Here is a 144,179-nt window from a genome sequence, read left to right as displayed (position 1 = left end):
GAAGGGGGTGTACTCACAAGCGCCACCTGTGGCCAGGTACTACAGTACTTGTTGTTGACGCCACCTCACTTTTTCCTCTGTCGTGCTTCCGGCAAGACGTTCTTGGATACGCTTATGATTTTGGAGTATTGTTCACGGTTTGGTGAAGTATTTCTCTAAAATTTGCAGCTATTCGCTATACTAGAAACTTCTATATTAGCTTAGTTAGCTTTTGGAATTAATTTAATTATGGTGACGAAGAGAGTATGAACTCTCTTTCACCTTTAAATGGCCGACCCTTCCCTTAGACGGAAGTGTTGGTGTCTAAGAGAGTATAGACTCTCTTTCTTAATTTTGCTTAACAAAAGTTATAGATTTATTTTTTATCTCTCCGCCTTTTATAGGCCTCTTCGATTAACTTCCTTTTATTATAAAATTATTAAAATTAATTTTTATATATTCGACCTTTCCTAATGGTAGGCGGTCTTTTCTTGTACCGAAGTTAATTAACATTGAGCCCGTCATTTCGGTTTTACCTGTTAACATATTATGCTATTTTAATGTTTTTGAAAGAATTTCTTTGATAGTCTCGTACTGTTTTCTAAGTTGAACTAACGTTTTGTTTTGTCTCTGCAGTTGTTGACGTTTCAGAACGTTCAACTTGCGCTCTATCGTTACGATAGAGAGAGAATTTTCACGGTGTCACGTTGCAGTAAGAGTAACCGTGTCTAGCGTTTTGTTCATTCTTTCTTAACTTAATGGTTTTAATTCTACAAAGGAACTTTTCATTTTGGGAAATATTTTCCTTTAACAATAATATGTTTTAACGATATATATGATTGGGCTCTTCTCTCAGGTTCTAAGTCAAGAGAGAGAGAGAGAGAGAGAGAGAGATAGAGACGGAGGGAGAAAGAGGAGGATAAACGTTTTGTTCAAGCGAGTAACGTTGTTATCGTTTTTGCTCTTCTCCCTAGTCTCTTTAGGGGAAGAAGGTAAACGTTTCTAGAGTTTTTCTTGTTCTCAAGCTTTATGCGGTGAGAGATTTTAAACGTAGTTTATTTGATCTAGTGTTTAGTCTCTTTCCAGCCACTGAATTATTTATCTTTCATTAGATTTTTCTGTTACATTGTAATTCTGTTTTCGCAATTACTAACTTTTGAGAAAGGATAGAATTGCGTGTTTCAGGTACAAACCACTTAAAGTTTCGAGTTCAGTGAAATAAGTGCAAACAGAAAATCAAAAGTGATAAGTGATTAGCGCAAAGTGTGTCAGTGTTGTGCGTGAGGGTACTTCTGTGCGTGCCAGTCGTCCTCCCAGTCCGGGACCTCTTGCAAGCTCCCAAGCCCAGGGGAGAAGCAATGTCGAAGGGCAAAAGGGTTCGGCAGGCCTTGATCGGCGCACAGAAGTATCCTCGGTGGTTGCGGGCGTGTCTTAAGAGACCGTCACTCCCACCCGCAGACGATTGAGCCCTTATTTTGCTCGTCTGCAGAAGAAATTTCGGGGAGAAAACGCTGGTCTCAGGTCTCAAGACCTCTTAAACGTAAAGTCCAGACCTATGCCAGACGTACGAAGTTAGAGTTCAACAACCCGGATGCAGTCATTGGGTTAGCTCTGACTCTCCTCAGTCTCAGGTGACTGCACACCTCCTAAGAGAGGTAAGGCGATGCCACAACAGACCTTATCGTCTGTTGATCCCAAGACGACTTTGCTGCAGTCCATGCAGTCGCAGCTTGGGGTCTTAATGCGTGAGTTTCAGGCTGAGAAGGTTACACCTCCTCCTGCGAACGCTCCGCCTCTCCGCAGTCCAGTCTGCCAGGCGTACGAAGTTGAGGTTCCACAGGCTACCTTACCGCGTTCTGAGTTGCCAGTTACCAGCGTTGTGCAGCAACCTTAACCTTCCTTAAGGCAACCTCAGCAATGGGAGCAGGAGTCTTATGCCTTACTTCCTCCGCTTCCGCTTGCGGTTCCACCAGCGAGGCAACAATCTCTTGAGGTACGACAACCTCTTCCATCAATGAGGCAGCCACCTCAGCACTGGCTGCAGCTTAGGCTAGCTCCTCAGGAACCTCAACTCGCGAGACAAGAACTGCGTTCTGCGCAGCCGCTATCTCAACTCTCGCAGCTCACACCTCAGGAACCTTAACTCGTTCCTCAGGAACCTGCTACTGCGCATCCGCAACCCTTACAGCAAGCGCAACTCTTGAGGCAGCAACCTCATGCTATGAGTCAGCCACCTCAACGCATGCATCTGCCACTTTCTCCTCAACTTGAGAAATAACAAATGACAATAATAACACCTCATTACTTTCATAACTTGCATTTGTAATCATATACATGTATGCCTACACAAACATTATGATAATGGAGGTTATTTGTCTTACTTATATAAAAATATATATGTATTCCTTGCAATATATTTTTAACAATATCGCAAAATATGGCAAAAATATCTTCAAAACAAAAATGAATCATGAGTTATGAATGTAAGGTAAATATTATGTTGATATTAAAACCCCATGCAAGCATGCATGAAGCACTCTAGCACTGGTCATGGAATTTCTGAGAAATGTTAAACGCCATGCAACACGCTCTGCTTACCTTACAGCATGCTCTACATACAGCATGCTCTGCATACAGCATGCTCTGCATACAGCATGCTCTGCATACAGCATGCTCTGCATACAACATGCTCTGCATACAGCATGCTCTGCATTCAGCATGCTCTGCATACAACATGCTCTACATACAGCATGCTCTGCATACAACATGCTCTGCATACAGCATGCTCTGCATTCAGCATGCTCTGCATACAACATGCTCTGCATACAGCATGCTCTGCATACAACATGCTCTACATACAGCATGCTCTGCATACAGCATGCTCTGCATACAACATGCTCTGCATACCTTACCGCATGCTTCTCAGTCATACATCTTTGGTTGTTGCCAACTCACTAGACTGTCAAGCAGTTTCATAATGTTGCCTTCTAGTCTGCTGCTTTTGCACCATTGAAACCCTCACTGAGAGAACTTAACTTTTCTCGGATATGGTCCCTGTAGATGAGAAAGTGCTTTTCTCCCTCCTTCTGATATTCCCTTGAGGACTCTGTCATTTGGAGAGGAGCCTTTAGCTGCGTAGCCTCCTATGGACTTTTATTTAAGCATAACATGCTTCCAGGGAAGGTAATGGTTCCACTTCAGTCACTAACCCCGTCTGTTACCACACCTGCTCCCATAGACCTTGAGCTGTGTTGCAAGACATACAGTCCAAGCTTAGTCCTTGTTAAAGGATTTTTTTGTTTACGGAGTCAGTGTGTCACTGGGAAGACGTTCAACAACCAGCAGAAGTGACTTGTTGTGACGCAGTGCGGCAACCTCAGCAACCCGATAAGGAGTTGTCTGTACGACCCAGACAGTCTAGACAGCTTCGGGTTGTCACTGTACTTCCTCGCTTCCCCATGGTTGACAGTTCACAGACTGTGCAGCAGTACCATGATCTTGTGTCCGGCTCCGTCAGACGACTGGCTTTTAAGAGCTCCCACAAGTCGTCGCTGTCTGGAGATTCTCAGATGGACTATGGATCTGACCAAGGAACTGGGCCTCCTGGTCAATTTTGAAGAGTCTCAGCTCATCCCATCCCAGACCATTGTCTCCCTGGGTATGGATCTTCAGAGTCGAGCTTTTCGGGCTTTTCCGTCGGCCCCAAGGATCTTCCAAGCCCTAGAATGCATCCAGAGCATGCTGAGAAGGAACCGATGCTCAGTCAGGTAGTGGATGAGTCTAACAGGGACACTTTCATCGCTGGCCCTGTTCATCGTGTTAGGGAGAATCCACCTCCCCCCCTTCAGTATCATCTAGCTGCTCACTGGATAAAGGACATGACGCTAGAGACGGTCTCAGTTCCTGTTTCCGAAGAGAGGAGGTCTTCTCTCGCGTGGTGTAAGAACAGCTTTCTTCTCAAGGAAGTCTACCTTTGGCTGTTCAGAAACCCGACCGCCGTCTCCTCTCGGACACATCAGACACGGGCTGGGGTGCGACTTTGGACGGACAGGAATGATCGAGAACATGGAATCAGGAGCAAAGGACACTTCACATCAATTGCAGGAGTTGTTGGCGGTTCTTCTGGCCTTGATAAACTTCAAGTCCCTCCAGCTTAACAAAGTGGTGGAGGTGGACTCTGACAACACCACAGCCCTGGCTTACACCTTCAAGCAGGGAGGGACTCTTTCGTGAAGTTGTTCTAGATCGCAAGGGACCTCCTCATCTGGTCTAAAGATCGAAAGCTCACGCTGGTAACGAGGTTCATTCAGGGCGGTATGAATGTCATGGCAGATCACCTCAGCCGGAAGGGTCAGGTCATCCCCACAGAGTGGACCCTTCACAAGAATGTTTGCAGCAGACTTTGGGCCCTGTGGGGTCAGCCAACCATAGATCTGTTCGCTACCTCGATAACCTAGAGACTCCTATTGTATTGTTCTCCGATTCCAGACCCAGCAGCAGTTCACGTGGATGCTTTTCTGCTGGATTGGTTCCATCTCGACCTGTATGCATTCCCGCCGTTCAAGATTGTCAACAGGGTACTTCAGAAGTTCTCCTCTCGCAAAGGGACACGGCTGACGTTGGTTGGCTCCGCTCTGGCCCGCGAGAGAATGGTTCTTAGAGGTACTGCAATGGCTGGTCGACATTCCCAGGACTCTTCCTCTAGGAGTGAACCTTCTACGTCTACCTCACGTAAAGAAGGTACACCCGAACCTCCACGCTCTTCGTCTGACTGCCTTCAGACTTTCGAAAGACTCTCAAGAGCTAGGGGCTTTTCGAAGGAGGCAGCCAGAGCGATTGCCAAAGCAAGGAGAACATCCACTCTCAGAATCTATCAGTCTCAAGGGGAAGTCTTCCGTAGCTGGTACAAGACCAATGCAGTTTCCTCAACCAGTACCACTGTAACCCAGATTGCTGACTTCCTGTTATATCTAAGGAAAGTAAGATCCCTTTCAGCTCCTACGATCAAGGGTTACAGAAGTATGTTGGCAGCAGTTTTCCGCCACAGAGGCTTGGATCTTTCCACCAACAAAGATCTACAGGACCTCCCTAGGTCTTTTGAGACCTCAAAGGAACGTCGGTTGTCCACTCCAGGCTGGAATCTAGACGTGGTCCTAAGGTTCCTTATGTCATCAAGATTTGAACCTCTCCAATCAGCCTCTTTTTAGGACCTCACATTAAAAACTCTTTTCCTCGTGTGCTTGACAACAGCTAAAAGAGTAAGTGAGATCCACGCCTTCAGCAGGATCATTGTTTTCACATCTGAAACGGCTACATGTTCCTTGCAGCTCGGTTTTTGCTAAACGAGCTTCCTTCACGTCCTTGGCCTAAGTCGTTCGAGATCCCAAGCCTGTCCAACTTGGTGGGGAATGAACTGGAGAGAGTACTTTGCCCAGTTAGAGCTCTTAGGTACTATCTAAAAAGGTCTTTACCTTTACAAGGACAATCAGAAGCCTTATAGTGTGCTATCAAGAAACCTTCTTTTCCAAGTTCTAAGAACTCAGTTTCTTACTATTCAGGCTTCTGATTAGAGAAACACATTCTCATCTGAAGGAAGAAGACCTTGCTTTGCTGAAGGTAAGGACACATGAAGTGGGAGCTGTGGCTACTTCAGTGGCCTTCAAACAGAGCCATTCTCTGCAGAGTGTTATGGATGCAACCTATTGGAGAAGCAAGTCAGTGTTCGCATCATTCTATCTCAAAGATGTCCAGTCTCTTTACGAGTACTGCTACACCCTGGGACCATTCGTAGCAACGAATGCAGTAGTAGGCGAGGGCTCAGCCACTACATTCCCATAATCCCATAACCTTTTAACCTTTCTCTTGAATACTTTTTATGGGTTGTACGGTCGGCTAAGAAGCCTTCCACATCCTTGTTGATTTGGCGGGTGGTCAATTCTTTCTTGAGAAGCGCCGAGGTTAAAGGTTGTGATGAGGTCCTTTAGTATGGGTTGCAGCCCTGTATACTTTAGCACCTTTGAGTTGATTCAGCCTTCCAAGAGGAACGCTGCGCTCAGTAAGGAAGACGATCTTATTAAAGGCAGAGTAACGGTTCAAGTCGACTTCCTTACCAGGTACTTATTATTTCATTGTTATTGTGGATAACTGATTATATGAAATACGGGATACTTAGCTATCCTTTAGTCTTGTACACTGGTTTTTCACCCACCCCCCTGGGTGTGAATCAGCTACATGATTATCGGGTAAGTTTAATATTGAAAAATGTTATTTTCATTAGTAAAATAAATTTTTGAATATACTTACCCGATAATCATGATTTAATTGACCCACCCTTCCTCCCCATAGAGAACCAGTGGACCGAGGAAAAAGTGAGGTGGCGTCAACAACAAGTACTGTAGTACCTGGCCACAGGTGGCGCTTGTGAGTACACCCCTTTCTAGTACAGTATAGTGATAGCTGGCGTATCCCTCCCGTAGAATTCTGTCGGGCAACGGAGTTGACAGCTACATGATTATCGGGTAAGTATATTCAAAAATTTATTTTACTAATGAAAATAACATTTTTCGCTCTTCAATTGCATAGAATCTATGAAAACCAACTAGCAGCGTCAGCTGGAATTTTAAAGGTAAGGTTGATTTAGAGCAATGGTTGTTAGATTTGAATAGTAGTATAAAAGAAATGTATGCTTGTTTGTAGATGGAGGTCAAATTGACTTTTAAGTGAATTAAAACTGGATTAGCCCTTGTATGGATTGATGATGATTATAGATTGCATGAGGACAAGTAAGTTTATTGATTAGGCTAAGATTTAATTGATATAATTTGATTCATAATTAGTTATTCAAGGCAGAATTTTCTGGGTAGCAGATTACTGTAGGATTATTTTTGTTCTGTACTGCATTGGCAATTGTTAGTTGGACTATTTTTAAATTTTACCCAATGAAGAGAGTTGAACGTTAAGTGTTATTGTTGGATTACTAATGAATAAGGATATTTCATTGCCAATATATTATGATAGTGTTTGATTTCCAATATATGTTCCTACACAAATGTAAAATCATTCTCCCTTAATAGGAATATTATTTCAGCTTGGCTAGAACAACGCTGTTAAGATTTATAATCCCCGTAATTATTGGTGTGTCCGGGATGCCCTCCCCTCCCTTCCAGCACATCAAGAAGCCACTTTGATGACTAAAGCTGCCGGGCCATACACAAGTAAGTCCAGTGTCTCCATGTCTTGACTATTTAACTTTTTTTTTCTCTCCATAGTGAAAGATGTATGTGTGTGTGATGGAGGACATGCAATCCTTCCCTGGATTTGCTGGACATAATTGCAGAACCTTTATGAGCAGGAGCTATGTAGATCCCCATTCTTTTTGCACTTCTGGTATGGGGCATGACAGTTTGCAGTCTTTTCTATGTAATGAGTCTAAGGAATGGCTGTCAGTGCATTAAGTGATGTACAGCAAGGAGAAGAAAAAGCCAAAATAAAACCATTCCCCATCAGGGTCATCTTTTTTTTTTCTTTGGTACCTAAACTTTTGACCCATCTCCGAACCCTCTTTTAGGGCAGTGACAAGGAAAGATGTCCATTTTGATCTCCCTCGTGGGTAAACTACTAGAGAAAGTGGTAGCTGGCTACCCAGAAGAGGCACCTATTCCCTGGTCTTTGCCTGATAGTAAGTCTCAAACCTAATTGGACAACAATGGTAAGGAAACAGCCATAAGTACCCTGACCTTCCGTGGGCTCCCCCTCAACAAACCTGTTGACCACAAGCTCAATATGCTTCTAGTTTACTGTTCACTAATCTTGGACTCTGTAGCAGCTCTAGAAAATACTTTTCAACATTACTGTGACGGACTCCAGGCTTAGATATTTAAGGGACATTCATGAATGGCAGAGGCAAAGAACAGGACAGTACCATAAGGACTGAGTTTGCCATTTAAAGGTAGTAGGTTGGTTAGGGCACCAGCCACTCGTTGACATACTACCACTAGCGAGTTATGGGGTCCATTGACTGGTCAGACAGTACTACATTGGATCATTCTCTCTGGTTACGGTTGATTTTCCCTTTGCCTACACATACACTGAATAGTTTGGCCTTCTCTTTACATATTCTCCTCGGTCCTCATACACCTGACAGCACTGAGATTACCAAACAATTCTTCTTCACTACTGCACTCTTAATTGTTCAGTGGCAACTTTCCTCTTGGTAAGGGTAGAAGAGACTCTTCAGCCATGGTAAGTAGCTCTTCTAGGAGGACGACACTAATCAAACCATTGCTCTTTAGTCTTGCGTAGTGCCATAGCATCTGTACCATGGTCTTCCACTGTCTTGGGTTAGAGTTCTCTTGCTTGAGGGTAGACTCGGGCATGCTAGTCCATCTTGTTTCTCTTCCTCTTTTTTATTTGAAGTTTTTATAATTTATTTAGAAAATATTAGTTTTAATGTTATTGTTCTTAAAATATTTTATTTTTCCTCGTTTCCTCTCCTCACTGGGCTATTTTCCCTATTGGAGCCCCTGGGCTTATAACGTCCTGCTTTTCCAACTAGGGTTGTAAAACTACAACCCTAGGAATAACCAAGGAATAATAATGATAATAACAGATTGTTAGGCAGTGACATTTCCAGTAGACTAGCACAATCCTTTTACTTTCCGGCATTTTTGTCTGATTTAAAGGTTAATCAACTCGGTCGTGATTACCCCAGAAATTTTAGGCTGACTCTGGGGGCTCTCAGATGGCCATAGTCATAATGGTACACAGATCTGCTGATGTTCCTCTATCGAAGTTCCAAGGGGACTTGCTTTGCCAACCGCATCTGCTGATGCTCCACAGCTCACTGACACCCTATCCCTTCATGGATGCAAAAGACTTATATGCAAGGCATTGCAAAGATGTCTGAATACCTCTGGAAGTCTTTTGCAGCAGTACTGTATATCAAGAAAAGTGAGCCATCTTCTGCAATTATTGCCATAATAAGGGTAACTCTATGGGCGGAGCCCCTCTGCGGTTTTCTCTTGCATCTTTGCCGGTAGAAGCTCTTCTGGTGTAAAGCTATCACTCAGCCTCGAGTTATTTCTTTAGACTTTGTCTGGGACCTGTCCTGATTGTGGTAATAGGCTATGCTCATGAAGAGCTTATGAGCAATCTTGCCCATCAAGGGAACTCGAACAATTGACATGGAATGTAACAAGCCCCTACTTCCCTTAAAAGGGCCCGTTACAAACCATTATGACCGGGGTCGGATAAGGCCCTTACTCGGGAAGACAGTTTTTCTCTTGGCAATAGTTTTGGCAAAGAGATTAGGCATACATTATGGTAGTTCCAGAATTGTAAATCCTTCTGATGGGTGAGGTAAGGTCTCGCCTTCATTCCAGATTTCGTAGCGAAAACCAAGAACCCAGCCATTGAAGACGACAAGTTTGAGTTTTTCTCCCTCTTCTCCCTTAGGGATGCAACCAACAGTGCTTTAATGCTACCAGAAGAGAACCCAACCTTCAGGCTACAGAAAAAGATTGTGAAGGAACACTATTCCCTATGATTTTGTGAAGCCATTAAGAGGGCATATCCCCAAGCAACAGATGACCCAGAAGATCGGTTATGGCACAGTTTCATGAAGTTAGAGGAATTAGTTTGATGCTAGCTAGTGGCAAAATGACTCGAGGCTGGAGTCTGGAAGTGCCAGGCAACCTTTACAGCCCACTCTCTATAAGAGTACGATATACCCAAAAGTCTTTGGACATATATTTACTGGGACCTGTGGTGGATGTTCAGCAGGTTGTGTAGTGTACTGAACTCCTAACGGGGTACGAAGCATCTTGTCTAATACAGTATAATGGTTGTTTCGTTAGACAAGGAAAAGATTTAAAGTGCCGGGCCTTTTTCACTTTCCCTTTCACTTTCCGTTTTCCTCTCGAGGTTTCAGTCATGCTTTTTTTTACTGGATTGGATGTTTGATACGGACAAGCTTTCACACACAACTCTGTTCTATATATAATGTTTAAGAAGTATCTCCCCCCATCCTCCTCACGTGGGAGAGGATGGTTTGTGGTCAGAATCCATTACTTAATATAGGCCCTACATCATTACAGCATATTCTTACGAGGATGTAGGTTCTTCTGTGACCATCTGTCCATAGACAGTAATCTAGTTTAACTTTGAAAATCTTTCTCTTAAAAGATTGAAGGTAAAGAGTGGGGTTCCCGTGCTGTATGTGACCGGAAAAGCAGCCATCAAAGTAGGAGTCATAACTTCACACTTCTTATGGTCTGAGTGTATTAACATTTCGAGATTTTGAATAAAAGTGTTTTTTATTTTTCCAACTTGACAAACCTTGGTCCTTTAAGTTTCACTTCAAGCCTCAAACCCCACATGCCTTAAGTGAAGATCAAAGTGGCTTCTGTGTGTGTTGGCAATGGGCCGGGACATCCCCACCACCCGCCAGTAACTACTGACCTCGCTTTATAAATTTTAACAGCTGATTTCCAGCCAATCTGAAATTGTACCTCTATTGAAGAACTCGGGTTTTTATAGTTAAGAAAAATACAAATTATTTTCTAAATATGTGATATTTTCAAAGGATTGGATTACCACTGAAATTAAATATTTCCTGATCAACAGATTAAAGTAGGACTGGTTTGATCCCATATGCATTAGGATTTCTAGTCATTAGAATGAACTCGAACTTCAGATAATGGATCTACTGTAGTTTGGCTTTCATGTAATGAATAAAAATAGAAGTTATATTTTTTCAAATAACAAAAGATTCATGTATGAATAGATATTTACTGCAATAAGGTAGGACTGGTTACTAAGTTATTGGATTGGAACAGGTTAATAATCTAGTTGGAAAAATGTTTGTTAGGGTGTGTCCGCTTGACGACTTGACAAGGTAGTGTACAACGGCCCAAAAGCACGGAAACTAAAACCAAGGGCATTAATCTAGCAACAAAGAAGTGCTACAAGGCCTATCTTAGCCCCATGGTCACCTCACTCATTAACAAGGCAAAGTTGAAAATCAATGTCTACAAGTTAGTACTAACTCATTTGTACTTTGTGCATAGGATGTACAATATTTGAGTTTCCAGCCCAGTAAATTATGGTATCATTGCCAAGGTGAGCATCAGTGCACCTCACATTGGGTGCCTTGGGCATTACTTATGGTCTTTGCTGCGTTCCCCTTCCTCATAGCTGTTCTTGCTTTATTTCTTTTTCTACATTACCTTTGATACCCCCTCCTCTCCTACATCTTTCTGTCTACCCTCTTCTAACCTCTAACAGAGGGTTTTTTCCCGGAGATTCACTTTGGCATTTAATGGCCTCACAGACCCTAGTGCTGGACTATATAGCCCAAATTCACAAATCCAATGCATGGTGGGCAGCAAGATCAAAAGGAAAATATAGAATGGCAATCTCGAGGATGATCCATTGTATTTGCTACACTTTGCCAAAACAAGGAAGTGCCAAAAAAAAAGCTAAGTGCAAGGACAGTTACCTAGAACTAGATGGGAAAGCTATGTAAAGATATTAATGCATACCCAAATTTTATGGTCTTTTAGAATACTGTACTAGCAAGGTTACTAAATTCCAAGAGTTATTTTGTAAACTTGTTAATTTGGAATCTAGTGCTGCTGAACTATGAACACACTACTCTGGCAGTAAGGCTGTTTTCCTGTGATGTTATTCCTTCTGACATCATTGCCACTCCTCTTTCTGTTCTGTTAATGATGGTTACACGTGTGGATGCAGGATTAATGTTTGTTCCTACTAGAATATAAACCCTTATCCTTTAATAGGAGTATGCTTTGAGCTAACCTGGAGATGGTAGTTAAAACTTTTAACGAGGTGGTGGTAATTATTACTGGGACCCCACCTGACAGGCCACTGAGCTCACACATTTTGGTCAGCAGAGAGTATAGATGTACTTCCAGTGCCTCATCTGGTGGTTTTAAATTTTTTATTTTTCTGTTATGTAATGGTATAGTATCTACAGATTGTCGTGTGCAAGGTATTTTACGGAATACAAAGCTTTTAGTTACGAGTGTTGTCATTGACCTGGCGACCATATGAATGCAAACTTCAAGTTCTTCTCTCATCTGCCTCTTTGCTGGAGCCTTCATTGCTACTTCCAGAAGGTGAACAAAGATGTTCAAGAAGTCTAGGAAGTTTGATTGATAGGAGTTACGTTTGAGTGACGCTACTGTTTCTCTCCTGTGAGAGAGAAGTGCAGTACCAACTTCGTTAGTGCCGATAGTCGGCAAGCATGTATATGGGTGGTGCCTTGGTAGCCAAAATATGTGCTCTCGCACCTATTGCTGGTGCTCAGTTTTGTATTGAGAGGAGGTGCTAGGTTCACACGCTCTGGATTTTTACGAGCTAGAGCTCCACTCGTTGGATCCTTAAAAGCTAGATCCCCATTCGCTGAGTCTCCAAGTTGAAAAGGAAATCAGATTTTAAGGAGAAAAAAAACTGTGAAAATTTGCAGACTCTCTGACCTGTTAACAATCATGTACGCTTTTAAATAAGAATAAAAATCTATGGTTTGTTTCATAAGTTTTTTCTAAGGACACATTTTTTATTTGATATTCTGTGTCGCTTCAAAAATTATACAGTAGTTAGTAATGGTATGATAACTAATAGCTGCTTTAGGCATTTCATCATTTTAGTTTAGTTGCATACCCAGGTAACACACTTTATTAAATGATTGTTTAAAAAACTTTACAATCCTCCTAATATTGATAAAGAAATCTATGAAAAATATACTTCTAACTCATTAGAAGTAATGCAGTAAAAGATAGTTATGATCCTATATTATATTTTATTAATTTTTAGGGTTGTAGGATAGATGGATTAACGTAACCTATTGTTTATTTAATTATTAGATACAGCATATAACCTGAAGCTTAACTTCTAAAGTTCAAACTTGCAGCAAATGTTTTTATTGTTGAACAGGCTGACATGTGAAAGATTTGTTTCAATGTTGTTAAGTGTTCTTAAGATATTTTATTTTAATTGTTCATTACTTCTCAAATAGTTTATTTCTTGACTGTACTTCCTTAACTCACTGGGCTATTTTTTCTAGTTGGATCCCTTGAGGTTATATTATCCTGCTTTTCCAACTAGGGTTGTAGCTGAGCCAGTAATAGTAATAAAGTCAAAACAATAATTAGTTTGTTAGTTGATGTAAAATAAGATTAGTAGATTAGTTTGATTGGACAATGCTAGGTCAGTCTAGGGACAAAGGCAAGATAGGGCAGTCAATGGTGGATAAAGGCAGGATTATATAATAACGGAAAGGTTGGATAGAATTTTTGTTGATTTGAGGTAACACTGGTTAACTGGTTAATCATTGTTAAAATATACATATTGTTATCGTTTTTTTATTAATGTTAAAGACGTGCCCCCTGGAAAAGCAGGTTGTCAGTTTGTGTTGGGTAGGTTAGTCCGTTTAAGGAGTATACTAGCAAGTCAAAAAACAATGTTGAATAAGCTCGACAATGAGCTAATCGATACTAGGTTAGTGAGTCAGAGAGTGTGTGGTAAATTTTACTGTAGGTTAAGGCAATATCAGTAAGATGGTGAATATTGGCAGAATAGGCTGGTTCATTGATTGAAGGTTAACCAAATAATCCACTTAGGTAAATTAATTAATATGATTGAATAACGAGTTAGTTTATGGAAGAGCCATACAGTATATGATGAAAATTTATGCCAGTTCAATTATAAGAATGACAGATGTGCTTCATAAATTTACGAAGTTATAGGTTGTTTTTTTTTTCATGTTTTTAGGAGTTAAAACAACAACAATGATTGCTCATTTGCACAGAACTATGCTCTTACATGCTAAGTAATATTCTGCTCCTGAAAATGTTACCGTGTCAGGAAATCTTACTTATACTCAGAATTTATACATAACTTTTTATAATAGATAATTTATTTGAGTATTGAGTGTGTCTGGTCAGGTGAAAGGTAGAATGTTTTATTCAGGTTTATTTAGTGTCTTGAAAATTAAAGATTAGGGGAGCTGCTGTTATTTGGTGAATTACCAGAGGCAAGTCATTAGATTATGATAATGAAGTATTTCTTTGTTAGGATTTAAGAGGTAATACTTTTCCACTTTACAAGATATACTTAGGTTGTAATGTTTGCTATTATAAATGTCATGGCCATGTCTAGTTTGCCATTATTTCCACTTATCATATTTATTGCACTAGAATATCTCGTATGCTTTATAGTTTATCATCCAGAATGACTTGCTATAGAAGTAAAGTCTTGATATTGAAGTACAAAGGAAAGTATTTGAATAAGACTGATATATGTGTATAATTAACATCTTTCATTTATTTTTCAGACTAGAATCATCAAATGAAAAGAAATTCAAGTCATTTAAAGCTTTCTAAAAACTAGAAATCAAGCAGCAAATATGCACTATAATGAAGATCGGCAGCGAGTAATCTGGGACGTACTATGGAAAAATTTTCAGAAAGTTTCCGAGGAAGACAAAATATTTTCAATCGTCTCGACTGAAGCGGCCAATCTATCATCAAACCTTTGAGAAATATCATTACAAAACTGCAAATATTTTGAAACTCTCAATTGAGTAGAGTTATTGAGATTTTAAGGGGTTATGTGTTATAATGGCCACTCCATTTATATTCCATAGGTTCAATAGCAATCACTAACTGAAGATAAAAAAAACTAGTCAAGTTACAGTAAATAAGTACAGTAATATATAGTTTTACAACAAAGATATTACCAGATTATTTCAAGTTTATCAATTGTGTTTACTTCTGGCAGCCATGATTTTAATTATCAAAGCTAAAAATTTTTACTCCGTCTAGTGTTATTTTATTAGCTCTTAATCTTTAGAAAGTCAGTGTATATAAAGTTGATTTTAGCTTTTAATTGTATGCATCTTTGTTAAAAATTACACGATGCTATTTTTCTAGTAAGTTCTAAATACCCCAAATTTAGGTAGAAAATTTTGCCCAGATATACATATGAGCTTCTTATGACTTTGTAATTAAGATTCAGATTGAAATTTCTAATTATTATTAGATATTAAATAAGTACAGTCATTAGGAATATGAATATACCGAATGTTGAAATAATTAGCCAGAATTGTTATAGTTAATGCTAAATGGAGTGGTTTTCTCATTACTGTATGTATTATTGTAAATATTCGTGAAAAAAAGGGGAAGTTTAACATTAACAACTAATTAAGACTTCTTCCTTAGAAAATTGTTGCCCATATTTTCAATTTTCTTTAACTAACTGTTAAATCAAATGTCAATTTCCTCTTGACCACTTATCATAGGTTTGAATCTTAATCACTTTTATAATGATGTAAAGTACTGTAAACAAGTTATCTAGATATGTAACTGAAGGGAAATTTATATTAAACTTTTTAGGTATTGATTCAAATTTAATTTGCAATGTGTATATTAAAGTACATTAACTACTTGTGAGTATAATCTCTGGGCAATTATTTTAATTGAATATTTCATCTTTGCCTATATATACCATTTCATCTCTTTCAAGACTTTCCTCCAATTATTAGCAACTTTCATTGAATTTTGTTCTAAACATCATTAAATCTATGGTATGTCTCTTCTCTTGAAAGTTTAAATAGATATGCTTAAGAGTGTAGGTATTGGACAAAAAAAAGTGTGGCTCTTTAACCCTTTGGCGCCTATGTTCTTACTAAAGTCCGGCCTTTGCTGAAAAATGACATTCGCGAATAACCTTTTTTTTTTCTAATTTCTTTTTTAAATTGTGATTGTCAAACTATAAGATTAAGGCTTCTGGTTTGTTGCATTATATTGGGAAAAGATTGAAATTTATACTAACGTAAAGAAAACATAACTTTAATGCTAAAAAAATGCGTATCGAGAGAAATTTTTTTTAAATCTCTATTTTTTTTAGAAATTCATAAAAAATGCAATAACTTCGGTATGTTGGAGGATTTTTTAGTATACTTGGATGCAACTGTTTTTCCAATAAATATATTAGAGGTCTGAATGCATAAAAAAATAGCTTTTTTTTTTTTTTTTTTTTTTTTTTTTTTTTTTTTTTTTTTTTTTTTTTTTTTTTTTTACGGAGCAAAAATTTCAGATGTTCCGACCTACTTATGTTGACGTTTTTCATTGTTACGACGTAACAAATAAAGATAAGGAAAAGTTATAGGCATCATTATAAAGCTGATTGAATTTCCAAGAAAATGAAAAAATTAAAAATATATATTGGAAAAATATTGAGCAATTTACTGTTAGAAAATGGAGAAAGTTTTGCAAGTTGGTGTTTTTACGATAATTTTTTTTTCTATAGAAGCGTTAATAATTTTATGTATTTTTAATACCATATAAAAAAACAATTATTGTGCTTGCTAATCATGTATGAGATGTATATAGCATTTATTTATATTCGCACAAAGCTGACTATAAAAAATTTTCTGAGTAAATTGAAAAAAAAAAAAAATAGTTCACATTGGAAATCAGTATAGGTCTGTTACACATGCGGTGCTACTATCCATTTTCCTTTAGGCTCCACGTGTACCTCAACCATATGCCCTCGCATGGTATGAGTTTCGTTTTCCTTGAGTGACGCGCTTAATTATGCTGAATTTCCTCCCCAACAAGTTGCATATGATGCGGGAATTCATGTCATCTGATCACTCACGGTAATGAATATTTTCACGGGTCGCTGGATCACCAAAGGGTTAATTAGCCACATCTTGCCATGGGTGTTCAGTCACTTTTTTTCTTTTGGGGGGAAGAATAGCTTATCCTATTTTAGCAATTTATATATATATGTAAGTTTTGGTATTATAAATATACTAGGGAAGTAAAAAAAAATACTGAATAATGATTTTGGTTCATATATTTAAAAATAAAAGTTGAATTTCACATAAAGCCGCAGTACTAGAATTTTTTTTTCAATATTTTTAAGCTAAACAAAGAGAGCCAGGTATGCCCTGTAAAAATTTTGCTTTCTATTTATTAATAGGTTTACATATTGTGTCAGCAACTATTCCATTGATCTTGTGTAATGAGAAGCAAGGAAATTCATGAATAGAACAATCATGATATGTCATGAATAGTATTAAGCGTTGGAAGGCGTAATATTCTCTCTCTCTCTCTCTCTCTCTCTCTCTCTCTCTCTCTCTCTCTCTCTCTCTCTCTCTCTCTCTCTCTCTCTCTCTCTCTCTCTTTTTTTTTTTTGTAAGCCCAATCTCAAAACTTCATATCAGATGTTTTGATAATTTTCATTAGATAAATCAATTCCCCAAAATCAGTATAATATCCAAATGCTTGTTTGCAGTAAATCTTATTTATTTTCCTTGAATCTTGTGAATGAGATTTTGAGTTTTGAAACATTAAAATGACAAAATTGCTAGTAAAAGAATTTAATGTCTACTGGTTTTAAGCTTTGCATATTCTTTATACAAAAGATACAATCAACGGCCTCATACTCTAGTCTAAAATATAGCTAATATAGTTAATAAGTAGAAGTTTGGAGCCTTTATTAAATTGAATTAATATAATTAATAAGTAGAAGTTTGGAGCCTTTATTAAATTGAATTAATATAAAAAAAAATTATGTAACAGTAATTTGAGTTATGACAGTCTCAAGAGTAGTTAACCATTAGTGAAGTAGTTTTAAATCGATTTTCACAGAATATTTCATTCTTAAAGTAGATGTTCTAAGAGTGGTTTAATACAAAACTTAGAGATTATTCCTGAAATCTTAAAGAATAGGTATATATTTTGTAAAGAGAATGCTCGGACAAATCTGGTTCTTGTTGTGTAGGCTAAAGTTAAAAGGGGTTTTAAGAATTACACCTAAGGCACTGCCTCGGAGGGAAGAAAAATAATTAGGTTGTGATCAATTATTTAGGATATGAGGAATCGTTACCTTTAGGAAAGCTCAAAGAAAAAAAAAGTTTCTTGAAACAATTTAGTGAATGATGCCCGATTCTTATCAGTGTATCATTTTTCTTTCAAAATAACATTTAAAAATTTTCTGGGTAACATTGTGGTAGAATAGAAATGTAAATTGAACATTTTAAACCTATCAAAAGTTGTTTTATAGGTAGAAATGCTTTGCAAATCTAAAAAAATTTCACATTTTAAGCATATTAAAAGTGGTTTTATAGGTAGAATTTCTTTGCAAATCCAGAAAATAACTTCATATTAATAGGATGTGAATGGAAAATGGTGAGCAGATGTCAAAAGCTTAAAACCAGTTGCTTATATACAATAAAATATTGTTTTGTCACATATGATTTTATTAGACAAATATTAACTATTAAAACTTAATTGAGATGTGAGATGTTTGTATAATTCATGTCTAAATTGGTTAGAATATCAAATATGTTGGCTGTAAATAATAGGTGCTACTCAATAATGTCAATTGCATAATTATAATTAGTATGGACGAAAATACTTGAAGATGCAAGAGGAAAGGTCCTGAATGATAGTGTATGGCCAAAAGTGGCATACCACTGTGAATAGCATAACTACATATATTCAAAAATTAAAGGTAGATGGTTCAGTATTTTAACATCAGTAATATGGGCATTACTGACTGCTTCAACCATATCCTAAATTCATTATAATTAAAGAGCTAGGAGGGGTTTATTCATGATATTGAGTGCAAGATATCTGAATATCTAACTAGGGTAAACTTCATTTATAACAGACGATTCATCTTAACTTGAGTAATCCTGGTGTCTAGCAAATGTGGGGCTTTGTTAATTCCTAATATCCCCCTAAAGTAATGTTAAAGCCTAAGATTTTGTTCATTTCTCAAAACTGAAATAGAAAGTGAGGACTTCCCTTATATACAAGATATTGAATCGCAACCACCTTTGTTCAGAAAAGATATTGACTGAACTTCCTTTGTTCTTTAAACTATTTCCAAAAAAAGGCTAATATTAATACTAATTGGCAACGACGAACAGACTTTTGAGTGCCTTTATAGGTCAAATAAGGCATTTCTAGAAAAAGTCAAGCTCTATCATTTAAAGACTGGTCCTACCTATCTCTTAAAATTTTGAAAATTACCATTAAATCTTGAGGGTTGCCATCAAGGGGAATATGAAGTTAACCCCGTTGCTGAACACCAGGATTGCAAATCTTATGATGTCTCATTTCTGTTATGAATGAAGACGCTGATTTTAATATCTTCACTCAATATCATAAACAAACCCTTTCCAGCTCTGACTTTAATGAACCTAGAATATGACCATAGTAGCCAGTAATGCCCATTATTACCAAGGTTAAAATGTTGGGCCATCTACCTTTGCTTATTCAATATATGTAGTTATGCTATTTGCAGTGGCATGTCACTTTTTTAACATACATTATCATTCAAGACACTTAGCTCTTGCATCTTTTGAGTATTTTTGTCTAAAGCCTACCAATTATTCTTAGGCAGTAGATCTTATTGAGTAGCACCTATTATATACAACAGCATAACTCTTGAAAATATTGTTTTATTGATGTTGTGCTGTCATTATATAGCCTGTCACTTGATATATATTTTTACCATACTCAAACATTGTAACATCTTGTGGAATTTCAAAATAAAATACGTATAAAGGTATTACTATTTTTAATTTAAGATTCCCTGGTACATTGAAAAAAAAAAAAATGGAAATTTTAAGAAACTTAGATTATTCTCCTTTATTAAACCTCATATGACAGAGTATTCTCCCTAAACGGCCCCCCTGCCTCTTTTAAGACCAGCAAATGCCTTATTCCCCATGAAAAATGGACCAAATGGTTCATGTAGTAGTTCTCGCTCCTAACTAGTCACTTGTCCATTTGGACTGTTATTGATCCCCCACATAGTTTGTTCACTCCCCTACTGAGAAGGTATGAGAGCAGCAGTAACAGTGTTCATGATATACAGTACTCAAAGTCAAGATGGCCGAACAGTCTCGTAATTCATTTTGGACAAGAAGTCCACTTCTTAATGCAGCTGTTTATCAAAGTTGGTTTTTTTCCTGGCTAAAGTCATGATAAACAATGGTCCTGTTATTTCCATTAGTTTAATATATCTCAAAAGCCTCTTATTCAATGTTGAAGCTATTAAATCAAAATCTTAGGTACAAAAGTATACCTGCATATTCTTAAAGCTTCCAATTAACAATACAGTATTGATAAAGAAAAACATAGAAATTCGTTAATAACTTTTATTGTAGAAGATTGAATGCCAAATATGAGACAGGTTTCAGTGTAATCAGTTTACTTATATAATGGTAATACAAACACAGTGATGTCAATGACATATATACATCAGATTCATGAAACCCCATTTTCTGAAAGCTTTAAATACCTTAGAATCAAAGAAAACCTAACATTTGTCATGCATTAAGCTCATGATTAGACAAAGTAAGGCTCTTAGGAGAGTCCCTCTTCATCCAATATGGTGCACAGAATGACAATGTCCAATTTTCTTTGTTTAACTAGACAGTGTCCGTTTTCTTTTTAAGGACAACTGTTAAGTGTTTGAAGCTCAGCATTTGAGGTTACATATTTCATGATTGTGTAAGTAAGCAGTGCTTTCTCTGATAGAAAGATAAAATTATTAATAAAAAAAGGAGGAAAAGGAAAGCCCACCAAGGCCATCCCCTGTCCCACCTAGTAACTGAAAATCTAAAGCAAAGTTTTCTTCTGAGGAAGCAATGTTACTAGGCCCTTGAATGCTTTCCTTTTCCTTCTTTTTATTTTTTTTTTTATTAATAATTTTACAAACAATGTCATCAAGATTGTAATTCAAAGATTTCAGGAATAGTTTGGAGCTCTTTTGAAGTTAAATGGTAAAACATTTATGTCCCTATTTACATTACTATAAGGAAGATTCCAGCGATTATAGTTACAATAATTCTTTAATGAAAAAAGCTAGACAAGAAAAAAACTCGTTAATAATTGCAGAATGGAAAACAAATTAAAAATATAAAATTAAAAAGTCATTTTGAGTCCTTGGTGCAATTTCTGAACGATTCATTACTACAGACACCTGAAGCTCGGTGAAAAGCAGACAAGATTCACAAATGCCAAGGTGCTTCCCTATCTCGTTCCATTTTATACACATGATTGAGTCAGGTAAAAGAGAAGAGACATGCAAGCCTACTGCCCTGACCATCCTTGCTACTTCTCCCAGCAGATAGTCAGATCGGACCGAAGTACGCATTCACCTTACACATGGACACCTAAATCACTTTAGCTGTGTAATAAGTTTTCAAATACAAACCCTTGACAATGCAATGCTGGAAAGCAATTTTTAAACAAACACTTCATAAAGCTAATGCCACTCATTTAATAATAATAATATGAAAATTGATTTATATTTACATGCAAATGTGTTATAAAATTGCATTTTTAACTAGTCTGAGGTAGCTTCAAGTTTTAATTTGAAGTTCATATAACTCCTAATAACAAACTTAGGCTAATAACTAATATCCCTAAATTGTACAATACTGTACTCATAGAAATATGTGTCTCTTATACACCTACAGAATCAAATAAAGTCAACCCACTTTATTCTATTCTCAGCTTGTACTATCTTCAGATTATAATACCTTACAGCAGTATACTATCCTCAGAATATAAGCCCTTAATATACTAACATCATCTTATAATTATTCATAATACACTCCTCTTATAATCTCTTCCTATATTATCGTCACCTCATAATCCCTTACAAAACTATAATGAGCATATATTCCTTGACTAAGATATCATCAGCCAATAATGAAAGGAGATGATTCTTTATCATTTATTAGGTATTTTACGCATGTCCTGTGTAACTTAATACAGTATATCACTGAAAGTTATGTTCAAAATAGTAATGATCAAGTTATTTTAGTAATTAGAATAATTTGATACTTTCTATAGACTTTAGATTGACCCAACCTGAAATGAAGTTTAAAATTCCTTTTTTTAAGTTGCTAGAATGAGCTCAGACACAAGAGAAAGACAGACTAAGTTCATGCGCCTCCAAGTGATTTTAGTTCTTTTTGGAACATGAATGGCTCTGAGGTTCTAAATATCTTTCATGTAATTTAGATGAAAAAAGTACCAATGAAGGAAAATATAGTTTTAAATTATTGAATACTTAATTCTCTATAATACCCAGTGTTCACCTATTTCATGACATTTAATAATGATGAATTCATTGCACACTTTCTGAGAAAAAACTGGAATCGTTTTCATAATAGAATAATACAGGACAGGAATTGAGACTTCTATAAAAGTTAATTATTGTTATGAAAATAAATGCTTATAAAGTGCGAAGCATCAAACTCAAATCTCTCTGAACAAAAAGAAAAATTATCTTCTATTGTTTATTTCTCTGTGACTTTATGAAGACTAAAACCTTCTCCTTACATAGTTCAGCAAATGACATAAATAACTCCAAAACTCTAAAATTGATAAAAGATTTTTTTTTTAAGATTTCTTTTAAAATTAATATAAAAAGCTAAAGTTTTCAGTTAATACAGTTATCTCAGTCTTTAATATTAAGGCATACTAAAACTTCAGTGATTATTTTACTCTAATACATTTTAAGATTATAGGGGCTGTTTCAAACAGATAGCAAATTTTATATGTGCTCTGCTTACTGAAGCTGAGGATTCTACACTTAGAAAATGCTTTTTGAAGAAACTCGAGTTTGAAGCTTGCCAAGGGCTAGCTGACTGGTGTTGTAGCCTACTTGCTAAATGGATAGAGGATATTTTTCCACCTTTTTACATAGTTCAATAAAATTTCTTCATAAGCTACGCTACACAAATTACAATGCGAAACCTACCCTAATTCTAAATAAAAACCTGCAATCCTAATTCTTACTCATTTACATAAAAGACTAACTAAAACCCTTTGTCTAAATTCTTTAAGGAAATACTGACAAAAAACTGACTTCCTTATCCACCTTGGGACATGGACAAACGAACAACGTGAATACTCCATCAGAACTTCACAGCAATAACTCAATACTAGCACAGCAATCCCACATTCCTTGCAATGGCATTCATAACACTTTCATAGCACAGAGTCGCAACATTCAATATTTGCAAATTCTCATCGTAATTATATCAGACATTGATATCAAGGATAATAATTCACTGGGTTCTAATCCTTTACCTATACGGATGTGCGATCATTTTCCTATACGGATGAGCGATCATTTTCCTATAGGGATGTGCGATGCATAACCATCTTAAGAGAGCAAAAGTGGCTTAAAAAACAATTGAGCTTGTTACCAATAAAAAAAAAGAAAAAAAAAAAAGAGGAATCTTGTGATTAGTGTTTTTAGATGGAGATTGGAAATAAAAGGTATAAGAGCTCTGACAGCAAGATGGAAGAATGAAGGCAAGAAGGGAGGAGGTAAAATTGAAGGCTATAAAGCTTGTGTAGCTACAGTAGGGTTTGAAGTAACGCCTACAGAGAATCCTGAGAGTTGCACTGATGGCACCAAGCCCTTCTAGTTTTTGAGGGACAGAGAAGAGAGGATGAGGTGTGAGTTACACTATGTTACTGCGTCGTGGAATAAAAATACAACACTAAGGTAGCTAAGTTATGCAAAATCCAATTTCCCAACAACTAAACCAATAGTATCTTCGAAGGATGTGGGCACAGAAATAATTACTTGCAGGGTCAATAGTGGGTACTTTGTTTTTGGAAAGATTAAAACCATGAGACATCAAAAGACAATCTCTAATATTGTACTGTAACATTTAAAATGTACCCTCTTTTGCTTTCAATATGACAATTTATAAATTTCACATTACAAATAATGAGTAAGGTTTGTTATTACTTTGATAACTATCTATGCCCTGAATGTAGAGTATTTTAATTCATTACGATTCTAATCAACTTCAAGTTGGTTTCAAACTGGATAAATTGATACCAGTTACCTAATCAGTAAAAGAAAACTGGGCCAAAAGGCAAGGCCTAACAAAGATGGAAACTAGGGAATGTTCTTTGAATCTACAAGAAGGGACCAAAAAGAAGTACCTGGAAACTACAGACCTGTGTGTCCAACCTAAGTGCTTTGCAAAATTTTTTAATCAATTATAGTAGATTCAAAAGTAAGACATTTAGAAAAAAAAAACAATCTTCTGATAGACAGTCAACATGGTTTTAGACAAAAGAGATCCTTTGTGACAAATCTGTTAGAATCTTTCCACATGTTTAGTATATTTGATAAAGGCAGGGCAATAGACATAATATACCTATACTTTCAAAAGGCTTTTAACAAAGTCTCTCACAAAAAATTAATGGTTAAAATTACAGCGCTAAGTATCATTGATGAGCCAGGAGAATGGAATGGAAATTGGCCGACAAACAGAAAACAGAGTTGTAATCGATGGCGAAGCCTCAGAGTGGGCACCTGTTACAAGCGGAGTACCTCTAGTATCTGTCCTTGGCCCATTACTATTTTTTATTTGCATCAGCAACAGAGATTTAGGATTAATTGATAGAATAGCAAAATTTGTCGATACTAAACCAAGCATAAATGCTGCAAAGTCAGAAGACTTAAATCCTTAAGAGAAATGGTCCAGAAAATGGCAAATTACTTTCAACTGTGGGAAATGCAAAGTTATGCACATGGTTATAGTAACCCACAAACATACTAGTTGTACTCACTGCTGGGTAATAAAATAGAAAGTGTGGACCAGGAGGAAGATCTTGGCATTATTATTAGCAAAGATTTAAAGTTCACCAAACAGAGCATGAAAGTTGAAAAGAAAACACAGAAACTTATAGATTACAAAAAGAGACAATTCAAATACAGAAACAAAGGCATTGTACTACAGCTGTACACATCACTAGTAAGACCACATCTAGAATACAAGAGTCCAATTCTGGGCTCCAAGTATTCTTAAAATTTAGATAAACTGGAAGCAGTACAAGCTAGGGCCCCCAAACTAGTTCCAACACTGAGAAAATTTAGATATCGACAGAGAATAGAACATTTGAACTTATTTGATCTACAAACTCAATGACTAAGGGGACAGCTTATAAAGACATTCAAAACTCTTGAAGGAATAACAAATGTAGACTACAACCACGTCTTCATACTTGCACAAATCAGTCCAGAAGTATTGGATACAAACTGGAATTGAAAAAATACAAGACCACTCAATGTGGCAATTTCTTTACATACAAAACAGGAAATCCATGGAACAGACTTCCAGCAGAAGGAGTGAATAGTAACACGGTAAATGAATTTAAGAATAAGCTAGACGAGGCCATAAAAACTCTCTATCCAAGACCAAATGAAGCTTCAGCGGATGGACTAAAAAGTCTTTGAAACATCCAAAGTCCTTGTAACAAATGAGAAAAAGCCAAAATGGCTACACAAAAATGTCATGTAAAACCTGTCCATGATCCAGTGTATAATATCATAATCTACGATTTCTGTAAATTGTGAAGATATCTAACCCTAAACATGGTTAAAATGATTTTAAAAAGGAGTAAAGCAGATTATGAATTATACAGCATATCTCTATTTAAGAACTTAACGAACTTTTGAGTACGATACCACAATTATTGTGAATTGCATAGGTGTAAAATACCTAACACATCTCTTACAATGTTATGGATTTTCCTTAAGAAAGGATACTGTTTGAAGACAGGCCTATTTTTGCACATCAATATTACATCAACCATAAAAACTACCTCTTTGATGTCGGCTACCCCCCAAAATTGGGGGAAGTGCCTTGGTATATGTATGTATGTATGTATAAAAACTACCCAGAAATCAATACATTTTTAAAATGCAGCTTATGAAGATACGTTAATAAAGCAATTTTATGGAAATGGAACTTTCGTACCTTGGCCAATGTAAGGAAATAAAAAAATCTTTGCCATAAATCCAGGAAACTTCGCACTTGAAATACATTAACCTGTCGTGATTCTTTAACGATTTATAATCCTATTTTTCATACCAAATCAGTTTTAACACTCTTCAAACAAACACACACACACGGAGACACCCATAGCATCAACAAGATATTTAAAAACTTATTACACAATTCCTCTAAAAATGATTCTAGTGTTATTTATCCCTTCTTTATGTCATGGGCACAAATGACGCAAGACAAGAAACAAAATGGAATTTATGAACCGAGCTGTGCACCTTTTCAAAGAGCCCAGCTATCTCGCCATAACAAAAAGCTCTGAAATGCAAGACTTCAAAATGACTCTTATCAAATTCCTTGAAACACTTATGTTGAGTCCACTTATCATTAATCTTCAACATTTTAATTATACTTGAACTTAAAGTTATGAAAAATTTGGAAATAACAGTTACCATCAATTACACATTAACTTCAAAAAGAGCATAAACATGACTGAATCACATTGAATCATAATCGTTTTACATTAGATATACTTTTCACAACTTACATTACACAGTTCATTACAAATTTGATGCATTAGTCATTGACACAGTGTATACAATATTACTAAAAATAGAAATGACAATACCAAAACCTGTACATTTGACATTATAACCTCCTACAACGTAAGCTTCTTAAAAATTCTGAAATATTTGATTCAAATAAGATCATTTATACCAAATTCTAAAATTTGATAAACCATTACAAACTTCAAGAATGAGGCTTTTGAGCAAGGTAATAATGGCATAACACAGCCATAATTTTTCATGACTTTAGCCGTCAGGATAAAACCTGCACGAACAAGACAGCTGGATCAATAAGCAGACTAAGTCCAACATGTTTACCAGTACAGGCTGTCGGCCTTTTGACAAGTACAATATATTCAAGCTAACACAGTTGAGCTACAGCTCTCAAGACACCAGTAAAAGAATGAACAAATTCTGTACATGGGGAATAAAATAACAGTCTAAAAGAACAAGTGATTACTCTAGTTAAGATCAGGATCTACTCATGGACTCTTTAGCTCTTTTTTGTGGTGAGGAATAAAATGGCAAATGCTGATGCTCAAAGAGGAGGGGGGCACCGGGAGACTCCTCAGCCATATGAGGCGAGTGTCATTTTTTTTTTTTATAACATTTCCAATTTTGGGTTAAGGAAGGATTAAGGATGGGGAGTGGGAGATCTGAAATTGGAGGTGAGCATCGGGTTAAAATAAGAGAATTTCTTCATAATTACACCTTACTGAAAAATGTGTACAAAATCTCCCTTTAATTCTAATAATTAGCATGTTATTCTTCAAGGTATATTATTCATGTATCCCTGAGAGAGAGAGAGAGAGAGAGAGAGAGAGAGAGAGAGAGAGAGAGAGAGAGAGAGAGAGAGAGAGAGAGATTTACCAGTATGTATATAAATTACTGAATTACCTAAAGTACCTGGAGCAGTTTCCATAGATTGGAGTGCCCATTAAAATGCATCTAGTTTATATCCCATCTGCTTTATACATAATAAAAACTCCACTTTTACCTACACAACCATACGATTCCAAACTCTAACCGTTCCCTTTAGCTAAACACACACACTTTACACTTTGGTTTATTGGCCCAAAATATTTAAATTTTCATCTAACTATGCATTTCACAGCTGAAGTTTTTCAGTAATCAGCTGCTTGCTGAAGTCGCCTTCTAAAACTCCTAATAAATGACCGATCCTTTTTAATATCTCAAACGGTCACGCCATTTAGATTCCCTTATTTCATACAATAGGTCTACAGTTAGTAATTCAGCAATAAAGTTTTAGGAGTTGACTTGAATACTTGCCATAGCATATTTTTATCTACCAAGACATTACGAACACTATTAAAAATACTTGTCTCCGTTAAATCCATACCATCAACTTGAACCTATAACCTCTAATATCCTTAATCTTTACAATGAGAATATTTTCATTCACAAATATCTAATTAGCTAGACTCCACTTCATTTCACCAATATCTCATCACATGATCGTCATATCTCTTATAATTACATATATTATATCTAAGAATTTCATTGACTGATATACCGTAGCTTATTCACTCATTTATCAACATTCTTTAACACTACCAATCATCCTTACTCATAATACATTTAGGATTGGATTGGATTTAGAAATTTTGGCTATAAAATTCAGTGTTGAGCCTGTGGGACTATTCTGTGCCCAGCTGCAACTGGAGGATACCCTTACAGTTACACTAAAGTAAGAGATAAGATATTGAACATAAAAATGGAGAAAAGGACGTAGAAAGGAACTTAAAGTAGAGGGACATAAAGCAAGTGCAGGTAGGGTCAGAAGAGTGCAAGTCCAGGTAGGGTATTAAGGGAATGTGCAAGTGCAGGTAAGGTCAGAAGGAACAAATAAGTGTAGGTTGAGTCAGAAGGAACGTGCCAGTGTAAGTAAGATCAGAAGGAACGTGCCAGTGTAAGTAAGATCAGAAGGAACGTGCCAGTGTAAGTAAGATCAGAAGGAACGTGCCAGTGTAAGTAAGATCAGAAGGAACGTGCAATTGCAGCTAGGATCTCAAAGTAACAAGCAAGGGCAAGTAGGATCATAAGGAATGGGCAAAGGTAGGTAGGGTAAGAAGGTAAGTGCAAGTGCAGGTAGGATTAGAAGGAACTTGCAAGTGTAGGTAGGGACAGAAGGAACGGGCAATGCAGGTATGGTCAGGAGGAATGTGCAATCTCAGATAGGGTCAGAATGACCCTGCAATTTCAGGTAAGGTCAGAAGGAAAGTGCAAGTACAGCTAGGGTCAGAAGGAATGTGCAAGTGCAGGTAGGTTCAAAAGGAATATGCTTGTGCAGGTAGGATCAGGTAGAATATGTGAGTGCAAGTAGGGTTAGAAGGAAAGTGCAAATGCAGGTAGGGTTAGAAGAAACAAGCAAATGCAAGTATTGTCAGAATGAACATGTGAATGCAGGTAGGGTCAGAAGGAATATGCAATTGCATATAAAGTCAGAAGGAACATGCAATTGCAGATAAGGTCAGAAGGAACATGCAAGTGCCGATAGGGTAAGAAGCAACGTTAGAAAGACCATTAGACAATGCCTAATAGGAACTGCTGGTGGTACATTGATGGCACCCTGACACTATTGAGAGTTTATTTGATTTCATATCTACCCTTTCAATAACTGAAATTCTATGACCTTTAGACTCCCCAACTGATGTTTCCATTATCTTCTTTTTCAATGGTCCTTCATTGACTTATATTTCATAACCTGTGCTTTATTTGCCATTTAGTCTATTGTGTTTCATTAGCTTGCCCTTCCATTACGTCTCTCACTGTTTAATCTCTTACATTTCTTGCAAAAAAAAAAGAGAGAGAGAGAGAGAGAGAGAGAGAGAGAGAGAGAGAGAGAGAGAGAGAGAGAGAGAGAGAGAGAGAGAGATGAGAGAGAGAGAGAGAGAGAGAGAGAGAGAGAGAGGAGAGAGAGAGAGAGAGAGAGAGAGAGAGAGAGAGAGAGAGAGAGAGAGAGAGAGAGAGAGAGAGAGAGAGAGAGAGAGAGAGAGAGAGAGAGAGAGAGAGAGACCATCTGTTGCAAATCAATAAAAAAAGATCATATGAAGGATGGGTATTGGGACAAAATTTGACTAATAATCAAAAAATTACTGTATTTACACATTGAAGACTAAGATATATTAGCTACCATGCTAGTCTTTACCTTTGTCATATAAATCAAAAGAAGTAACCTAGTTTATTTTCATCCTTAGAAAACAGAGTAGTAAAAGAGGAATACATTATTTTCTATAAAAGTGAAGCAAATAGTTAATTATTATGCATAGTTTTCCTTACCAATCAACCAGAAATTTACAAAATATTATGATTTTAATATTTTCTTATTTAAGAAATAAAAGGGGATGAAGAAAATCTCTCGCTGGTCTTATGATTGTTTGGCAGACAGTGTCGGAAGAAAAGCTCGAGGTGATACATGCGAGTAACATACCTTGAATTTCATTGATACAGAAGTTCTCTTTTATATATCCCCCCAAAAGCAGAATCATTATGTATAAATCTTAAATCCACCAATTACAAAGATTTTTTCAATTGGATCTTAATTCACAGAGGAATGCTACATAAATCTGGAGCCTAAAAAATTGACAAAAAATGGAACTCTTGAAAACAAGTGTGATTGAAAAAAAATAAAGCTAGGAATTACTTGAATAGAAACAAGAAAACAATGAGCGGCAAGAAATAATATCTAAAGAAGTGCACAAAACAGCTCCTTAGACCGAGGTGTGTAGTGGATAACTCCATACACAAAAGATTACTCTAAATAACTGCATAGGCAATATAGTGCTCCAAATAACTTATAGATCACTTCATTATCTTTTTATTGCCCAGGAAAACCCCGTAGAAATGTTCTAAACACTAAAGATTAAAATGTCCAGAATAACATTCAAGACCAAGAAGGGTCATGAATAGCTAAATGGATAAAGAAATGGGGCCCAAATAACTCCATAGACAAAGTAGTGTCCTTAATAAAACCAGTGCGTGCTACAGAAAATTCTGCATACAAGGGAATACTCAAAATTGGCTTATTGAATCAAGACACTCCTCGAATAACTCATAGATTAAAGATTCCAAGATTACTGCATATACTAATGAGCATAAAAAAAAAAAAAAAAAAAAAAAAAAAAAAAACATTTAGAGCCTGAATTTCTCCACAATCGATGATTAAGGAGTTCCTGAGAGAACTCCATAGACCAAGGAGTGCTACGAAAGAAGTGCTTAGCAATCAGAACTAGGGAGTATAATCACGAAAGCTTGGTAAATCAAGGTATTACCCAATCTTTTCCCAGAGAAAATTTATAAAAAAAGAATTCTGCAAGACATTATCAAGTAGAGTAGAATATACCAAAAAACCCAATACTAAAAAAAAGCCTTTCATACCCCCAAAGTCACTAAAAATATATGCTTAAAACAGAACTATCTGAAAAAGTCTGTAAACAGGGATTGCTTGCTAACAACTCTACAGAGCAAGGAATGCCCAAAATAACTCCCCAGACCCAAGAACAAACAAACAAACAAGGCTTTATCATCCCCTCACAAAAACAATTCCAGGAAATATTTTAAAATCTCTTGAAACTGAACTGGCCCTTCCAAAACTGTCAGATAGAGTGGCATATAAATTTCCTTCAGGCAAGCATAACTTTGACTTAGAAAAAGCCTAGTAAAACTTTGCAAACCTAAGTATGAAGGAAAATATTTTGCAATGATATGAAAAGATCATAACCGTTTACATAATGTTCTTAAAAATGTTTACAACTAACAATAGGAGCCACAAAGAAGAAAAACATAGATATACTAGTGTCCTTAAGGTGATTATCTCTGAAACCAACATCAGAAATTATTACTATTATTAAGAACTATTTTTGGTTGCTATTAATTTCATCAAACTATTTAATTCTCCCGATAACTAGAAATATTCTAAATTCAAACTCAATTTCAATAATTTCCTCCAGTAACAATTAGACAAAAAGGATTTTATCTACTCCTTAAAAAGGAGACAAACCAGAAGCCTTCAGAAAACCCGAGATCTAAAGGAACCTAAGCAGTGAAATCATCATTACATCTCTGAATTAGATCCATATTATCCGTATAGAAAAACATAAACTATCATAAAAAGAGAAATAAACTATGTCTAAATTACCATGCTTCAGGACTTAATTGGGAATAAATTAGATAACCTTTGAACTTTGTAGAAAGCTTTAACTCCTTAAAAATGCAGTATTTCCAACTCATCGAACAATCAACATTTAACCAATGATAGAATATCAGCCCTCAAAAAGATTCATGAAAAGACTTTAAAAGACTTTAGGAAAAGCAGGATGCTGTAAGCCCAAAGGCTCCATAAAGGAAAATAGCTTAATGAGGAAAGGGAATAAGGGAACAGAGAGAATGGTGTGCCTGAGTGTACCATCAAGCTACAAAACTATAACCCAAAACAGTGGAAGACCAAGGTACACAGGTTATGACACTACCCAAGACTAGAGAGCAATGGTTTGCTTTTGGAGTGTCCTCCTTTTAGAAGACCTGTTTACCATGGCTAAAGTCTCTCTTTCCATAACCAAGTGGAAAGTAGCCACTGAACAATTACAGTGCAGTAGTTAACCCCTTGAGTGAAGAAATTTTTTTTTTGGTTATCTTAGTCTTGTCAAGTGTATGAGGAAAGAGGAAAAAATGTAAAGAATAGGCCAGACTATTCGGTGTATGAGTAGGCAAAGGAAAAATAAGCCGTAACCAGAGAGGGATCTGACCAGTCAAAGGACCCAATAACTCTCTAGCAGTAGTATCTGAATGGCTGGCTGGTGCCTTGGCTATCCTACTACCTACAGAACTTGCAGTTGTAGCCTCCCAGCTTAAAGAAGCCATTAACAAGAATCCCATCCATCAAGTGGTTCCCTCTAATTCCTGATGTATAGAATAAACTCTTTTCAGATCTACTGATAATCCCAGTACTGGTCAAATTGAAATTGGAAAGGTCTTATTCTGAATTGAGCATGGGGAATAAACTTTTCTAAAGATGCCTTGATTCCTAAGAGACTCATCCACTTATGTCTGAACAGATCTTTTGTTTTCTTGAACTCTTTGACTATAAGGAGAAAATTCTGAATTGTGTTCTCCAACTCAAAAGCTCCCCAAAAAAACAAATAAAAAGGAATCAACTTGACTTGTTGAAATTTACCAAAATTCATAGTCTCAATAGCAAATTTAAGACCTTTCTGATATTGAAGAAGATATTCCAAACTGTTTTTGAGATCCAACCAATAATGATATGATTAATAGCTAAAATACAACCCTAGTTGAAAAAAAAGCATTCTCTACGCCCAAGGGCTCCAACAGGGAATAAAGCCAAGTGAGGAAAGGAAGAGACCTCTAACTCAAGACAGTGCAAGACCATGGTACAGTGGCTATGGCACTACTCAAGGCTCAAGAACAAAGGGTTGGTTTTGAAGTGTCCTCTTAGATGACCTGCTTACCATAGCTAAAGTCTCTCTTCCACCCTTACCAAGTGGAAAGTAGCCACTGAACAAGACAGTTCAGTAGTTAACCTTTTCAGTGAAGAAGAATTTTTATTTTGGTGTTGTCATGTACATGAGGAAAGAGGATACTTTGTAAAGAATAGGCCAGACTATACGGTGTATGTGTAGTCAAATGAACAATGAGCCGGACCAGAGCGGGATCCAACGTAGTACTATCAGGCCAGTCAAAGGACCAAATACCTCTCTAGCGGTAGTATCTCAATGGGTGGCTGGTGCCTTGGCCAACCTACTACCAATAATATGATGTGTTCTTATTAAAGGCAAAGCTTAATGCCCTACAAATATTTATAAAATCAGAAGATCTAATGGAAAATAAGGATAGAAACAAAACCTTACAATATCATAAGGTAAAACACCGGGTGAAAAACCCAGAATGGTGAAGTAGCTTTGTAGTCTATCAGCCTTAGTTTAATATCCACAGGTGCCACCAAGAGAATGGTATCATCATGGGAATACAATGAACAACAGAGATCATTGTATATACAAGATCTTCACCCAGAGGGACATCACCTGATTGAGAAATATCTGTACTTGTGGCAGTATACCGTTTTAAAAACATAAATTATACCATGTAATTAGATTGAAGACTTTCTGTCATTTTCATAAAAAGAAAAAAAATTACCTAAAGATAGCACAATGTTTGTTTAGAAAAAAAAAAACTAACCATTTAATATAAGTACCAAAAGTTTTAGCTAAATATGTTTTCTGATTTAGAATAGTGCTACAATCAAGCGTTTGTATCATTTCAAATGCTACATAGAAATTATAGCTATCAATTATGCAAATTACAAATTTGTGTAACATAAAAATATTATCCTAAATGTGCTTAGAAGAATGACAAACATACAAACATTGTGGTCTAATCTAAGTAGAATTAAGTGGTACACAACTAAAAATCACATAACCTGATAAAACCAGATATTACCAAAATTTTTATACCTCGTATGTATATGAAGAAATTATCAGATTTAAATTAATGACAATACATCAGTGAGAGTGGGATCTAATATTGATGCCTCTAGTAAATTTAGTACGACACAAGACGGCAAAAAATGAGATGGTGATCCAAATTATTGAAGTGGTGATTCAGTGATCAGTGATATTTTAAAGTTGCGAATAAAGTATAACTTAATTTTACACTATGTTCTTTGTTGAAATTTTCAAAATAATGACAGTAAGATTTATAATAACTAGGGCTTAATCTTTATAATGGAAAAAGAAAAGTATATTGCACACACAGCAATAAATTTTAGGATTTTTAGAAAAATATTAGTTTTCCACTAGAATTCTAACAGCTAATTTTAACAAATTAATTACTCAATATCAAGGTACTTATAGCCTTACTGTAACCATCTCTATACAAAAAATTTGAAAATTATAAATTCTCCCCACAAATAAAACTATGGCATGTATTTTTTTTTTATGAAGTCGCAGATCCTCATAGAGTAGAACAGAAGTTTTCTTGTAATTAATGGACATCGCCATTATATCTGTCGTCAGTCATTTGTTAATCTTTAGCACGCAACCACTGTATCCTGGAAAAATATTTTAGGAATTACTCCTCTTACAATTTGGGGCAAATAACTCTTTGATAATCCAACTGAAACATATAATAAAATATCATAAAAAATTCTATTAAACAAGATTATAACCAAAAAAAAATTTTTGCTTTTCATAGCTATTCTTTCATGAAAACCACCTGCATTCAATAGATTTAGTTTATGAAAATAAATTTGAAAATGTGATTTAAATTAATAATTTAGATTTTACATAAACAAAACAGATTTCATTCCAGAATTTGCTAAAAAATAGTGTTCTTAGATGAAAATTAGCTTTATCAAATGAAAAGTATGGCATCAATTGGTATGCACGTAATTGTCTAGAAATTATAAAGAACATTTCAAGCAATTTATGGAGTAACATTTAAAATATTAGAAAACACGACTTCTCAATATGGGAGTAATTGATTTCTTGGTGCCACTATAGCGTGAGGTCTACCACACTATAGCGTGAGATCTACCTCCTGTTAGTACTATAGCGTGAGGTCTACTGCTGAATTATTCGTCCCTCATAGATAAAGCACATTTCATGCCTTTGTTTAAGCAATAAACACTTAATTTAAACATTAGGCCAATAGGGAGTGGAGAATAATTGTGTACTTCCAGAGATCAGATTTTTTTTTTTTCTTTTTCTGAAAGATACGAAATACGATTTAGTCAGATATGTGAAAAATCAAATAATATAGCTACAGACTCAAAGTCAGATAGATTACTTATTATTAACTTTCAAGTTTATTTATTAAATATACTGATAATATGATAGGATTGCCAGAGAACCCTTAGTGCTCACATTTTCTTTGTACTGCAGTTCTCCACATGAGGCATAGATCTCTTCAGGTTTATTTAAGTGTTATTTTCTCTAAAATTCATGCTCTCAATTTTTCTTATTAAATATTGTGAGAATAACTTACATTCATGCTCTTAATTTTTCTTTATTTAAAGGTTATGAGAATATTCAATGTTATTATAATTATAAGGTTGTGAGCGAATGTGTTAGCTTCTTAATGAAATAGAAGTATTAAAGAATTGGTTGACTGTTGTGATATTCAGCATTTCTGAACTGTCATTGAAAGGAACTGTTTATTAATTTAATTGTATTTTAAAGCATTTGACACTAAAAATGTATTTAAAGGCATGTTTCCTCAGCATTACCATTTTAGAATTATAAAGTAGACATGTTAACATCACTGTTCTAACAAATACTGTATAAAACTAATTGAAAATAGGTGAATATAAAATTTTCAGAGTAGCTCTCCCATTGTTGACTACAGTATGTGGTATTTCCGACGGTAGGTAATATCCGATACTATAGCATACAGTCATGAATTATTTTTTATTGAAATGTAAGTACAGTATTTATTGTTAACGTTGCTTTTAATGTGATCATGGAGGTGTAAAGGTATGAAAAAGCAGATGCCATATGTAACACAGGCTTTGGTTTACATTTTATATTGACAACCAGCAGGAGGTGGAGTAATATTGTTTGTTAAAAATGTATTTAGGAGCTCCATTTGCTTCCTTTTATATGGGCAGGTCACGTGGACAGGTCACGTTTTTTATGGATTTGGGCAGTTTACATGTTCGATGGTTAGGTGCGGGGCTCTGGGCAAGGCCGTCTCACGCTGGTCAGGCGGTAGACCTCACTCTCCACCTGGGTAGGCGACATATGGCGGTAGACCTCACACTATAGTAGCACCGATTTCTTTATATAAAATCTTCTTTCAAAATTGATTAACAAGAATTATTAAAATGTTCAATTTACAAAAGATCTAAGTTATAAAAGTATTAAATTTCAAAATTTAACTGATTTGTTTATGTAACTTTTATGTAAATAACTTTAAAAATTCTAAAAGAAACCCATCTACAATCAGTATAGATTTGCCTTATTTTGTATATGCAATTGCTAGCTGAATTACTCAAACCTGAAATATGATACTTGTATCATATAATCTTCATAAGTTACAACAACAAATGCATCCTTTTCAAGTCCACTGCAGGAAAAAGGCATTAGATATGTCAACTTATGTCTGGGATTTGGCCAGTTTTCATCACTAAGCTGGCCAGTACGGATTGGTGATGGTGGGAGATTTTTCTCTAATCGCTCACAACAAACCAACCTTTTATGGGTGGCCCTGACTAGTTAAGCTTTGCTGATCATGGTGATATACAAACCCTTTCACCATGTAAGGTATCGCCAATCAGAAAGAGATATATATACAGTATATATAAACAGAAACATGTTGGTTTTATAGTTTACATACATATAATTTATGTTGGTGTTTTATAGTTTCTCTAAAAATTTCCTCTTTTGATTAATATTGCCAATTTCTAACTATTCCTAAATATACTTTGTCATCCATCCCTCGATGAGATTTTTTTCGTAGATTACCAGGTACAGTGGAACCTCTACATCCGAACGTATCTACATCCGAATTTTCCAACATCCGAAGTAAAATTCGAGCAAATTTTTTACTCTACACCCGAATTTTATTTCGACACACGAAGTAAACATTACGCCATTGAGCGCCGAGTGCTCAGTTCTCTGTTCTTGTGTGTATCATGTGGTTGTCCTCTGTTTGGTCTGTTATTAACAGTGCTTATTTTCTTCCTTTTCTCACATTTCCTTTTTGATTTTACCTATAATCATGGTGCCTAAGAAGCTAAGTTTCAGTACAGGAAGAAGGCAATTCTTTCATTAGAATTGAAGCAAGAAATTATAGAAAAACACGAGAGCAGTGTGCATGCGAGTGATACTGTATGGCTAAACAATATGGCCGGAATAGGCCTATGATCTCGAGGATCATCAAGCTGAAGGCAGCCATTAAAGCAAATAACCATCGAAGTGGATCACCATTATTACAAGACATCGTACCAATACCCTGGAAGAGATAGAACGCCTTTTGTTGATAGTGATAAAGGACAAAGAGATGGTTGGCAACGATCATTTGTGAGAAGGGCCAGCGTGATGAACAGAAAAAAAGAAAAAAGTGAAGCAAAGAAAACCAAGATAGCATTAACAAGCTCTTTTAAATAAGACTTCTCTCTTTTTCTGTTTCTCTCTAAACATAGCATTAACATGTTCTTTACATAAAATCTCTCTCTCTCTCTCTTTCTCTCGTTCTTCTTTGCTGTTATAGTGTTAGATATGTCTACGTCTATTATTCTTTTTCCGAGAGAGAGAGAGAGAGAGAGAGAGAGAGAGAGAGAGATTAAACAAAAATGTGTTTAGAGTACATATGATTTTTAACAGCGTCAACGAATTGAAAAACAATTAAATGAAAATAAGAAAGTAATAACAGCTAATCTGAATTCCTTTATTAACTAAAACAAATATTGATACAAACACACTCGTGTGCGTATGCACAAACACACACACACAGGTGCAAGAATTGCTACGCAATAAGAGAGACAGTCGGGGAGGAGGTAGAGATGGTGACTGCGATAACATACCGTAACTCGTCACTGAAAGTGTTGAAAATAAAAAATCAAAAGAAAAAAAATGTAAAAAATATGAAATATAAAAAAAAAAATAAATAAGCTAAGTTAGATTAAAATTTCCGTAGTGTAAGTTACGGTATGTTATCGCAGTCACCATCTCTACCTCCTCGCCGATCGTGTGTGTTTGCGCATACGCACACGAGTGTGTTTGTATCAATATTTGTTTCAGTTAATGAAGGAATTCAGATTCGCTGATATTGTTTTTTAGTTACATTTAACTGTCTTTCAACTCGTTAACGCTGTTAAAAATCATATGTACACAACACATTTTTGTTTAATCTCTCATTTTTGTTTGATCTCTCTCTCTCTCTCTCTCTCTCTCTCTCTCTCTCTCTCTCTCTCTCTCTCTCTCTCTCTCTCTCTCTCAGAAAAAAAAATAATAGACGTCTCTAACACTAACAGTGAACGTCTCTAACACTAACAGTGAAGAAAAACAAAAGAGAGAGAGAGAGAGAGAGAGAGAGAGAGAGAGAGAGAGAGAGAGAGAGAGAGAGAGAGAGAGAGGGAGAGTATTTATTTAAAGAACATGTTAACACCATGTCTACCTTCACGCTGATCGTCCGTCTCCTCGTGGCGTAGCAAATCCTACACCTGCGTTGGCCTGTCTCTAAGGTAAAGTGGCAATAAAACACATTTTTTATTAATTATTTCTTTATAATTATCTTTTTTACATGCTTCTTTCATATTATGCAGTCATGTTATTGTTATGTGTAATTATGTGTAGCCATTTATTAAGGATTTATTATGGGTCTTTAGGCTGAGGAACGAATTAAATGAATTACCATGTATTCTTAGGGGAAAATTCGTTTCTACATCCGAACATTTTCTACATCCGAAGTAGGTTGTGGAACGAATTAAATTCGTATGTAGAGGTACCACTGTAATTAATATTATAGGTGATATTCTATTCATGTTTATGAACAAATCTTCAAAACATTCAGCAAGGAAACCCTCAAACATACTTATAAAAGACAGATTTAATAAAAATATAGAAACTTTACCATTAGGGATGATTTTATTCTAAGAAACCCCTGAAGTTTAGTCTATTCCTTGAATGTTTTGATTTACTCACCATGGAATTAGAAGCTTAGTACGGTCTTATCAGTAAAATTTAACTAGAACTAATACTTACAAATAAGTACCGTGATTACAGTTTGTAGACGAACCTAGGAAGATAATTTTCTGACCTTTACTTTTTCATATAAAAAAAAAACATCTAATGTCATTAAGTTACTGAACAGTAAGAGCCAATGCAAAATATAATTACTGTGCATTATAACATTTACCTTATACAATTCCCCGTAACATACATGACAACTTCTTACTTAAACCTAATACTAACAAAGCTCTAGTAATTACAGTAACCTTAGTCTAAACATCTTCCCCCTTTATATAAGCTATAGGAGCCAGTCTTATTAGGCACTTTTTTAACCAAGTGCCATTGAGACTATTTTATAAAAATGTCACAACCTAACTAAATTAAAAATATTATTTGATATATCTTTCTTCTATTTTGAAGAAAACACACAAGTATATAAGGATGACTAACTTCAGAATACAATTCTTGCACCTTAATGTATGAAAAAGACTTTGCTAAAAGAAACTTATGTTGATTGAGAATGTTATACCTTCTTATCAGAAAAAAAATTGAAAATTTCTATTAAAAGTTTTCCTACAACCATATTTGTAACACTTTGTACAATACCTCCAATGTCACTCATAATAAGATATCATTTATATGAATACAAGTTGAAGTAGAACTCCATTCTATCATGAATACTTGACTTTTTTTTCTGCAAGAATAAAATCCATGTATGATGGAAGCAGGTAACACGGTAAATTTCCCTTATAATTTATACATTAAAAATTAAACAATTTAAACATTTAAAACCTTAACTATAAACTAAATAATTTCTGTTGAATCCCATTCTATATGAAATAATACAACTTGTTGACCTTCGGTGTTGGATAAAATGATAACGTTTATGTAAGAAGTTGCTTAAAATTATAATTTAATAAGCGGCTAATGTTATTTTCCCTTGAACCCGTAAGTCTAGGTCTATTGGCAGAAATATCTATACATCAGTGCTGGAAAGAAAATTGTAATATTAATCAAATATACCCTGCGATAGTAACCAAGCAGTTGGACTCGCCTCAAACGTCAAATAAAGGGTCTTAGGATAAATCAGTTTATGAATGACCTTTAGGTATATGGGAGGTGAAATACTAGACTTAAAAATAATCAATATTATAATTTTTTGGTTAAAATGTTATGAATTTCAAGGCAATATTACAATTATCAATTATTCAACAAGCATCATTTCAGGTTTAAAAAAATATGGCATTCTTAGGCCTTAAGGAAGTGTGTTCAAAATCTATGACCCATGAAAGCACAGTACAGTATACTACTATATGTAATCTCACATCAGCTACTGCATCAATGATAAGACTTTACCTTTTGAGACATAGTGGTATATCTATACCCAATAGCATACAGACATAAAAATGTTATTTTCATTAGTAAAATAAATTTTTGAATATACTTACCCGATAATCATGTAGCTGTCAACTCCGTTGCCCGACAGAATTCTACGGAAGGGATACGCCAGCGATCGCTATACAAGAGGGGGGTGTACTCACAAGCGCCACCTGTGGCCAGGTACTGCAGTACTTCTTGTTGACACCACTTCAATTTTTCCTCGGTCCACTGGTTCTATGGGGAGGAAGGGTGGGTCAATTAAATCATGATTATCGGGTAAGTATATTCAAAAATTTATTTTACTAATGAAAATAACATTTTTCAATATTAAACTTACCCGATAATCATGTAGCTGATTCACACCCAGGGAGGTGGGTGAAAACCAGTGTACAAGTATATCAAGAAGCTAAGTATCCCGTATTTCATATTATCAGTTATTCAAAATAACAATGAAATTACAAGTACCTGGTAAGGAAGTCGACTTGAGCCATTACTCTGCCTTAAATAAGTTCGTCTTCCTTACTGAGCGCAGCGTTCCTCTTAGGAGGCTGAACAACTCTAAGGTGCTGAAGTATCAAGGGCTGCAACCCATACTAAAGGACCTCATCACAACCTTTAACCTCGGCGCTTCTCAAGAAAGAATTGACCACCCGCCAAATCAACAAGGATGTGGAAGGCTTCTTAGCCGACCGTACAACCCATAAAAAGTATTCAAGAGAAAGGTTAAAAGGTTATGGGATTATGGGAATGTAGTGGCTGAGCCCTCGCCTACTACTGCATTCGTTGCTACGAATGGTCCCAGGGTGTAGCAGTACTCGTAAAGAGACTGGACATCTTTGAGATAGAATGATGCGAACACTGACTTGCTTCTCCAATAGGTTGCATCCATAACACTCTGCAGAGAATGGCTCTGTTTGAAGGCCACTGAAGTAGCCACAGCTCTCACTTCATGTGTCCTTACCTTCAGCAAAGCAAGGTCTTCTTCCTTCAGATGAGAATGTGCTTCTCTAATCAGAAGCCTGAATAGTAAGAAACTGAGTTCTTAGAACTTGGAAAAGAAGGTTTCTTGATAGCACACCATAAGGCTTCTGATTGTCCTCGTAAAGGTTAAGACCTTTTTAGATAGTACCTAAGAGCTCTAACTGGGCAAAGTACTCTCTCCAGTTCATTCCCCACCAAGTTGGACAGGCTTGGGATCTCGAACGACTCAGGCCAAGGACGTGAAGGAAGCTCGTTTAGCAAAAACCGAGCTGCAAGGAACATGTAGCCGTTTCAGATGTGAAAACAATGATCCTGCTGAAGGTGTGGATCTCACTTACTCTTTTAGCTGTTGTCAAGCACACGGGGAAAAGAGTTTTTAATGTGAGGTCCTAAAAAGAGGCTGATTGGAGAGGTTCAAATCTTGATGACATAAGGAACCTTAGGACCACGTCTAGATTCCAGCCTGGAGTGGACAACCGACGTTCCTTTGAGGTCTCAAAAGACCTAGGGAGGTCCTGTAGATCTTTGTTGGTGGAAAGATCCAAGCCTCTGTGGCGGAAAACCGCTGCCAACATACTTCTGTAACCCTTGATCGTAGGAGCTGAAAGGGATCTTACTTTCCTTAGATATAACAGGAAGTCAGCAATCTGGGTTACAGTGGTACTGGTTGAGGAAACTGCATTGGTCTTGTACCAGCTACGGAAGACTTCCCCTTGAGACTGATAGATTCTGAGAGTGGATGTTCTCCTTGCTTTGGCAATCGCTCTGGCTGCCTCCTTCGAAAAGCCCCTAGCTTTTGAGAGTCTTTCGAAAGTCTGAAGGCAGTCAGACGAAGAGCGTGGAGGTTTGGGTGTACCTTCTTTACGTGCGGTAGACGTAGAAGGTTCACTCCTAGAGGAAGAGTCCTGGGAATGTCGACCAGCCATTGCAGTACCTCTAAGAACCATTCTCTCGCGGGCCAGAGCGGAGCCAACCAACGTCAGCCGTGTCCCTTTGCGAGAGGAGAACTTCTGAAGTACCCTGTTGACAATCTTGAACGGCGGGAATGCATACAGGTCGAGATGGAACCAATCCAGCAGAAAAGCATCCACGTGAACTGCTGCTGGGTCTGGAATCGGAGAACAAAACAACAGGAGTCTCTAGGTTATCGAGGTAGCGAACAGATCTATGGTTGGCTGACCCCACAGGGCCCAAAGTCTGCTGCAAACATTCTTGTGAAGGGTCCACTCTGTGGGGATGACCTGACCCTTCCGGCTGAGGTGATCTGCCATGACATTCATACCGCCCTGAATGAACCTCGTTACCAGCGTGAGCTTTCGATCTTAAGACCAGATGAGGAGGTCCCTTGGGATCTAGAACAACTTCACGAAAGAGTCCCTCCCTGCTTGAAGATGTAAGCCAGGGCTGTGGTGTTGTCAGAGTCCACCTCCACCACTTGTTAAGCTGGAGGGACTTGAAGTTTATCAAGGCCAGAAGAACCGCCAACAACTCCTTGCAATTGATGTGAAGTGTCCTTTGTTCCTGATTCCATGTTCCCGAGCATTCCTGTCCGTCCAAAGTCGCACCCCAGACCGTGTCTGATGCGTCCGAGAGGAGAAGGCGGTCGGGTTTCTGAACAGCCAAAGATAGACTTCCTTGAGAAGAAAGCTGTTCTTACACCACGCGAGAGAAGACCTCCTCTCTTCGGAAACAGGAACTGAGACCGTCTCTAGCGTCATGTCCTTTATCCAGTGAGCAGCTAGATGATACTGAAGGGGGGGAGGTGGAGTCTCCCTAACACGATGAACAGGGCCAGCGATGAAAGTGTCCCTGTTAGACTCATCCACTACCTGACTGAGCATCGGTTCCTTCTCAGCATGCTCTGGATGCATTCTAGGGCTTGGAAGATCCTTGGGGCCGACGGAAAAGCCCGAAAAGCTCGACTCTGAAGATCCATACCCAGGGAGACAAAGGTCTGGGATGGGACGAGCTGAGACTCCTCAAAATTGACCAGGAGGCCCAGTTCCTTGGTCAGATCCATAGTCCATCTGAGATTCTCCAGACAGCGACGACTTGTGGGAGCTCTTAAAAGCCAGTCGTCTGACGGAGCCGGACACAAGATCATGGTACTGCTGCACAGTCTGTGAACTGTCAACCATGGGGAAGCGAGGAAGTACAGTGACAACCCGAAGCTGTCTAGACTGTCTGGGTCGTACAGACAACTCCTTATCGGGTTGCTGAGGTTGCCGCACTGCGTCACAACAAGTCACTTCTGCTGGTTGTTGAACGTCTTCCCAGTGACACACTGACTCCGTAAACAAAAAAATCCTCTAACAAGGACTAAGCTTGGACTGCATGTCTTGCAACACAGCTCAAGGTCTATGGGAGCAGGTGTGGTAACAGACGGGGTTAGCGACTGAAGTGGAACCATTACCTTCCCTGGGAGCATGTTATGCTTAAATAAAAGTCCATAGGAGGCTACGCAGCTAAAGGCTCCTCTCCAAATGACAGAGTCCTCAAGGGAATATCAGAAGGAGGGAGAAAAGCACTTTCTCATCTACAGGGACCATATCCGAGAAAAGCTAAGTTCTCTCAGTGAGGGTTTCACTGGTGCAAAAGCAGCAGACTAGAAGGCAACGTTATGAAACTGCTTGACAGTCTAGTGAGTTGGCAACAACCAAAGAAGTGTGACTGAGAAGCATGCGGTAAGGTATGCAGAGCATGTTGTATGCAGAGCATGCTGTATGCAGAGCATGCTGTATGCAGAGCATGCTGTATGTAGAGCATGCTGTAAGGTAAGCAGAGCGTGTTGCATGGCGTGTAACATTTCTCAGAAATTCCATGACCAGTGCTAGAGTGAGTAATATCGCATTACCGTCCATTGAAAGTGCACGTGCCGAGGGAATTGATTTAGACTGTTTTGTTGATGAATTTGATAGCCGGCATGATAATCGTAGAATTAAGCTACACTAAATGTACTATAATCTACTTTACCTCAGGAAAGGGAAACTCGCCCTGTTGGCAACACTGCATTACTTCATGCATGCTTGCATGGGGTTTAATATCAACATAATATTACCTTACATTCATAACTCATGATTCATTTTTGTTTAGAAGATATTTTTGCCATATTTTGCGATTTGTTAAAAATATATTGCAAGGAATACATATATATTTTTATATAAGTAATACAAATAACCTCCATTATCATAATGTTTGTGTAGGCATACATGTATATGATTACAAATGCAAGTTATGAAAGTAATGAGGTGTTATTGTCATTTGTTATTCCCAAGTTGAATGGGAAGAAGCTCAAGTTGAGGAAAAAAATGGCAGATGCATGCGTTGAGGTGGCTGACTCATAGCATGAGATTGCTGCCTCAAGAGTTGCGCTTGCTGTAAGGGTAACGGATGCGCAGTAGCAGGTTCCTGAGGAACGAGTTAAGGTTCCTGAGGTGTGAGCTGCGAGAGTTGAGGTAGCAGCTGCGCAGAACGCAGTTCTTGTCTCGCGAGTAGAGGTTCCTGAGGTGCTAGCCTAAGGAGTTTGCCTCATTGATGGAAGAGGTTGTCGTACCTCAAGAGATTGTTGCCTCGCTGGTGGAACCGCAAGCGGAAGCGGAGGAAGTAAGGCATAAGACTCCTGCTCCCATTGCTGAGGTTGCCTTAAGGAAGGTTAAGGTTGCTGCACAACGCTGGTAACTGGCAACTCAGAACGCGGTAAGGTAGCCTGAGGAACCTCAACTTCGTACGCCTGGCAGACTGGACTGCGGTGAGGCGGAGCTCTCGCAGGAGGAGGCGGAGGTTGCTGCACACCGCTGGTAACTGGCAACTCAGAACGCGGTAAGGTAGCCTGAGGAACCTCAACTTCGTACGCCTGGCAGACTGGACTGCGGAGAGGCGGAGCGTTCGCAGGAGGAGGTGTAACCTTCTCAGCCTGAAACTCACGCATTAAGACCGCAAGCTGCGACTGCATGGACTGCAGCAAAGTCGTCTTGGGATCAACAGACGATAAGGTCTGTTGAGGCAAAGCCTTAATAGAAGATGAGGTCTGTTAAGGCATCGCCTTACCTCTCTTAGGAGGTGTGCAGTCACCTGATGACTGAGGAGAGTCAGAGCTAACCCAATGACTGCATCCGGGTTGATGAACTCTAACTTCGTACGTCTGGCGTAGGTCTGGACTTTACGTTTAAGAGGTCTTGAGACCTGAGACCAGCGTTTTCTCCCCGAAATTTCTTCTGCAGACGAGCAAAATAAGGGCTCAATCGTCTGCGGGTGGGAGTGACGGTCTCTGTAAGACACGCCTGCAACCACCGAGGATACTTCTGTGCGCCGATCAAGGCCTGCCGAACCCTTTTGCCCTTCGACATTGCTTCTCCCCTGGGCTTGGGAGCTTGCAAGAGGTCCCGGACTGGGAGGACGACTGGCACGCACAGAAGTACACTCACGCACAACACTGACACACTTTGCGCTAATCACTTATCACTTTTGATTTTCTGTTTGAACTTATTTCACTGAACTCAAAACTTTAAGTGGTTTGTACCTGAAACACGCAATTCTATCCTTTCTCAAAAGTTAGTAATTGCGAAAACAGAATTACAATGTAACAGAAAAATCTAATGAAAGATAAATAATTCAGTGGCTGGAAAGAGACTAAACACTAGATCAAATAAACTACGTTTAAAATCTCTCACCGCATAAAGCTTGAGAACAAGAAAAAAACTCTAGAAACGTTTACTTTCTTCCCCTAAAGAGACTAGGGAGAAGAGCAAAAACGATAACAACGTTACTCGCTTGAACGAAACGTTTATCCTCCTCTTTCTCCCTCCGTCTCTTATCTCTCTCTCTCTCTCTCTCTCTCTTGACTTAGAACCTGAGAGAAGAGCCCAATCATATATATCGTTAAAACATATTATTGTTAAAGGAAAAAACTGAAATATTTCCCAAAATGAAAAGTTCCTTTATTAGAATTAAAACCATTAAGTTAAGAAAGAATGAACAAAACGCTAGACACGGTTACTCTTACTGCAACGTGACACCGTGAAAATTCTCTCTCTATCGTAACGATAGAGCGCAAGTTGAACGTTCTGAACGTCAACAACTGCAGAGACAAAACAAAACGTTAGTTCAACTTTGAAAACAGTACGAGACTATCAAAGAAATTCTTTCAAAAACATTAAAATAGCATAATATGTTAACAGGTAAAACCGAAATGACGGGCTCAATGTTAATTAACTTCGGTACCAAGAAAAGACCGCCTACTATTAGGAAAGGTCGAATATAAACAAATATAAAAATTAATTTTAATAAGTTTATAATAAAAGGAAGTTAATCGAGGAGGCCTATAACAGGCGGAGAGATATAAAATAAATCTATAACTTTTGTTAAGCAAAAATAAGAAAGAGAGTCTATACTCTCTTAGACACCAACACTTCCGTCTAAGGGAAGGGTCGGCCATTTAAAGGTGAAAGAGAGTTCATACTCTCTTCGTCACCATAATTAATCAAATTAATTCCAAAAGTTAGTTAAGCTAATAATAAAACTTCCTGAATAGCGAAAGCTGAAATCTTAGAGCAATACTTCACCAAAAACCGTGAACAAGACTCCAAAATTATAAGCGTATCCATGAACGTCTTGCCGGAAGCACGACAGAGGAAAAATTGAAGTGGTGTCAACAAGAAGTACTGCAGTACCTGGCCACAGGTGGCGCTTGTGAGTACACCCCCCTCTTGTATAGCGATCGCTGGCGTATCCCTTCCGTAGAATTCTGTCGGGCAACGGAGTTGACAGCTACATGATTATCGGGTAAGTTTAATATTGAAAACTATAATGCATAATGACAAATCTTTAACCATCTCACCATAAAAATAATTTGAGAACAATCTCACTTTCAAGAGAAGTTCTACAATAATGGACTTTTTCAAATAGTATATGCTCAACACTATATTGTATACTGTACATAAGCTACCTTCCATAAATAACTAATGCTCACTCTGTAACCTAAATGAGGCGCAAAATTCTTAAAAACACTTTAATGGAAATTTCAACTTATCTTTAAACTGGTGTCAGTTAAATATTAAAGCCTCGCATTTCCGTTATCGGCTTTAATTCAGATATGAATAATTTGATCTTGTGTCATCAGTGTTCCTTCAGGTTCCATCTCCTCATATTATTAGGCGAATCAGGTTGCCCACTAGAAAGTGTTTTGTTTCCTTGGCTTTTGGATTTCAAAAGCTTCTGAAAGAAAAGTAAAATATCTTCACTTCAAATTTTCTTCAAGTTATAACCTGATTCTTGATAATTAATTTGATACATAAGATTCACTTTTAAGGATTATCTAGTTGAATAACTAGCATATTCAACTTCAACTTTAGACATCAAGATAACAGACACATTTGAACTATAAACTTGACCATGCTGTGATGTTCTTAAATACAGTGAACCCTCGCTACTTCGCGGTTCGACCATCGCGGATTCACCACTTCGCGGGTTTTTTCCATAACCCATATATATATACATATCGCGGATTTTCCGGAAAATTCGAAAATACCGCGAAATCTGAAGACAACCAAATACGATATTTTGTTACCTGTAATTCCATTAATACTGTAATTAGTAATATCTGCTCTTACTGATTGTTCATTGCATTACATATGATATATAATTCAGCACAGAAAGAAATAAAACACGAAAAGAGAATGTGATCATACGATAATACAGTACTGTATACAGTACGTAGTAAAATTAAATCGAACATGAAACGCAAATCAGATGCAGTCATACCATATTAGAATGGTGTAAGGCTGCTGATGGCTACTATACTACAAATGTAATGGATGTGCATCTTTTCCATGATTCTTTTGTATGTACAGTAGGTCCTCGGGTTACGACGGTCCCGACTTACGCGGTTTCGCCGTTACGAACGCGCCCCATAAAAATATAAAAATAATATTAAGCGTCGTTCCGTCTTACACCGTTAGCGTCGTAAGCGAAGGTAAACAATTGCGAACTAGTTTCTAGCGCGCGGTGGATGAATACGCTTTGCGGTGGTTGTGGGCGAGGAAGACGGCGTCGCTCAGTTCCACTCATACGCCATTTTTGGTTGTGATTGCCTGTTCTTTCTCTCACGTGTTTGATCGTTTTTTTGAACTTTTTGCCCTTCATTATGGCTCCAAAGCGCAAGGCAGATTCTTCTGATGGTAGTGCATCGAAGAAAAGGAAGGCCATCACCATGGAAGTGAAATTAGACATTATTAAGCGGTCTAAAAACGGTGAAACGCCAACGAACATTGGCCGATCGCTTGGCCTTAGCCGTTCGACCGTGGCTACTATCCTTAAAGATAAGGAGCGCATTGTTGAACACGTAAAAGGATCTGCTCCAATGAAAGCAACAGTGATAACGAAACAGCGTAGTGGTTTAATTATCGAAATGGAAAGGTTATTAGTGCTTTGGTTGGAAGATCAAAATCAACGGCGTATTCCAGTGAGCTTAATGGTTATTCAAGAGAAGGCTAAAAGGTTGTTTGAAGCGTTGAAAAAAGAAAGGGGGGGAGAAAGTGAAAGTGAAGAGTTTTCGGCTAGTAGGGGTTGGTTTATGCGATTTAAGGCTCGGGCCAATTACCATAATCTTAAAGTGCAAGGTGAAGCTGCTAGTGGGGATGAGAAAGCAGCAAGTGAATTTCCTAAAGCGTTGGCTGAGATAATTAGGGAGGGGGGTTATTCTGCTTATCAGGTGTTCAATGCGGATGAGACAGGTTTATTCTGGAAGCGCATGCCTAACCGCACGTACATAGCAAAGGAGGAGAAGTCAGCACCCGGTCATAAAGCAGGCAAGGAGAGGCTAACTTTGCTTCTTGGGGGAAATGCTTTCACAAGGCAGGGCTTGTCAAAAGGTTTTGCCGAGATACAACAAGCATTGGCAACTTTCGAGGCTCAAGATCCCAACATGGACAGGTTCACCAGGGTTTCCAGAGGTGTCATGGACTTACTGCAGTGTTATAAGGAGATTTTGGATGAGAAGAGGATCCTCTCTGTCCAGTCTAACCTGGAGCGGTATTTTAAGAAAGTAGAGAGAACTGCACCCTCTACATCAGCTGCCTCTACTACTCCAGATTTGCCTGCAACAGAGCCTCTACCATCAACCTCAGCTGCCTCTATTGCTACAGAGCCTCTGCCATCAACCTCAGCTGCCTCTGCTTCTCCAGCTTCTCCACCACCTCTTGTAGGCTCTTCACCTCCAGACTCGCCTGCCCCAGCTTCTCCAGCATCTTCTGTCTCACTTCCAGAGAATCCTGATTCACCTGCCCCAGTTTCTCCAGCATCTTCTGCACCTTCCTCTCCACAATAAACCAGTCTCTCCGTCCCTTGCAACATCCCTTCCAGTGTGCAAGCCAACCATAGGAATAAGGTAAGGAATTGTTCTTTTTTTTTTATTGATATTTACTTTAATTCATGTGGTAAGGAATTGTTTTCTTTTTTTTTATTGATATTTACTTTAATTCATGTGGTAAGGAATTGTTTTCTTTTTTTATTGATATTTACTTTAATTCATGTGGTAAGGAATTGTTTTCTTTTTTTTATTGATATTTACTTTAATTCATGTGGTAAGGAATTGTTTTCTTTTTTTATTGATATTTACTTTAATTCATGTGGTAAGGAATTGTTTTCTTTTTTTTTATTGATATTTACTTTAATTCATGTGGTAAGGAATTGTTTTCTTTTTTTATTGATATTTACTTTAATTCATGTGGTAAGGAATTGTTTTCTTTTTTTATTGATATTTACTTTAATTCATGTGGTAAGGAATTGTTTTCTCTTTTTCTAATATTGTTTTTATGTCATTTGATACATTTTATTATAGTACAGTATACAGTAATACTTTACAGTACAGTACAGTACGTATATTTATGGTGTTCCGACTTACACGGAAATTCGGGTTACACCGCGTCTTAAGAACGGATCAGCGTCGTAACCCGAGGACCCCCTGTACTAAGAAAAAAGCAATCAATTTTATTATTTTTCTTATATTGTGTGATGTTAGTTTTTTATTATGTAACCTTGAGAGCGAGAGCATAGAGTGCTCGTTTCCTGTTCTACAGATATGAGTTATCCCTTCTCTCGTTTTCTTTATTAGCTCGAGTAAGAGAGGTGAATTTCCCGTTTTCCGTTTTGATACGATCACGAGTTATTCAGGCCTCCTCTAATTATCCGAGTTGATGATAGTACGTTTAATGTTATACACGTTTTATTGATGTGGTTACTGTTAATATAGCTAGCACTATTACTAGGTACGTTAGTGTATGAGTCATTAATTGGGGTCGTTTTATGCCGACACCCTTAGCTCCGCCTTGAGTTATACTCCGCTATAATGGATACTCATTGGGTGAGAACTAGTCAGATATTTGGAGTACAACGGTGAAATCCGGCACTCAGACTCCGGCTGAGGCCTTTTGCACACGAACCTTTGTCATGATTGATCACAATTACACTATTACGGCCTCTTTTTTCATCGAATCTCCGGCTTCACTGGAGATAACACATTCAGAATTGAGGGTATTGTTATCGTACCAATGACGGTCACGATATCACAATGACGGGCCTTTGTCACCGGGTCTCCGGTACAGAGATCAAGCAGACGATCAGAACTGGGGTTAACAATGTGATACCGATGAAGGTTATTTTCATGTTACGTGGTTACCGATTATTAATATAATTTCTTATTATATTAAGGTGTTAGCTTTTTGATCAATCAGACGATAAGAAACCAGGGTATGAACCCCTTTTTCATGAATAATCACAATATCGTACAGGTTGTTCACGTTTTCACTGTGACGGACCTTTCTTACCAGATCTCCGGTGGAAACAGAGATCACTCAGACCACGGGTGGCCAATCTTCGGTTTTAGCTGTAAAGGAAAGGATTTAACTTGAATACAAAGTAAACTGTACTTACTTTAATGACACTTTGAATTTGTGTTGGTAATATTCATTAGCTATTCTTGGAAGTCCTAATGAAATTATATGAACATAATTACCAATTTTAAAGAAAAGTCATTCATTTACTATCTTGGGGTATAGTGCGTCACTTGTAATCATGAAATGCGCCACTGTTGGCGCATGGGCCATAGGATGGCCACCCCTGACTCAGACGTTCAGAACCAGAGTTAACTTTATTTTACCGATGAGGTTATAGTTACTTGTTATGTGTTTACTGGATATTAGTAGAAGGGGCAAACGTTCGGTTCCAAGTACTGAGTGGAAATTTATTGCTATTTGAACACGATTTTGTATGGATATTTATCCATATTTATACATACATAGTTAGAATTAAATATATGCATAAATACAGGCATGATTAATTTATTTCTATTTTGAACACGATGTTGTATGGATATTTATCCACATTATGCATAGTTAGAATTAAATATATGCATAAATATAGGCATAATTAATTTGTTTCTATTTTGAACACAAAATACATAGATAGAATTAAATATATGCATAAATATAGGCATTTTATTAGCTATACGGCTGATCCCAGCCTGTGAATAGGATCACTAACCAAGTTTCAAGGAACATCCAGACTTATGTCCCCTTTCTTTTACAGAAGGTCCGCCTACATGGTGTGGTTCCCGGAGTCATGCACGTTCTGCTACGAGCTGTCCTCGCTACTCCGGACCCATGATGTAAGTTGGTTCTAATATGTTTCCTTTTGGTATCCTTTGGCGATGATTTAATTTGATCCGGATTAATGTATGCATTGCTTATTGAGGAGAAGGGGTCTTCTCCTTCATCACTAATCCCCTCACTTCTTTCAGGATGATGGTGATTCTCTCCGGCCTGCAAGAGAGGCTCTCCGCCCTTGGGTATCAAGGTTTGGAAGGAATGCTCCATCTAGAGGTCCCTATCTCCTCGGAGTGTCCTCTCTAAGGTTGGACGTCGACCCCATGGACGGCCAGGTAGGTGGGGATGAGTTTTGAGCCTTCAGCTTTGCAATTACCTGCGACACCGACCTAGGACCCTCAAAGGATCCTGATGTTCATGTTACCTTGCATAAAACCGTGACGGCTAAGAGCAACACATTCTAGGGAAAGCCAAGGGGCTATGACGGAGCTCAAAGATATGGTGGTGAGTCGGATCCGTTCAGGAACTCGGATGACTCCCCCTACAGCCCCAGGCGTATCGGAGTAACCTCCTTCGATAAAAACAACGCATAGAGATTTGCCTTACATGTTCCATATATAGATGGTACCATAACTCTGGATGGCATAGACGTCCTCCCTCTGGGGGACTTAGATTTTACTCTCAGGTACTAGAATTCCCATTCAACGGATCCGTTCGATTGAAAGAGCATGCCTTGGTTAGGTTAGACAAGGTACCGAAGGTAACGGTATTATTTCCTAAAGGGCAGGCCCGATCTGTCTGGACCAGGATGTTGTCAGTCTGGGGGGTACGATAATTCCAAGCTCACCCCACACAATGGGGAATACGCCATATCTACAGCCGCTCTCATCGTTGCCTTGTCTATTATGGATAAATGGACAGGTCTTACTATTCAAACTGACAAAGAAGGTTCGGCCATACTGGCTCTTAAAGAGCCGGACCCCACCTCAGGGAGACCCTAGCCTCGATTTATCCCACTGAGGCTTTGTTTCGGATATTCAGGAAGAACCAATCTCTGCCCTTCCAATTCAACCTACACGTTTGGTGGTCTGATCGGGTTAGTTGTGGGAAATACGTTCTGTCGGAGACCTCTATCAGACAGGAATCGATAGTCGGTTACCCACTCGTCATCACAGTCTTCCTCTGATTCGACGTCTATGCATCCGAATCCCCCTCATCAGGTGGTCTACCTCACTGATTCCCCAGGTACACAGCCCAACCCCGTTGGGATGTCCTCGCCTGCATACAGCCCTAGATCCGAACCCTCAGGCTCCTTTCGTGGACACCAGAGAGGAAGCTACAGGAGTAGAAGACAGTCCCGCCATCGAGGCGGACCTAGAAAAAAGGGGGCTCGGAGAAGGAAAGGACCTAGATTCACTCCCTCACAACGAGGTGGTCCCGGTAGGGGGGGAGACTTTACCATTTTCAAGTCCATTGGACTTTCGGTCTGGTGGCTCATAGCATAATCTCTAAAGGTTTGAGGTGAAAATGGCCACAAGGTCCTCCTCCTCCACCAGTGACCTTCTCCCAGAAATCCACTCCCATCCTGAAAGAGTACACCACAGAGTTACTCAAGAAGAAAGCAATCAAACGGGATCGATCACTGAAGTTCCAAGGCCGCCTGTTCACAATTCCGAAGAAAGGCTTGTCGGCATTGAGAGTGGACCTGGACTTGTCAAGCTAAACTCTTACATTCTCTGCGACAAGTTCCGGATGTTGACTATCTCTCAGGTACGGACCTTACTTCCCCGTGGGGCTGTCACCACCTCTGTCGATCTTACCGACAACTATTAGCTTGCACCTATAGTTCGAAACTTCTCTTCTTATCTGGGTTTCCGTCTAGGCAGGAAAGCCTTTGCGTTCAAGACATGCCCTTCGGCCTCATCATTGATCCCAGGATATTCACGAAACTGGGAGAGACAGTGTTAGGACAACTCAGGAACCAAGAGATACCGATCATTGCTTATCTGGCCGGTTGGCTCATTTGGGCCCAGCCGGTCATAGAAGGCAACAGAGCTACGGCGGAATTACTTCGATTTCTCTACAACCTGTGATTTCGGGTCAATCTCCAAAAGTCTCGCCTGCAACCATCAGGCCACTTAGAATGGTTAGCCATTCAGTGGGACCTTTCGAAGCACACATTGTCTCTCCCTTCCAAAAGGGTAAGAGGAATAGTTTCCAAGATCAAGAATTTTCTCAAACACAAACAGGTGTCCAGGAGAGCCTTAGAAAGTATCCTCGGCCTTCTCCAATTCACTTCAGTAACAGATCTCCTATTAAAAGCCAAACTCAAAGACATCAATCGAGTTGGAGAAAGAGAGCTACAGTACCTATAAGAGACAAGGTCTCAAAGATCCCCTCTGTCTTGAAAATGAGACTACTGTACGCCCATGGTCCGAACCGAAGAACCTCTCCAAATCGGTTCCTCTACAATTCCCAATCCCACAAGTGACATTCCATACAGCCGCGTCTCTAAGTGGATGGGGGGATTACTCCGAACATCAGATGTTTCATGGCTCTTGGTCACCCGCCATGAAACAGTCCCATATCAATGTTCTCGAAGCCATGGCAGTGTTCTTGACCCTGAAGAGAGACTCTCCTCCGAGGTCGACCCACATCAGAGTAGTGTCAGACAGCACAGACGTAGTACACTACGCCAACAGGGGAGGATCCAAGTCACCCAACCTGAATCAGAACCTGGTCACTATCTTCGACTGGGCAACAGAAAAGAACTGGTTCCTGTCAGCAACTCACCTAGCGGGAGGCCAGAATGTGAGAGCGGACTCACTATCCAGGACGAATCCACTGGAGTCAGAATGGTCTCTAGACATAATTTCATTCCGGTGATACTCGGGCTGGTTCCGGGCCTCCAGGTAGATCTATTCGCAACTCAGATGAATCACAAACTTCCCTGTTATGTGACCCCAACCTTGGACCCTCGGGCTTATGCCATGGACGCATTACCCCGGGATTGGAACCATTAGAAGAAGATTTCCCTATTTCCCCTAGTGAATCTTCTAAAGAAACTTTTACACAAACTACGCTCCTTCCGGGGCGCAGTGGTTTTAGTACCACCTCACTGGCTAAGAACAGTTGGTTTCCTCTCCTCCTCGAGTTGAAACTCCGTCCCATCCGGATCCCGTTCCTCAAACTGACCCAAGTAATCCAAACTCACAGTGTCAGATTACTCAAGGATAGCCAAAACTCTAACTTTGTGGACTACAGGAAGTTTGCAGCTCGTAGAGACGCGAACATTGAACCGGAAAACGATCTCTTCATCGAATCGGACAAAAGGGACTCGACAATTCGTCAATATTATTCGGCCGTTAACAACTAGCAGATTCCCTAAGAGTTCAGACCATACTCGTATGTCCCCGAATTTAGCCATCTCTTTCTTGAGGTTCCTATTTGACAAAGGCCTAACAGTTAGCACTTTAACCACCATCAAGTCAGTTTTGAAGAAGCTCTTCCTTGTTGGGTTCAACATTAACCTAGCTGATTCCTATTTCTCATCAATTCCAAAAACATGTGCTAGGCTTCGACCTTCGGTTCGGCCACAAAAGGACTCTTGATCTCTGAACGGTGTTCTCAAACTTGCGACGGACACGGACAATGAATCCTGCTCTTATATCACTCTTCTTAGGAAGACTTTATTTCTAACGGCTATGGCCTCAGGTGTTGGAACATCAGAACTAGCAGCTCTCTCACGAAACCCGGAAAACAGATTTCCTCCCTTCAGCGAAGTACTCCCTTTTCCAGACAAAGCTTTCCTAGCTAAAAAATGAGGATCCGCAAAATAGGTGCTCCCTCGGAAGATTATTCTTCTTCCCCAGGATCTTTTCTCCGTGTACAGTCACTACTCTCAAGGCCTTTTTAGCTAGAACTGCCACCCGCCCGTCTGGCCCCCTTGGTTATCAGGGAACAAGGAGGTACTATTTCCATTCACAGTATCAGGCAACAAATCCTCTACTTCATTAAACATACTAATCCGGAATTATTTCCCCAGGCTCATGATATACGGACAGTAGATACCTCCAACAGTGACTTCCAGAACAGGGACTTTGATGATTTTAAAAAATATACGGGTTGGAAATCCACTATGGTTGTCAAACGCCACTATCTAAAGATCTTACAGGCCCTTTAATACCCGACGATGGCAGCGGGGAGCCTTATCCCTCCCCATTAATCTCTTCTTCTTCCTTTCTTCCATCTCTTCTCTTCTCCCTCCTACCCGCCACTCACACCACGTCGCCACTCTCCTGGGTAGTTCGTTAGCCCTATGATATTTGCCTTGTTTAATTTCTATGGTTTAACTGTTATTGTAGTTACCGTTCCTTTAATGTTTAGATATGCTTAGACATGTAAGGTTTGATGCCTTTTGCGATTCGACACTCAGTTGGTTCCTTGTCGTCATAATTATTTAGCCTTACGTTCCCTATGTTATTTGGCTAGTTGGTAATTGGACGGTTACTTACATTATTATATCATATTATTGTCGTACATGGTGATTGTATTCTCCTCATTATATTATTATTTTAATGGGCTTGGAAGGCATTCTCTGGTACATTTTCACCGGCCGTCACAGGTCGACCCAGAAAAGGGATTTTGACGAAGGAAAAATTTATTTCTGGGGAGAGACCTGTGACGCCCGGTGAAACCCTTCCCGGTTATTTTTGTACGGACCCACCCTTTCCTTGCCAAGCCATATGTTCTTGCAGAAGGATGACCTGGTGAGCGCAAGTGGTAGGTGTCGGTAGGGTAACCCAACTGTATTCTCTAGGGCCTGTCACGGCCCTCCCCCTTTTATGAAGGGATTATCTAAATGGAAGACAGCCTGTGAATAGTGTTTTACAAACGCCCTTGTTAGATATACGACACCAACAAGGTGCTCACGCGAGGGTTGTAACCTCTGCATTCCATGCTTTTATCTTTCTCTAGTATATTTGGAAGATTTATATTAGGAAAGAAGGACTTTCACCGGGCGTCACAGGTCTCTCCCCAGAAATAGATTTTTCCTTCGTCAAAATCCCTTTTCTGTACAGCATTGGAGATTGTAAGGGCATCACATGCTCCAAGGCCTTTACGAAAACCAAATTGCAAACTAGAGAATAAATGATTACCCAGCAAACCTATTAAGACGTTTTGCCAGAAGACGTTCAAAAACTTTAGATAATATGGGAGTTATGGAAATTGGGCGGTAATTAGTGAGACTTGAGCTACCACAAACAAATTTCCATAGAGGAATAACATTACCAATTCTCCAATAAGTCCTAAAAGCTCCTCTACTTGCTAACTTGCGCAAAATAACAGATAACTTTGGAGCTAAGAAATCTGCTGTCTTTATAAAAAACAAAGGAAAAATACCATTTGGGTCTACACCTCCATAAGCATCAAGGTCCACCAACAGAGCTTTAATCTCACAAGATCAAAAAGCTAAACTAGTTAGTTTAGCCTAAGGAAAACAGGAATGAGGAAGTTCAAGTTTTTCATTACTCTGTTTACTGTCAAAAACATCAGCCAAAAGGGTTGCCTTTTACTTTGAACAGTGAGTGACTCAGCCATTTGGTTTAAGTAAAGGAGGAACTGTTGCATCCACACCAAAGAGTGCAGATTTAAGGGTAGACCACCATTTATGTTCCTGAGTTGTACTTGAAAGTGTTTCTTTTATGGTTAAATTGTACTCCTTTTCAGTTGAGGCATAAACTCTCTGAGCAAAAGCTCAAAGCTGAGTATAGTTGTTCCAGGTCAAATCTGATCTGTTACCCTTCCAAAGGTGATATGCCTCCTGCTTCTCCAAATAAGCACGTCTACAATCATCATTGAACCACGGTTTGTCCTTCACTCAGTACCTTAGCACACAAGATGGGATACGCCTATCAATTATGTGGAAAGGTACATCAGCATCCTGGAAAGTAAGGATAATCATTGATGTTCCAGGGACTTTATGCACTTTCCATACAGTTAAAGAACACATGGCCAGTATCTCTTCTTCCGTAAACTCATGCAGGTCAGCTGGTAGAACGATCAGGAACCGAGATGTGCCCTTTGGAAAGGCGAATATCCACTGTAATGTCGTCAGGAGAAAGTTCAGGAACCAATGCCGCCCAGTAGCAATCCTCCGAAGAGTAATCTCTATGAGTGGCCCCTCTCGCGAACGAGAGAGGTGATCACTTTGCAGGAGAGACTTGCCTAAGACTATGCTCCGCCCCCGAAGGAAGAGAGATTCAGCAAAGGGCGAGTGTAGTCTAGGCGAAGACAGCAACAGCAGTCGGATTCGATGAAGTGATGAAGATGCAGGAAGTTCTCCCTCGGAAGGGAGAAACAACCTCACACCTGGTGAGGAAACTCTCCCTCGGAAGGGAAAGTTGTCCAACCCCTGGAGGCAAACCTCCTGGTAGAGCTCTAAGATGATCTGACGAGAGCGCTACCTGAGGAAGCGTAGCCGGAGCTAGTTCCTCGAAGATAAAGTGCTGATCAGGTGTTGCCACGGGCATACTTCTAAGAGAAGGGATGACGCCAATGATGACGTCCTTTAAGGGACAGCAGTGACAACAGATTCCCCAGGCCTGAACAGAACGGCCCTGCTTCGTCGGCACTTAGTCAAACGAAGAAAACTGCATCGCTAGCTGAGGAAAAATGAAATAAATCATGTAACAGAAAATTCCCTAGAGAGGAACACCTAGTCCGCGATGGGAAGAGGGACCACCGAGGGAACAAACATAAAAAAGTTTTGCGCCCTCCCTTCCCCAGTCGACGTCGACGGGAGAAGGGGAGCGGAGAGTAACTGTAATAAAACAAGAATTACAAGTATTTAAATCAGCTAAAAATATTCACTAATAGGAAGAACCACTGATCCTCCGAAGGGAAGTGTTCCCCACGGAGAAGAAGCTGAAAAGTTAAAATTACAACGGTTATAATTTCACTTAAATAATTGAGAAAAACAATCGGAAGCGTAACCTAACCCACGAACGGGAAAGGTACTTCCCTCATTAGTACACTGTCAAGAGGCCCATAAAAGGTGAACGGTCTTGAGAAGAGAAAGACCGTAGTTAATCTCTGAGAGGCCACACTCCCTTCGCTCAGTAATCCATGTTTTCCGTAGGAAGAGAGAAGGGCGAAGACAACAGTTGAACGAGGAGGGTCCAAACGATGACGATACCCCTCCGGCGGCAGCCAAGTCAACGGTAGGTTACATGTCGATGGGAAGACCGATGGACCAGGGGGAGAGGTCGGAAGGGAAGGTTCCCTGGCCTTGTGCAAGTGTCTTGAGAACCTGTCATATAAGTATCACACGCATAGCACAAACACTGAAAAGGAAACTTACAACATTTCTATACATATATATATATATATATATATATATATATATATATATATATATATATATATATATATATATATATATACATAAACATTAAGAATGTTTTCATATACTGTATATATATACATATAAGAAAAAGTAAGTTGAAAGACAAAAATTAATGGCAGTCCAGAATAGGCGAGGAGGAAGAGCGGATACAACCGTTCTCCATCCGAGCCAAAAGTAAAGTGAGCTAAACATCGGTGTGTGAGTGGGAGTGGTAGCAAGCTACACCCCCTAACCCCCACTAACTAGCGGTGTGCGTAATTAACCCTCGCTAAATTTTAATGGCTCGTCATTTCAGCTTCACAGAAAGTAATACCCCTAATAAATAGTGTGGTTCGTATTCCAGTTACGGAACTATGTGTGTTTCCTGGGAAACTATAGTCTCCCAAATTGAATTGAATTGAATATGGGATTTAGGCATTAAGCCAAGCACTGGGGCATCAAAGGCCATTCAGCGCTATATAACGAAAATCATTCAATCATATCTGTACACTCACACCATTTAGTATCATTTTAACCTTTAATACAAATCGTAACACTTTCATACAATAAAATCTAGATGTGAAATAAATAGGGATTAAAAGGGTAAAATAAATAAATAAATTAATAAAATCAATTATAGCTCGTAATATAACCCAATACTTTGTATAAATTTTCTCAAGTTCAGGGTATTACAGTTTTCCCCCAGTATATCTCTTAATAGTTTGTCCTGGAGTAAATGTGTCCTCCTCTGGAGATTAAAAAAAGGACAATCGACTAAAATATGTTTAACATCCATTGTCACTTGACAGGTATTACAAAGAGGGGCCTGTCTCCCTTCCCCACTCTTCATTAAATAATTGTGCGTTGCATGTGTATGGCCAATACGCAGCCTAGTTAAAATAATGGTATCCCTTCTACTTGTAGAATTACAAGATGACCATTTATCCACCAATGGGTGGATTTGTTTCAATTTTGTATTGGTGGTCAGTTCAGACCATCGAGCTTGCCACTTATTTTTACAGTAAAGATGAATCTCACTTTTAAGATCTTTGTAAGGAATACTCAAGGGGGATGGATTACTTAGCCCTGAAGCTTCCTTTGCTGCCTTATCTACTTGTTCATTCCCATCCACCCCAACATGGGCAGGGACCCAACAGAAGTGAACACTGATACTCTTCCTAGATTTCAGAAGTACTAAACAGTCCTGCACCTCTTGTACTAGATGATGGCCTGGCATAATTTGTTTTAATGAGAGTAAAACACTATTGGAATCCGTAAAAATTGTATAAAAACTATTTTGGTTGCCATTTTTAAAAATATGTTGGACTGCGAGAATTATTGCGTACAGCTCAGCAGTAAAAATTGAACAAGAGTATGGGAGTTTCCTTCTAATAACAATATCCCCCACCACAGCTGCACTTCCAACTCCTGCACCCGATTTGGAGCCATCTGTAAAAACATGTTTCCCATGATGTTGAGCAGCATGATTTAAAAACTCACTTTTCATTACCCTACTAGGTAAGGTATTTTTCCCTCCTGCCGTAAAATGTTATTTTCATTAGTAAAATAAATTTTTGAATATACTTACCCGATAATCATGTAGCTGTCAACTCCGTTGCCCGACAGAATTCTACGGGAGGGATACGCCAGCTATCACTATACTAGAAGGGGGTGTACTCACAAGCGCCACCTGTGGCCAGGTACTACAGTACTTGTTGTTGACGCCACCTCACTTTTTCCTCGGTCCACTGGTTCTCTATGGGGAGGAAGGGTGGGTCAATTAAATCATGATTATCGGGTAAGTATATTCAAAAATTTATTTTACTAATGAAAATAACATTTTTCAATATTAAACTTACCCGATAATCATGTAGCTGATTCACACCCAGGGGGGTGGGTGAAAAACCAGTGTACAAGACTAAAGGATAGCTAAGTATCCCGTATTTCATATAATCAGTTATCCACAATAACAATGAAATAATAAGTACCTGGTAAGGAAGTCGACTTGAACCGTTACTCTGCCTTTAATAAGATCGTCTTCCTTACTGAGCGCAGCGTTCCTCTTGGAAGGCTGAATCAACTCAAAGGTGCTAAAGTATACAGGGCTGCAACCCATACTAAAGGACCTCATCACAACCTTTAACCTCGGCGCTTCTCAAGAAAGAATTGACCACCCGCCAAATCAACAAGGATGTGGAAGGCTTCTTAGCCGACCGTACAACCCATAAAAAGTATTCATGAGAAAGGTTAAAAGGTTATGGGATTATGGGAATGTAGTGGCTGAGCCCTCGCCTACTACTGCATTCGTTGCTACGAATGGTCCCAGGGTGTAGCAGTACTCGTAAAGAGACTGGACATCTTTGAGATAGAATGATGCGAACACTGACTTGCTTCTCCAATAGGTTGCATCCATAACACTCTGCAGAGAATGGCTCTGTTTGAAGGCCACTGAAGTAGCCACAGCTCCCACTTCATGTGTCCTTACCTTCAGCAAAGCAAGGTCTTCTTCCTTCAGATGAGAATGTGTTTCTCTAATCAGAAGCCTGAATAGTAAGAAACTGAGTTCTTAGAACTTGGAAAAGAAGGTTTCTTGATAGCACACTATAAGGCTTCTGATTGTCCTTGTAAAGGTTAAGACCTTTTTAGATAGTACCTAAGAGCTCTAACTGGGCAAAGTACTCTCTTCAGTTCATTCCCCACCAAGTTGGACAGGCTTGGGATCTCGAACGACTTAGGCCAAGGACGTGAAGGAAGCTCGTTTAGCAAAAACCGAGCTGCAAGGAACATGTAGCCGTTTCAGATGTGAAAACAATGATCCTGCTGAAGGCGTGGATCTCACTTACTCTTTTAGCTGTTGTCAAGCACACGAGGAAAAGAGTTTTTAATGTGAGGTCCTAAAAAGAGGCTGATTGGAGAGGTTCAAATCTTGATGACATAAGGAACCTTAGGACCACGTCTAGATTCCAGCCTGGAGTGGACAACCGACGTTCCTTTGAGGTCTCAAAAGACCTAGGGAGGTCCTGTAGATCTTTGTTGGTGGAAAGATCCAAGCCTCTGTGGCGGAAAACCGCTGCCAACATACTTCTGTAACCCTTGATCGTAGGAACTGAAAGGGATCTTACTTTCCTTAGATATAACAGGAAGTCAGCAATCTGGGTTACAGTGGTACTGGTTGAGGAAACTGCATTGGTCTTGTACCAGCTACGGAAGACTTCCCCTTGAGACTGATAGATTCTGAGAGTGGATGTTCTCCTTGCTTTGGCAATCGCTCTGGCTGCCTCCTTCGAAAAGCCCCTAGCTCTTGAGAGTCTTTCGAAAGTCTGAAGGCAGTCAGACGAAGAGCGTGGAGGATTGGGTGTACCTTCTTTACGTGAGGTAGACTTAGAAGGTTCATTCCTAGAGGAAGAGTCCTGGGAATGTCGACCAGCCATTGCAGTACCTCTAAGAACCATTCTCTCGCGGGCCAGAGCGGAGCCAACCAACGTCAGCCGTGTCCCTTTGTGAGAGGAGAACTTCTGAAGTACCCTGTTGACAATCTTGAACGGCGGGAATGCATACAGGTCGAGATGGAACCAATCCAGCAGAAAAGCATCCACGTGAACTGCTGCTGGGTCTGGAATCGAAGAACAATACAACAGGAGTCTCTAGGTTATCGAGGTAGCGAACAGATCTATGGTTGGCTGACCCCACAGGGCCCAAAGTCTGCTGCAAACATTCTTGAGAAGGGTCCACTCTGAGGGGATGACCTGACCCTTCCGGCTGAGGTGATCTGCCATGACATTCAAACCGCCCTGAATGAACCTCGTTACCAGTTAGCTTTCGATCTTTAGACCAGATGAGTAGGTCCCTTGCGATCTAGAACAACTTCCACGAAAGAGTCCCTCCCTGCTTGAAGATGTAAGCCAGGGCTGTGGTGTTGTCAGAGTCCACCTCCACCACTTTGTTAAGCTGGAGGGACTTGAAGTTTATCAAGGCCAGAATAACCGCCAACAACTCCTTGCAATTGATGTGAAGTGTCCTTTGCTCCTGATTCCATGTTCCCGAGCATTCTTGTCCGTCCAAAGTCGCACCCCAGCCCGTGTCTGATGCGTCCGAGAGGAGACGGCGGTCGTGTTTCTGAACAGCCAAAGGTAGACTTCCTTGAGAAGAAAGCTGTTCTTACACCACGCGAGAGAAGACCTCCTCTCTTCGGAAACAGGAACTGAGACCGCTCTAGCGTCATGTCCTTTATCCAGTGAGCAGCTAGATGATACTGAAGGGGGGGGAGGTGGAGTCTCCCTAACACGATGAACAGGGCCAGCGATGAAAGTGTCCCTGTTAGACTCATCCACTACCTGACTGAGCATCGGTTCCTTCTCAGCATGCTCTGGATGCATTCTAGGGCTTGGAAGATCCTTGGGGCCGACGGAAAAGCCCGAAAAGCTCGACTCTGAAGATCCATACCCAAGGAGACAATGGTCTGGGATGGGACGAGCTGAGACTCCTCAAAACTGACCAGGAGGCCCAGTTCCTTGGTCAGATCCATAGTCCATTTGAAAATCTCCAGACAGCGACGACTTGTGGGAGCTCTTAAAAGCCAGTCGTCTGACGGAGCCGGACACAAGATCATGGTACTGCTGCACAGTCTGTGAACTGTCAACCATGGGCAAGCGAGGAAGTACAGTGACAACCCGAATCTGTCTAGACTGTCTGGGTCGTACAGACAACTCCTTATCGGGTTGCTGAGGTTGCCGCACTGCGTCACAACAAGTCACTTCTGCTGGTTGTTGAACGTCTTCCCCGTGACACATTGACTCCGTAAACAAAAAATCCTCTAACAAGGACTAAGCTTGGACTGCATGTCTTGCAACACAGCTCAAGGTCTATGGGAGCAGGTGTGGTAACAGACGGGATTAGCGACTGAAGTGGAACCATTACCTTCCCTGGAAGCATGTTATGCTTAAATAAAAGTCCATAGGAGGCTACGCAGCTAAAGGCTCCCTCCAAATGACAGAGTCCTCAAGGGAATATCAGAAGGAGGGAGAAAAGAACTTTCTCATCTACAGGGACCATATCCTAGAAAAGCTAAGTTCTCTCAGTGAGGGTTTCACTGGTGCAAAAGCAGCAGACTAGAAGGCAACGTTATGAAACTGCTTGACAGTCTAGTGAGTTGGCAACAACCAAAGATGTGTGACTGAGAAGCATGCGGTAAGGTATGCAGAGCATGTTGTATGCAGAGTATGCTGTATGCAGAGCATGCTGTATGTAGAGCATGTTGTATGCAGAGCATGCTGAATGCAGAGCATGCTGTATGCAGAGCATGTTGTATGCAGAGCATGCTGAATGCAGAGCATGCTGTATGCAGAGCATGTTGTATGCAGAGCATGCTGTATGCAGAGCATGCTGTATGTAGAGCATGTTGTATGCAGAGCATGCTGAATGCAGAGCATGCTGTATGCAGAGCATGTTGTATGCAGAGCATGCTGTAAGCAGAGCATGCTGTATGTAGAGCATGCTGTAAGGTAAGCAGAGCGTGTGCATGGCGTTTAACATTTCTCAGAAATTCCATGACCAGTGCTAGAGTGCTTTATGCATGCTTGCATGGGGTTTTAATATCAACATAATATTTACCTTACATTCATAACTCATGATTCATATTTTTGCCATATTTTTAAAAATATATTGCAAGGAATACAAATATATTTTTATAAGTAATACAAATAACCTCCATTATCATAATGTTTGAAAATGGAGGTAAGGTATGCTGAACAGCAGAGTCAGAACGAGCTGGAACAACAATAGTTGTGGTTTCCTCTTCAAGACTCTGTGAGGGAACACCTGAGGCTCAGTCTGCAAAGGCTGATCAAAGGAAGTAGCAGAAGGTAGGCGCATGGGTGGAGGAGGCTGACTCCTGGCATGAGTGGCTGAACTCAAGGGTTGCGCTTGCTGAGTGGTTGGCGGATGCGCAGTAGCAAGTTCCTGAGGAACGAGTTGAGGTTCCTGCGGTGTGAGCTGAGAGCGAAAAGGTAGTGGCTGCGCAGAACGCAGTAAAAAGTCTCGCAAGTTGAGGCTCCTGAGGCGCAAGGCTAAGGTGTTGAGGTGCTTGCCTTGAGGAGGGTTGAGCTCGCTGCAGCGAGAGCTGAGGAGACTGACTCATGGATGGGAGAGGTTGTTGTACCTCAAGCGAGTGTTGCCTCACTGGTGGAACAGCAAGTGGAAGCGGAGGAAGAGAGGTATAAGCCTCCTGTTCCCATTGCTGAGGTTGCCTTAAGGAAGGCGGAGGGAGCTGCACACCACTGGGATCAGTAAACTCATAACGTGGCTCAACATCGTACGCCTGGCAGGCGGTACTGCGGTCAGGCGGAGCGAGCGCAGGCGGAGCGAGCGCAGGCGGAGGCGCAACCTTCTCAGCCCGACACTCACGCATCAAGACTGAAAGTTGTGACTGCATGGACTGCAGTAGAGTCAACTTGGGGTCGGCAGACACTAAGGTCTGCTGAGGTAAAGCCTTAACAGCAGAGATCTGTTGCGGCAGAACCTTACTCCTCTTAGGCGGAGTGCATTCAACTGATGACTGAGGAGAGTCAGAGCTAACCCAATGACTGCATCCGGGTTGTTGAACTCTAACTTCGTACGTCTGGCATAGGTCTGGACTTTACGTTTAAGAGGTCTTGAGACCTGAGACCAGCGTTTTCTCCCCTAAATTTCTTCTGCAGACGAGCAAAATAAGGGCTCAATCGTCTGCGGGTGGGAGTGACGGTCTCGGTAAGACACGCCCGCAACCACCGAGGATACTTCTGTGCGCCGATCAAGGCCTGCTGAACCCTTTTGCCCTTCGACATTGCTTCTCCCCTGGGCTTGGGAGCTTGCAAGAGGTCCCGGACTGGGAGGACGACTGGCGCGCACAGAAGTACCCTCACGCACAACACTGACACACTTTGCGCTAATCACTTATCACTTTGATTTTCTGTTTGCACTTATTTCACTGAACTCGAAACTTTAAGTGGTTTGTACCTGAAACACGCAATTCTATCCTTTCTCAAAAGTTAGTAATTGCGAAAACAGAATTACAATGTAACAGAAAAATCTAATGAAAGATAAATAATTCAGTGGCTGGAAAGAGACTAAACACTAGATCACTCTAGAAACGTTTACCTTCTTCCCCTAAAGAGACTAGGGAGAAGAGCAAAAACGATAACAACGTTACTCGCTTGAATGAAACGTTTATCCTCCTCTTTCTCCCTCCGTCTCTATCTCTCTCTCTCTTGACTTAGAACCTGAGAGAAGAGCCCAATCATATATATCGTTAAAACATATTATTGTTAAAGGAAAAAACTGAAATATTTCCCAAAATGAAAAGTTCCTTTATTAGGATTAAAACCATTAAGTTAAGAAAGAATGAACAAAACGCTAGACACGGTTACTCTTACTGCAACGTGAAACCGTGAAAATTCTTTCTCTATCGTAACGATAGAGCGCAAGTTGAACGTTCTGAACGTCAACAACTGCAGAGACAAAACAAAACGTTAGTTCAACTTTGAAAACAGTACGAGACTATCAAAGAAATTCTTTCAAAGACATTAAAATAGCATAATATGTTAACAGGTAAAACCGAAATGACGGGCTCAATGTTAATTAACTTCGGTACCAAGAAAAGACCGCCTACTATTAGGAAGGTCGAATATAAACAAATATAAAAATTAATTTTAATAAGTTTATAATAAAAGGAAGTTAATCGAAGAGGCCTATAAGAGGCGGAGAGATATAAAATAAATCTATAACTTTTGTTAAGCAAAATTAAGAAAGAGAGTCTATACTCTCTTAGACACCAACACTTCCGTCTAAGGGAAGGGTCGGCCATTTAAAGGTGAAAGAGAGTTCATACTCTCTTCGTCACCATAATTAATCAAATTAATTCCAAAAGCTAACTAAGCTAATATAGAAGTTTCCAGTATAGCGAATAGCTGCAAATTTTAGAGAAATACTTCACCAAACCGTGAACAATACTCCAAAATCATAAGCGTATCCAAGAACGTCTTGCCGGAAGCACGACAGAGGAAAAAGTGAGGTGGCGTCAACAACAAGTACTGTAGTACCTGGCCACAGGTGGCGCTTGTGAGTACACCCCCTTCTAGTATAGTGATAGCTGGCGTATCCCTCCCGTAGAATTCTGTCGGGCAACGGAGTTGACAGCTACATGATTATCGGGTAAGTTTAATATTGAAAAACATACTTTAACAGGTGGATTACACCAAGGAGGAGACTTGGGATATCCTACCTCTGCTATCTGTGCTGTTAACAATCCTACTTCTCTAGCATCATTTTTCAGCTGTACTTCCAAAGCCTTAGGCACTCTAGATCTGTTAGGAGCCCGATCTAAAGGCGCCCTAACATATTTACAGTTAGGATTGTTTCTCACAGCAATGGACCTAGCTAAAAACCTCAAACTCAACTCCTCTCTGCGAATGGAAAGGGGAGGTATGCCAGAATCAACATAGAGACTGTCAATGGGAGATTTTCTGTAAGCACCTGTGCAGATGCGAAGCCCAGCATTGTGAACAATATCAAGTTTTCCAAGTAAAGTCTTTGTAGCTGACCCATATATTTGGCATGCATAGTCTAACTTGCTCAGACACAAAGATGTATAAATTCTAAGCAAAGTTGTTCTATCAGCACCCCAATCAAAATGCGATATCACTTTCAGAATGTTCAGTGACTTCTTAACCCTGATAGATAGGTCATTTATATGGTGACCAAATGTCATTTTCTTGTCGAAAATGACTCCAAGAAACTTGACACTATCCTCATATGGCAAAATACAATCATTTAAGAAAAGGGTGGGGATCTCTTCCCTTTTACGAGTACGAGTAAAGCGAATGGCTTTGGTCTTCTGAGGAGAAAACATGAATCCGCGAGAATTTGCCCATGCGGAAGCAGCATTTATTGCAATTTGAAGATTTTGGCATGCTTGTAGTGCAGATGATCCACTACAATAAATTGCAAAGTCATCGACAAATAGTGATCCTTGTATGCCAGGAGGTATGTGACTAATGAGACTATTAATTGCAACAGCAAACAAGGTCACACTCAATACGCTGCCTTGGGGGACACCTTCTTCTTGCATGTAGGATGAAGATAGTTCTGACCCTACTCTCACTTTAATGGAGCGGTTTGATAAAAATTCTTCAATAAAAGAGAACATATGTCCTCCTATACCCCACGAGGCCAATTGCTTTAAAATACCACCCCTCCATGTGGTGTCATATGCCTTTTCGAGGTCAAAAAAGACACCCACCACCTGGTTTTGGTTAGAAAAAGCATTTGAAATTTCCCTTGATAACATCAGCAAAGGGTCTAGAGTACTTCGGTTCTTCCTAAAACCAAACTGTCTGTTAGATAAAAGATTTTTTGATTCTAGATACCACACAAGTCTGTTGTTGATCATTCTCTCAAATAGTTTGCATATGCAACTGGTCAAGGATATGGGCCTATAACTAGATGGCAGTTCTGGGTCTTTACCAGACTTGTGGCCTGGAATTACAATTGAAGTATGCCAGGAATCAGATGTATGGGAAGCCCATAGACCATTAAAGGTTTCTAATAAAAATTCCTTGGTATCCACTGGAAGATGTGATATCATTTCATACCGGATGCCATCCTCACCTGGGGCAGTTAAAGAAGAGCTGGAGATAGCATTTTGCATCTCCTCCATACTAAAAGGCAGGTTAAAAGCTTCAGTATTTGAAGAAGCAGGAGGAACAACAGATGTTGATGCTCTAATTTGTTGAAATGCTGGGGAATAGTTGTCAGCACTTGATACATGAGCAAAGTGCTTAGCAAGAACCTCTGCTACATCTTTGGGGTCAGATATATATCTATTATTTTCCCTTAATACTGGTAGAGGCTTAGGGACGAATTTACCTTGAAGTTTTCTAATCTTGTCCCATATTTCCTTTGAAGGAGTTTTGGTATTAATATTAGATATATATTTCTTCCAAGATGCTCTCTTTGCTTTTTTAAAAATTCTTTTTTGTTTGGCATAGGCTCTGAGATATGCTATTCTATCTGCTAAATAGTTTGTCCTCAAGTATCTTCTGAAGCAAGTTCGGGTCACTTTTCTTGCGTTGGCACATTCTTTACTCCACCAAGGAACTACAGAGCGATGAGGTAAACCGCATGTTTTAGGTATAAACTTGCTAGCATTATCATCAATAATATTTTCAAGATGTTGATAGGCATGCACTGGAGATGTAAATTCATCATATTCTTTATCAGTGTGTGAACAGTTTTCATAAGCTGCCCAGTCTGCCTCATCTATCTTCCATTTTGGTGGACACTGAGAAGGAAGATTATGGACATAATTTAACATTATTGGCCAATGGTCACTGCCATGTAGGTGTTCATTTACTGACCAAAGGTAGTCCAATCGAATGGATGAGGAACAGATTGACAAATCAATGGCTGATGTAGAGTTGTGGAATACATCATACCTAGTTGGAGAACCATCATTCATTAGTATTACATCATTGTTGTCGATTAATTCTTCAACAAGATTACCCCATCTATCGCACACATTTCCACCCCATAAAGTATGCTTTGCATTAAAATCACCCATTAAAATAAAAGGGGCAGGAAGCTGATTGATCAAGTCTTGGAGGTCAGAAAGTCTAAGCCTTCTTGGATTACCAGCATGATCTAAGAGGAAAAGTTCTAAGGATGGTTCAATATATAGCGAGCATAAAGTAATTTTTTTCCCGATATGAGTTCTAACTGCATATGCCTGTAGTGGTGTATTGAGTGGGATTGTTTCAAATTTTACAGATTTGTGAATAATAAAACCTGTACCACCTTGAGCTCTTGCAGCTTGCAAAGGAGGGGATCTACAAAAATGATAATTGAGTCCAGGATTAAATGGTTTGTCACTGATCTTGGTTTCCTGTAGGCAAATTACCTTCGTGTCTGAGTCCCTGGTTAAAGTTTTTATTTGCTCAATGCTAGTACTTAGACCTCTGCAATTCCACTGGATGATAGACATTATCTTTTGTTATTATTTTTCTTTGTCTCATTTGTCTTTTGGGACTTTTCAGATGAAACCATGTAAGGCCTGGAGATGGAAGGCTTTACTAGGCCACCACTCTTCTTTTCTTTCTTTCTAGGATCTCTATAAGAGTCAACCTTAGGATCATGAGCAGTAGGGCACTTACCTGACTTGGATGAAGGTGAGGATGATGGGGACCTTTTCCTCTTTGGAAGATCTTGTTTTCCAATCTCCATCAAATCAGGTAGAGATTCTGCCTGAGACAATACATTTAAGGTGGTGGAAGCCACATTGGCTTCCTTGGAGGATTGTGCTAGAACTTCAACAGTTCGAGCACTTAACCCAGAAGGCTGGGCTACTACCTCTAGGGGAGATGCTCCTATCGGTGACAATACTTTTGGTGTGTTGGACACCATATTGACCTCTTTGGAGGTTTGTGCTCTGGCTTTTATAGCCTGAGCACTTGACCCAGATGGCTGGGCTACTACCACTGAGGGAGATGCACCTGACGGGCCAGGTGCTGCCACTGGTCCCCCTGTGGTAGTAAGGGGTAGTGGATTATAATCTTTTGTTGGCATCTTAACCGCGCGAGCAAAATTAAGTTGCCGATTGAGTAAATGCTTTGCATAACCTACACTTATATGTTCAGCATTTGCTTTCAAGATTGCAGCTTCTTCATTCTTGTATTCTCTACATCTTTTATCATTTGGTTTATGATTATCTTTACAGTTTGCACAGGTTGTATCTCTGTTGCATTGGCCATGTTCTAACAAAGAACAGTTAATACAGATCTTCGTATTATTGCAGTACCGGGAAGGGTGACCGTACTTGAAACAATTAAAGCATTGTAAAGGCCTAGGTTTATATTCTCGAACACGTACTCTTTCATTCTCAATAATTATATGATCTGGTATAACAGGGGTTTCAAATGTTAAAACTACCATGCTTGTTTGAGGGATCTTACTTACTTTCCAAACATTAGCAGGGCACATGTCCAGAATTTCTGGTTCTGAGAATTCATATAGATCTTTATCAAAAACTACTCCTTTACCATAGCTGAAGCTCATATGTGGTTTAATATCCTTAATAGGATCAATTTCTGCAATCTTCATGCCACAAAGCATGTGAGCTTGAGTATCTGATTTTGCATTAATCAAAACAGATTGCTTACCGTATCTACTAATATCCTTACTTTTAATTAAACCAACTTTTTTTTGTATAAATTTACTAATCTTATAATAGTTATTATTATCTATCTTTCCAGATGCAATTATCCATGTTGGGGGCTTGGGGGTTCTTACTTCTAGAAGTATATGCTCTATTTCTTTTTCCATCCATTCTTCTGGTTTATATACCTCTAGGTGTCTTGGTGCTTTATCACATAAAGCCCCAGAAATCAAACAATTGTCAATTTTTATGCTCTCTAAATTTTTATTTGCTTCTAAAGCAATCTCAAAACTTGAAAATGATACCCAAGCTTCCCAAAAGCCTTTACTACCATTAAGCTCCATTAAAATTTCTTTGATTGCTCCAAATCTACAGAAGGCTTCATGAATTATGTCATAGCTACAACCAATTGGTATGTTTTTTAAGTGGAGAATTTTCAGATTTTTTGTTGGATCTGGTAATGAGCCAGAACCAGAGAGTAAAGTATTACGGTTATTACAAGCATCATTTTCCACCAGTGCCGATAAATTGTCTTTAACAACACTGGTCAAAGAAGTATTGTTGGAGGAATCCTTTTTATTGCCGAGGTTGTCAACAGAGCTTTCCCTATTTAAACAAGCAGAAGTCGTCAACGGTGTCTGGGGTTCGCCATTTGATCCAGGGGTACGGGGAATATTAAGTTTACTCATTAATTATTTTTTCAGGGGGAGGGAAGGGGTCATAATAACAATGAAAAAAAAACAATGGAAAAAAATATAATTTAAGGGAGAGAAAAAATTAAGACTGTCTGAAATTCCAAAGAAGACACCGTTAGCCTTTCCTGGAATTAATTTCTCCACCAATGACACCTGTGAAAGCTGCTTACCAAATGTCCACTCCCTACCCTACCACAAAGGGATGGTACCACTATGATTAGAGTGGCTCAAGTGTATGCCAAACCCGCTTGATGGGACTGAGAGCATTTCAAGAATACAATCATCCCCACTCTAATCATAGTGGCAGGCAAACCGGACAGAATGCCGAGAGTCCTATCTCTATAAAATCGCCAACCCCTGGAATCCGAAGGCCAAATTTCCTAAGAGATAGTTCCGCGTGCCAGTATGGGAATACTGACACTCCTAGGTGTCCAAACATTTTCGGGCAGTTGGCAAGACCACCACAGCTCCCACAATTGATTTTGAAATAAAAACCGATCATGGATACAATGTCCCCTCTAAAAAAACCTGGACAGTGAAATGGGTAAGAGAGTTTTGACAGCAAGGTTGGAGACAGCTGATAATTATGAAGGAGGAATAAGCAATAAGAGGTAATAGAAAAAGAATGAGAGAAATTTAGAGTCAAACTGAGGAAAAGAAATTCCCCAGTTCGAGAGCCCTCTTGCCCGTCACAAGCCTTCAGCACGGGAATGATATGCCGTGCTGAAGCCCAATGACTTCATCAAGGCATTCTCTCGTTAAGAGGGTCTCCCAAATTGAGAAAATATAGAAAAAGGAACAAAAATGGACTTAAGCTAGCATAATCCCACTCACATTATCCAGGTCTTTCTCTTTACTTAGCAATGAGTTTCAACTAATTGCTATAGACAGTCCAATCCCAATACGGTTTCACATACAAACCTATAATTAAAACACTGGCTGAAGTAAAATTTCAATTGCTCCTTTCCAAAGTCTATGAGATCGAAGACTGAGGTCTTTCTGCAGCTACAGGGACTATTAATTCAAGTCCACTCTCTACTCTTAAGTGAATGTAAAATGTAGTTGCTTCCTGCATGAAGTTGTGTAGCTGTTCCTGCTTTTGTTCTGTTGAATTAAAATATCTGCATTACTATAACATTAATTAATGAAAAAATATTTGGTATAAAAATTTACATTAAAGATACTTTTAATGGGTGGAATGAACATACATAAAATGACAAATTCGTCAGTAATTTGTATTTTTCCTAACTATACAAACCTTAGCTATTTAATATGGGTAATAACTTTCGGCGTAGCTGAAATGACGAGCTATTAGAATTTTAACGAGGGTTTACTACGCCACCGCTAGTTAGCGCAGGGTAGGGAGGGTAGCTTGCTAACCCCCCCCCCCACCCACCCACACGCACACACACACTCCTGTACTTGAACTCACTTTGCTTAGAGGTAGGACTTCACGGGGGATAGGGCTGGCGGGCAAGTTTGATTAAATAGCTAAGTTTTGTATAGTTAGGAAATATACAAATTACCTACGCATTTGTCATTTGTTCCGTAACTGAAATACAAACCATGCTATTTAATAAGGGTGACTCACCCCTTAGGAAGGGTGGCAAGTCCCAGCCATACTGACTTTTGGCTTTCCCCGGGGACTCGGTATCTAAGTGTGTCAGGACTCAACAATAAGGAGTCCCAGCACCTCGCTAGAACCTTGCTGTGCAAGGGCTGCGGCCTACGTAAGCTGTGTGTGAAGGTATGAAGTGTGACTCGTCCTAGGAAGTTGACCTGTGGTCCTTTAGATGGAAACTTTAGGCTAGGACTCTCCCAATACCACCTCGTAAGGGTATGGGGACGGGACAGTATTAGCTTAATACAGTACTAGGAACACAAGGAAACATGGTTTACCTGCAGTGGTTCGAGGTCAGCTGTGCAGAGAACCCAGGATGCTGCTTTCCCCAAGATAGGGGAGGACGAAGAAAAGAATAAGGGCCAGACATACCTTTTCATTCATGCAGACTAAGACCGGGTAACAATGCCCTCAACCTTCTGCTACTTGTCCATTAAGGAGCCTGAGGTTTTAAACCAGCTGTTGTGCAGCCACCACAGGGCCAATAGAGAACGTATCGAGCCTCCTGTGGGTCATGTCTTGCAGGTGGTGGGCTGTGAAGGTCGTCTGACGCTTCCACACCCCCGCCTGTAGAACCTGCGTCACTGAAAAGTTCTTCTTGAAGGCCAGGGACGTAGCTACGCCCCTGACATCATATGCTCTAGGGCGATGTGACGGAGGAGGGTCAGGATTCAGGGACAGATGGATCACCCTACGAATCCATGCCGAGATGGTATTCTTGGTAACCCTCCACTTAGTTCTCCCCGTGCTCACAAACAATGCCTGCACTTGGGGACGAACTGCAGCCGTTCTTTTGAGATATAGCCTCAGACTCCTTACTGGACACAGTAGGAGATGGTCTGGGTCATCTGTTACAGAACGAAGACTCGAAATCTGGAAAGAGTCGAACCAAGGGTCCGGCCCTCCCGGATTCTGAGTCTTAGCAACAAACTCAGGGACGAATATGAACGTTACCTCCCCCCCATCCCCTTGAATGGGCGATGTCATGAAAGAGACCATGAAGGTCACTAACTTGCTTGGCCGAGGCCAAAGCTAGTAGGAACACCGTCTTCCAAGTTAGGTGGCGATCTGAAGCCTGGCGTAATGGTTCGTAGGGAGGTCTCTTAAGAGACCTGAGAACTCAAACCACGTTCCATGGAGGAGGTCTCACTTCCGACTGAGGGTAGGTAAGTTCATAACTTCGTATGAGTAGAGAAAGTTCCAGCGAGGAAGAAATGTCCACTCCTTTGAGCCTGAAGGCTAGCCTTAAGGCTGAGCGATAGCCTTTCACTGCTGAGACTGAAAGGCGCATTTCTTCCCGCAAATACACGAAGAACTCCGCTATTGCTGGAATAGTGGTATCAAGTGGAGATATACCCCTTCCATGACACCAACCACAGAAAACTCCCCACTTTGCCTGGTAGATAGATGCGGATGACCTTCGCAGGTGTCCAGACATCCTGCTTGCAACTTGTTGCGAAAATCCTCTCTCAGCAAAGAGATGCTGGATAGTCTCCAGGCGTGAAGTCGTAGCGAAGCTACGGCTTTGCGGAAGATATTGGCGTGTGGTTGTTTGAATAGCTCGTGTCGTGGAGGGAGTTCTCTCAGAAGTTCCATTAGGAGTTGCAAAAGGTCTGGAAACCATTCCGCGTGAAGCCATAGCGGAGCTATAAGGGTCATTGAAAGATTGACCGATATTCTGGTCTTGTTGAGCACCCTCCTCATCAGACAGAACGGGGGAAAGGCGTATACGTCGATGTTGTCCCACCATTGTTGGAAGGCATCTTGCAGAGCGCCTTGGGATTCGGGACTGGGGAGCAGTACAGCGGGAGCTTCAAATTCAGCGCTGTAGCGAACAGATCCACAGTCGGAGAACCCCACAAAGTCAGGACATTGTTGGCTACTAGATGATCCAAAGACCACTCGGTACTCACTATCTGAGATGCTCTGCTCAGACTGTCGGCGAGCACATTCCTCTTGCCTGGAATGAAGCGAGACGATAGTGGGATCGAGTGGGCTTCAGTCCATCTCAGTAACTCTACTGTGAGATGGGATAGCTGCTTTAAAAAGGTACCTCCTTGCTTGTTGATGTAAGCCACTACTGTGGTGTTGTAGCTCATCACCAACACAGAGTGACCCGCCAGGTATTGTTGGAACTGTTGAAGGGCCAGAAATACGGCCTTCATTTCTAGCAGATTTATATGGAGGCACTTTTCTGATTCTGACCACAGGCCTGAGGTCCTGTGGTGCAGAACGTGGGCCCCCCACCCTTTCTTTGAGGCGTCCGAAAACAGCATCAAATCCGGGGGGAGGACGAGAAGATCCACTCCCCTTCGTATGTTCTCGTCTGTCACCCACCACTGAAGGTCCGTCTGTTCCGCAGGACCCATAGGGATCATGACGTCCGGGGAATCGTGACCCTGATTCCACCGGGACTTGAGTCACCATTGGAGGGATCTCATCCTGAGGTGACTGTTGGGAACTAGACGGGCCAAGGATGAGAGGTGACCGAGGAGACATAACCACGATTGGGCTGGAAGCTCTTCTCGTCTGAGAAAAGGACTTGCGACCCTCCTCAGCCTTGCAATCCTGTCGTCTGATGGGAAGGCTTTGGGGAGACTGGTGTCTATGATCATGCCTAGATATACCAGTCTTTGAGTGGGAAGCAGAGAAGACTTCTTGAGATTTACCATGATCCCCAGATCTTGGCAAAGTCCCAGAAGTTTGTCTCGGTGAAAACCTGTGGTGCTGTGGAGAGACCGAAACACAGCACCTTGAACTGGTACACCTTGTTGTCTAAGCTGAATCTTAAGTACTTCCTTGAAGACGGATGGACTGGGATCTGGAAGTACGCGTCCTTCAGGTCCAGTGTACACATGAAGTCTTGCAGTCACACTGCAAGCCTGACCGTGTCTGCGGTCTCCATGCTGAACGGAGTCTGCTTGACAAACCTGTTCAGAGTTGAGAGGTCGATGACTGGTCTCCCGCCTCCAGACGCCTTCTTTACAAGAAAGAGTTGACTGAAGAAGCCTGGGGACCCGTCGACGACCTCTTGGAGAGCGCCCTTCTTCAACATGGTCTGGACTTCTGCCCGAAGGGCTTGCTCCCTTGCCAATCCCATGGCAAGGGAGCTCAACAACACTAAATTCACTGTCAGGGGAGGTAGAGATGTTGTGAACGGGACGCGATATCCTTGACTGATTACGGAAATCGTCCAGGAATCGGCCCCCAGTTGCTGTCACCCGTTTGCGCAACTTTGTAGGCATCCCCCATTGGTGGACATGCAGGGGGACTGCCAATCCTAGCGTTTGCGGCCTCGGCCGCTCCCTCTAGGATTCTTTCCTCCCCTGGAGGACTTTTTGCCTTTATTGTCCTTGACAGGAAAGGGCTTAGACACCGTTGTCTTCGCTGTAGCTCCCGGGTTCGTGGTCTTGGTAGGACGTGGTTGCTGGGTTGCTGGAGGTTTATAGGGCTTTGATGTTAGAGCTCTATGTAGGAGAGAGTCCTGGTTGGACTTCCTCCACCTCTCAGCCGCCTGCTCCACGTCCTTATGCTCGAACAAGTTCTTCCCCATAATGGAAGAATGTCTGAGCCTGCTGATCTCGGTACTGGGGACCTTTGGATGGAATCTCTCAGACACCGCATCTCGACGTTTCAAGATGGTATTAGCCTACAAGTTCGAGACTTGGTGGGCTAGAAACTCGATTGTACGAGTGCCTGATAGTAAAAAGGTCTCCATGGCCTTCCTGATACTTTCTTTGGACAAGTCCTCTGATCGTAACAGGATGCCAAGAGACCTTAGCCAGATGTCCAGCCACGAAGTTGCCTGCATGGCACACTTCGCTACCTTCTCCTGGCTATGGATCTCCGTTGCCGAGAATGGGACCTGCCAGTTGGAGAATCTCTCTAGAGGGACTCCCCTGGTAAGCTCTTCCAAAGAGTGGTGTAGGGGAAGAGCTAAACAAGTCTCCTCCATGATGTCAAAGTACCTCCTCTGATGGACTCGAGGAGGCGAGAGGAGTTTGTTGCCGGCGCTGGATCAGCTGGAGGAGGCAAGCTCGGAGAGCTGGCCTTCGACCTTGTCTCTGGCACTCTTAACCCCATGAGACCAGGGCAAAGCCACGCTGGCCTTGAGGGTTTTTGAGTACCAAAGACTCGGTCCAAGACCGTGTCCTTGCCCTCACAAGGGGGAATCTCTGGATCCCCAAACCCATTGAGATTCCTCATAAGGGTCAAAACCTGCCAGAACGCATGCTCTGACTCCTGCAGCTCCCCTCCTGAAGGGCTAGCAGCGAAGTCTCCTGTCCCCAAAGGCTCTTCTTGGGGGGACTCGTGGACGTTCTCCGAGTGCTTGGCTGGCTCCGGTCTAATCCTTGAGGATGACTTTGGCAAAGTCTTAGAGTCCTTCGACTACCTCCTGGGAGGATTGCAGGATTCCAACAGCGATGGTGGGAGGCTCTTCTCCACCCCTACCCGAGAAGACTTTCCGGTGCGAGGTGGGGTTTCCCTCATTGGTGCGATGGGGGAACACCTCACCTCGCGTGACTCCCCTGAGGACGGGAAATCTTCGTCCGAAGGGGAGAGAGTGAAAGTCTGGGGGGGTGAGGCGGCCTTCCTCAAGGACTTCCGAGAAGTCAGCTACGACTTTGGAGAAGTTACCACGTCAGACACTCCTCTCTTCCTCTTCAGGGGAGTAGAAGCTGCCAATGATTTGTGACCCAGCTCAGAGAGAACAGGCTTAAAAGCCTACATGACCGCTCTGACCAGGGACCCAAACCAAGGCTGCTGAATGACAGCTGTGCTGTCAGAAACTCCCTCTGGAGGGAAGGGGATCGTTCGATCCCTAGGAGGAGTTACCAAAGGAGGGTTCGCCTGAAGAGATGGAGAAAAGTTCTGGAGCTATCCGGAATCCTCCCTCCCACCGGCCAGTGCGCTGTTCTGCGCTTGCCGGGGGGGGGACGCGACGATGATGACCTGGCCGCGCATTGTCCTGCAGCCCGCGTAGGATCGCGCTGGGGATCGCCCTGGCGGTCACGCGATGGGAATTTCCCTGGGTCGCGTGCGGGAGATTGTTCGCGCGTGAGGGCTATGGCGAGGGCACGCGCGGGCGAACGATGGCGCGCAGGGGCACGGGCTGGAGATGGCAGAGGGCGCGCTGAAGGATGAATAAGCGCTAGCGAGCGCGGGCATGCAGGGTCCGGCCGAAGAGCCCGTGTGGGCGATAACGTTGGGCGCGCGCGCAGGAGACATATCCCTTGAGCGCGGGCGCACATGAGAGTGCACATCTGGCTGTGGTGGTGGGCACGCAGGGTGCGCGTGCGCTACCTCGTGGGCGTGCGTCGGAGACTCCGTGCGATGGCGCGCTGGTGAAGGATGGCGCGCAGGCGGGGACCGATGGCGCGTTGGCGATCGATGGTGCGTTGGTGAGCGCTGGCGAGCAGGGGAAGAGGTTAACTTCCCCACTGCGCCTAGATCAGAAGATTGTGGGCGCGCAGGAGATCGTTGGCATGCAGGAGAATGAAGGCACGCATGGCGCGCAGCAGGATGAGGGCGCGCAGGAGCGCGCTGGCGATCAGGAGAGAGCTGGCGCGCAGATGAGCGCTGGCACGCTTTAACAGGAACCACTTCTGAAGGCGAGCGCTTGCGCGCAGGTGATCGTTGCCGCGCAGGGGAGACCTGGCGCGTAAGGGACTTATGCACTAACTTGTGCGAAAGCCCTTGATGCCCCGAAGGGACCGTTGCCCGTTTTACAACGGGATGAGTTGGCGCCCACAGCGCGTCAGCAGCCAGGACCGGCGACAGCAGGTCAGCAGGTCTGGCGGGTGGAAGGTCGGCGTGCCCTTTGTAAGGACGACCTTCCACCGAAGGAGATCGCGAACGATCTGCAGAGAGGTCCAGGGATGTAGCTGGTAGAGTCGGAGAACGATGGCGAGGTTCCTCTGCGGCGGACTGCGGAGATAATGAACCGAAGAGGCGCCTCCTAACACCCTTGTGAGGAGAAGGAAGGCCTCTACGGCAAAGAGGAAGGCGGGCTTTACGCCTTATACGCCCTCTGGGGGCCGTGGGGTCAGCGGGCTGACCATCAGCAGTCCTCCGAAGAGGAGTCTCTGAGTGAACTCCCCCGAGGGGGAGAATCACCGGCAGGAGAGACCGTTGGACTTAGTTCCTCCCTCGAAGGATGTTCGGAGGGGGGAACTAAGCCTTCAGCTACAATGGGAACATCACGAGTAGAGGTTTGATATAACTCATCGGAAGCCTCTGCCACGACAACGTCGACGATAGACAGAGGATCAACCTCTGCTAAAGTTGGCGATTGTTTGACAGCTGCCCCCAACCTGATCATGTCAAACAAGGCTTCCTTGGAGGGCGAACCCTCAAGCCCCAAGGAAGCCCAAAGCTGTAACAAATCATTATTAGAAACAGGCATATTTATATTTAAATCCTCCCACGAGGGAGGAGGAGGAGCTGCCTTGCTATGGGAGGCAACTCCCTCTCCCAAACCCCGAGATCGGTCAACAGAATTACGGCCTACGCTACCACTCGACAGTTTCTCGGAAGAAACCGATTGAGTGGGAGTTTCGGAGGAGGTTTGGGCCACGGAAGAAGAGCCCTTGGGATTTTCTCCTTTCAAAGAAACCTTCGAAGGATAAATATCCCGTCTGGACTTCTTCCGGCGCCGAGAAAACCTCTCCCACTGGAAGGTAGACCACTCCCTACACTCACCACACCACACACTTTATTCCTAACACACCGCTGGCCCCTACAGTAAGGACATAGGGTGTGGGGGTCTGTCTTGACATATGCGTGGCACAAGGGCGGTCAGGTAATCCAGGACACTTTCGCATAGGAGAGGCCAACTCCACACACACCTGTCAAAGGAAAAGCAAAAAGTATTAGCAATGACTGTCAAAGAAGGCGAGGGTGACAGCGGACACATCCGACTACCACCCGAGCCGAGAGCAAAGTGAACTCAAGCACTGGTGCGTGAGGGGGGGGGGGGGGAGGGGTTAGCAAGCTACCCTCCTTACCCCACGCCAACTAGCAGTGGGGTAGTAAACCCTCGTTAAAATTCTGGCTCGTCATTTCGGCTACCCTGAAAGTAATTACCCATATTAAATAGCGTGATTTGTATTTCAGTTGCGGAACAAAGGGGAATTAATTGAAATATGAGTTTCTTACACCTCTATGGAAAACATATCTCCATCTCTGATCATAGCCTCTTGGTGTTCTGGGTATATGTACCTATAACAGGCTCTTACAATGAGTTCTGAGTGATTAACAGAGGGGTATATACACATCATTGGCAAAACCTTTATCAGGGCTCCATTTTGAATTACTCACTACTGCTCGGTAAAATTCTTTTTCTTGGACACAAGAGTATTAATATTTCTTATTCAATCCCCAAGTGGAATCATTAAGAAGTTTTTTGTCTTCTACTCTATATTACCACACATCTAACACCAAACAAAGGTCTTCCTCATTATATTTTTACCTCCCAAACTCCAATTCATTCTCTTTTATGCATATAATGCACTCCACAAAGGATGTTCAGTTTTGGCAATAACTTTCTGTAATTTCCAAGCAACAAGACCTACATTTAATCAGCGTTTGCTACAGCAAGTGAAAGCTACGGCTGATGCTGTTATACCTAAAGGAAATTTGAAAGAAATGATTCACAGCGCAAAATTTGTATACAAATCTACATTATAGATACTTTTACCAGGTGGAATGAACATACATATAAGGGGTATTAGTTAAAAGATGACTTTCTTACACCTCAATGGAGAACATATCTCCATATCTAATCATAGCCTCTTGGCATTCTGGGTATATGCACCTGTAACAGGATCTACAAAGAGTTCTGAGTGATTAACAGAGGTGCACATACCCATTACTGGTAAAATCTTTATCGGCACTCCATTTTGAATTGCTCACTACTACTTATTAAAATTCTTTTCTTGGGTACAAGAGTATTAATTTTTAATTATTTCCCAAGAGGAATCTAAGAAGTTTTTGGTCTTCTGCTCTATATTACCTTACATCTAAGCACCAAACGAAGGTCTTCCTCGTTATATTTTTACCTCCCAAACTCTGATTCATTCACTTGAATGTCAATGATGCGCCCCACAAAAGACGTTTAATTTTGGCAATAACTTTCTATAATTTCCAAGGAACAAGACCTATATTTAATCAATGTTTGTTTTAGCAAGTGAAAGTTACAGCTGATGCTGTCATACCTAAAGGAAATTTGAAGGAAACGATTCACAGTGCAAATCGTGCCTCGCCTAATATGAACTCTTTCCATGAAAGTTCAATAAATATACAGTATGATACTTTCATTTCAAGCCAAATATACAAACTACATATTGTTCCCACTTACTATCTTGTGTTTTATCCATTTCTGGCCATGAATAATGATGCAAACCACCCGTTCATGAGTTTTTCTAACTCCCTCTTATAAAAACAATTATGAAGATCCAAGTGGGAAATGGAGTTTTTGGTGAGGAAACAGGTTTGTATAGTTAGGAAAACAGACAAATTTGAAGTAATTTGTATTTGTAATTTCCCAAACGGTACAAACCTTGCGCTCTTTATTTGGGAAATACTTTCAGCAAAGCTGGAAGGCTAGCAGTAAGACTTCTAGCGAGGTGTAACAACTCCCACTGCTAGTTAGCGGGGGGTAGGGGGATAGTACCAGCAACCCCGCTCACACACACACACACCGTTGTTGTTTCGTCACTTTTGACTGCAGGCAGCACTTACCAGGGATAGGGGGTAGTGGGCCAAATTTGTATAAAGAGCTCAAGGTTTGTATCTCTGGGAAAAATACAAATTACTTTAAATTTGTCATTTGTTCTGACACTAAATACAAACCTTTTCACTCTTTAGTAGGGAGGACTCACCCTTAAGGTGGATGGAAGTCCTAAATCAACTAGCTGGCTTTTGACCTGGGTCTTTTTTGCATGCGCTCTGCACATTTAAGGGAGAAAACCCTGACATCTCACAAAATTTCATGTGCAATAGCACGCTTTAGTGGCCTGCGCAATCTGTGAGATTGTATAATACTAGCAGTGTGATTAGCGTATGCAAGAATTCTCAGACACGTAGGAATCTTTGAATCAACCATAGATGTTATCCAATCCCACCTCGTCATAGGTATGTGGACGAAACATGACAAATTCGTAGATAATTTGTATTTTTCCTAACTATACAAACCTTAGCTATTTAATATGGGTTATTACTTTGTGAAAAAATTAATAATAGTTGGGGAAAATACAAACCATTTCCAAATATAACATTTCTGGGTTATATATGTTTTAAAGTAACCATCATTATCAATTCCCTTTTGTCATAATGTCTGATATTCTGCCCCAGTACTGTACTAGAATGATTTTCCATATATTCACTGTAAAGATTTCAATTTTTCTTAAATAGGTTTACTTATTTTGAAAGCAACAAATTCATTCATTTTGTATAACAGAAAGTCATGAATAGAAGCATTATTTATATGTTTAAGGGTGATATTGTTATATTTTTTGGTCCTACCCATTGTCTAACAACATTTGTTTTGCAGCACGCCCTATTCGCTGTAGGGTTTGGAGAGGCAACTAGAAGTTGAGTCAAGACGTGGCACAAGAAAAATGATTGGAAGGGTACTGCATTATTCCTGCAACTGTTTATATAGTTAATCAGCTTGGTATAAACTTCCCTTACACTACTGTATGAACAGTGTATAGAAAAGAGTGAGTACATCCATCCCTGGAATTCAATGTATCGCAAAACAGGATTATCTCGTTTGATAGAAATAAATGATGCATTGCTCAAAATGGGTGAAACGGGAGAAGGTGAAGATATGAACTCAAGTTTCAAGGCTCAGCTAGAAGATGTTGTCATTAGAGAAGTTTTGACATCAGGCACGGATCTTCTTCATTACTCTCAGTCAGTTGAAAAAGAGCTTCGACAGTTGGAAAACTTGAGTATCCAAGATTTCATCAACAAGGATCAAGATATTGCTACTCCACATCACCAGACCACAAAAGGTGATTCCATACTGGAACTTAGTGATGGACAGTTTTTTTAAATGTTTTCCCCAGAACCGAGTGAACGTAAAGGGGCCTAAAACCGTCTTTTTGTGGAGATAGCCAAACTTTTAAGTGTCATAAACATTAATAGTTAACTGGAACTATTGAAATGGCATACTGGTACTTGCCCAAATAGATACACGGTTAGGTGTGCCTTTGTTTATATTGTACTGTATAGGAACACTTATGAGTGTCCCACCTCTGGAAAAAATTTCTTGTTTGTTTGTTATTTGTGGAGCTGATTTGCAAAGGAATACTAATTTTGTTTAAGTATTCACAACAGTTTTTTTTGTTTGTTAAATTTTCAAATAAATATTTTTTTGCTTGTTTTCATGAATACAGCATCTCATTCCAGTTCCTTACACCAATGTGCTTCCCTTCTCAGCCACTGTTTATTTTCTCAGTTTTAATTATAATGTTCCCTTTCACCTAATGCCCTGACCCTTACTTGAGCTCAAAACCATCTTACCAAAAGAATATAGAGCTACTGTATATACAATATTCTACTGATTTCCCAGAAATGAATCAAAGTTCTTCTTACATGTTAATCCAGCTAGCCCAATGAAAGGTATGATAAGCAAGATTCTAGCTGGGTCCCCTTGCCCAGTATAAATCAAGGGGTGGTGCCCAGAGCTCCATTCTCTTGACCTGTTACTTAAGTTTTTTTGGGTATTCCACCGTTGAATATTTGTTGTGTATTGAACGTCGGGCTGTGGTCGGCATTCGGACACTAGGCAGTTCGGGTGCAACTTCTGGCCACAGTCCGCAAACCACTACAACTTCAGCGTAGCTGAAATGATGAGCCATTAGAATTTTAACGAGGGTTTACTACCCCACCGCTAGTTAGCGAGGTGTAGCTTGTTACCCACCCCCCCCTCATACACACCTGTGAATACTTCACTTTGCTCAGAGGTAGGACTTCATGGGGGACAGGGCTGGCGGGCAAGTTTGATTAAATAGCTAAGGTTTGTATAGTTAGGAAAAATGACAAATTCGAAGATAATTTGTATTTTTCCTAACCATACAAACCTTAGCTATTTACATTGGGTTTACCTTTTAGCGCAGCTGAAATGGCGAGCCATTAGAATTTAACGAGGGTGTATTACCCCCGCACTAGTTAGCGGGGGGGTAGGGGAGTGGTAGCTAGCTACCCCTCCCCCCCTCACACACAGGTGAATGCTCACTTTCACTTAGAGGTAGGACTTGTCTTGGGGGACAGGGCTGGCGGGCAAATATGTGTAAATAGCTAAGGTTTGTATGGTTAGGAAAAATACAAATTATTTTCGAATGTCATTTGTTCCGTAACCGAAATACAAACCACGCTATTTACATTGGGTGACTTACCCCTTAGGTAGGGTGGAAAGTCCCCAGCCATACTGGCTTTGGCTTTACCCGGGGACTCAGAATCCGAGTGAGTCTCACTCGAGAAAAGGAGTCCCTGCACCTCAAAAGTTCCTTGCTCCGCAAGGAACCGTGTGGCCTACATAAGCTTGTGTGTGAAGGAAGAAGTGTGACCCATCCTAGGCAGTTGACCTGGAGTTCCAGAAGGAACTCTGGGTTAGGACGTTCCCAATACCACCTCGTCAGGGTATGGGGGACGCGACAGTATTGACTCAATACTCGGAACACAAGGAAGCATGGTTTACCTGCAGAGGTTCGAGGTCAGCTATGCAGAGACCAGGATGCTGCTTCCCCGTAGAGGGGATGATGAAGAAAGAAATAAGGGCCAGACATACTTCTTTCGTTCATGCAGACTAAAACCTGATAACAATGCCCTCAACCTTCTGCTACCTGTCCAAAAAGGAGCCTGAGGTTAGACCAGCTGTTGTGTAGCCACCACAGAGCGATAGAAAACGTATCGAAACTCCTGTTGGTCACGCCCTACAGGAAGCGGGCTGCGAAGGTCATTAGACGCTTCCAGACTCCAGCTTGTAGCACCTGCGTCACAGAGTAGTATTACTCGAAGGTGAGGGACGTTGCGATGTATCCAACATCGTGCTGTAGGGCGACGTGACGGGGGAGGGTCTGGAGACAGGTCGAGATGAATGTCCTTGAGTCCGAGCTGAAGAGGTATACTGGTGTCTCTCTCCCGTGTCCTCCTTGTGCTCCCAAATCGGCTGCAACTGAGGACAAACTGCAGCTGTTCCCAAAGCTAACCTCTCGATTCCTTTACTGGCAAGAAAGAGAAGGTTTTGGGATATCAGATACAGAATGGAGACTCGAAATCTTGAAGGAATTGGACCGAAGGGCCAGGACCCCAAGATTCTGAGTCTAGCCAACAACTCAGGAGCGAACCTGAATGTTGCCTACCCCTCTTCCTTAGAAAGGGCGGAGTCGTACGAGACCAAGAAGATTGCTTACACACTGGCCGCGGCCAGAGTGAGCAGGAGACCCAAGACGGAATACAATCCTAGGCCTGTCGTAAAGGGTCTTGAGAAGATCTCTCAAGAGACTAAAAAGTCCGAGCCATGCTCCAAATTGGAGGTCTCACTCCGACTAGGGCAGGGACGATCGTAGCTTCGCATGAGCGAGAAAAGATCCAGCGGGCAGGAAAAAGTTATTCCTTTAAGCCTGAAGGTTAGGGAAAGGCTGAGCGACAGGCTTCATTGCCGAGAGCGACCTCCGTCCCGCGACTTTAGCGGGTTGTCTCTTCTTGAGGAGGAGGCGTACTGTCTCCAGGCATGAAGCCGAAGCGACGCCCCAGTTCGTGAAAGATGTTGCAGTGTGGTTGTTTGAGTAGTCTGTGCCATGGGAGAAGCTCTCCCGGGAGTTCCGTCAGGGGAAGCCGAGGGTCCAGAAACCGTTCTGCACATAGTCCCAGTGGAGCTCTCCCATTGAAAGGTTGACAGACAACCTGGTCTTGTTGAGACCCATTCTCCACAGACAAAAAGGAGGGAAGACGCAGGCGTCGAAGTTGTCCCACCATCACCGGAATGCATCTTGCCAGAGTCTCGGGGTCTGAGACTGGGGGGAAGAACAGCGGAAGCTTGAGGTTCCAAGCTGTCGCGATCAGGTCCCCCAGACCAGGACTTGCTGGTTACTCAAGGCCAAAGACCCCCAGGTACACTCTCTCTACGAGGCTCTGCTCGGATAGTCGGAGAGAAAATTCCTCTGCCTGGAATGAGAGAGCCGATGGTGGTATTGAGAGTATCTCAATCATCTCGGTATCTCTACTACAAGATGTGGGTGTGAAAATGCGTCCCCTGCTGGTTGGAACACGCCAGAATCATGAAGTCGACGCGCACGGAGCGACTCGGCAGGAGCTGTAGGATCTGTAGAGGGGCCAGACTACGGTCCCTAAGCCTGCCTGAATGATGGAGAGGTATCCTTCAGGTCCTGTCCATAGGCCTGGACCGGAACATGCCCCCCCCCCCTTTTTTTTTTTTGACGAGTCCGAGAACAGCATCAAGAATGTGGGGAAAGGACGAGAATATCCACTCCCATCAAGAGGTTCCATAGGTCAACACCCATTGCAGGTCTAATAGTTCCGCTGGTCCCATAGGGGCCAGGAAGTCCGGTTAATCGTTGCCTGAAACCACCGGAACTTGGACCGGCCCACATGGAACTTATCCTGAGGCGCGACCGTTTGGAACTATAGACGGGTCAATGAGGAAAGGAGAACTAGGAAACGTTCCAAGGTAGGGCTCAAAGCTCTGCTTGACCGAGAACAGGTACTGCGACTCTCCTCAGCCTTGCCACAGTCAACCGAAGGGAAGGCTCAGAGGAGGTGGCAACAGAATCTGGCGTCCCCAGGTGGTCACCCATCCAAGTACCGACCAGAATCGACGTTGCTTAACCTCGCTGGACGGACGAGAAGCGGGGTTTCCAACGTGGTAAGGCCGTTGACTCAATATCATGGCCAGATACTCCAGATGTTGAGGCAGAAGAGAGAAGGCTCCTAGCAAAATACCATGAACCCACACTCATGGTAAGCATCTGGAAGCTTGTCCCGGTGCTGAAGAAAGTCGAACCCGAGCCTACCGGAGTTGACCAGCCCTCCAAAAAGCGAAGGAGGCGGAAGCCTGCACCTGAGCGGCCATGAGGAAAGCAGGGAGAGTTCTCTGGGGAAAAAAACCTGCGATGCCACGGCGGGATCGCCACACTGCATCATAAGCAGGAATACCTGCAGTCTAGGCTGAATTCCACGAGCTCCCTGGAAGATGGATGGAATGGGAACTGAAAGTACCCGTCCTTCCGATCCAGGGTTTAAGGAGTCCTGTCTCCTCGTTACCAGTCTGATCGATTCTGCTGTTCTACACTTTGTTCGACAAACTTGATCAGGGCTGAGAGGTCGACTACGGAACTCCCGACTCAGATACTTCCTTACAAGAAAGGATCGACTGAAGAAGCCGGGGGTGAAGCCGTCGATGATCCCATGGAGGACCTTCTCCTAAGGTATGGATCATTCTGCCCAAACGGGCAACTCTTGCCGACCCTATGGCATAGAGGTTCAGAGACACTGAATTCGCTGACAGAGACGGCAGGCGCAATATCCTTGGCTGATCACAGATCGTGCGGGAATGGGCATCGGGAAGCTGTCATCCGGATGAGAAACCTTAAGCATCCTCCCAGCGAGAAACCTGCAAGGGGGGGGGGTGCCAATCCTAGAGTTCGTGAACTCTGCCGCTCCCTTTAGGACTATGCCCCCCCCCCCCCCGGGGGAGCCTCCCGTGCCATCTGTTCCTGACAGGAGGAAACTGCAATTGGACACCTTGTCTCAGTTGTCGTAGCCGATAACTTAGGCCGACGTGGTTGAAAGAAAAAGGCGCTGGAGCCCTGCAGAGTCTGGAAGAAAGCGCCTTGGAGGAGTGAAAACGGAAGTCGATTTCCTCCGCACAGCCGCTGTCTAAGTCTCTGTCCTTGGCACAAACAAACTCTTCTCAAGGATGGAAGGGTGTCTGAGGTTGTCGACATCCACGGATGAGACACCCGAAAGGAAGCCCTCGGTCAGCGCGTACAGATGGTCCAACATCGAGCTTGCCCACAAGTTATATACTTAACGACGAAACGCCAAGGTGCCTGAGCCCGAGAGGAGGAAAGTACCCATGATCTTCCTGTAGCTTCCTTGAACCAAACCTCGGGTCGTAACCGAGGAGGGAAAGGACCTGGTAAGCCCCCTACACGAGGTGGAGAAGAGGAAGGGGTAAGCAGTCACCCCTTGGCCGATGGAGAAATCTCGAACGGAAAGCCTCCCGCCAAAAATCCTTCCAGGGAATGACGGGGAAGGGCTAACCCAGGTTCTGGAAAGAGGAGTGTTGCTCAGACCTCCCTGAAGATTCTTCCTATTCTTGCAAGTGCCATGCTCTGCGTTTACGGGGTGAGGCCGTGTTCTGGAAATACGCTCCAGAAGAACTCGCCAGGGCTGGCCATGCTGCGAAAACCCCAATGGGAATCGTGGTCGCAATCACCCTGGAGCTCGCGTGATGGTAAATCAATGATTTGCGCGTGGGCAAACGTGGAAGCGCCCATGCGCGGTCATGCAGGAACACAAACGAAAGTGAGCGAAGGAGCGCAGAAGGAGGGCGAGCATGGTAGGAAGGGCGAGAGCTGGTGGTCAGCGAGCGATAACCCATAGACGAGCAATGGACACTGCAAGAATTAAGCCGACGTTCGTGCGAAGAAACACTGTAGGTTCGTGCGATGGAACACCGTCGGTTCGCGCGACGGAACACCGTCGGTTTCGTGCGACGGAACACCGTCGGTTCGCGCGACGGAACACCGTAGGTTTGCGCGATGGAACACCGTCGGTTCGCGCGACGGAACACCGTCGGTTCGCGCGACGGAACACCGACGGTTCGCGCGACAGAAACCATCCGTTCGCGCGATGGAACACCGTTGGTTCGCGCGCGGGCGAACATTGGAGAGCATGTGCGCGGACGCGCAGGCGAGCGGGCGAGCGGGCGCGCAGGCGAGCATTCGCGCGGGCGCGCAGGCGAGTAGGCGCGAGGGTGGGCAAGTGAATAAGCGCGTGTCCGAGGCGGCGAACGCAAGCGCTGGCGCGATGGCGAGGAAACGCGCTGCCGCGTGGGTGAGGAAGACCGCTGGCGATGTGGATCAACAGGCGATCTGTGGTGAGCTGGTGAGCGCTGACGCGCAGGTGGGCGATGGAGCGTCGGCGCGTTGGCGAGCTGTGGTGCGTTAACAAAACGCTAGCGAGCAGATGAAGAATCGCGCGGGTGCGTAGGCGGTTGCCAACGCGAGAGAGAGTAGTGATGGTTAGCGCGCATCGCGCTAACAGAAGGCGAGCAGGTGCATCAGGAAGGTGAGCGCTGAAGCCAGCTGTTAATCAGGCGATCCTAGACGGTCAGAAAACCGTTGGCGCCCATTGGTGCGTGGCAAAGAAGGGCGCGCAGATGTGCGCTGGCAAATGAAGAAAGCTGGCGCACAGAAAGCAGGAGGAAGATCTACGGCAAGACTCAGCTACCGGAGATCGTGGTCCACAGCAGGCGAGCGCTAGATCGCTACTGATGGTGGTCAGGGGAACTGACACGCGTGGCGATCGTTGACGCGTAGGAGATCGCTGGCGAGCAGGTGAACGTTGACGCATCTAAGGTCGCTGGCGAGCTGATGATCGCTGACGAGCAGAAGGCAACGCGTGGAAGCCTGCGCATAGAAGAAGAGTCCTTGACCCAGACCTGAACCGAAGTTCTAGATCGCGAGGGCGAACGTGGGCGTACAGGGCGCGTAACAGGAACAGCAGAGATGATCATCATGAGAGCGCTGACGAACAGGAGAGCGCTGACGAACAGGAGAGCGCTGACGAACAGGAGAGCGCTGACGAACAGGAGAGCGCTGGCGAACAGGAGAGCGCTAGCGATCAGGAAGCGCTGATGAGCAGGAGAGCGCCTGTGCGCTAACACTGAGCAGGAGCAGGAGCAGGAGCAAACACAGCAGAAGGGCGCGCAGGGGAACCCTGACACGCAAGGGAAGAACCCCCATGGGAGGCAACCCTTTGCCCTGAAGGGATCGTTGTCCGTCGGGAGACAGATGTCCATTGCCAGGGCGGAAGATCAAGAAGAAGGAGTTGAACGCTGCAAACGGAGATTCAAAAAGGCACCTCTTAGCACCCTTATAGGGAGATGAGAGGCCCTTACGACGAGGCGGACGGTGAGCCTTATGGCGAAGGAGGCCAACAGCAACAGCAGCAGAAGAAACCTCCGAAGAGGAGTCTCTATGAGTGTACTCTCTCGCGAACAAAAGAGAAACACTTCGAAGAGACTGGTCAGCCAGTGACCTAAAAGGAGCAATCCTCCGAAGAGGGGATCCTGCAGTTGCCCAGCCCCTTGAGCGAAACTGCAGGTGTGACCGCTCAGCACCAAGAGCATAGTCGTATGAAAATAAAGGCAAGCGAAGAACCCCCCAAAAGGGGAAAAACTCAAGCCTGGACAGGAAAAACTTCCCTCGGAAGGAAAGTTACCCACCCAAGGAGGCAAGCCTCCTGAGAGTTCTAAAAATGAACTGGATTGCTGTCAATCGTCACGGGAGTACTTCCAGTAGAAGGAGACACGTCCCTGACGAAAATCCAAAGGGGAGGCAGCAACAGCCGAATCCCCAGGCCTCCACAAGACAGCTCACACCGTTGCCATATTACAGAAACGAACTAGATCGGTAACTGTAAAAAAATAAAACAAAAATCATTAGTACACATTCATTCCCCGGGAAGGCTCCGAAGAGGAATCCCGAGGGAAAGGAAACAAGAATTACACAACAGGCACGTGCCCTCACAACCACTTACACTCACGGAAGGAGAGCTGTAACCAAAACAGAATTATAACAATTATAATTATGAAACTATGTAATTATGTAATTGAAAAAATGAAAGAACACTAAAGAAGGAACGAAAACCCTGAAAGGAATCGTTCTACAAGCTGAAAAATTATTAACTACAATTAGATTCATAAACTAATTGAGACAAAACGTACGGCGTAGCAACCCCCCCCCCCACACGGAAAGGAAGCTACGAGGGGCGTAGTAAAACGTAGTAAAAAAGGGTGAACGACCTCAGAGAGAGAGAGAGAGAGAGAGAGAGAGAGAGAGAGAGAGAGAGAGAGAGAGAGAGAGAGAGAGAGAGAGAGAGAGACCGAAGTCAAACTCGATCGCAACCCATAAAATCACGCCATGGTGGCCTAACTGTCGAGGACTCCACGGAGATATCGTACACTACACACCCAACTCTGAAAAGGAAACTTACTGATTTCTATACTCAAATATATACAGTACACAAACATGAAAACATGTTTACATATATATTGAGTAAAAGAAAAGTAAGCGATTAAGTAAAGACAAAACAAACAATGGCTGCCAAGAGAGGACCAAGACAGAGACGTCTGTCCATGTCCGAGCCAAAAGTGAAAGTGAGCATTCACCTGTGTGTGAGGGGGGGGAGGGGTAGCTAGCTACCACTCCCCTACCCCCCCCCCCCCCCGCTAACTAGCGCGGGGGTAATACACCCTCGTTAAATTCTAATGGCTCGCCATTTCAGCTGTGCTAAAAGGTAAACCCAATGTAAATACTGTAGCGTGGTTTGTATTTCGGTTACGGAACAAATACAAATTATCTACAAATTTGTCATTTGTTCCGTAACTGAAATATAAACCACGCTATTTAATATGGGTGACTCACCCCTTAGGAAGGGTGGTAAGTCCCTGCCATACTGGCTTTGGCTTTGCCCGGGGACTCAATATTTGAGTGTGTTAGTAATCAAGAAATAAGGAGTCCCTGCGCCTCGCTAGCATTGCTGTGTAACTGTTGCGGCCTACATAAGCTGTGTGTGAAGGTGAGAAGTGTAACTCGTCCTAGGAAGTTGACCTGGAATTCTTCAGATGGAATTCTAGGCTAGGACTCTCCCAATACCACCTCGTCAGGGTATGGGGACATGACAGTATAAACCTTAATACTAGGAACACAAGGAAGCATGGTTTACCTGCAGTGGTTTGAGGTCAGCTGTGCAGAGAACCCAGGATGCTGCTTTCTCCAAGGGAGGAGAGGATGAAGAAAAGAATAAGCGCCAGACAAACCTTGTCATTCATGCAGACTAAAACCAGGCAACAATGCCCTCAACCTTCTGCTACCTGTCCATTAAGGAGTCTGAGGTTAGACCAGCTGTTGTGCAGCCACCACAGGGCCGATAGAGAACGTATCGAGTCTCCTGTGTGTCACGTCTTGCAGGTCGTGGGCTGTGAAGGTAGTCTGACGCTTCCACACCCCAGCTTGTAGGACCTGTGTCACTGAATAGTTTTTCTTGAAGGCCAGGGACGTAGATATGCCCCTGACATCATGTGCTCTAGGGCGACGTGACGGAGGAGGGTCAAGATTCAGGGCTAAGTGTATTACCTTGCGAATCCAGGCCGAGATGGTATTCCTAGTGACCCTCCTCTTCGTTTTCCCAGTGCTCACAAATTAGGCTTGCACCTGGAGATGAACTGCAGCTGTTCTTTTAAGATACAACCACAGACTCCTTACTGGGCACAGTAGGAGATGGTCTGGTCTGGGTCATCTGTTACAGAACGAAGACTCGAAACCTGGAAAGAGTCGAACCGAGGGTCCGGCACTCCCGGATTCTGAGTCTTGGCAACAAACTCAGGGACGAACCTGAACGTTACCTCCCCCCATCCCCTTGAATGGGCGATGTCGTATGAGAGACCATGAAGTTCGCTGACTCGTTTGGCCAAAGCCAAAGCTAGAAGCAACACCTTCTTCCAAGTAAGGTGGTGATCTGAAGCCTGGCGTAATGGTTCGTAGGGAGGTCTCTTCAGAGACCTGAGAACTCGAACCACGTTCCATGGAGGAGGTCTCACTTCCGACTGAGGGCAGGTAAGTTCATAACACCGTATGAGTAGAGAAAGTTCCAGCGAGGAAGAAATGTCCACTCCTTTGAGCCTGAAGGCTAGACTTAAGGCTGAGCGATAGCCTTTCACTGCCGAGACTGAAAGGCGCATTTCTTCCCGCAAATACACGAAGAACTCCGCTACTGCTGGAATAGTGGCATCGAGTGGAGAGATACCCCTTCCACGACACCAACCACAGAAAACTCACCACTTCACCTGGTAGACGCCTGCGGATGACCTGCGCAGGTGTCCAGACATCCTATTCGCAACTTGCTGCGAAAATCCTCTCTCAGCGAGGAGGTGCTGGATAGTCTCCAGGATTGAAGTCGAAGCGAAGCTACGGCTTTGTGGAAGATGTTGGCGTGTGGTTGTTTGAGTAGCTTGAGACGTGGAGGGAGTTCTCTCGGGAGCACCGTAAGGAGTTGCAGGTCAAGAAACCACTCTACGTGATGCCATAGCGGAGCTATCAGGGTCATCGATAGATTGACTGATATTCTGGTCTTGTTGAGCACCCTCCTCATCAGACAGAACGAGGGAAAGGCATATACATCGATGTTGTCCCACCGTTGTTGGAAGGCATCTTGCCAGAGAGCCTTGGGGTCCGGGACTGGGGAGCAGTACAGCGAGTGTAGCGAACAGATCCACAGTCGGGGAACCCCACAAAGTCAGGACTTTGTTGGCTACTTGACGATCCAAAGACCATTCGGTACTCACTATCTGCGTCGCTCTGCTCAGACTGTCGGCAAGCACATTCCTCTTGCCTGGAATGAAGCGAGCCGATAGTGTGACCGAGTGGACTTCGGACCATCTCGGTATCTCTACTGCAAGATGGGATAGCCGTTCTGAAAAGGTACCTCCCTGCTTGTTGATATAAGCCACTACTGTGGTGTTGTCGCTCATCACCAATTCAGAGTGGCCCGCCAGGACCTGATTGAACTTCTGAAGTGCCAGGAATACGGCCTTCATTTCTAGCAGGTGTATGTGGAGGTACTTTTCTGATTCTGACCACAGGCCTGAGATCCTGTGGTTCAGAACGTGGGTCCCCCACCCTTTCTTTGATGCGTCCGAAAACAACATCAAATCCGGGGGAAGGACGAGAAGATCCACTCCCTTTCGTAGGTTCTCGTCTGCCACCCACCACTGAAGGTCCGTCTGTTCCGTAGGACCCATAGGGATCAGAGTGTCCGGGGAATCGTGTCCTTGATTTCACCGAGACTTGAGTCGCCAGTGGAGAAAAATCATTCTGAGGCAACCATTGGGAACCAAACGGGCCAGGGAAGAGAGATGGCCGTGGAGACGTAACCACGCTTGGGCTGGAAGTTCTTCTCGTTTGAGGAAAGGCCTTGCGACCTTCCTCAGCCTTGCTATCCTGTCGTCTAATGGGAAGGCTTTGTGGAGATTGGTGTCTATGACCATGCCTAGGTATACCAGTTTCTGAGAGGGCTGCAGAGAGGACTTCGAGATTTACCATGATCCCTAGATCCTGGCAAAGTTCGAGAAGCTTGTCTCGGTGGCAAAGAAGGGTTGCTTTCGAGTCTGCTAGGATCAGCCAGTCGTCTAGGTAACGGAGGAGACGGATACCGATCCTGTGAGCCCAAGATGATATCAGGGTGAACACTCTGGTGAACACTTGAGGAGCTGTGGAGAGACCGAAGCACAGCACCTTGAACTGGTAGATGTTGTCGTCTAGGCAAAATCTTAAGTACTTCCTTAAAGACGGGTGGACTGGGATCTGGAAGTACGCGTCCTTCAGGTCCAGTGTACACATGAAGTCTTGTGGTCTCACTGCAAGTCTGACCGTGTCTGCGGTCTCCATGCTGAACGGTGTCTGTTTGACAAACCCGTTCAGGGTAAAGAGGTCGATGACTGGTCTCCAGCCTCCAGACGCCTTCTTTACAAGAAAGTCGACTGTAGAAGCCTGGGGACCCGTCTGCCACCTCTTGGAGAGCGTCCTTCTTCAACATGATCTCGACTTCTGCCCGGAGGGCTTGCCCCCTTACCGATCCCATGGTAAGGGAGCTCAATGACACTGGCTTCGCTGTCAGGGAAGGTAGAGATGTTGTGAACGGGACGCGATATCCCTGACCAATCACGGAAATCGTCCAGGTATCTGCCCCGAGTTGCTGCCACCTTGTCGCGCAACTTTTTAGGCATCCCCCCACTGGTGGACATGCAGGGGGACTGCCAATCCTAGCGTTTACGGCCTCAGCCTCTCCTTCTAGGATTTTTACCTCCCCTGGAGGACTTTCTGCCCTTCCTGTCCTTGACAGGAAAGGGCTTGGACACCTTTGGCTTTGCTGCTGTCGTCTTCTTCGCATTCTTAGCTGGACGGGGCTGTTGGGTTGCTGGAGGTTTGTAGGGCCTCGATGTCAGGGCCCTATGAAGGAGGGAATCCTGGTTGGACTTCCTCCACCTCTCAGCAGCTAGCTCCACGTTCTTAGGCTCAAACAAACTCTTACCGAGTACGGAAGAATGTCTGAGCCTGCTAACGTCGGAACTGGGGACCTTCTGGTGAAACCTCTCAGCCACTGCGTCCCGTCGTTTCAGGATCGTATTGGCCCACAAGCTCGAGACTTGGTGGGCCAGAAACTTGATGGTCCGCGTGCCTGAGAGTAAGAATGTCTCCAGTGCCTTCCTGGTGCTTTCCTTGGACAGATCCTCAGACCGCACCAGGATGCCCAGAGACCCCAGCCAGATGTTAAGCCACGAGGTTGCCTGCATGGCACACTTCGCCACCTTCTCCTGGCTTAGGATCTCAGTAGCAGAATACGAAACATGCCGGTTGGAGAGTCTATCTAGAGTGACTCCCCCAGTGAGTTCTTCCACAGAATGGTGAACAGGAAGACCCAAACAAGTCTCCTCTAAGATCTCGAAATACCTCCTCTGGTGGACTCGAGGAGGAGGGAGGAGCTTGTTACGGGCGCTGGATCTGTTGGAGGAGGCAAGCTCAGAGAGCTGGCCTTCGACTTTGTCTCTGGCACTCTTCATCCCTTGTGACCAGGGCAAAGCTGCACTAGTCCTAGAGGGTTTCTGGATGCCATAGACTCGGTCCAAAACTGTGTCCTTACCCTCACGAGGAGGAATCTCTGGGTCCGGAAACCCGTTGAGATTTCTCATGAGGGTCAGAACTTGCCAGAACGCATGTTCTGACTCTTGAAGCTCTCCTCCCGAAGGGCTAGCAGCAAAGTCTCCCGTCCCGGCTCTTCCTGGGGGGAGTCGTGGACATTCTCCGAAGGTCTAGCTGGTTCCTGTCTGATCCTTGCCGAAGACTTAGGTAAAGTCTTCGAGTCCTTCGGCTCCCTCCTGGGAGGGATACAGGACTCTAGTAACGATGGATGAAGGCTCTTCTCTACCCCTGTGCGAGAAGACTTCTCAGGGAGAGGCGGAGTTTCCCCCATTGGTGCGATGGGGGAACGGACCGGCTCGTCCGACTCCCCTGAGGATAGGAAATCCTCATCCGCAGGGGAGGGAGAGAAAGTCTGGGAGGGAGAGAAAGTCTGGGGGGGAGAGGGAGCCTTGCGCAAGGATTTCCGAGGAGACAGCTTAGCCCTCGGAAAAGTCACCACGGAGGGGACTCCTCTCTTCCTTTTCAGGGGAGAAGAAGCCGCCACTGTTTTGTGACCCAGTTCAGAGAACACAGGCTTAAAGGCCTGCATGAGAGCTCTGACTATGGTCCCAAACAAGGGCTGCTGGCTGACAGTCGCGCTGTCAGACACTCCCTCTAGAGGGAAGGGGATCGATCGATCCCTAGGAGGAGTCGACAAACGAGGGTTCGCCTGAAACGAAGCTGAAGAAAAAGTGTCCTTAGACCTGTCCGGAAACCTATCCTACTTCGGCGAGCGCGCTATTCTGCGCTTGCGAGGAGGGGAACGAGACGATGACCTGTCCGCCTGAAGCCCTGTGAAATCGCGAGGGATCGTGCTGGCGATCGCGGTGCAAATCACGCTGGCGATCGCGGCACAAATCACGCTGATGGTCGCGCGATGAGCCCTGCCCTGGATCGCGCGCGGGAAGATCGTGCGTGGTAGGAATTTCGCGTGCGCACGAGGGTGATGGCGAGGGCGCGGGCGCGCATAGGTGATGGCGAGAGCGTGCGGCGCGCCGGAGCTGGAACATGGGGCGGGTTTGAAGGCTGGATGGGCGCTTGCGCGTGAGCAATCATTTGATCGCGTGTGCTGAAGAGCCCGTGCGGGCGAGACTGTTGGGCGCGCGTGCGCAGGAGAAATGTCTCTAGCGCGTGGGCGTAGAACGCGCGTATCTGGAAGCACGGGGCGAGGGCGCGATTGCGCAGCCTCGTGATAGCGCAAAGGTGAATTTGCGCGCTGGTGCGCAGGTGGTGCTGGAACTGTCCTCTGAGGAGATCGTGGGCGGTCTGGGCGCGCAGGAGATCGTGGGCGCGCATCAGGATGTGGGCGCAAAGGAGTGCGCTGCTGCGATGGGCGCGCAACAGGATTTGGGCGCACAGGTGTGCGCTGCTGAGTTGGGAGCGCATCGCGCGCAACAGGATTCGGGCGTACAGGAGTGCGCAGTTTGGATGGAGAGTGCAGGGGTACCTGTGAGCGCCCGTGCGCTATCTTAGGTACCTCCTGGACTGCGGGCTGGAACGTAGGGGTGCGCTGGCGCGCCGGTGAGCACTTACGCGCTGTATCAGGAACAACTGTGACTGCGCGCTTAACTCCAGAAGTGCGCCGAGGCACTGGAGAGCGCTGACGAGTAGGAGAGCGCTTGAGCGCTGTAGCAGGAACAGATGAGCGCTTGCGCCCAGGTGAGCGCGTGTGCGCAGGTGAGCGCTGGAGCGCTATAGCAGAAACTGCAGGTGGGCGCTGGCGCGCAGGAGATCATGGGCGCGCAGGGGAACCCTGGTGCGTAGGAACAGGAACAGGTGCGCGCTGGGGCGCTAAGTCAGGAACAGCAGCAGCGTGATGGCGCGCAGGGGGTACCTGGCGCTTAAGGGACTGAGGCACAGTTTTGCGCTCAAGTCCCTTGTGCCCCAAAGGGACCGGTGCCTGTGCAATGACAGGGTTAGAAGGCGCATATAGCGCACCAGCAGCCTTGAAGGGTGACGGCAGGTCAGCAGGCCTGGAGGGTGACAGGTCAGGGGGTCCCGAAGGACGACCTTCCACCGAAGGAGATCGCGAACGATCTCTGGAGAGGTCTACGGTGTTAGCTGGCAGGATCGGTGAACGGCGAGTCTCCTCTGCAGAGGACTGCGGGGATGACGAGCCGAAGAGGTGCCTCCTAACTCCCTTGTGAGAAGAAGGAAGTCCTCTACGGCGAAGGGGAGGACGAGCCTTTCGCCTTATACACCCTCTAGGAGCCGTGGGATCAGCAAGCTGACCATCATAAGGCCTCCGCAGAGGAGTCTCTGTAAGTGAACTCCCCCGAGGGGGAGAATCACTAAAAGGAGGGACCGTAGGACTAAGTTCCACCCTCGAAGGATGTTCAGAGGGGGAAGCTAAGGCTTCAGCTACCTCAGCAACAACAGGAGCAGGAGTTTGATCAGACACATCGGAGGTCTCCGTTACAACAACGTCGACGGTAGACAGAGGTTCTATGTCTCCTATCGTCGGCGATTGCTTAACAGCTGCTCCCAGTTTGATCATGTCAAACAGGGCTTCCTTGGAGGGCGAACCCTGAAGCCCCAAGGAAGCCCAAAGCTGTAACATATCATTGTTATTCACAGAGAAATCAATATCCTCCTCCGGGGGAGGAGGGGCAGCTGCCTCGCTATGGGAGGCAACTACCTCTCCCGCACCCCGGGATCGGTCAACAGAACTACAGCCTACGCTACCACTCGACGGCCTCTTGGAAGAGACCGATCGAGTGGGAGCTTCGGAGGAGGTTTGGGCTATGGAAGAGGAGGCCTTGGAATTTTTTTTCTCTTCAAAGAAGCCTTTGAAGGAGAAATATCCCTTTTGGACTTCTTCTTCCGGAGCCGGGCAAACCTCTCCCACTGGGAGGTAGACCACTCCCTACACTCACCGCATACATTACCACTATCACACCGTTGGCCCCTACAATGAGGACACAAGGTATGAGGATCTGTGTCGACCGCCGACATAAAAGTCCCACAAGGGCGGTCAGGTAATCCAGGACACGTACGCATTATTATTAATAGAAGCCAACTTCACACACTCTGTAGAAAAAGAGAAAGCAAAAACAGATTAATGGCAGTCAAGTGAGGGTGAGAACAGACACGTCTGTTCATCATCCGAGCCAAAAGCAAAGTGAAGTATTCACAGATGTGTGAGGGGGGGGAGGGTAGCAAGCTACTCCTCCCTATCCCCCACTAACTAGCGGTGGGGTAGTAAACCCTCGTTAAAATTCTAATGGCTCGTCATTTCAGCTACGCCGAAAGTAATAACCCATATTAAATGGCGTGGTTTGTATTTCAGTTACGGAACAAAAGCATATATATCTATACCAGGTTACTCAAGGGAAATGGTTTTACCAGCAGACAGAGGAAGCCAGCTTGCAAACAAATGTTGCTGCTGTTCCCCATGAGAGGGGAAAATGAAGAAAGAAAGAGCCAGTCATTCTTAACATTCATCTTTAACTTAATCCAGGGTAACCTCTGACCTCCACCATCTGCTACTTGTCTATCAAAGAGCCTTAGGTATTTAAACAACTTGTTGCGCAGCCACCACAGAGCCAATGGAGAATGTTTCTATGTTACTGTGGGTCATGTCTTGCAGGTAGTGGGCGGTGAAGGTCATCTGATGCTTCCATACACCCGCTTGTAGGACCTACTTCACTGTAGTTTTTCTTGAACGCTAGAGACATAATTACGACCCTAATGTCATGAGCTCTGGGTCATCTTGTCTATGAGGAAGGAACAGGGTTCAATGCTCAGACTATGACCTTGTGAATCAAAGCAGCGATCGTGTTCTTGGTGATCCTCCTCTTAACCTTCCCCGTGCTGACACTCGGGGGTACGCTCCTACAGTTCTCATGAGGTAATACCTCAAACTTGTCACTGGACAAAGTAACAGCTGATTTGGATCATCGGTTACGTTACAAAGACTCCCAATGCGGTAGGGCCAGAATCTAGTATCTGCTACTCACACCGATTTTTTGAGTTTTGGCAATAAATTCTGGGATGAAGCCGAGCATTACCTCCCCATCCCCTTAATTGGGAGATGTCGTAGGAAAGACCAGGGAGTTCGCCGACTCTCTTGGCTGAAGCCAACGCGAGCGGGAAAACCTTCTTCAAGGTCAGGTGAAGATCTGTTGCCTGGCATAACGGATCGAAGGACGCGAACCACGTTCCATGGAGGTGGTCTATCTTCCAACTGCGGACAGGTAAGCTCGAAACTCCAAATGAGGAGAGACAACTCTAATGAAGAGGAAATGTTAACTTCTTCCAGCATGAATGCGAGTCTCAAGAGCGAGCAGTAGCCTTTCACCACTGAGACCGAAAGGAGTTTTTCCTCCCGAAGATACACGAGGAACTCCGCTATTGCTGGAATAGTGGCATCAAGAGGAGAGATACCCCTTCCATGACACCAACCACATAAGACAGTCCACTTAGCCTGATAAACACCAGATGTAGATTTCTGGAGGTATCCGAGCATCCTCTTCGCAAATTGTTAGGAAAAGCCTCTTTGTGTGAGGAGATGCTGGATAGTTTACAGGCATGAAGGCGTAGATATTCTACAACTTTGTGGTAGATGTTCACATGTGGTTGTCTGAGTAGATCATGTCATGGAGAGAGTTCTCTCGGGACTTCCAATAGCAGCTGCAGAAGGTCTGGGAACCATTCCGGGTGATGTCATAGCAAAGCTATGAGGGTCATTGCTAGGCTTTAGGATGATCTCGCCTTCTTGAGCACCCTTCTCAGCAAGCAAAAAGGAGGAAAGCATAAATGTCGATGTTGTCCCACCGTTGCTGGAATACATCCTGCCAGAGAGCCTCGGGATCCAGGATTGGTGAATAGTAGAGCAGGAGCCTGTTGTTCAGGGACGTCGCAAACAGGTCTACTGTCGGGGAACCCCACAAAGTTAGGACTTAGTTGGCTATTAGATGACTCAAAGACCACACGGAGCCCACTATCTGAGTCGCTCAGCTATGATCGTCCCCGAGTACATTTCTTTTCCAAGGAATGAAGCAAGATGATATGGACACCGAGTGGTATTCTGCCCATCTTAGCACCTCCACTGGTAGATGGCAAAGGTGCTGCGAAAAGTATCACCTTGCTTGTTTACATAAGCCACTACTGTAGTGTTATCACTCATCAACACCACCAAGTGACCTGCCAGGAACTGATGGAACTGTTGTATAGCTAGGAAGGCAGCCCTAATCTCTAGGAGATTAAAGAGCTGGTACCTTTTGGATTCTGACCAGAGCCCAGAGGCCGTGTGGTGTAGCAAGTGGGCTGCCCAGGCTTCTTTTGATGCATCTGAGAAGAGCATAAATTCTGAGGGAGGGACAAGAAGGTCAACACCTCGGAGATTCTTGTCTGCCACCCACCATCTCAGGTCCGTCTTCTGCTAGGGTCCCATAGGAACCAGAGTATCCGGAGAGTCCTCCTGCTGAGCCCACCTGCTAGAGTCCTCGTGCTGAACCCACCTGCATTTTAGCTGCCATTGAAGAGATTGGATTCGTAGGCGGCCGTTGAGGACTGGATAAACCAGGGATGACAGATCACCTATGAGACATAATCACTTCTGGGCTTGGCGAGCATCTAATTGAAGGAAGGGACTTGCTTCCTTCTTCAGCCACTGAATCCTGTCATCTGAAGGGAAGACTTTTTGCAAGCTGGGGTTGATGATCATACCTAGGTATACCAGCCTCTGTGATGGAAGCAAGGATTACTTCTTGAGATTTACCACAATCCTCAGATCACGGTAAAATTCGAGTAGTCTGTCTCGTTGTTGAAGAAGGGTCACCACCGAGTCTGCTATGATCAGCCAGTCGTCCAGGTATCTTAGGAGACAGATGCCGATCCTGTGGGCCCAGGTTGACACTAGGGTAAAAACTCGTGAAAACCAGAGGTGCTGTAGAAAGACCGAAGTAAAACACCTTGAACTGATATTGCCTGTTGTCATGGATGATCCTTAGATATTTCTCTGACGACGGATGTACTGGGATCTGGTAGTGCGCGTCCTTGAGGTCCACTGTGCACATGAAGTCCTGTGATCTTACTGCTTGCTTGACCTTGTCTGCCATCTCCATGATGAACAGAGTTGGTTGCACAAACTTGTTCAGGGCTGAGAGGTTGATGACGGGTCTCCAGCCTCCAGACACCTTTTCACAAGAAAGAGTCAACTGAAGAAGCCTTGGGATACGTCGAGGACCTCTTGGAGAGGACCCTTTTCCAACATGGTCTAAACTTCGGGGCAAGCTCCTTCACGGATCCCTTAGTGTAGGAGCTCAATGGAACTGGACTGTAAGTCAATGGAGGGAGAGATTGCGTGAATGGGATGTGATACCCAGAACGGATCACGAGGATTGTCCAGGGTTTGGCCCCATTCTGCAGCCACCTATACCACTGGCGTTGCAGGCATCCCCAAACTGGTGGACGACTGGGAGGATTGCCCTCCCTAGCGGGAGGTGCCTCAACGGCTACCTCTCCTCCTTAGCCTCCTTGACTAGATTTACTTCCCTTCTGTTGGCCACAGGCAGGAAAGGGGTTCTTAGACATATCTTTTGAAGAGCCTGCACTCTTACTGCTGGTCTGTGGCCTGGAGGATTGAGGTTTCCTTGGTGGAAGAGCTGCTGTGTAGGACCTGAAAGTCATGGCCCTCTGGAGGAGGGAGTCTTGGTTAGACTACCTTCAATGATTAGCTACCCTCTCAAAATCGTCCAAACTGAAAAGGGAGGGACCCTCCAACATCAAATTCAGAAGTTTGGTGGACTACAACTTCGGAACCTATTGATTGAACTTCTCAATTATCGAGTCCCTTTGCCTGAGAATCAGGCTAGCCCACAGATTGACCACCTGGTCGGCGAGAAACTCAACGGTTCTGGTCCACGACAAAAGGAACGTTACCATCGACTTCCTGGTGTTCTCCTGGGACCAATCTTCAGTCCTGATTACATGTCCAACCAATCTTAACCATAGGTCCAGCTACGAAGTTGCTTGCATGGCAAACTTCGCGACTTTCTCCATGTTCAGGGTGTCCGCTGAGGAGAAGGTGACCTGGAGGCTTGAGTCTTTTGCAAGAAACCCCTCTTTTCAGGGCTTCAATGGCTGGGTCTAGTGGCAATGATAGGAGGGTTTCATTGGACACCTAGTAGTACCTCCTCTTTTGGATGAAAGGAGGCGGGAAAAGCTTCGAAGAGGAGCCAGTGCTGAGAGTTTGAAGTGCTGGCTATCTACGCCAAAGCTTTATTCCTGGCACCTTTCAACACCCTTGATCAGGGCAAAGCTGTACTGGCCGTGGGAGATCTTTGGATCCTGTAGAGATGGTTCAATACAGAATCCTTACCTTCCTGAAGGGGTACTGAAGGGTCGTCTAGGGCGTTGATACCCATCATGCACACCAGCACCTGCCAAAAGGGGTAATCGGACTCCTTTTGTTCAGCCTCGGAGTATCTAAGACTCACTGCCCTTGAAAGGTAGTTATCATTTCCCGAGTCCAGGATGTCATCCTCCCACGAGCTCTCACCCATAGAAGCCCGGGATGGGTCGTAGTCCTCATCAAGCCTCGAAGACGGCCTCAATGTCGTGGGAGCCTCTACTGCTGCCTTAGCTATGGCTAAGGATCTCTCCTGTACCTGAAAGGAAGCACTAGCAGCACTATTTTTTGGTACAGTTTTTGTGTCCTTACTCTCTCTTTGAGGAAGAAGGAACTCTGCAAGCAGGAAAGGTCTTGCATCCTCCTTGCGTGTGGAAGAATCATGAACATCCTTAGTGGCAGAAACTGGTCGAGGCTGGTCCGACACCACTGTTGCAACGCATTGACCTGGAGAGATGACCCCGATGGGAGAGAGGCAATATGAAGACGTCAAAGAGATCTCCCGAGGGGATCTCAAACCCTGGTTTGTACGGGGGTGAACCGTGTCTTCTAAGGAGGGGGTAGTCAGGTTCCTCTGTTTTCTCCTCTTGTTCGATGGCATGACTGCAGTCATCTCCTGTTGGAAGAAGTCTTGCTGCACTGCACCTGCTGAGCCAGAGGAGTGCCCCATCCTGGATCTGACAGGTGAGACAATTATCAGGGGCTGCTGGTCCTTAGAAGGTGCTGGAATCGCTGACCTGCGTCTCGGGTCGTGCAGAAGAGAAAAAGTCTTAGAAGATTGCAATATTTCCAATGGAATCCTTGGGGTACTAGTAGAGGCTTCTTGAACATGCTTACCTGCAGGAGAAGCACATGTTACTGCCAAGCTAACTGCTCTCACTTGCACAATAAATCAGGGTACATCATTCTCAAAGGGTGGTACTGAAGAAGGCATCTCACTGGGAAAGCCAAGGGCTGGCAATTGCCTCCTTGGAGTGCATGGTTTTGGCATCTGGAAGGGAAAAAGAGAACTCTTACCTTTAAGTAAGGGAATCGGCATAGGATCTCGCTCTGGATTGCAACACCCTATAGTTGTCTGTGAATGGTTCATGGATAGACCATGTCCACCGGCGGGGGAGTGTTTTTCCTCTGATTCCATTTCCTTCTCTACTAAATGATGGGAATTACCCCCAGCTTCTCCCAGATAGGACCCTGGCCGATGGAAGCCTTGGTTGTCAGATACTTCTGAAACTTTGTGGACTTCTGGGGAGAAGGAGGTTTGAGGACGGCATGAAGAGGTACCTGCCTAGTAGAACTACTATGACTGGGATCATTGGGCCTTCACTCCCATTGAAGGAAGTTGAAGCCTCCAATGAAATAGTTGGAATGACATGGGTGGAACAGTGGGACAAAGATTGGCCGGTCAAGCAACCACCTGCTTCACTGCCTGAATGAGGTCCAAGAACCACTGTCTCTCTTGAGAATGGAACTGTTCTCAGTTGAGCACCACAAGACTGTTTCCTTGACTTGGAGGGAATGTTAAGGAATAGGAGGGCATGAGAGAATGTCGACTTGTGCTGTTCCCTATGCTCTGCTTCCCTAGGGAAGCAGAGGCCGTCAACATGCAGCATGACTAACCTAGCGATCAGTCCAAACAGGTAAAGCTACCTTACCTTGTAAGATAACATGCTGTTTCTCTCACGAGGTAGACCAATGGCGAGGTGACCGATAGCGAGGTAAGCGCTGGCAAGGCGATAGCTGATATTGTGTGTTAGTGTGCAAACCTTTCTCAGAGTGCACAGGTAAGGTGTAGTGTACCGTGCTTGCCTTTCTACCTGGGCATAGCACACACAGTGCATTAGTGAAGTAGAGCTCACCTGCACTTTAGTCAAAGATTCTTGTGCATGCGAGTCAAGGTGACAAGACTTGCCATAGTAAGCGATACGCTTAGTAGATGTAGAGCACATAACCCCATCAGGTGGATGAGCTTACCCGCCCACCTCGCTAGGTGGTAGGGTGTGCAACAATACGCATGAATCATCTGCTAGACTGAGGTTAGCACATTCCTCAGCTAACGTATCATGGAGAGAAACTCTTATGTTTGCTCTATCCTTTCTATCCTGCAAGGGAGAGGAAGGACGGGAAACTGCAAAGGACTTGCGCACAGGCAGTGAAACAGGTTCTACCTAACGAGAGGTAGAGGAGTGGGATCACAAGACATTGCCCAACTGCATCGTTGTCCAGATCCGACGAACTTAAGCGGGGCATGGAAGAATCCAATGCCCTTCGGTGGAATCCTAAATCAGGAGAAGGCCGTCTCTCCCACGGGTGGGAAGAACGATCAACCACTTTTGCCTATCGGCAATTCTCCCTGGACATGAGAAAAATACTGAACAGTGGCTGATGAAGGGTAGCTCTTCCTTGGAAGGGAAGGCTGACTAACACCTGGTGAAGGTTAACTCTCCCTTGGAAATGTTCGGATGCCACAAAACTCCAAATCAATCCATCTTCATTAGTAGGAAAGGTTGTCCAACACCTAGAGGCAGACCTACGGGCAGCTCAATTTGCTCCCCCCTTGGCTAAGCAAACCCAGACAGAAGATCCATATCATGAACTGCCCTTGGAACATAGCCGAATGTAGTCACAGGGTTCACCTCAAAAAGATCCACAACAAGTCACTGTGAGGGGTACTGCTCATCCCTGCCCGCCAAAGCAAAGCGAGCACTGAGGCGAGCACGTGCCGAGGCCGAGGTGGTTGGATATGTATGAGACTCTTTCGGTCAGCGACCTACCGAGTTTCAAGGGGGAAGATGGGAATCAACGGCTGAGGAGGCTGTATGCTCCCATTGTGTACCAAACAGCTAGTCCTCTCAAAGCCTTTCGTTGCACGGGAAACCTGTGAGCACCAAAGACATAGCAGAAGCATCACATCATCAGAAAGAGACTCTCCTACGATGGCGGCCAACGCTGCTATGCTAGGAGAAGCGACAGAGGCCTCTGAAGTGTAGGATTTTCCCGGAGTCACATTGGCACCACTCATACTCGACCGATCCCCAGGGGAAGCTGACTGAGTAGAGTCAAGAGGACGAGGTCGAGCCGACAGATTTCAATGGCGAGGCTTCTTCCCTTTCGAGGATGACCCCAAAGGGATAAAAGCACTCTTAGCCTTCTTCTTCCGCCGCCTGTTATACCTTGTCCACTGCGAGGGCAACCACTCCCAACAATCGTGTTACATGGAGACTCCTCTGAGCAAGAGTGACCCCTATACACACGGCAGAGACCGTCATGAGGATCAGTCTTCATTACCGACATGAAAGTGCCGCAACGGTGCCCATCAATGCTGGGACAAACCCCTATGGTTATTGATCCACACAGGCACACAAACCGGGAAGAGAAAACGATAAAGAAAAATTTTTAGCTTTTAGGCCATTATTGAGAAATTTTATTTGGTTTTGACGGGGGAGCAAGAAAACGCATGTACTCCACCAAGCCGAAATAAAAAGTGACGGTTTGTTACTAGTGCAGGTATGGGTGTGATGGCTGGTCTACTATTGCTAGTCCCCCTCCTCTAACTAGCAAAGGGTAATTACACCTCGCAAAAGCCTTAACGGGTTATCTAATGCCCAAAAATATATAAACGGGCTATTTAAAAAAGTAAAAATCTTATTGACTGTGGCCCCAACTATGTTGGGGTCCCCCACTCTGTCCCTGGACAGAGCTCATCCAGTGTCCCCCGGGGGCTCCTATCCTGATGACTGGCCTTTTAGGCTCAGTCGCAAACTGGAGCTTCGGCCCCAATCTTATAAGAAAGAAATCAATTGACTGTTCTCTACCCTTGTAGGGAACCCTGAGCTCTTGTGCTGAGCTAGAGCTAACACCTCCTTGGAGGGGCTGCTCTTAAGACTGGCCTCTGGCTATGTCTAATTACTGGGGCTTCAATCCCAGTTCTTTCAAACTTCTCCTACTAAAATCCTACTAAAAAACTTCCACTCCTCACTCGGTCCCTTTGACTTACTGAGTCTCACTACTATTCATCCTTTCTCTCCCTCTCATGCAGGTGTCAGTGGGCACAGTGGTTCAATCCACAACTGCTTTCCTTCCGGCTCCTCTGGGGTGCCTGATTTTTTGTCAACCACCTGCTGCTAGTTGCTGCGGGACTGTCCTCTGCACTACACCCTGCCGTTACCGGTCATGATGAGTGTTGGCAAACTAATTCTCAAGTTAAGTTATAGTATGCAATTAATGTACACAAGGTAAAAGTAGATATAATAAGGTAGGGTTAGGTAAAGTAACATTAGATAAAGTTGGGTTAGGTATAGTGAGGCTAGGTATGGTGAGGGTAGTTAAAGTGAAGTTAGGTAAGGTGAGGATATGTAAAGTGAGGTTATATAAGGTAGGGTTGGGTAAAGTGAGGCTAGGTAAGGTGAGGATAAGTAAAGTGCGTTTAGATAAGGTAGTGTTAGGTAAAGTGACGTTAGTTAAGGTAGGGTTAGGTATAGTAAGGTTAGAAAAAGTAGGGTTAGGTATAGTAAGGTTAGAAAAAGTAGGGGTTAATGTCTAGGAGAGGGCCGCATGAAGATATCAGTGATATTCAATTTATTTTTACTAGAATGTGTAGGAATGTATGTAAATAGTGGTACAGTATACAAGTGAGATAATTTAGTGAAAATCAATGATAGTCGAAATATCGACGATCAAACTCACGCTACTCTTGTCTTCCTCCCAGATTTTTTCCAAGTCTGTTGTTATTGTTGACTGTGTCTTGTTTTTCCTCAAATGAGCCCTGTAACCACTATAATCCGCAGACAAACAAGTCCACTATGAAGTCTTACACGTTTGGCCAATCACAGCGCCTATCCACTATGACGTCATACATGTTTGGCCAATCACAGCGCGACAATACATTCTCTTACCCATGCATTTCATTTCGTTTTTAGACATGGTGGCCATAGCAAGCACGTCATCTCATGTTACACAAGAAGTTGAAAGTCCATCTTCTTGTCCTGACTGTTTCCTAAATTACAATGAATTTGTGTAACTTATTCTGGAAAACTAGTGGATTTGTGCCAGAGACACAATTTAATTTTACAAAATAAAAATTGTCCTGCATGTCAAGGAACCTTCGCAACGGCTTCACGTTTTCCTCAAAGCAGCAGCACATCTTTATCAACATGTTATTTTCATTAGTAAAATAAATTTTTGAATATACTTACCCGATAATCATGTAGCTGTCAACTCCGTTGCCCGACAGAATTCTACGGAAGGGATACGCCAGCGATCGCTATACAAGAGGGGGGTGTACTCACCAGCGCCACCTGTGGCCAGGTACTGCAGTACTTCTTGTTGACACCACCTCAATTTTTCCTCGGTCCACTGGTTCTCTATGGGGAGGAAGGGTGGGTCAATTAAATCATGATTATCGGGTAAGTATATTCAAAAATTTATTTTACTAATGAAAATAACATTTTTCAATATTAATCTTACCCGATAATCATGTAGCTGATTCACACCCAGGGAGGTGGGTGAAAACCAGTGTACATGTATATCAAGAAGCTAAGTATCCCGTATTTCATATTATCAGTTATTCAAAATAACAATGAAATTATAAGTACCTGGTAAGGAAGTCGACTTGAACCATTACTCTGCCTTTAATAAGTTCGTCTTCCTTACTGAGCGCAGCGTTCCTCTTAGGAGGCTGAACAACTCTAAGGTGCTGAAGTATCAAGGGCTGCAACCCATACTAAAGGACCTCATCACAACCTTTAACCTCGGCGCTTCTCAAGAAAGAATTGACCACCCGCCAAATCAACAAGGATGTGGAAGGCTTCTTAGCCGACCGTACAACCCATAAAAAGTATTCAAGAGAAAGGTTAAAAGGTTATGGGATTATGGGAATGTAGTGGCTGAGCCCCCGCCTACTACTGCATTCGTTGCTACGAATGGTCCCAGGGTGTAGCAGTACTCGTAAAGAGACTGGACATCTTTGAGATAGAATGATGCAAACACTGACTTGCTTCTCCAATAGGTTGCATCCATAACACTCTGCAGAGAACGGTTCTGTTTGAAGGCCACTGAAGTAGCCACAGCTCTCACTTCATGTGTCCTTACCTTCAGCAAAGCAAGGTCTTCTTCCTTCAGATGAGAATGTGCTTCCCTAATCAGAAGCCTGAATAGTAAGAAACTGAGTTCTTAGACCTTGGAAAAGAAGGCTTCTTGATAGCACACCATAAGGCTTCTGATTGTCCTCGTAAAGGTTAAGACCTTTTTAGATAGTACCTAAGAGCTCTAACTGGGCAAAGTACTCTCTCCAGTTCATTCCCCACCAAGTTGGACAGGCTTGGGATCTCGAACGACTTAGGCCAAGGACGTGAAGGAAGCTCGTTTTAGCAAAAACCGAGCTGCAAGGAACATGTAGCCGTTTCAGATGTGAAAACTATGTTCCTGCTGAGGGCGTGGATCTCACTTACTCTTTTAGCTGTTGTCAAGCACACGAGGAAAAGAGTTTTTAATGTGAGGTCCTAAAAAGAGGCTGATTGGAGAGGTTCAAATCTTGATGACATAAGGAACCTTAGGACCACGTCTAGATTCCAGCCTGGAGTGGACAACCGACGTTCCTTTGAGGTCTCAAAAGACCTAGGGAGGTCCTGTAGATCTTTGTTGGTGGAAAGATCCAAGCCTCTGTGGCGGAAAACCACTGCCAACATACTTCTGTAACCCTTGATCGTAGGAGCTGAAAGGGATCTTACGTTCCTTAGATGTAACAGGAAGTCAGCAATCTGGGTTACAGTGGTACTGGTTGAGGAAACTGCATTGGCCTTGTACCAGCTTCGGAAGACTTCCCCTTGAGACTGATAGACTCTGAGAGTGGATATTCTCCTTGCTCTGGCAATCGCTCTGGCTGCCTCCTTCGAAAAGCCCCTAGCTCTTGAGAGTCTTTCGAAAGTCTGAAGGCAGTCAGACGAAGAGCGTGGAGGTTTGGGTGTACCTTCTTTACGTGAGGTTGACGTAGAAGATCCACTCCTAGAGGAAGAGTCCTGGGAATGTCGACCAGCCATTGCAGTACCTCTATGAACCATTCTCTCGCGGGCCAGAGCGGAGCCAACCAACGTCAGCCGTGTCCCTTTGCGAGAGGAGAACTTCTGAAGTACCCTGTTGACAATCTTGAGCGGCGGGAATGCATACAGGTCGAGATGGGACCAATCCAGCAGAAAAGCATCCACGTGAACTGCTGCTGGGTCTGGAATCGGAGAACAATACAACGGGAGTCTCTAGGTTATCGAGGTAGCGAACAGATCTATGGTTGGCTGACCCCACAGGGCCCAAAGTCTGCTGCAAACATTCTTGTGAAGGGTCCACTCTGTGGGGATGACCTGACCCTTCCGCCTGAGGCGATCTGCCATGACATTCATATCGCCCTGAATGAACCTCGTTACCAGCGTGAGCTTTCGATCTTTTGACCAGATGAGGAGGTCCCTTGCGATCTAGAACAACTTCCACGAATGAGTCCCTCCCTGCTTGGAGATGTAAGCCAAGGCTGTGGTGTTGTCAGAGTCCACCTCCACCACCTTGTTAAGCTGGAGGGACTTGAAGTTTATCAAGGCCAGATGAACCGCCAACAACTCCTTGCAATTGATGTGAAGTGTCCTTTGCTCCTGATTCCATGTTCCCGAGCATTCCTGTCCGTCCAAAGTCGCACCCCAGCCCGTGTCTGATGCGTCCGAGAGGAGACGGCGGTCGGGTTTCTGAACAGCCAAAGGTAGACTTCTTTGAGAAGAAAGCTGTTCTTACACCACGCGAGAGTAGACCTCCTCTCTTCGGAAACAGGAACTGAGACCGTCTCTAGCGTCATGTCCTTTATCCAGTGAGCAGCTAGATGATACCGAAGGGGGCGGAGGTGGAGTCTCCCTAACACGATGAACAGGGCCAGCGATGAAAGTGTCCCTGTTAGACTCATCCACTACCTGACTGAGCATCGGTTCCTTCTCAGCATGCTCTGGATGCATTCTAGGGCTTGGAAGATCCTTGGGGCCGACGGAAAAGCCCGAAAAGCTCGACTCTGAAGATCCATACCCAGGTAGACAATGGTCTGGGATGGGACGAGCTGGGACTCCTCAAAATTGACCAGGAGGCCCAGTTCCTTGGTCAGATCCATAGTCCATCTGAGAGTCTCCAGACAGCGACGACTTGTGGGAGCTCTTAAAAGCCAGTCGTCTGACGGAGCCGGACACAAGATTATGGTACTGCTGCACAGTCTGTGAACTGTCAACCATGGGGAAGCGAGGAAGTACAGTGACAACCCGAAGCTGTCTAGACTGTCTGGGTCGTACAGACAACTCCTTATCGGGTTGCTGAGGTTGCCGCACTGCGTCACAACAAGTCACTTCTGCTGGTTGTTGAACGTCTCCCCAGTGACACACTGACTCCGTAAACAAAAAATCCTCTAACAAGGACTAAGCTTGGACTGCATGTCTTGCAACACAGCTCAAGGTCTATGGGAGCAGGTGTGGTAACAGACGGGGTTAGCGACTGAAGTGGAACCATTACCTTCCCTGGAAGCATGTTATGCTTAAATAAAAGTCCATAGGAGGCTACGCAGCTAAAGGCTCCTCTCCAAATGACAGAGTCCTCAAGGGAATATCAGAAGGAGGGAGAATAGCACTTTCTCATCTACAGGAACCATATCCGAGAAAAGCTAAGTTCTCTCAGTGAGGGTTTCACTGGTGCAAAAGCAGCAGACTAGAAGGCAACGTTATGAAACTGCTTGACAGTCTAGTGAGTTGGCAACAACCAAAGATGTGTGACTGAGAAGCATGCGGTAAGGTATGCAGAGCATGCTGTATGCAGAGCATGCTGTATGTAGAGCATGCTGTAATGTAAGCAGAGCATGTTGCATGGCGTGTGGCTTATGCTGCATGGGATGAGGCTCATGCTGCATGGGATGAGGCTCATGCTGCTTAAAAGAAATCTGAACCTGACACTAATCTAGCTGTCCGAGGATTTACCTGGTGAGACATCAGTCTCTTTACCAGAGAGTTTTACCAGATTTCCCCGGGCCACCACGTGACACAATTGGTAGTAATTCATTCAAATTACCTCTAATGAGTCAATATGGATAAATATCAACACAACATCGTGTTCAAATAGAAATAAATTTCTACCTCATACTTGGGATCGAACACTAGCCCCTTCTAATGAAAGGCCAGGTCGAAACCAACCATGCCACGAGAGCCCATAGGATGTCGCATAGCATGAGGCTCCTGCCTCATGGGTTGAGGAGGATGCCGCATAGCATGAGGCTCCTGCCTCATGTTTGAGGAGGATGCCGCATAGCATGAGGCTCCTGTGAGGTTCCTGCCTCAAGAGTTGCGTCTGCCTCAAGGGTTGAGGGGGTAGCTGCACAGAGAGAGGCTCATGCTGCATAGACTGCGGTTCAAGTTGAATGGGAAGAGGCTCAAGCTGAGGAGAAAGTGGCAGATGCATGCGTTGAGGTGGCTGACTCATAGCATGAGGTTCCTGCCTCAAGAGTTGCGCTTGCCTCAAGGGTTGAGGTGGCTGCGCAGAGAGAGGCTCTTGACTCACGAGTTGAGGTTCTTGAGGTGGTTGCCTCGAGAGTTGAGGTTCTCGCCTCGAGGAAAGTGGAGGTGGTTGCTGAGAGAGTTGAGGTGGCTGCCTCAAGGATGGTAGAGGTTGTCGTACCTCAAGAGGTTGCTGCCTCGAGGGTGGTTGTAATGCAAGATACTCCTGCCTCAAGGGTAGAGGAGGTTGTAAGGCATAAGGCTCCTGCCCCCATTGTTGAGGAGGTTGCTGCGTGGTAAGAGGCTCCTGCCTCAAGGAAAGTGGAGGTTGCTGCACAGCGCTGGTATCTGGCAACTCCCAACGCGGCAGCTCACGCATGGAGGTAGCTTGAGGAACCTCAACCTCATACGTCTGGCAGATTGTACTGCGCAGAGGAGGAGGAGCGTTCGCAGGAGGAGGTGTATTAACCTTCTCTGCCTGAAACTCCTGCATCAACACCGCAAGCTGAGACTGCATTGTCTGCAGCATAGACCACTAGAGTTAAGAAAGACAACAACAAACGGAGCTACTGTCCGTTGAGACTGAGGGTCTAAAACAGCTGGTGCGGCAACAGACGGAGCTACTGCCTGTTGCGATACCACCTTGCCTCTCTGGGAGGTGTGCAGTTGTCGTACTGCAGCAAGTCCGAACTGACCCAGTGCTAATGGCTACACTTAGGAGTTGGACTTGTGCGGAAGGGACCGACTTGCACTTAAAAGCTGCAAGATTTGGTCCATGGTTTCTGCGAGAAACCTCTTCCGCAGACGAGGAATAAAAGGGCTCTCTCGTCTTTGTGTGGGTGGGGTGATCACGTCGGCAACGTGTGTAGATACACCCGAAACCACGGAGGGAAAACGTCTGTTCGTCGATCAAGGCCTGCTGAACCCATAAGTCCTTCGACATTACTTCTCCCCTGGGCTTGGGAGCTTGTAAGAGGTCCCAGACTAGGCGAACAACTGGCACGAACAGACGAACCCTCGAACGCAACACTGTAACACTTTGCGCTTATCACTTATCACTTTTGATTTTCTGTTTGCACTTATTTCACTGAACTCGAAACTTTAAGTGGTTTGTACCTGAAACACGCAATTCTATCCTTCCTTAAAAGTTAGTAATTGCGAAAACAGAATTACAATGTAACAGAAAAATCTAATGAAAGATAAATAATTCAGTGGCTGGAAAGAGACTAAACACTAGATCAAATAAACTACGTTTAAAATCTCTCACCGCATAAAGCTTGAGAACAAGAATAAAACTCTAGAAACGTTTACCTTCTTCCCCTAAAGAGACTAGGGAGAAGAGCAAAAACGATAACAACGTTACTCGCTTGAACGAAACGTTTATCCTCCTCTCTCTCCCTCCGTCTCTATCTCTCTCTCTCTCTCTCTCTCTTGACTTAGAACCTGAGAGAAGAGCCCAATCATATATATCGTTAAAACATATTATTGTTAAAGGAAAAAAACTGAAAGATTTCCCAAATAAAAAGTTCCTTTATTAGAATTAAAACCATTAAGCTAAGAAAGAATGAACAAAACGCTAGAAACGGTTTACTCTTACTGCAACGTGACACCGTGAAAATTCTCTATCTATCGTAACGATAGAGCGCAAGTTGAACGTTCTGAACGTCAACAACTGCAGAGACAAAACAAAACGTTAGTTCAACTTTGAAAACAGTACGAGACTATCAAAGAAATTCTTTCAAAAACATTAAAATAGCATAATATGTTAACAGGTAAAACCGAAATGACGGGCTCAATGTTAATTAACTTCGGTACCAAGAAAAGACCGCCTACTATTAGGAAAGGTCGAAAATAAACAAATATAAAAATTAATTTTAATAAGTTTATAATAAAAGGAAGTTAATCGAAGAGGCCTATAAAAGGCGGAGAGATATAAAATGTTATTTTCATTAGTAAAATAAATTTTTGAATATACTTACCCGATAATCATGTAGCTGTCAACTCCGTTGCCCGACAGAATTCTACGGAAGGGATACGCCAGCGATCGCTATACAAGAGGGGGGTGTACTCACAAGCGCCACCTGTGGCCAGGTACTGCAGTACTTCTTGTTGACACCACCTCAATTTTTCCTCGGTCCACTGGTTCTATGGGGAGGAAGGGTGGGTCAATTAAATCATGATTATCGGGTAAGTATATTCAAAAATTTATTTTACTAATGAAAATAACATTTTTCAATATTAATCTTACCCGATAATCATGTAGCTGATTCACACCCAGGGAGGTGGGTGAAAACCAGTGTACATGTATATCAAGAAGCTAAGTATCCCGTATTTCATATTATCAGTTATTCAAAATAACAATGAAATTATAAGTACCTGGTAAGGAAGTCGACTTGAGCCATTACTCTGCCTTAAATAAGTTCGTCTTCCTTACTGAGCGCAGCGTTCCTCTTAGGAGGCTGAACAACTCTAAGGTGCTGAAGTATCAAGGGCTGCAACCCATACTAAAGGACCTCATCACAACCTTTAACCTCGGCGCTTCTCAAGAAAGAATTGACCACCCGCCAAATCAACAAGGATGTGGAAGGCTTCTTAGCCGACCGTACAACCCATAAAAAGTATTCAAGAGAAAGGTTAAAAGGTTATGGGATTATGGGAATGTAGTGGCTGAGCCCCCGCCTACTACTGCATTCGTTGCTACGAATGGTCCCAGGGTGTAGCAGTACTCGTAAAGAGACTGGACATCTTTGAGATAGAATGATGCGAACACTGACTTGCTTCTCCAATAGGTTGCATCCATAACACTCTGCAGAGAACGGTTCTGTTTGAAGGCCACTGAAGTAGCCACAGCTCTCACTTCATGTGTCCTTACCTTCAGCAAAGCAAGGTCTTCTTCCTTCAGATGAGAATGTGCTTCCCTAATCAGAAGCCTGAATAGTAAGAAACTGAGTTCTTAGACCTTGGAAAAGAAGGCTTCTTGATAGCACACCATAAGGCTTCTGATTGTCCTCGTAAAGGTTAAGACCTTTTTAGATAGTACCTAAGAGCTCTAACTGAGCAAAGTACTCTCTCCAGTTCATTCCCCACCAAGTTGGACAGGCTTGGGATCTCGAACGACTTAGGCCAAGGACGTGAAGGAAGCTCGTTTAGCAAAAACCGAGCTGCAAGGAACATGTAGCCGTTTCAGATGTGAAAACTATGATCCTGCTGAAGGCGTGGATCTCACTTACTCTTTTAGCTGTTGTCAAGCACACGAGGAAAAGAGTTTTTAATGTGAGGTCCTAAAAAGAGGCTGATTGGAGAGGTTCAAATCTTGATGACATAAGGAACCTTAGGACCACGTCTAGATTCCAGCCTGGAGTGGACAACCGACGTTCCTTTGAGGTCTCAAAAGACCTAGGGAGGTCCTGTAGATCTTTGTTGGTGGAAAGATCCAAGCCTCTGTGGCGGAAAACCGCTGCCAACATACTTCTGTAACCCTTGATCGTAGGAGCTGAAAGGGATCTTACTTTCCTTAGATGTAACAGGAAGTCAGCAATCTGGGTTACAGTGGTACTGGTTGAGGAAACTGCATTGGTCTTGTACCAGCTTCGGAAGACTTCCCCTTGAGACTGATAGACTCTGAGAGTGGATGTTCTCCTTGCTCTGGCAATCGCTCTGGCTGCCTCCTTCGAAAAGCCCCTAGCTCTTGAGAGTCTTTCGAAAGTCTGAAGGCAGTCAGACGAAGAGCGTGGAGGTTTGGGTGTACCTTCTTTACGTGAGGTTGACGTAGAAGGTTCACTCCTAGAGGAAGAGTCCTGGGAATGTCGACCAGCCATTGCAGTACCTCTATGAACCATTCTCTCGCGGGCCAGAGCGGAGCCAACCAACGTCAGCCGTGTCCCTTTGCGAGAGGAGAACTTCTGAAGTACCCTGTTGACAATCTTGAACGGCGGGAATGCATACAGGTCGAGATGGGACCAATCCAGCAGAAAAGCATCCACGTGAACTGCTGCTGGGTCTGGAATCGGAGAACAATACAACAGGAGTCTCTAGGTTATCGAGGTAGCGAACAGATCTATGGTTGGCTGACCCCACAGGGCCCAAAGTCTGCTGCAAACATTCTTGTGAAGGGTCCACTCTGTGGGGATGACCTGACCCTTCCGGCTGAGGCGATCTGCCATGACATTCATACCGCCCTGAATGAACCTCGTTACCAGCGTGAGCTTTCGATCTTTTGACCAGATGAGGAGGTCCCTTGCGATCTAGAACAACTTCCACGAAAGAGTCCCTCCCTGCTTGGAGATGTAAGCCAGGGCTGTGGTGTTGTCAGAGTCCACCTCCACCACCTTGTTAAGCTGGAGGGACTTGAAGTTTATCAAGGCCAGAAGAACCGCCAACAACTCCTTGCAATTGATGTGAAGTGTCCTTTGCTCCTGATTCCATGTTCCCGAGCATTCCTGTCCGTCCAAAGTCGCACCCCAGCCCGTGTCTGATGCGTCCGAGAGGAGACGGCGGTCGGGTTTCTGAACAGCCAAAGGTAGACTTCCTTGAGAAGAAAGCTGTTCTTACACCACGCGAGAGAAGACCTCCTCTCTTCGGAAACAGGAACTGAGACCGTCTCTAGCGTCATGTTCTTTATCCAGTGAGCAGCTAGATGATACTGAAGGGGGCGGAGGTGGAGTCTCCCTAACACGATGAACAGGGCCAGCGATGAAAGTGTCCCTGTTAGACTCATCCACTACCTGACTGAGCATCGGTTCCTTCTCAGCATGCTCTGGATGCATTCTAGGGCTTGGAAGATCCTTGGGGCCGACGGAAAAGCCCGAAAAGCTCGACTCTGAAGATCCATACCCAGGTAGACAATGGTCTGGGATGGGACGAGCTGGGACTCCTCAAAATTGACCAGGAGGCCCAGTTCCTTGGTCAGATCCATAGTCCATCTGAGAATCTCCAGACAGCGACGACTTGTGGGAGCTCTTAAAAGCCAGTCGTCTGACGGAGCCGGACACAAGATCATGGTACTGCTGCACAGTCTGTGAACTGTCAACCATGGGGAAGCGAGGAAGTACAGTGACAACCCGAAGCTGTCTAGACTGTCTGGGTCGTACAGACAACTCCTTATCGGGTTGCTGAGGTTGCCGCACTGCGTCACAACAAGTCACTTCTGCTGGTTGTTGAACGTCTTCCCAGTGACACACTGACTCCGTAAACAAAAAATCCTCTAACAAGGACTAAGCTTGGACTGCATGTCTTGCAACACAGCTCAAGGTCTATGGGAGCAGGTGTGGTAACAGACGGGGTTAGCGACTGAAGTGGAACCATTACCTTCCCTGGAAGCATGTTATGCTTAAATAAAAGTCCATAGGAGGCTACGCAGCTAAAGGCTCCTCTCCAAATGACAGAGTCCTCAAGGGAATATCAGAAGGAGGGAGAAAAGCACTTTCTCATCTACAGGGACCATATCCGAGAAAAGCTAAGTTCTCTCAGTGAGGGTTTCACTGGTGCAAAAGCAGCAGACTAGAAGGCAACGTTATGAAACTGCTTGACAGTCTAGTGAGTTGGCAACAACCAAAGATGTGACTGAGAAGCATGCGGTAAGGTATGCAGAGCATGCTGTATGCAGAGCATGCTGTATGCAGAGCATGCTGTATGTAGAGCATGCTGTAAGGTAAGCAGAGCATGTTGCATGGCGTGTAACATTTCTCAGAAATTCCATGACCAGTGCTAGATTGAGTAATATCGCATTACTGTCCATTGAAAGTGCACGTGCCGAGGGAATTGATTTAGACTGTTTTGTTGATGAATTTGATAGCCGGCATGATAATCGTAGAATTAAGCTGCACTAAATATACGTACTATAATCTACTTCACCTCAGGAAAGGGAAACTCGCCCTGTTGGCAACACTGCATTACTTCATGCATGCTTGCATGGGGTTTTAATATCAACATAATATTTACATTACATTCATAACTCATGATTCATTTTTGTTTTGAAGATATTTTTGCCATATTTTTGCGATTTTGTTAAAAATATATTGCAAGGAATACATATATATTTTTTTTTTTTTTTTTTTTTTTTCTTTTTTTTTTTTTAAGTAATACGAATAACCTCCATTATCATAATGTTTGTGTAGGCATACATGTATATGTTTTACAAATGCAAGTTATGAAAGTAATGAGGTGTTATTATTGTCATTTGTTATTTCAAAGTTGAATGGGAAGAGGCTCAAGCTGAGGAGAAAGTGGCAGATGCATGCGTTGAGGTGGCTGACTCATAGCATGAGGTTCCTGCCTCAAGAGTTGCGCTTGCCTCAAGGGTTGAGGTGGCTGCGCAGAGAGAGGCTCTTGACTCACGAGTTGAGGTTCTTGAGGTGTGAGCTGCGAGAGTTGAGGTGGCGGCTGCGCAGAACGCGGCTCCTGTCTCACGAGTTGAGGTTCTTGAGGTGCTTGCCTCGAGAGTTGAGGTTGCAGCTGCGAGAGCTGAGGTGGCTGCCTCAAGGATGGTAGAGGTTGTCGTACCTCAAGAGGTTGCTGCCTCGAGGATGGTCTTACTGCAAGAAACTCTTGTCTCAAGGGAAGAGGAGGTTGTAAGGCATAAGGCTCCTGCCCCCATTGTTGAGGAGGTTGCTGCGTGGTAAGAGGCTCCAGCCTCAAGGAAAGTGGAGGTTGCTGCACAGCGCTGGTATCTGGCAACTCCCAACGCGGCAGCTCACGCATGGAGGTAGCTGGAGGAACCTCAACCTCATACGTCTGGCAGATTGTACTGCGCAGAGGGGGAGGAGCGTTCGCAGGAGGAGGTGTATTAACCTTCTCTGCCTGAAACTCCTGCATCAACACCGCAAGCTGAGACTGCATTGTCTGCAGTATAGACCACTGGAGTTTAAGAAAGACAACAACAAACGGAGCTACTGTCCGTTGAGACTGAGGGTCTAAAACAGCTGGTGCGGCAACAGACGGAGCTACTGCCTGTTGCGATACCACCTTGCCTCTCTGGGAGGTGTGCAGTTGTCGTACTGCAGCAAGTCCGAACTGACCCAGGGCTAATGGCTACACCTAGGAGTTGGACTTGTGCGGAAGGGACCGACTTGCACTTAAAAGCTGCAAGATTTGGTCCATGGTTTCTGCGAGAAACCTCTTCCGCAGACGAGGAATAAAAGGGCTCTCTCGTCTTTGTGTGGGTGGGGTGATCACGTCGGCAACGTGTGTAGATACACCCGAAACCACGGAGGGAAAAACGTCTGTTCGTCGATCAAGGCCTGCTGAACCCATAAGTCCTTCGACATTACTTCTCCCCTGGGCTTGGGAGCTTGTAAGAGGTCCCAGACTAGGCGAACAACTGGCACGAACAGACGAACCCTCGAACGCAACACTGTAACACTTTGCGCTAATCACTTTTGATTTTCTGTTTGCACTTATTTCACTGAACTCGAAACTTTAAGTGGTTTGTACCTGAAACACGCAATTCTATCCTTCCTTAAAAGTTAGTAATTGCGAAAACAGAATTACAATGTAACAGAAAAATCTAATGAACGATAAATAATTCAGTGGCTGGAAAGAGACTAAACACTAGATCAAATAAACTACGTTTAAAATCTCTCACCGCATAAAGCTTGAGAACAAGAATAAAACTCTAGAAACGTTTACCTTCTTCCCCTAAAGAGACTAGGGAGAAGAGCAAAAACGATAACAACGTTACTCGCTTGAACGAAACGTTTATCCTCCTCTCTCTCCCTCCGTCTCTATCTCTCTCTCTCTCTCTCTTGACTTAGAACCTGAGAGAAGAGCCCAATCATATATATCGTTAAAACATATTATTGTTAAAGGAAAAAAACTGAAAGATTTCCCAAATAAAAAGTTCCTTTATTAGAATTAAAAACCATTAAGCTAAGAAAGAATGAACAAAACGCTAGAAACGGTTACTCTTACTGCAACGTGACACCGTGAAAATTCTCTCTCTATCGTAACGATAGAGCGCAAGTTGAACGTTCTGAACGTCAACAACTGCAGAGACAAAACAAAACGTTAGTTCAACTTTGAAAACAGTACGAGACTATCAAAGAAATTCTTTCAAAAACATTAAAATAGCATAATATGTTAACAGGTAAAACCGAAATGACGGGCTCAATGTTAATTAACTTCGGTACCAAGAAAAGACCACCTACTATTAGGAAAGGTCGAATATAAACAAATATAAAAATTAATTTTAATAAGTTTATAATAAAAGGAAGTTAATCGAAGAGGCCTATAAAAGGCGGAGAGATATAAAATAAATCTATAACTTTTGTTAAGCAAAATTAAGAAAGAGAGTCTATACTCTCTTAGACACCAACACTTCCGTCTAAGGGAAGGGTCGGCCATTTAAAAGTGAGAGAGTTCATACTCTCTTCGTCACCATAATTAATCAAATTAATTCCAAAAGCTAGCTAAGCTAATGATAAAACTTCCTGAATAGCGAAAGCTAAACTCTAGAGCAAATACATCACCAAATCGTGAGCAAAAAACTCCAGAATCAACAGCGTATCCATGTAGGTCTAGCCGGAGGCACGACAGAGGAAAAATTGAGGTGGTGTCAACAAGAAGTACTGCAGTACCTGGCCACAGGTGGCGCTTGTGAGTACACCCCCCTCTTGTATAGCGATCGCTGGCGTATCCCTTCCGTAGAATTCTGTCGGGCAACGGAGTTGACAGCTACATGATTATCGGGTAAGATTAATATTGAAAAATAAATCTATAACTTTTGTTAAGCAAAATTAAGCAAGAGAGTCTAAACTCTCTTAGACACCAACACTTCCGTCTAAGGGAAGGGTCGGCCATTTAAAAGTGAAAGAGAGTTCATACTCTCTTCGTCACCATAATTAATCAAATTAATTCCAAAAGCTAGCTAAGCTAATGATAAAACTTCCTGAATAGCGAAAGCTAAACTCTAGAGCAAATACATCACCAAATCGTGAGCAAAAACTCCAGAATCAACAGCGTATCCATGTAGGTCTAGCCGGAGGCACGACAGAGGAAAAATTGAGGTGGTGTCAACAAGAAGTACTGCAGTACCTGGCCACAGGTGGCGCTGGTGAGTACACCCCCCTCTTGTATAGCGATCGCTGGCGTATCCCTTCCGTAGAATTCTGTCGGGCAACGGAGTTGACAGCTACATGATTATCGGGTAAGATTAATATTGAAAACAACAATTTAAGGTAAGCTTATTAATTTATCGAGTATATTATAATGATGATAGTATAACGATGTATACAGCAGTACCATCACTTTGGATTTGGTTTGATGGATGTGATAGGTAGTGTCCTTAAGGGGGGGGGTCGCAGGGGGGGGCGAAGCCGCCCCCCCCCCCCCCCGGTAGGGGTACAGGGCCTCTAGGCTAGGTTAGGTGGGTGTATTAGGTTCGGTGGTGCCCTGAAAATCACTGTGGCCTTAAGGGGGGGTAACAGGGGGGGCGGAGCCCCCCCCCCGGTAGGCCTAGGTAGGGGTACAGGCCTCCCAGGGTAGGTTAGTTGGTTGTATTAGGTTCGGTAGTGCCCCGAAAAATCACTTTTCTCCTCCTCCCCCCACTCAAAAACCCCGCTTCCCACTGGGGTCCCCCATAATTGTAGTAGTAGGTTTATGCTTACATTTTGTGTGTAAGAGTTAAGTCTTAGTTTCTTTTTTATTCATTTGCTCATGTTTCTATGCAATGTGCAACAATAATCTGATTGTTTTTTGCCGTTTTTCGTCGTTAATACTTGAAAAACGGGTACGGCCTTCTCCTAGACATTTACCAAAGTAGGGTTAGGTAAAGTGAGATTAGGTAATATAGGGTTAAATGATAGTATGCAATTAACGTATACAAGGTATGAGTAGGTAAGGTAAGATCAGATGAAATAGGGGTGGGTAAGGTAATAGCAGGAAAGATATGGGTAAAATTAAAATAATGTGAGGTTAGGCAAGTACAATATTAACAGGAGAGTTTACCTAATAAATTTTGTTCTTATTTGGTTTACATCTACTTTATTACCTTCTTGAATATTTTTTTTCTTATAAATTCTATGATGTCATACATTAAGGGTAGGCATAACCTCACAAAGTTGCAAATCTCGAAAAATAAAAACAAATTTAGGGCTAGGCTTTAAAATAATTTCTATAACGCTACTTTCACACAAAGAAGACCACTTTCTTTCACTGTAAAATCATTTGAATATCAATAAAGTAATTACCACGCATTACCTTCACAGTAACGTCAAACAGAAGAATTGCACAGCACACCAGAACAATTCAATATAAATAAAAAATATATAACATTATTTCTTGTTGCCAGGGTGGAGTAACTTCAGGTTTAGGTTCTTCTGGGGTGAGCATCGTAGACATTCGTAGCCTTTGCAACGGCGCCTCCAAAGTTTATCTTCTTTAAGTTCTTATACTTTTTGGTCTTTTCCTCCACATCAGGTTTAATACTTCTTTCTTTTCTTTTCTATATTTGTTTCACTAAATAAAAATAATCCTACTATTTTCTTTAGGTCTTCCTCGTATGGTTGTTGTAGCTCAATTACTTCATACCTTTCTTTTCTATATTCCTGGCAAAACAACAAAAAATTTATCAAATCTTCCTCCTCATGTTCACAAAAATTACAGTTTACATTCCCCCCAATGTGTTTATTTACAATATTTAGTTTTAACGTATTAGTTCTTGCTCTAAAAAAGTATATCTGAAGCAAATGTATTGTCATGAAGTAACTCTTCTTCAATTTCTTTCTTCCGCGTTCTATATATTTCTAAGCTCACTTTACTTTCTATTTCTTCTTTCCACTTTTCAGTATCCCACTTTCCGGTTTCCGATTTTATTTCTGCCTTGTTCATTCGTCTTATCTGTCTTATGCCTATACTTAATTCTCCTAAGTACTTTGCAGGTTGTTTCCACCATCTTCCTTCTTTTTCTTGAATATCCAGGATAATTGTTTTCAGTATTTCTTTCATCCCATTCAGGGTACGATTTAAGTATTGCAGCTTCCCATCCATCACCCTTGCTTTCATAGAAGATGCATATATCTCCCCTCTTAGAGTAGTATTAGCTGTGCTTTTAGTGGCACCTAAAATCTTCCTGTATACCCCATTCTCTATTCTTCGTAGTTTCTCTATTTCAGTTTCTGTTAGATTTATAATACTTGTTCCATACAAAATAGATGGTAAAGCAATACTTTTCCAGAGCGTTTTTCCAATTATTACTTTATTGCAATTTTTCTCTTTAATTGAATGTTAAATCAGCTAATTTTTGTGCTATTTCTATCATTACCCTTTTCTGAATTTTAAATATATTCCTATTATTGTCTAGCTTTATTCCTAAGTATGTTAAACTTTCTACTACTTTGATTCCCTCTATGTTATCTGGCTTTTCTTTCATGTTGTAAATCATAAAATTACTCTTTTCTTTAATCATTTCTAACACACATTTTCTACTGTACCAGTTTCTACTGATATCTGGATGTTACGCTTTGCATTATGTATATCCTCTGCAATTATTAAGGCATCATCTGAAAAAAAAATAATGATTCTGCCATTATTAATTAATTTCTGAAACCGTTATTGTTTCAATTTCAAGGTTACAAATTTTTAGCAACCGTTTGCACCCCCAAAATGGTGCCAACAATATTTAGAAAAATTTAACACTTTGTCAATTATTTATACCCAATTCTCAATCATCTTGACCATCCTATTTCCTTGAAATCTGCGCTGAATTGCTGGTGTAAACTGGAACTAACCGTATTGATGTTGATAGTATTTTTTTCTTTTAATTTTAAGAAGGGCTTCTTGTATACACAGAAAGCATTCAAAGCACAGTTAACAAATAAAAGTAAATTCCAGGTTGGGTATATATAGTATATACGAATATTTACAAAAAAAAAAAAATCCCAGAAAGGGTATAAAATATACTGTATACTAAAAACAAAGCTTCATTCCAAGTAGGCTATAAACTGGTATATAACAATAAAAATAGTATATTCATGGGGCACTGATATGCACCAAGAAAGAAATGTAAATTCATGGAAGGGTATAAAGTATATATTAAGAAAAATTACATTCCAATGAGGACATAAATTGGTAGGTAGGCCTAACAATAAAAACAGTGCATTCCATGAACATCTACAGTATATGTATAAAAAAAAAATTACGGAGGGCATATAAATGGTATAAATAGATATCTATTAAAACAAAAAGGGTATAAAATATGTATTAATAAATATAGTATTTTCCAAGACCACATATTGACATATAATAACAAGAATAGTACATTCCATTGACAATGATATGTCCTATCAAGAAAAATATGAATTCGAGGAAATGCACATATATTGTATATTAAGAAATAACAAGTTTCATAAGGCCATAAAAATATATATATGAAAAATTAAAAAAAATCATGATGGGCCATGAATATAGAACAAAAATAGTCAAGCACTAAAAAAAGATATTCTTGAAAAAAAAAAAAAAATCTCTCCAAATTCAAGATAGAGGAAGAATGATCTCTTGGTCTATTCTGGTAACAAGGCAGAAATAAAATCAATTAAAAATTTTACAATAAATTCTAAGTTACAGATTTCATTTAGTACAAGTGAAGAAAAGAAAATTAATCAATGGTTCTTTGGAGTGAGGTATAATTTATTGTTTGATTAAATCCCTAGAAGAGTACGCAAAAAACGCCCTTGTTAACTTGTATGTATTCAAGCTTGATTGCTTTAGGTAATTAAAAGATGTTTTTTTCCTACACACACAAATGGTTTTCACTATGTCAGTTTCGCAATGAAGATTTTGTTATAATTTAGTACGTTATATATATATATATATATATATATATATATATATATATATATATATATATATATATATATATATGTATATATATATATATATATATATATATATATATGTATATATATATATATGTATGTATATAATATATATATATATATATATATATATATATATATATATATATATGTATGTGTGTGTGTGTGTGTATATATATATAATATATATATATATATATATATATATATATATATATATATATATATATATATATATATATATATATATATATATATATACACAAACACAAGGGTAAGTGAAAAATATTAGGAAAAAACCTTAAAATTCTTTATTTCAGGAAAAAAAAAACTATCCTGTTTACTACTTCCGCTGGAAGTCTGTTCCGCGTATTTGCTATTTTGTATGTAAAGAAATTACCCTATTGAGGGGTGTTGTATGTTTTCAATTCCAGTTTGTATCCGTTACCTCTGGACTGATTTGTGCTAAGCGTGAATAGATTGTTGTAATCTACATTTATGATTCCTTTAAGCATTTTGAATGTCTCTATTAACTGTCCCCTTAGTCGTCGAGTTTGTCGATTAAATAAGTTCAAATGTTTCATCCTCCGTCTATATTTAAATTGTCTTAGTATTGGAACTAGTTTGGTGGCCTAGATTGTACTGCTTCTAGTCTATCTATATCCTTTTGAATACTTGGAGCCCAGAATTGGATTCCGTATTCTAGATGGGGTCTTACTAGTGATATGTAAAGTGTCTTTGTTTATGCATTTGAATTGTCTCTTTATGTAACCTATTAGTTTTTGTGCTTTCTTTTCAGCTTTTCTGCTCTGTTTGGCGAACTTCAAATCTTTGCTAATAATAATGTTGAGATCTTCCTACTGGTCCACACTTCCCATTTCATTACCCAGCAGTGAGCGATTTTCCTCTGGGTTACTATAACCTATGTGCATAACTTTGCATTTCCCACAGTTGAAAGGTATTCGTCATTTTCTGGACCATTTTCCTAACTTAATTAGATCCTCTTTTAAGGCTTCTACGTCTTCTGAGTTCAAAGCATTTATCCTAGTTTAATATCATCGGCAAATTTGGCTATTCTACTAGTAATCCTAAATCTATGTCGTTAATGTCAAAGTACACTTCTTGTAGCAGCTGCCCACTCTGAGGCTTCTCCATTAATTACAACTCTCTGTTTTCTATTTGTTTGCCAATCTTTGATCAATTCAGCTGTCTCGTCAATGATACCTAGTGCTCTAATCTTGACCATTATTTTTTTATGAGGGACCTTGTCAAAATCCTTTTGAAAGCCTAGGTATATGATGTCTATTGCCCTGCTTTTGTCATAAATGTTAAACATGTTGTGGAAAAATGCCAACAGATTTGTCACACAGGATCTCTTTTGTTTAAAACCATGTGGCTGTCTATCAGAAGCATGTTTTCTCTATATGGTCTAGCTAATATTTACTATAATTGATTATAAAAATTGTAAGGCACTAAAGTTAGACACACATGTCTGTAGTTACCAGGTTCTTCTTATGGTCCCTTATTATAAATTGAAGTAACATTGCCTAATTTCCATCCTTGCGGTGCCTTCCTTTCGTTGGCTGTCTTTCGGAATTTTTTTTAAAAAAGTGTGGGGTTATCTCTTCTTCTAGTTCTATAATCTCTCTTGGATGAATATCACCAGTGGCTGGTGCCTCAGCCTTACTAAGCCCCTTTATTTTCTTTTTGACATCTTCTATTGCAAAGGTGATTCTGTTTTAATGGTTGGGGCCCTTCCTATTTAATAGCTGATTCGCGGAGGATCGTAGATTCTTCCATAGCAAATACGGTTGTGAAATATACATTCATAAGTTCGGCTTTTTCCAAATCATTTGTTATAAGATTACCCTCCGGGTCTCTTAACGGGCTAATAATTGGTTTTCTACTGTTTTCATATGCAAAATTCTTTCGGATTTTCTTTACTAGCTGAGGCTACTCTTTACTCTTCATTGATCTTAATAGCATTTTTGAGAGAGAGAGAGAGAGAGAGAGAGAGAGAGAGAGAGAGAGAGAGAGAGAGAGAGAGAGAGAGAGAGAGAGAGAGAGAGAGAGAGAGAGAGAGAGAGAGTGTGTGTGTGTGTGTGTGGGTTTCAAAATAAAACCAACTAGTATCAGTGAATGGATATGATCAACTTGGCGTACTTATTTGTATCTAGTTCCTCCTTTGTTTTAGTGTATGTCGTTTCTTTCAACTCTGTGCCTCCGTAACATTACGAAGACAACGTGTATATGGTAAAGGCAATGCTACTATAGTCTACCCGTATATTAGTAAACAGAAAACGACAAAGGCATTCGAAGTAAGAAAACGAAAATATGTAAGTAAAGGGGTAACTATACTATATTATCCATAAACTAGAAAAACTAAAGAAAGAAGGAAAAAAATTCTTTACAAATGTAATTCAATATCTTTATTCCAAGATGATGGAATTCAGATACAACTAAAGAGCATTTGACATTAATTTCTTTATGCAGCATTTAAAATTCACCTATTTAGGTCCAATACTATTTTGCCATAAATTATTGACTATTTGCAACATTAAATCAACTACCTTCAATTTCTTCAAAATACATTAATTCTTGCGAATAATTTGAAAATAGGATACTTGAGGTTAATACAATGAAAGCTCTTTTACCCATTAAAGGTATCCTACACCCAGTGCCAATGGTTAATCGTCCGGTTTGCTCACGTCAATCAATTGGAGAAACGCTACTTTTGATTGACTAACATATAATAAAGGAAATAACTCCAAAAGACGTTACGCCACAAAAGGTAAGACGGTGACATCTATTGGTGATATTAGTACCTAAACACGATTGAGAATCCTCCAGATATTTTTCAGTCAAACTATCCGTTGTTCCATTTTCCTTTTTAATTCTGCATGTCCATCATGCGTAAATTAATTTGCTTGTATTTAGCTCGCATGTGGCCTTTTAATCACAGCTCGACAGATTAATTAGACCGGAAACAAATTTTACGTCGTGAGGAAATGAAAAATAACGCCAGAATATTGGATTAAAAAACTTTGGAATTGGTTAAAACCCAACCCAGAGTAATTAATGTCTCTGTTTCGTTCAGTGATGGGACATTTTTATTTTCTCATCCCAAGGTCATCACATCAATAATTCCCATCAGCCTTGTTAACGGGTCAGTTATATTTATGGAGAGATTAATCAGCAATTTTCTTTTCTACGAACCCGTTGTAAATTAACTTTCGAGTATGCTGAATTGAACGCAAAAATTAAGATTATTTTTGTAATTCCAACCCAAAATATGTGATTATTAAAACTTGACCTTGTAATATCCATCAATTATACTGATTGATAATAATAATAATAATAATAATAATAATAATAATAATAATAATAATAATAATAATAATAATAATAATAATAATAATAAATATTTTAAAGTAAGATTATGTGCGGAACAATCAGATAAATTCAATTAATTTATTAAATTGATTTGAGCCTGGATTTCTTAATAATGAATTGTTCATATGTCATCACTTACCTCAAAAGGGTCTATAGTTCTTTCTGTGTTATTTCGAGTTAATTATTTCTTTAACTGTATCGAGATGCTTACACTATATAAATTTTATCCCATTTAAAGAATTTTTCGAAGTCTTGTCTCTCGGCATTGCACCATCAGAAGCTTAGACTTCTTGAACATCCAGTAGGTTATTTTGATAACGTACTCTGACAGATATTTAATGATTATGGATGGTCGAATTTATTCTTGTTCTATCAGTATTTGTGCAAAGCTTAGTCTATAATAAAATAAATGAATATATAAAAGCAAATGAATAAGTACATAAAGCAAAAATAAAAATATGACGAATAAACGAACAATTAAGCAAATGGATGAACGCATTCTTTAATAGATTGCTCATAGTTTGTTGTTGATGAAATTAATCAAGTCATGAATCAAACCTTTTTAGTTGGATTCAATTTTCTATGGTCTATAACTTATTCTTCCCCAAAAACTAACTGAATGAAATGCTTAGCTTTCAAAGATAGTTACTGAGCTTACATTAAAACTAACACTTGAAACCATTAGACAGACAAGAGGAAAAAGCCTTCGTCCAATACCATCTGCAGGCATAATAGATTACTCCAGATGGTTAAATTATATGCAGGATTTAAAATAAGTGAATTAATTCGTTCCCCTATCCAGGGCCAAATACAAGGCAAGGCTTACTTCCAGTAAGACCAACATCAGGAACATAAATGAGGGTCAAAACTTTTGGCAATAAGTCCACTTAATTACCATGATAAATCTTTAAGAAATGTCGCCTCATTACGAATTCCAAGATAAAAAGAAAATAATGATTGAAATGAAAATAATGTTTTTTAGTGGCTGGAGTTTTTGCGGAAATAAAATGTTTTTTCCTCTATTTTTTTTTTTTTTTTTTTTTTTTTTAAGAAGCTCGTTAACTGTGAGGGAGAAAATACGATACGCAGAGAATCATTACTCTTCGCTAATTAAATTCAAAGCTGTTTTTTTTTTCTTTTTTGTCAACATTATCATATCGCCTTTTCAGTTTCTATTTGACTTTTTTTCTTTTTTCTTTTGTAGAGAGATTACATGAGAACAACATTAAATGAAAGTTAAAAATAACTGTTTAATTGTGTTTATTGATAGTAGACAATTACATCAATTAAATCTAAAATTTTGCTTTGTATTGTGTTATGTTTTATGGACAAGAATAATTAAAAAAAAAGTTCTACTATTTGTAAATGTTTCCACAGGCTGGTTTACTTCTTAAATGGTCATCATTGACCAAATTTTTCTTTCAGAGAGAGAGAGAGAGAGAGAGAGAGAGAGAGAGAGAGAGAGAGAGAGAGAGAGAGAGAGAGAGAGAGAGAGAGAGAGAGAGAGATGGAAAACAAAATTTTCAAGAGAGGGATCAAACTTTTTAAATCAACGTCAAATTTTATTGACTGATAGGAAAAGAGAATTATACCGTAAGGATTTTGAATCTCGTTTCTTAACACTCTTATCTGTTAGTAGATAAAACGAAATTAAACTCTAAGTAAATTTCGATTTAATTTCCCATTTCATTTGTGAACACGTAATTAACATAGCATACACCTATTGATGATTTGTATGACACCCATTTTCACTTATCTCTCTCTCTCTCTCTCTCTCTCTCTCTCTCTCTCTCTCTCTCTCTCTCTCTCTCTGTACTCTCTCTGTATTATATATATATATATATATATATATATATATATATATATATATATATATATATATATATATACGTATATATATATATATATATATATATATATATATATATATATATATATATATATATATATATATATTTATACCTCGGGAAAGCTAATTTACATATTAATTCGTATATGCCAGCCTCAGTGTTAAAGTATATTAAGAAAGAAAAAAGTTACTTTATTTCCTTGTTATCTGCTACTCTTATAAGATCGTTTCCCGATCTCGGTAATACTCCAAGAATAAAACAATATGCCGATATTCTCCAATATTCTTTGATTCACCAAAATCCTTCACTACATTCTTTGAGTATCGAGTGAATTCGCAAAATAGTGGGTATTCTTCATTCTCCCGATCCCAAATACTGTCATACCTTCAGAAGTGAAAAATTTGATTGATTTGGAATTTTCTGGCGTCGCATCTACTAGGTTTACTGACGATTTCAAAAGGGAAAAATTTACTATGCAACGAGACGGAATGACGTAGTTGAGGGTTCCTAGACTAGTATCTTAACGGATCTTTCTTAATGAGTTAGGCCATTGTAAGAACGGATTGTTTATGCTAAGAGCAAAAGCTGGCCAAAATTGACAAAATAGTTTGAAATGTAAAGAGAAAATTAAGATAAGCATAGAAAAAAAGATGAATGCTTGAACTTAGCATCCATGAAAATAAATTGTCTGCAATCATAGAAAAAAAAAAAAAAAACAGAAAAGAAAAGATAAAGAGCTGTCATAAGGATTCCTCTAGAGCAGAGGTTCCTAACCTGGGGTACATGTACCTCGAGTGGTACATTTTTACTATTCAGGAGGTACATTACTGCGCAATACATGATGTAATCTGTATTGCAATTGAATGATAAATTATATTAAAATATCAGTTGCATTATTTCTCTTTTCCATCCTAACTTTTAGAGGTACATAAGAATATACGAAAATGCCAAAGGGCTACACAGGAACTAAAAGGCTGGGAATCCCTGTTCTGGAGTTAATCATGTTTTCTGTTTGTTGTTATTATCCCCCAAAAAACAGTATTTAATTAGAGCCGAATATTTGTACACTTGAGTGTCCTTTAACTTCTCGAAAATAAAATCCATCTCTTACTTCTCTAACCTTTGAAGATACATTTAGAAAGTGATAAAAATATGACTGAAAACAAGTGCCATCAGTTGCAAAGCCCAAGATAATTGCCGGTATTTTCAAGTTACTTTTGTGACTCACGACTTGCACTTGACCCAAATCCAAAACCGTCAGTGATTTGAGGTCAATATTTGTAATCACTCCAAATTGCTTTTATATTTTTGTGGCTTCGAGTGCTTCTCAGGGTGGCCTGAGAGTTTTGACATATCGAACTGGAAATATCAAAGATTAGCTCTGATGATTTTTTACTTGGCCTGACAGCTTTAAATGATTATTAAAGATTTAGAAGTTTAAAGGCCTCTCTTGATTGGCAGTGGCGAGGGACAGTGACATGAATGGCTCAGGCAAGGGATAGTGACAGTGCCCTATCAAGTAGGACAATGCCTTAGACCTAGAGACTAACCATATATACATATGATGAGCGCCCAAGCCATCTCTCCATCGAAGGTAGGACCAAGTAGGAACAGGCAATGGCTACTGATGACTCAGCAGATAGACCTATAGGCTTCCCTCAAACCCCACATCCTGAGCTCACAAGAATGGTGAGATTGCGGACTCGAACTCCAGTCTGGCGTTCACCAATCAGGGACGTTACCACATCGGCCACCACAAGTACCCTATTGAAGCTTTTTGTTTTGGGATAGTTTTAGATATTCAATAAAACTTCGTTTGATTAATTGAACTGTTTATCAATACTTAAAAAAAAAATTAGTCAAGTCTTTCCTAAGTGATCTTTCTTTTAGTTTTAAGATTCATTTAATATTTTTATCTGATACATTAAAGTATTCACTATTGAAAACATATAATAAAATAGCATTAAGCTGATTTTAATTGTTTTTTTTTTTTATATTTGCTGAAAATATGTTCTTTGAATTTTTTTGTAATTTTTTTTTTTTTTTTTTTTTTTTGCAAAGGCGTATTTTCTTTGAATATTTTAGATATATTATTCATCTGTAAATGAAAATATTTTGCGCTGTTTTAATTATTAATATACAAAAGTTATATGTTCGAATTAGAACAACGATTAGTTGATTTTATTCCAAATATTCATTGATTCATAAATAAGATATTCTTAATGATAGATTTAGATATCTGTCAAACTGTAAATTCAAAAGATTCGTTGCTGTGGTTTACAATACGGTTTTCTCCAGAAATATGAGATTTATACAAAAGATTTATTTATTGAACTACAAAATAAATTCAAGGATGTTATGATAACTTGTTGCCTGAATTACGATTAAAAGAAAAAGTAAAATTCTATTAAACAACTCGTTCCTCATATTTCCCCGCCAAACATACTGTGAGGTACAGGAACTATGTTAAGGATTTCAATGCATAGCGTTGAATTCTTGGGATAATGAGGCTTCGATTTGCGATATTCGAAACGTCAAGTGGGAAATTACTGAGAGTTAAAGACCCAATGATCGATTCGGTTAATTTTTTTTAAAGGCCGCTCATGAATGGCAGAAGCAAAGGACAGTGACATTCTCCTATCGAGCAGGACAATACCCTAGAGACTGACCATATATACATATAATCGGCGGCAAAGCCCCTCTCCACCCAAGCTAGGACCGAAGAGGGCTAGGCAATGACTGCTGATGACTCAGCAGACAGACCTATAGGTTTTCCCAAACCTCCATCCTTAGCTGACAAAGATAGTGAGGTTGCAGCGACGAAAGGAACTAACAAGTTTGAGCGAGACTCGAACCCCTATCTGGCGTTCACCAGTCAGGGACGTTACCACACCGGGACAAAGAATAGTTTAAAAAGAATATCACGAAATAAACAAAAGCATGAAGTTAATGATGAAAAAAGGGATAAAAATGGATTTCTAGAAGTATGGAATTTAATTTTCTTGAGAAGAAGTAAAAAAAGATTAATCTCATTTTGGTTTTTAACTAAGATGTGAGATTTCATGACATTGGTTATGGTGTCCATAATATGAAAAGGGGAATACAAAATTAAACACGTAGTATGGATCAACTTCTCTTGGAACTAATTCCAATTTGCATTTATTGCAGATGCATAAGTCTCTATTTACAGAATTAAAAAAAAAAATATATATTGAGATTGTGTTTAGGCTTTCTTTGGCACGTTCATATTTCGTTTTGGAGAAAAGTTGCTAGTTATTTACGTATAACATATCTCTCTCTCTCTCTCTCTCTCTCTCTCTCTCTCTCTCTCTCTCTCTCTCTCTCTCTCTCTCTCTCTCTCTCTCTCTCTGTTGCATTCCCTTTGCATTATTAAGGCGATGCTGTTGTTTCTTTACGTATGCGCGGACTTTTGATTTTGGAATTTCAGATATAAAAGAGACAGCTTAATCTCTGCTATTTCTTTTTATACTATTTATTCTATATTCACGTTTCTTTCTTTTGTTCGTTTTATCTTGCATTCATTTTACACACAGCATTAGTTTTCCCATAAGCGCTTAGGAATTCAAAACCGAGAGGCCAACTATTACGAAAATTAGCATACATAAATTTATGAATATATTAATTCACCAAATATGAAGGAAAATGTATGCACATACCCACAAGTAATAACAAAGTGGTAGAATTGTTCATCCGAAGTTGGTCGTTACGTGGGATTAATATGTTTGCTTCAGAATAGCCTACTACTTTTGGAAGTTGGTCATGAATTCTACGCTCGAGTTGCTATATCTAATCGCATATGATATATCAAGGTTTATAGACCTTTTAATATATAACAATAGTGATTTGAAACCACACTATTTCGTGGGGTTTTCAATCGGGTTTTATTAACTGTCAAGGAATGATATTGAGGTATTTCGTGGATATTTTGAAGACTTTTAAGGATACATTTTGGATTTTAATTAACATCTTGGGGACTACTTAATATATATTTTACAGACTAGGAATTTTGCATATTACATGATTTTCAGATTATATCTAGTCCAAAAAGAACTTTAATGAGAAATTTACCAAATTAAGTTCATTACCTAATCAGCCTTTCTTCTAGAAAGCAAATGTGTTGACAGATCATCCTACGTCCTTCTCACTGGATCTCATAATATTCTTTCTTTAGTGAAGCCAGTGTACCCCTTTAGGTGGATTTGAACTCTATTTTAGATTCCTCATTATCTACTTTGCTTCTCTATTATCTTTATTATTATTATTGTGAGCTAACCTGCAACCTTGGTTGGAGTAGCAGGGTGTTATAAACACAAGGTCTCCAACAGTGGAAAATAGCCCAGTGAGGAAATTAAATAAGAACAAAAAGTATATGGGAAGTAACGAGTAATGAATATCTTGAGATCAGCAACAACTTTCGAATATATCTGTCATATATAAACCTATGAAGAGAGAGTTATGTTTGCTTGTATGATCAAAAATAAAATCATTCGCTGCAAGTTTGAACATCTGAAGCTCCACAGATTTAACTGCCTCATTAAGATCATTCCACAATCTGGTCACAGCTGGAATAAAACTTTTAGAATACTGTGTAGTATTGAGCCATAAGATGAAGAATGTATGACTGTTAGAATTAATTGCATACTTAGTACTACGTATAGGTTGGTGCAGTCTGGGAAGTTCCGATTGCAAAGGATGGTCAGAATTATGAAAAATCTTATGTAATATGCATAAATAATTAATCAAAAGACGGTGCCAGAGATTAATATCTAGATCAGAAATAAGATATTTAAAAGACAGCACGTTTTTGTCCAATAAAATTCAGATGAGAGTTAGCAGCTAAAGACCAGACGGGAGAACAATACTCGAAACATGGTAGAATGAACGAATTAAACATTCCTCCAGAACAGACTGATAAACGAACATCATAAAAGACTTTCTCAATAAGCCAATGAGGGTCTCGGCACATGAGAGAGAGAGAGAGAGAGAGAGAGAGAGAGAGAGAGAGAGAGAGAGAGAGAGAGAGAGAGAGAGAGAGAGAGAGAGACCGTTCGTCAAAAGTAGAGATTCATTAAGGACTTAGGAACCGAATTACACCCACTTGGCTACTTGAGTGAGATCAAGACCCAATCTGTTATCCATCAAGAGAGGGCGAAGTAGATGAAAAGATTTAATAGCCGAGTTACAATCGCTCACCTAGAAACAAATTAGGGAATAAACGGCGTCCTGGAATTTCTCTTCTCCCGAAGGAATTGCTTTTCCTAATACTGGATGACTGACCACATTCGCTGGGAGATTCAAGTTACAAGAGAATTATTCTTTTTTTTTATAGATATTCGAGTTAAGTTTTTGTTTTTGAGATTCAATTTATAGTTAGGATTTTTTTTTTTGTGGGAAGGGGGATTGTTGAATAATGGGTGAAGATATTTTACTTTGAGGGTTCTTGTTATATATGATGCTTCATATACTAATTTTCTAGCAGTTCAGTTGATAACAGAGTAAACTCTTGATACAACTTTGACAAATATTCTAAGCTTTTTATTAATTTTCGCGAACACCTACAGAATTACCCCAAAACCATATTTATTATCCAAGCAAACTCCAACATGACAAAACTACCTGATGAAAAAAATAGGAAAATGTAAAGATATTAAAATGGATATTTTGTTGATTATATGGATTATTTGGATTTTGAGGATTGCTTTTATAAATTTGCCTATTGTTAGATTTTAAGATTACATAGTGTTTATGGTATCGTCATACTTGTTAACCTGTACACTGTTGTTAACTCTCTAATAAGTAGAATTCTCTTTTCTCCTTTGTCAGAACAACCAGAAATCCCGTCTGCTATTTCCTTCCCAGAATCACCTGCTAACAAGAATTTACAACATCGCCTTGGAGGGGAACTTGCAATTTCATTCTGATTTTAAGGAGATCGTAAGATAGCCTTCGACACACGGTTAGGTTTACAGAGAATGCGATGTAAATAGAGAGAGAGAGAGAGAGAGAGAGAGAGAGAGAGAGAGAGAGAGAGATTCCCGTTTATACAAACGCCTCTTTGTTTTGAATTCACACACACATACACACGCATATATATACAGTATATATATATATATATATATATATAATCATCATCATCATCATCATCATCATCATCCCCTCCTACGTCTATTGACGCAAAGGGCCTCGGTTAGATTTCCCCAGTTTTCTCTATATCAATACTTCTCCACTCATCATCCACTACACGCTTAATAGTTCTCAGCCATGTAAGCCTGGGTCCAACAGCTCTTCTAGTGCCTTGTAGAGCCTAGTTAAAGTTTGGTGAACTAATCTCTCTTGGGGAGTGCGAAGAGCGTGCCCAAACTATCTCCATCTACCCCTCATCATGATCTCATCCACATATGGCACTCGAGTAATCTTTCTTATAGTTCTATTCCTAATCTCCTGTCCTGTCATTTAATGACCAATGTTCTTCTGAGGGCTTTGTTCTTAAATCTACTTAATCTGTTGGAAATTGTTTCATTGTCATACCACGACTCAAGTCCATACAGTAACACACATCTCACTAAATTGATATATAGTCTGAGTTTTATATGTAATTTCAGGCGGTTTAATTCCCAAATTATACTTAATCTAGCCATTGTCTGTTTTATTTTTTTTAAATCTCTCATTAAATTCGGATTCTAATGATCTTGTATTGGAGATCATAGTTCCTAAATGCTTAAAGGATTCTACCTCATTAATCCTTTCTCATTCTAATAATATTTCACCTTCCCTTGCATATTCCGTTCTTATCATCTCTATGTTTCTTCTATTTATCTTAAACCCAGCCTCGTGTGATATTTCATGCATTCTGGCAAGCAAGCATTTCCAATCCTGTGGTGTTCTGCTAATAGTAAAGCATAATCAGCATACATTTGGTCAGTACAGCTTCTTGCTTATTCATCTCTCAGCTTTTCATCATTCTTTGTCTCTAATCTCTTTAGAATGAGCATGCTATATATTTTCATGATAACTGACGTAAGTGTGATGTCTCTGTAATTATTGCAATTAGTCAGATATCCCTTTTCACTAACACTCCAAACTGCCATCCATTCATATATATATATATATATATATATATATACATATATATATATATATATATATATATATATATATATATATAAATATATCTGTGTGTATGTCTATGTGTGTCTGTATCTGTGTGTGTCGGTGTGTCTGCGTGTCTGTGTATTTGTGTGTGTGAGTGTGTATAATTTCCCATGAGAAACAAAAGAAAGAAATAAAATATATTCAAGAAATGTATCCTATACGCGTAATATATAATTTCGGTCTCTAGATGGCGTGGTCACATACGTATATATAAATATCGTAAAAGATTATATTTATGAGAATTTTTTTTATAGAAGTTTCTATCAATAGATCACTTTTGGAGGGTTTTTAGAGAGCGAATGCCTAGGGTACAAAAAATCTAAACTGCTACTTCATGTTAATACTGAACAAAAAAGTTATCATAAATTTAATAATTTAAAACAAATTGACTTATTTAAATAGCACCACACAATATAGTAGTATTACATAGATATAATCACAATGATAATGTTTTATAACGTTTTATATATATGTATAACATGTACTTCTAGGGTTAAAGAGAGGAAACAAATTGAAGGCTCATAAATTCCCAATTGCTAAATATCTTTTTCCCTTTTCTTACTTGAAACAATGTTCCAAACATTACTCAATAAAACTATGAAAGTACTCTTGAGAATACAGACCTCGTCCACGACAGCTTATATCTCGAAACCAGTTTGCCTTTCTTAGAATCAATTTAGACCATAGGCGAACCTGAAGTTTGTGTGACAACCATGTGCGAACTTGGGGTTAAGCTTAGGGTTAATTAGGTTGACATTTTGCTCGACCATGAACTTGACCTTTGACCTAGGACTTTAAAAAAAGAATCACTTCTACGTCTTAATATAACAATTACTTCCTGAAAGTTTCAATACTCTATGAGTATAATTGTAGCCGGGAAGTTGTTCACAAAAAAAAAAAAAAAAAAAATACTCTTAATATAACAATTACTCTGAAGTTTCACAACTCTATGAGTAAAATGCTGGTCAGGAAGTTGTTCAAAAAAAAAAAAAAAAAAAAAAAAAAAAAAAAAAAAAAAAAAAAACGGACAAACAGGGACGAAAACATAACCCCTTTCCAACTTCGTTGGAAGAGGTAAAATGGAAAAGCATTTAGAAAATACAATTGAGACGTAAAAGATAATAATCCTCTCAATAACCCAGCTCTACGATTTTCAGAATTCGGAAATGGCCATTAGAAGACTGACCTTATCTATATCACAGTTGACATGGAAGTCTCCAGGCAGTCTGTTTCACATTTTCCCTCTTCCTGACCTTCCTTTTTCTCATTTCCCTTTCCTGATTTATTGAGAATAGAAGCAAGCAGCTCAGAAATAAATCTTTGAGAATTGAAACCTTAAACTGAAGAAAATACATCGTAAATGCGTTGCTTCTTGATAAAACTGAACCAAAAAAGTTATCAGAAAAGATGTGGTAACGTCCCTGACTATTGATCGCCAGACTGGGGTTTAAGTTCCGCTCAAACTCGTTAGTTCCTTTGGTCACTGCAACATCACCATCCTTGTGAGCTAATGATGGAGGTCTTGGGGAACCTATAGGTCTATCTACTGAGTCATCAGCAGCCATTGCCTGGCCCTCCTTAGTCCCAGCTTGGGTATAGAAAGGGGGCTTGGCCGCTAATCATATGTGTATATGGTCATTCTCTAGGGCATTGTCCTGCTTGCTAGGGGATTGTCACTGTGCCTTGCCCCTGCCATTCATGAGTAGCCTTTAAAGCTTTAAACATTCGGAGGGAAGTAAAAGCAGGATTACGTTCGTTTTTACGTCTCTCCTAAAGACCGTTTCTACACTAATAGATTCCAGTCGCTTCTCTTATCGCCTCTTTTCTTCTTTAATGGTTCGTTTTACTCTCTCTCTCTCTCTCTCTCTCTCTCTCTCTCTCTCTCTCTCTCTCTCATCTTATCGTAATTTCCCTAAGGTGGGAAACGTGTTATTGCACTTTGGCTTCCTTTCCAAGTCTGATATCAAGAAGAGTGAAACTCTTAAATGTTCCTTTTACTGTTTTCCTTTCGTCTCTCCTTTATATACAGATTCATTATTTGTATTTTAGCTTACAGTCATAGCTAAGCGATCCTATTTAACTTCTCTTATATAGGTAATGAATTTAAATGGTTCTTAAGGTCACTCATGAATGGCAGGGGCAAGGGACAGTGTCATTACCCTATAAAGCAAGACAATGCCTTATAGAATGACCATATATAGATATGATCAGCGCCCAAGCCCCCTCTCCACCCAAGCTATGATCAAGGAGGGCCAGGTAATGGCTGCTGATGACTCGGCAGATAGACCTATCGGCTCCCCCAAACCCCCAATCATTAGCTCACAAGGATGGCGAGGTTGCAGTGACCAAAGAAACCAACGAGTTTGAGCAGGACTCGAGCCCCAATCTGGCTTTCACCAGTCAGGGACGTTACCACATCGGCCACCACAACCCTAAAATTGAATTCTTACAACAAAACTTATTTTTTTGTGATGTCGAATTCTTGTTCTTAGGCCTAATGCAAAAAGTTCAAGAAACCTAAGAAGAGGTAATTATTAATACAAAGCCACTTTTCAAAGCTATCTTTAAAAATATAAGCTTACATCTGGGATCAGTTAAGTTTTGTAGAATGTTTCATGGAATTTGTAATAAATTCTAATCGTTCACTACTTCTCACATTGATTATTTGTTTCCTCATTTCCTTTCCTTATTGGTCTATATTCCCCTGCTGGAGCCCTTGGGCTTATAGCATCCCGCTAGGGGGGGGGGGAGGCCCTTCCGGGCTAGTGGGAAGCGGGGAGGCCCGCCCGGGCTAGGGGGAGGGGGGGAGGGCCGCCCAGCCTAGCGGGAGGGGGGAGAGGCCCGGCCGGGCTAGCGGGAGGGAGGGAGGCCCACCCGGGCTAGCGGGAGTGGGGAGGCCCGCCCGTGGTAGCGGGAAGGGGGGAGACCGGCCCTGGCTAGCAGGAGGGGGGGTGAGGCCCGCCCGGGCTAGAGGGAGGGGAGGACGGCCGCCCGGGCTAGCGTGAGGGGGGAGGCCCACCCGGGCTAGCGGGAGGGGGGAGGCCTGCCTGGGCTAGCGGGAGGGGGGGGGAGACCTGCCCGGGCTAGTGGGAGGGGGGGGAGGCCAGCCCGGGCTAGCGGGAGGGGGGGGAGGCCCGCCCGGGCTAGCGGGAGGGGGGGGAGAGGCCTGCCCGGGCTAGCGGGAGGGGGGGAGAGGCCTGCCCGGGCTAGCGGGAGGGGGGGAGGCCCGCCCGGGCTAGAACGAGGGGGGGGGAGGCCCGCCCGGGCTAGCTGGAGGGGGGAGGCCCTCCCGGGCTAACGGGAAGCGGGGAGGCCCACCCGGGCTAGCGGGAGGGGGGGGGAGGCCAGCCCGGGCTAGCGGGAAGCGGGCAGCCCCGCCGAGCCAACAATATAGAGTTCCTGTATCTGGCTTATTATTAAAAAAGGGATTTTGACGTAGGAAAAATCTATTTCTGGGCGAGGGACCTGTGCCGCCCAGTGAATAAGCTCCATTTAGCACTTATTCTTAGGTAATTTACTGCTAAATATACCAGAGAAAAAATGTAAAGGAGTGCTAGGTTAACTAGCTCGCTCACCTATTGGTGTCGGTATAAAATTGGGCGTATAATCCAGAGGTCCCGCACTATTTAGATTCATCCACGACAGAAACCCCAATAGAGGAGAGCCGTTCAACCTCACTCGGTACTACTAACACTGCATCCGCTCAGAACCCAACTCCTTAGCACCCAAAGTTTGGGGACTCCAAGGGAGAGGAGCTGGGAGGGTTCACTGGGCGGCACAGGTCCCTCGCCCAGAAATAGATTTTTCCTACGTCAAAATCCCTTTTCTGGGCTCGAACCTGTGCCGCCCAGTGAATCTATACAAGAGAATATGTCACCAAACTTGCAAAATAAAGGAAAAAACATAAGCGTAAGGGAAATACAGGATGCTTTAATCAGAGATGAGTACCAAAAAACAATTATAAGGGTATCTTAAATATGAACATAAATCCACTTGGTGGACAATTGACAAATAAGGTAGGTATAATAATGCCGTGAGTGATAATATATACAGATACTCGGGAGTTTAAAAATTTACAAATATAATAACAGTATTCAGGTGCGAGACCAACGAATACAATAGGGTATAAATGAGGCAGGTAAGAGGGAGAGATAAAGAGACAAGGTATTAACCTGTCAGTTACCTGGGAGTAACTACGCTCCCTGCAGCTACTGTAGAAAATTTTAGGGCTTCCAAATGTTTAAGGTAGTGTTTCTTGAACACTGACGGTGATTTCCACCCTGTATACCTGGAAAGGTCCGTAAAATTCATGTGGTGAAAAAAGTTCACCGAAGTAACAACCGCTCTGATATCATGTGCAAGAGGAAAAGAGTCAGGGCTAGCTTGTTTAATAAAATACAAAATTTGTTGCCTGATCCCTTTAATAGTAATGGTACCGCCTTGTTCTCTAACGAATAGAGGCCCCGAGGAGTTAGAGGAGGTCCGGGATAAATAAGACCTAAGAGTAGTAACAGGGCACAGAGACGGGTCTTGCGTGAGGGGAACAATTTTCCAGGAGGACCATCTGTTCTGAGGGTCTTCGTTCTTAGCCAAAAAGAATTTGTTAGGTGAAAGAAGGATCTCTCCCGAAGGCAGGAACTCAATATGACCCGGGTCTCTCGACAAAGCTGCCAGTTCAGAAATTCTTGCCCCGGAAGCCAAGCTCACCAGGAAAAGTGTTTTCCTGAGAAGGGGAATGTAATCACAAGAACTGTTAAGGGTATCAGAAGCCAATTTGAGTACATCATTAAGGAACCAGGTCACCGGGGTAGGACGAGTAACCGGTTTCAGTCTGGCACAGGCTTTCGGAATTGAAGCTAACAAAGAGTCGGTTAAGTCTATGTTAAAATCCACTAGGAAGATCTTTTTCAAAGCAGATTTAATAGTGGTGATAGTATTGGCTGCCAGACCTGATTCTAATAAAGATCTAAAGAAAGTGACTGTAAGGTTCAAGTTCATACAGTTCACGTCTGAGTCTATCAAAAATTTTGCCAACTTTTTAACTGCAGAGTCATACTGGCGGATGGTGGAATCCCGTTTATCCGATTCTAGGAACAGGGTGTTTTGAGGATCAATATTGGCACCATGCATGGCCGCAAACT

The 144,179-nt window shown here is 42.1% G+C and overlaps 1 long non-coding RNA gene across 1 annotated transcript; it reads right to left on the bottom strand.

Annotated features, from left to right (window-relative positions):
* Positions 1-47,293: 47,293 nt before the first annotated feature.
* Positions 47,294-124,248, bottom strand: LOC137623711 (uncharacterized). Its single transcript, XR_011040624.1, has 3 exons — positions 124,008-124,248; positions 73,272-73,454; positions 47,294-47,699 (listed from the first exon to the last, which is right to left on the bottom strand). It is a non-coding gene; the product is annotated as an uncharacterized lncRNA (long non-coding RNA).
* Positions 124,249-144,179: the final 19,931 nt, after the last annotated feature.

This window comes from Palaemon carinicauda, chromosome 30, assembly GCF_036898095.1.
Source record: "Palaemon carinicauda isolate YSFRI2023 chromosome 30, ASM3689809v2, whole genome shotgun sequence".
Lineage (NCBI taxonomy): Eukaryota > Metazoa > Arthropoda > Malacostraca > Decapoda > Palaemonidae > Palaemon > Palaemon carinicauda.
This window is presented reverse-complemented; position numbering and strand designations above follow the sequence as displayed.